Source organism: Hevea brasiliensis, chromosome 16, assembly GCF_030052815.1.
Source record: "Hevea brasiliensis isolate MT/VB/25A 57/8 chromosome 16, ASM3005281v1, whole genome shotgun sequence".
Classification (NCBI taxonomy): domain Eukaryota; kingdom Viridiplantae; phylum Streptophyta; class Magnoliopsida; order Malpighiales; family Euphorbiaceae; genus Hevea; species Hevea brasiliensis.
Window position 1 is genome coordinate 51,121,699 of NC_079508.1, and position 142,417 is coordinate 51,264,115.

The window sequence follows — 142,417 nt, forward strand, 5'->3', positions numbered from 1 at the left end:
GAGTCCAGCGGGTTTGCTTCACGAGATACAATGCTCTGTAAGCTTATCACCGCAGCCGAGGCTGCCAAAATTGGGTCAACAGAGTGGTGTGGGTTCCCAGCACCCCCCTTTTTGCCACTAATTTCCGCTCTGAAGAAGCCGCAGCCTGCTAACAAAGGACCAGGCCTAGAACCAATGATGGCAGTAGGATGTTCATGGGAGACATGAACTGCAAATATAGCTTCCACATCCTCTAGAGCACCATCTCCTATCATCCGTTTCGCCCCATTCCCAGCTTCCTCTGCTGGCTGGAACAGCAGTATTACAGTTCCCTGAGATAGCAAAATACAGGTAGGATGAGCTGGAAAGTTTTTTTTTTTTTTAAAAAGAAAAATTCCGTTAAAAGTTCATTCCAGTCTCTTCTACCATTTCTCTTCTCGTGTGATTGAATTTCTGTAATAATTGTGAAGTATATCATAGGAAAAAGAAATCACATTCTATTGATTTCCTTATTAAATTCAAGGGTGGAAGACAGAATTAGCTTGCATATCTATTATCAAAATCATTTAACTACATTGCCCCAAAAATGAAATATTTTCTAGTGCACTGAAATCTAATATATAAATAACCTGAACCCAATTTTTGACCATTGACATAAAACTAGAGTCCAGAAAGTAGGCACAAGTGCTGACAGGCAAAGCGGTAGCCTATTATTCATTCTGCAGTTAATTAATTTTAGCTGCTTGTCCGATCAGCAGTCTTCAGAAAAGCCTTTGATTGGACCAAGAACCCTATTTTAGTCACATGCTCTATTCTTTTTGAGACAAATAATTCAAGCTTTGAGCGCTGTCACAAGGACCACAAGAATATAATACTAAGAGCATTTAAAGCCAGACAACTTTGCCGGCTAAAAAGTAAAAACTTTCAATGTTATAAAGGTTTCGCAGGCTTTTGTCATTCCACATGGTATAATTAAATGCTAGAGATGCACCCAAATTAGTTTCTGTTTTAAAACGTAGTTTCAAGTTAATTATAATCAATTCTCTAATGCTCACTCTATTTTAATTGATTTTGTCCTTTGTAGTGCAATTATGGGGGTATTCTTAAAGCAAATTCTATTCTGGGTCGACCCATTCTCTTTAAATAAAATATTCTGAGCTAGATTTGTCCATTTCAAGGTAAGAAAAAGATTAAAAAATAATAATACTAGAATTAATTAAATTTCTGTGCAGATGAATGATAAATGCTTTGACAAGAAAACATCCATTAATCAATAAAAAACAATTAACACATTGGAGTTAGTGGGGAATTACTTGTAAAGGCACAATTTAATATTTAGATTATATCTGTTATAACAGGTAATTTTCTGTTACTATTGCCTACTTCCCCCCTCTACAGAGACGTCCATGGTTGGCGTTGTGTGTGAGAAAGTTTCCAAATTGACTAAATTACAGAACAATTTCACCCAGTATTGAGTATTGCACATGAAATACCAGAAAAAAACTATGTGATTCTATATTTCAAATTAATATACCCAGAACTGCTCTAGCGTATAGGCAATCATCAAAACAAAGAACAGGTCAAAATTAAGCAATTCTTGATCATAGGCATACAGTGCCAATACTAAATATTAGAAACAATGTGAATAAAGCAGGTTCTTGGGTCACTTCTAACAGAAAAAGGAATCTCAAGGTCCACTAGTGACACTTTTTACAAATCAACGCTGTCCATAGCATGCTATGCAATACCCATTCACAAGTGGTAAACTGGTAACATGCTTTAGCATCTACCCATGTTATAATGATACTAGAATGATGAGAAATAGAGCAAGGAATTGATGATTGATACACCTGGGGATGAGATTATGTCACATTTCACTTTCTAAGAGAAGATGAGTTCCATGTTGCTGGGGGGTCCATTTCGTAACAATGTCAAAAATTCAGGACACAAAACCTATTAAACGAGTACAGAAACCTTAAAACCAATCCACTTACCAAGTAATTAAACCAAACAAGAGGAAGTGCAACTAATGCCACAGTGGGGTCAAATTTTATTTTACATTGAGATTGTCTTGTAGCTAACCCAATTCAACATAGGCATTTACTATGCTCAACAAATTTTATTTTATTTAATATTATTATTTTTAGAACTAGAATAAGGGCATGTGAAAATGTCTTTTTCCCCTTTGTGCGTGTTTGTGTGGATGTGATGATTTCACCGTACAAAAGAACTGATAATGCTTCAGATTAAAAAAAAAAAAAACTGATAATGCTCAGGTTACTGGGTCTGAATAAACATGTTCAAGCAAATTTAAAAAAAAAAAAAAAAAAAAAAAAAAAAACTGATAATGCTGAGGTGTTGCTGGGCTCAAGACCACACATCTTAAAAATGCCTCTCTTGCATATGTCAGAAAATAATGGCTAAGTAAAACATTGGAAGAAATCCTATTTTTTAAAAAAAAAAAAAATATAAGAAATTGTGTAAGCCCTCGTTGATCAAAGGCTATCCATCCAAATTGACCTCTTTACTAAGAACCAAAAAAAAAAAAAAAAAAAACACCAACCCAATATATGCTTAATTACCTTTTTGCCCAAGTCCATAGAAGCATGTTCAGAGTGGTACTAAACAAAATTAATGAGGTTTTTACAGGTTTTTTAAACAAGATTAGAGATCAAACCTTCAAAAGATGTTCTCGACTCTTCAAGATCTTGGCAGCTCCAATCAGCATTGCAACATGGGCATCATGCCCACAAGCATGCATTTTGCCTGCAACTTTGCTTTTATGCTCCCATTCTACAGCTTCCTGAAAATAAATTAGCCACCATTTTTGGTTAATTTTTGGCAATGTTTAACCCAATTTCTTACAATGTGACCCAGAAAGGCTGAAGTAACTCTCAATCCCAAAAAGAATTCATGAAAGAGGGTTAATGTCAGAAAATCTAAGTAGATAACTTTTTTTATTTTATAGTTATTCTAGGTCAGTTATGATTGGACAAGTAAATATTCTCGTAATTTATCACGTGTTAATTTAAATATGAGACATCTCAAAAAAATAAAAATAAATACATAATAAAGTTACCAAATAAAAAAAATTTACTCTCCTGTCAACATTAAAAAAAAAAAAAAAATTTATTAAGAGTACCCCTCAAATTACAAGTTATCAAAACTTGAAAAAAAAAAAATTCCCCACGATTAAAGTTATCACTTGACAACAAAGAGAAGTTAATTGAAGCTAAGAGAATCATTTCTCAGCAAAAGACTGCAGGCACTGAGATTTTTCTTTAACATTTTCCAATTTTCTTTCCAAAAGATAAAAGAAAAGAAAAGAAAGTGGAAGAAACTCAAACCAATAAAATCCCAAGGAAAAAAAAAGTTGAACTTCTTAAGCTTCTTCCAAAATCAAAGTCGTCCTTACCATTAACCACCGAACACATGCATGCTTGAATCACACAAATGACATGACATGCGTATAAATACATATACATAGAAGGAGAAGAAGAAAATCAGTGAAAATGCAAACCTGAATAGGGAGAGCATCCATGTCAGCTCTGATGGCCACAAAAGGAGGCCCACCGGTACCGATCCAAGCCCGAATACCCGTTTTAGCCAAAGGATACTTATATCCAATCTCCATCTTATCCAGTTCATTTCTAACTAACTCACTCGTCTTAACTTCCTCGAAAGCGAGCTCAGGGTTCTCATGAATCTTCCTCCTCATGCTCTTCAACCAACTGACGGTCTCCGGCGTCTGGGCCAAGCCCAAAACCGCCTCGGAGCAGGCCTTAGTCCAAACCTCACAACCAGTAGAAGGCTTTCGAGGCCTGGACGCTGACTGATTCTTTTGCGAATTCAGAGACTTGGGATTCAAGGAAGTTACATCGAAACAGGAAGATGAAAACTCACTCTCAGAAGAAGAAGTAGAAGATAATAAAATGATATTATCTGAAAAAATCAGTGAGATTAAGAGAAACAACAGATTGGAATGGTAATTCATCTTCACATAGAGAAAGAGAGTGAGAGAGAGAGAGAGAAGTGGAATGAGAAGGAGGAGATGAAGACGGAGAGGAAGAAAAGTTGAGGAGGGAGAGAGAGAGTAATGAAGGAGAAGAGAAGAGAATTAAAGCACGTGGGGATGAAGAGAGAGGAAAAAGGGCACGTGGGAGAATATAAATGGATGTGAAATGTAAAATTATTTAAAAGCGATTACAGGCGTCGAATCGCAACAGATGGGGTCCACCACTTTCAGGATCCGTTTAGAATGGGACTGCTTGACTCTCTCTTCTGTGCTGGATGGAATTTTTTTTTCTTAATTTTATTTTTAAAACTTATATTTGGCACTGTAAGCATAAAATTAGAAAAAATAATTAATAAAAATATACTCTGTATAGTACAGTTTGGCGTAGACAGTCAAGGTTATGCCATTAACGCTCTGTTTGGGAAATTTGTTAGAAGGAAGGAAAATAAAGAGTGTAAAATAAAGAATATTTTTTTTTATTTGGACAGAAAGAGAAGAAAATAAAAAGAGGAATGAAAAGTATGATAAATTTATAATTTTATCCAATATATTTAAAAAAAAAATTTTGTTAATTTTTCTTATTATTAAAAAAATATACATATTTTTTTCTAATTATAATAATATAATTAATTTTATTCATTTTTAAATTGCAATTAATTATTTTGCTCATACATTGTGTGAATTATTTATTATTTTAATAATATAAATTTATATGCATTTTATATTTATATTTTAATAATTATATTATAAAATTTTATTAATAATAAAATTTTTAATTAATTATAATTTTATTTGAAGCTTGAATAAATAAATAAGTTGATTAATATATTATTTTTAATTTATGAATAAAAATTATCTATAATCTTTATGCTACTTGTACATTAAATGATTTTAAACTCTAAATTTTTTATAGAAATATCTATTTTTTGAAGCACAATATATATTTATACACACCAATAAATTAGATTTGACAAACAGTTTATTAAACATAAATATCTAAATTTTAAAAAAAATTAAAAATATAATTATATAAAAAAATCAAATTACCAAAATCAACTAGTAAAAAAAGAGATATTTTAATAAATTCTATGTTTAATGTCTACTAGAAGTGAGAAATGAATTTATTTTTAGTATTAATAAATTTAATTAAACTTTAAAATTTAAAATTTAATAAATAATAAATTATTTATATTTTTTAATTAATTCATATATACATAATATTAGATAAAAAAATAGAATTATTATTCAATATCTTTTTTAATTTAAATTTTAAAATTAAAAAAATAAATTAATTCAATAAATTTTAAATAATCATTATTTTTTAAAACCTTATTAACATATTGATTAAACAATATTGTTTACCATGTGGTATATCAATTAATTAATATTGTGATATTTTTATTGGTTAGTTTATATAAATCAGTAAAAAATAATGACTGATAGGTATAATATAATAATAAATACATATATATTAAATCTAAGAGATTCAGGTTGACTAATTTTTAAACTTTCCCAATATATATAATTAAAAAATAAAAATATGGTTAACTCTTCCTTATATAGTGCTCTATTTTATTTTTTATTATTCCAGATTGATATATTACTAATTTATTCTAATTCCAATTTATATTAATAAAATTAATTAATTTAGTAATGAGATTATTTGCATAAAATTTATAGAATTTATGTGCATAAAATCTATACTTAACATAGTTGAAATGTTTAAAAAATAAAAAAAATGAAAAGAAATTTTATTAATTTGTACATAATTTGTTATGCTTAAGTAAAAAAAAAAAAACTAAAATTTTAAAATTAATTCTAGAAATATTGAAGGATGTTATAGTTATTAGGATAATATAATTTTTTATTTGGTTAAATAATATTTTAAAATAAGTAAATAAATTATAATTAGGAAGTATCTTATTTATAATTTTTTTATTTATTTCAAGTAATTTTTTTTTAATTTTTAAGTAAATTCAAATAGCAATTTACTTATAATTTTTTATTTATAAGTAGATTTAATCGACTTATAAATCAAATTAAGAGAAGTGATTTAGAGTTCATAGAAAATATTTTTTGTTATTTAGTTATAATATTAAATTAATGATATATATTTATTTTATGTATATAAAAGTATGTATATATTTTAATAAAATTATAAAAATTTATAAAATAAAAAAATCACTTTTCCTTTTAAAAAAATAAAAATTATTCCCTTTTAAATGACTTAATTTTTTTTAATTAAGAAAATATTTTTTATTAATTAATTTTTTTAATACCTCAAATATTAAAAATATAAAAATATATATATAATTTTTAAATATTTTTTTATGAAACAAATAGAGATATATTAAAAATCAATTATAAAAGCAACAAATAAAATAATGGATTGGAAAATAAAAATCTTTTATGGTTCAAAGTTCAGGTGTAAAAAATATAAAATGAGAGCGGCGAAGTGGAGGCGGAGGCAGTGGCGGTCTCGCCGGCTAGATGATTTGTGAGGACTCTTTATCACTTTCTACTTGTTTTTCACGTGGTGATCCCAATTCCAACTGGTCGTTGAATTTTCTATGTTCTAATTTTATTTTTTATTCTTTCGTTTTTATTTTTTTATTTTATAAGTCGGATTTAAAGTAATTAAAAAAAAAAAAAAGCCAAATGGTGCTCATTGATTCTGGCTAAGGGTGTGCACAAATTAGTTATAACTAAAAAGTTAGAATTAATTAAATATTTTTAGTTATTTTTTTCTTTTGGTTTTTGAAGTTGATTTTCAAGTTGTGTTTGCATTCATAAATTTGAATTTGAAAATTATATTTTAAATATTTTATTCAAAATTTAAAATTTAAATTTCATAAATTTAAAAATATCTTATTTAGTTGATAAAAAGAATTTCAATTTTTAAATTAAAAATAGAGATGAATACTCAATAAAATTTTTTTATTAGGTTGAATTGAAATTTGAAATAACATGTTTAATGCTGTTGTTTTAAATTCTTACTTTTTTTAGTCTTTATATTTACTTTGAATTTGAATGAAATTTAAATTCATATTTTTTCAAGCTTTCCAAACAAGGTATTTGATCCAAATTCAAATCCATATACTTAAATTTATCAATCCAAACACAATATTTTATTATTTTCAATAAAAGATTAAAAAATCAAAATATTAATTTTGGAATAATTAATGGACTCTTTTCAACCAAGCCCAAAGACCTTACTTGTTTGGATGTGTGGTAAATAAAGAGAGGGAAAATAACTTGAGAAAAATAATGAGAGATCGAAACTTTTTCATGTTTGAAAAAGAGGGAAAAATTAAAAAAAAAAATAAAATTTATTTTGCTCTTCTTATTTTCTCTTCAATTTAAAGGGAAAAATAACAAAAAAAAGTGTGAAGGAAAAGTGCTTTTTATAATAAAATTATAAAACTATCTTTTCTATTATAGTTATTTTTAAAAATATATAACTCAACTCAACTAAGCCTTTATCCTAAAAATTTGGGATCGTCTATATGGATTCGCTTTCTCCACTCTAAACGATTTTGGGTTAAATCTTCAGAAATGTGTAATGTTGTACTACTCTCCTCCAAGTTAATTTAGGTCTACCCCTTTTTTTATTTCTATCATCTAACCTAATGTGCTCTACTTGTCTAATTGAAGCCTCCATATGTCTACGCTTCACATGACCAAACTATCTCAATCTTCCTTCTCTTAACTTATCTTCAATTGGCACCACTCCTATCTTTTCTCTGATACTCTCATTACGGACTTTATCTAGTCTAATATGGTCACTCATCCACCTTAACATTCTCATCTCTGCAACTCTTATCTTAGACGCATACGACTCTTTCAGTGCCCAACACTCACTACCATCTAACATAACCGGTCTTATGCCTGTACGGTAAAATTTTCCTTTCAACTTATTGGGGATCTTACAATCACATAAAACTCCTGTGGCACGTCTTCACTTCAACCATCCGGCTTTAATCCTATGACTAACATCCTCCTCACATTCCCTATCTACTTGAAGGACTGAGCCTAGATATTTGAAGTGATTACTTTGGGACAGTACCACTCCATTCAAATGATATTTAAAGTGATTTAACTCCGCCTAAGTAGTTTGCGCTTAGTTGATCCCAAACCCGGATAAAGGAGGAGGGTTGTGGTAGTTGACAACCAACGTAAAAATTTCGTCACACCTTTATGATATGGATTCAAATGATATTTTTAAAAATATAAAGGCTAAAATTATAAATTTATCACAACTTTATTTTTAACCCTTTTCAAATAAAGAAAAATAATTTTATTTTCATTTTTTTTATCATTCTTTCATCCAAACTAAAAAAATGAAAAAACAAAGGAAAAATATTTTTTATTTTTCTCCCTTTATTTTCTTTCCTCTCTAAAAAATTATCCAATTTCCGTATAAAAATAAAAACTAACTTTCTCTAATTATTTGTAACACCCTTCCGGTAACTACTCCGTACATCCTACTGTTCCGGTGACCGGTGTCGGTCCGGACAGCTAGAATGTCCGGAAAAATATTTAAACAAAAGTGAGGAACCATAATTAACTCAAATATTGATAAGAAAAATTTAGTAAAAATTTTAGAAATAAAATACAAACAAGTTAAGCAGTAGGTGCCTAGTGATGGGTAACCGGAGGGAAGTTGCGGTTCTCGCAACGAGGAGCCCTAGACCCGGGGAAAAAATTATAAAATAATTTTTGGGACTCCAGAAAAGGGTTATTGAGGTTCCCATGGCATTAGAATGCCAAAAAAATACCTAGAAAAATTTTTCAATCGGTACAGACAATTTTGGCCCGTTGAGCCAAACGGAGGGCATTTTGGTTATTTCGCCTTCAGAGGTGATTTTTGGCCGACTTGTCCAGTTGAGTAAATAATTAATATGACATAAAATATGAATAAACATTACTAGAAATTAAATTGAAATTGAGTAGTGATGAAAAGAAAAAGAAAATACACTAAAATGCCAAATATGACATCATTATGATGTCATGTGAAAGTCTCCACCAATTATAATTTAACAACCATTTAAATAAACAATAAAAGAGGCTAAATGAAGACCAAAATAACTAAAATTTCCAGCAGCCCTCACCTTCACAAAGCTTACCCGTAGCTCTCAAATTCCATAGCCAAACCTCCATTGATTTTCAACCAAAGCTTACTTTCTCTCTTCTTTTCACCATAAACCCTAAACCCCTTTCATTAAAAGTTGTCCACTCATCTTGGGAGAGTGTTTGGCAGCCTAGAAAGTGAAGGAAAGTGAAGTTTTGAGTGGGGAAAAATCTGCCCTAATCAAGGTTAGTGCATTAGACACTTAAAGCTTCTTATTTTCATGAATTGTAACTTGTATTGAGTGAGAATTGCAACTAAAATGAACAAGAATTATGTGTATACATACTATGAATTTTTGGCAGCCCTTGTGAAGGAATTATTTTGATTGTTTTGATGGACTTAAAGTGGGCTATAGATCAAGTTTAAACCATGTGTGCATGTGATTATTGAAGGAGCTAGTATTTAAGGTGTTGTGAAAACCTATAATGGAACTAGGGTTTTGAAGAGTGAAAAATTGACTTGGCTTAGGAAAATGTTAGAGCACATTTTAATGGTCAATTAGTGACCATTTTAGGTATGTTGACCATAAAATGGACTGAAAAATAGGATAGCCAAGTGAATGTGTAGGCTGCCTTGTTATTGCAGAGGGACTGAAAATTCAGTCCACTTGCACAGCCATAACTTTGGCTGTGTTAGTCCAATTGGTGTTTGGCCAATTGGACATGAAACTAGGCTTATAATGGCACATTTTTGCTGAAGAAACCATGCCCAAAAGACCAAAGCAAGAGGACCAAAACTTGGCTCCAATCCGGACACCCTGCACTGATTCTGCAGAATTGACCAAATGAACAGTAACTGTTCATTTGGCCATAACTCACTGTAGATATGGTCAATTGACCTGAAATTTTTACAGCAACAATTTAAGACATAGAAAAACAACTTTCATGAAGGAACCTACCCCAACTTATGGCCAGAACCTAACCCAAATGGTAGTGGAAGTTACTGTTCCTGTTACTGTAGATATGGTATTTTCTGCAGAATGGGAATCCGGCCAGCTGTGGTTTTTGGACCATATCTGGAGCTACAAAACTCCAAATGGAGTGATTCAAAAAAGAAAATTCAACTAGACAAAATAAGGAACAACTTTCATGTTTTACATTTCTTCAAATTCCCACAGTAACAGTGTCCAATAGAACAGTGAAGTTGACTCACCAAAACTGAAAATTCTGCTTGTGTGGGTTTACACTTTGAAATGGTATTAACACTTGATGCCAACAAGTTTTAAACACAAAATGTGGTATGTTGGGAGTGCCAAAGTCAATGTACATATTTTTATTCCAAAAGTCAACATTTTTGTTGACCAATAAGATGAATAGTGACACTAAAAATTTGAAATTCACAAATTGAAGAATTTAAAAGTTTCAAATGCCCTAGTATACCTAACAAGATTGGTTTGGATAGTTTGGCATGCCAATAGGGTTCAGTTAGCAGTACTGCACATGGCAATATGCCATTCCGTGATTTCATGGCTTTTAGCCATTCTGACCTTGTATTGAGACTTGGCCTTGTGCCTGAGATTATTTACAGCTTGGTAGTTGTTCTATTGCACACCGGGTGATGCATATGCGACCGATGGTGTGACGGCCCGAGGTATTAGATACCCAGTGCCAGTTTACCCGTTATCCAGTCCAGTCGTCTAGTGTAGGTTACTTGGGGCAATCAAATGAATAAAAGTGGACAAAGTAAATAATATACAAATACCAAGCAAATGAAACATATACATTCACTACACATTTAAATTCTTGTTATTTTCTTTTATTATATTATTGCACCACTAAGCATTATTGCTTAGCGCGTTGCTTTTGCCACGCATAGTCTGGAGATATCGGCCAGTGAGCCCAGTAGACCACAGTGGGTGAGTCCATCCGATTCGCCGATGTCCGTGTCACCTCAACCTGCGTACCTTTGGTAGGACACTAGGTGTCATTTTGACATTTTGTAACTTAATTTTGTTTTCTCATATGTATTTGAACTTATGTAATATATTTTGATGTTCATGTAAATAATGAAAGTGATGACTATGAATGCAAAATTTGAGCATTTATTTATTGCTTGTATATGAGAAATGGATGTTTGAGAAATGACAAGGTTATTGAGAATTGAAATTGAGAAATATTGATGAGATTTTGGATATTGGAGTTGAGATGATGGAATACAAATATTGGAAGTGTTTTTAACAGGTTCCGAAGAACTGTTTTCTCCATTTTTAGCCGGTACTCCGCCGGATTTTCTTTAAAATCTTCGGAACCTCAAATAAATAATACTTTTGATAAATGGCTAAAATAAATTATATTTCATAAATTATATTCACAAGTATGGTATAAATTAATTAAGGTATATTAGAATGTGCCGGTACACCGTGTGGCATAGCTTGCTCGGCTACACTGTAGACGGGTAAGGGGTGTCACATTTAGTGGTATTAGAGCACGGTTTAGGCGTTTCTGGGCCTAGATTGAGTCCATACCATGCATTGCATTTGTAAGAGTCGAGGTGACACTAACGCAGATCTGTTTATCTTTCTTATTTTGAATAGGATATGGATCCTTCATCTCAGAGAGCCGTTGAGGAGGAAGTGGAGAGTTGTGCTCCACCTGCAGCAGCTGAGACTGGGGGCATGAGAGAATCGCTCGCCACTCAAGCAGAGCCTGCCACCTCCACAGTGCCATGTTCCAACAAATGGCCGACTTCTTCGCAAATGGCCTGGTAATGCCAAAGACCACCACCACCACCGCCACTCCACAGGTAAATCACACCTGGAAAGGCTAAGGAAGTTTGGAGCTGTGGACTTCTATGGCAAGAGAGAAGATGACTCGGTGGCAGCCGAGAATTGGTTGAATAGAACAGGCAGAGTCTTAAAACAACTTCACTGCACCCCAGAGCAGAACTTAGAAGCTGCTGTATCCTTGTTACAAGACGATGCCTATGAATGGTGGGACACTGTGTCCAGTGAAGTGCAGCCAGAAGCTGTAACTTGGGACTTCTTTCTTTCAGAATTTAAGAAGAAATATGTGGGTACTGTATATCTGGAAGAGAGAAGAAGAGAGTTTATTAACCTGAGGCAGAGACAGCTGTCAGTGGCCGAATATGAGAAGGAGTTTGTTCAATTAAGCCGTTATGGAAGGGAGATAGTCCCTAATGAAGCTAAAAGGTGCAAGAGATTTGAAGAGGGACTAAATGACAACATCAAGATCCAGCTCACTGCCTTGGGAATCACAGAATTTAGCAAGTTAGTGGAAGTTGCAATAAAGGTGGAAAAAGTAAGAATCAGTGAGCAGACTAGAAGAGAGAGACAAAGAAGAGGGGACCGGTCGTCTAGTTCAGCCCTGCATTTGGGAAGAAGTTCAAGGGTCCTCCCGCACGAGTTCGGGTCAACCATGGTCGTGGTCAATCTCGGGGCCCAGTGCCACGCTTCACCCCTAGGAGAGGTCACCACACCATCAGTGGGCAGCTCTCCAGGGATGGGGTTCAGGGGACCAGCCCCAGCAACTTCTGCATGTCCACACTGTCTGAAATGGCACAAGGGAGAGTGTTGGAGAGTAACTGGTGCCTGTTTAAGATGTGGGTCAACAGAGCATCAGTTGAAGAACTGTCCACACAGAACTACTACAGCTGCTCTAACACAAGCGCATGCACCGCTCCTGCACTACCAAGGGGTAGAAGGTCCGTAAATCCGGCCGTGGGACCATCTCGAGGCTCGCATCCGAGCCAGAGAAGCCGATAATGTACCACACCGCGAAATTATGCCTTGAGAGCTCATGAGGAGCAAGATGCCCCGGACGTCATCAGGGGTACGTTCTCCCTCTACACTACACCTGTGCATGCATTGGTGGATCCAGGATCCACTCATTCTTACATTTGCATTAACCTACCCGTCGAAAGGGGGATATTGGTAGGGGAGAGTGACCAAGACATTCTGGTCACTAATCCATTGGGCCACAGTGTGGTAGTGAACAAAGTATACAAGGGTTGCCCGTTGAGGATTCAGGGTATGAATTCTTGGCGACTGATTGAGTTGCCTTTCCATGAGTTTGACGTGATTTTGGGAATGGACGGTTGTCACGTCATCAGGCAATAGTTGATTGTAATTTGAAGAGAATTTCTCTGAAAACTTCAGAGGGTAATGAGATCACAGTTGTGGGGGAAAGGACAGATTTCTTGTCCAATGTCATCTCAGCCACCTTTGCAAGAAGAATGATGAGAAAAGGCTGTGAAGCCTACCTAGCAGATGTGGTGGATACTAGGCAGGCTAAGCCAAACTTGAGTGACATACCCATAGTGAGAGACTTCCTGCAGGTATTTCTGAAGAGTTGCGGTTTACCACCGTAAAGGGAAGTCGAATTTGCTATTGAGACATCTGCACAAAGACCCATTTTCATTGCTCCTTATAGGATGGCACCCATCGAATTGAGAGAGTTGAAAACTCGGTTGCAAGAGTTGCTTGATAAGGGGTTCATACGCCTGATGTGTCACCATGGGGAGCTCCGGTCGTTTGTGAAAAAGAAGGATGGGACTTTGAGGTTATATATTGATTACCGGCAGTTGAATAAAGTGACAGTTAAGAACAAATATCTGTTGCCTAGAATTGATGATCTGTTTGATCAGTTAAAGGGAGCAGGAGTATTTTCTAAGATTGATCTCAGATCAGGGTATCATCAGTTGAGAGTGAAGGATGTAGATGTGCCCAAGACTGCATTCAGGACCCGGTATGGGCATTATGAGTTTCTGGTGATGCCCTTTGGCCTAACTAATGCGCCAGCGGCATTCATGGACCTTATGAACCGTATCTTCCATCCATACCTAGATTGGTTCGTAGTGGTCTTTATTGATGATATTTTGGTGTATTCCAAGACCAGGGAAGAACATGATGAGCATTTGAGGATTGTTCTGCAAACCCTGAGAGAAAAGAAGTTGTATGCTAAGTTGTCCAAGTGTGACTTTTGGCTGAATGAGATTGCATTCCTTGGACACATAGTGTTAGCTGATGGGATTAGGGTGGATCCCAAGAAAATAGAAGCAGTGATGGAATGGAAGCCTCCCAGGAATACAACTGAGGTCAGAAGCTTCTTGGGGCTAGCTGGGTATTACAGGAGATTTGTGAAGGGATTTTCCTTAATAGCTGCTCCAATGACCAAGTTGTTACATAAGAATGTCAAATTTGACTGGAATGACAAGTGTCAGACCAGTTTTGAGAAGTTGAAAGCTATGTTGACAGAGGCACCAGTGTTAACACAGCCAGTGTCAGGAAAGGACTTCGTGGTCTACAGTGATGCCTCACATAATGGGTTAGGGTGTGTATTGATGCAAGAGGGGAAAGTGATCGCCTATGCTTCCAGGCAGCTAAGGCCACATGAACAGAACTACCCTACCCATGATCTAGAGCTTGCAGCAATTATCTTCGCACTGAAGATATGGAGGCATTACTTGTATGGTGAAAAGTGCTACATTTACACAGACCACAAAAGCCTGAAATATTTGCCAACCCAGAAGGAGCTCAACCTTAGACAGAGGCGATGGATTGAGTTCCTGAAGGATTATGACTGTGTAATCGACTACCATCCTGGGAAGGCAAATGTAGTTGCTGATGCTTTGAGCAGAAAATCCATCACAGCTTTGAGATCATTGAATGCCCGTCTATCCTTGATTCGAGATGGAGCTATTTTGGCTGAGTTACAAGTGAGGCCAAACCTGCTACAGCAGATTTTAGATGGGCAAAAGGCAGATGAAAAGTTAATGGCTATTATGAGCAAGATCTCAGAGGGAAAAGCAACTGACTATGTGGTGAAAGCAGATGGGTGCCTGTACTACAAAGGAAGACTGTGTGTACCAGATGATGGGGAATTGAAAGCCAATATACTAAAAGAGGCACACACTAGTGTATATGCTATGCACCCAGGAAGTACAAAGATGTATCATGACCTGAAGCTTCAGTATTGGTGGCCTGGTATGAAGAGGGACATAGCTGACTATGTGACTAAATGCTTGACATGTCAGCAAGTCAAGGCAGAACATCAAGTTCCATCGGGTTTGCTACAGCCTATACGCATACCTGAATGGAAGTGGGATCGGGTCACCATGGATTTTGTAAGTGGTCTACCCCTCACCCAGAAGAAACATGATGCAGCATGGGTGATAGTTGATAGATTGACAAAGTCAGCACACTTTCTGCCAGTTAGGACTAACTACTCACTAGAGAGGTTAGCAGAATTGTATATCAGTGAGATAGTTAGACTGCATGGAATTCCACTTTCCATCATATCTGATCGAGACCCAAGGTTTACATCGAGATTCTGGAAGAAGTTGCATGAATCCTTGGGTACACAACTCCACTTCAAGATGCCTTTCCATCCTCAGACGGATGGGCAATCAGAAAGAGTAATCCAGGTAAACAATTGAAACCAATGAAATTGAATTAGTACAAATATTGAACTAAAAATGATAACAATAACATGAAATATATGCCAGGTCCTTGAGGATATGCTGAGGAGTTGTGTCATTGAATTTGAGGGGAGTTGGGATAGATACCTCCCACTGGCAGAATTTGCATACAACAATAGCTACCAAGCTAGCATCCAAATGGCCCCATATGAAGAACTGTATGGGAGAAAATGTAGAACTCAGCAGGACTGAATTGGGCGAAGACAAATGGTAGGGCTAGACACGTGAAACAGCCGAGGAGAAGGTGAAATCAATCAAAGCCAACTTAAAGGTTGCCTCAGACAGACAAAAATCCTATGCCGACCTGAAGAGAAAAGAAATAGAATATGTGGTTGGCGATAAAGTGTTCCTCAAGGTGTCACCATGGAAGAAGGTATTGAGGTTTGGAAGGAAAGGTAAGTTGAGCCCTAGGTTCATTGGCCCATATGAAGTCATTGAACGTGTGGGTCCAAAGAGCCTATAGGCTAGCTTTACCACAGTGGACAAGATCCACAATGTGTTCCACGTGTCTATGCTCGTAAGATACCGCCGGATCCTTCACATGTCATCTCCAGAGAAGAAATTGAAATACAAATGATTTAACATACGAAGAAGAACCTCTACGGATCTTGGCTCGGGAAGTGAAAGAGTTGAGAAACAAGCAGATTCCATTGGTGAAAGTGCTTTGGAGGCACCACAACACCGAGGAGGCAACTTGGGAAAGTGAAGAGACGATGAGGCAACAGCCTCAATCAGCTGTTTGCATCAGGTAAATTTCGAGGACGAAATTTAAATTAGAGGGGAAGAGTTGTAACACCCTCCGTGAACTACTCCAGACATCCCACTGCTCCGGTGATCGGTCGGACAGCTAGAATGTCCGGAAAAATATTTAAACTAAAGTGAGGAACCATAATTAACTCAAATATTGATAAGAAAAATTTAGTAAAAATTTTAGAAATAAAATACAAACAAGTTAAACGAGCCGGTGCCCTAGTGATGGGTAACCGGAAGGAAGTTGCAGTTCTCGCAACGAGGAGCCCTAGACCCGGGGAAAAAATTATAAAATAATTTTTGGGACTCTAGAAAAGGGTTATTGAGGTTCCCATGGAATTAGAATGCCAAGAAAATATCTAGAAAAATTTTTCAATCGGTACAGACAATTTTGGCCCGTTGAGCCAAACGGAGGGCATTTTGGTTATTTCGCCTTCAGAGGTGATTTTTGGCCGACTTGTCCAGTTGAGTAAATAATTAATATGACATAAAATATGAATAAACATTACTAGAAATTAAATTGAAATTGAGTAGTGATGAAAAGAAAAAGAAAATACACTAAAATGCCAAATATGACATCATTATGATGTCATGTGAAAGTCTCCAAATTATAATTTAACAACCATTTAAATAAACAATAAAAGAGGCTAAATGAAGACCAAAATAACTAAAATTTCCAGCAGCCCTCACCTTCACAAAGCTTACCCGTAGCTCTCAAATTCCATAGCCAAACCTCCATTGATTTTCAACCAAAGCTTACTTTCTCTCTTCTTTTCACCATAAACCCTAAATCCCTTTCATTAAAAGTTGTCCACTCATCTTGGGAGAGTGTTTGGCAGCCTAGAAAGTGAAGGAAAGTGAAGTTTTGAGTGGGGAAAAATCTGCCCTAATCAAGGTTAGTGCATTAGACACTTAAAGCTTCTTATTTTCATGAATTGTAACTTGTATTGAGTGAGAATTGCAACTAAAATGAACAAGAATTATGTGTATACATACTATGAATTTTTGGCAGCCCTTGTGAAGGAATTATTTTGATTGTTTTGATGGACTTAAAGTGGGCTATAGATCAAGTTTAAACCATGTGTGCATGTGATTATTGAAGGAGCTAGTATTTAAGGTGTTGTGAAAACCTATAATGGAACTAGGGTTTTGAAGAGTGAAAAATTGACTTGGCTTAGGAAAATGTTAGAGCACATTTTAATGGTCAATTAGTGACCATTTTAGGTATGTTGACCATAAAATGGACTGAAAAATAGGATAGCCAAGTGAATGTGTAGGCTGCCTTGTTAGTGCAGCAGAGGGACTGAAAATTCAGTCCACTTGCACAGCCATAACTTTGGCTGTGTTAGTCCAATTGGTGTTTGGCCAATTGGACATGAAACTAGGCTTATAATGGCACATTTTTGCTGAAGAAACCATGCCCAAAAGACCAAAGCAAGAGGACCAAAACTTGGCTCCAATCCGGACACCCTGCACTGATTCTGCAGAATTGACCAAATGAACAGTAACTGTTCATTTGGCCATAACTCACTGTAGATATGGTCAATTGACCTGAAATTTTTACAGCAACAATTTAAGACATAGAAAAACAACTTTCATGAAGGAACCTACCCCAACTTATGGCCAGAACCTAACCCAAATGGTAGTGGAAGTTACTGTTCCTGTTACTGTAGATATGGTATTTTCTGCAGAATGGGAATCCGGCCAGCTGTGGTTTTTGGACCATATCTGGAGCTACAAAACTCCAAATGGAGTGATTCAAAAAAGAAAATTCAACTAGACAAAATAAGGAACAACTTTCATGTTTTACATTTCTTCAAATTCCCACAGTAACAGTGTCCAATAGAACAGTGAAGTTGACTCACCAAAACTGAAAATTCTGCTTGTGTGGGTTTACACTTTGAAATGGTATTAACACTTGATGCCAACAAGTTTTAAACACAAAATGTGGTATGTTGGGAGTGCCAAAGTCAATGTACATATTTTTATTCCAAAAGTCAACATTTTTGTTGACCAATAAGATGAATAGTGACACTAAAAATTTGAAATTTACAAATTGAAGATTTTAAAAGTTTCAAATGCCCTAGTATACCTAACAAGATTGGTTTGGATAGTTTGGCATGCCAATAGGGTTCAGTTAGCAGTACTGCACATGGCAATATGCCATTCCGTGATTTCATGGCTTTTAGCCATTCTGACCTTGTATTGAAACTTAGCCTTGTGCCTGAGATTATTTACAGCTTGGTAGCTGTTCTGTTGCACACCGGGTGATGCATATGCGACCGATGGTGTGACGGCCCGAGGTATTAGATACTCAGTGCCAGTTTACCCGTTATCCAGTGCAGTCGTCTAGTGTAGGTTACTTGGGGCAATCAAATGAATAAAAGTGGACAAAGTAAATAATATACAAATACCAAGCAAATGAAACATATACATTCACTACACATTTAAATTCTTGCTATTTTCTTTTATTATATTATTGCACCACTAAGCATTATTGCTTAGCGCGTTGCTTTTGCCACGCGTAGGTACTGGAGATACCGACCGTGAGCCCAGTAGACCACAGACTGGGTGAGTCCATCCGGCAGTTTTGCTCAGTGTCCGTGTCACCTCAACTTCTGCTGTGGACACTAGGTGTCATTTTGACATTTTGTAACTTAATTTTGTTTTCTCATATGTATTTGAACTTATGTAATATATTTTGATGTTCATGTAAATAATGAAAGTGATGACTATGAATGCAAAATTTGAGCATTTATTTATTGCTTGTATATGAGAAATGGATGTTTGAGAAATGACAAGGTTATTGAGAACTGAAATTGAGAAATATTGATGAGATTTTGGATATTGGAGTTGAGATGATGGAATACAAATATTGGAAGTGTTTTTAACAGGTTCCGAAGAACTGTTTTCTCCATTTTTAGCCGGTACTCCGCCGAATTTTCTTTAAAATCTTCGGAACCTCAAATAAATAATACTTTTGATAAATGGCTAAAATAAATTATATTTCATAAATTATATTCACAAGTATGGTATAAATTAATTAAGGTATATTAGAATGTGCCGGTATACCGTGTGGCATAGCTTGCTCGGCTACACTGTAGACGGGTAAGGGGTGTCACATTTTTATTTTATTCTCTCCGTTCTCCTCAGTCCTCACCTTTTCCTCTACTCCTTTCAATTTAATTTCAAATATATGGTGTTGCTGCAGTGTTCCAAATCTATTTCTTTCCTGGTGATGCATGCTGCGAGTCTCTGAAGACCAGTCCCAATGTGAAATAAGCTTATAAGCAAAAGAAAAAAATGAGGTTGGTGGCTTATTAGCTAAGTACTCCGACGCTCAAGTTAAAGACTATTGATTGAAGTGAATAATAGAATAATGAGAGCTTCAGTGATGATTTTGGTAGAGTAATTAATGGTTATTTTTCATATTTATAGATTATAGGCTAAGTAGCCGCCTATCTACCATGATCTTGGATATTTGGTTAATATCCTGAAATTTCTTTCTAAAGATCCGGCCTTATTATCAACTGATATTGCTGATGCTTAGTACAATTGATGTTTGGCTTAGCAAGCGAACGTCTTCACCTAATCTGAAGGAACGGAAGCATGAAAAACACAAGTTTATACCATTGAATTCAAAAATTTTCACCTAGGGTCACATGCATCATGCAAGATTTATTTTTATCTATTTGATTTCAATGATAAACAACATAATAAAACTCTTTTAATATGTTTTTGGATCTGTATTTGCCATTTAAGATTTTAAAATTAATCAGATTAATTTTAGAACCCTAGATTAAATCAAGAACGATTACACTAACCTCTTGATGCACTGCAGCGTGTCTGCGCCTTTGAGATTCGTCTTCAGGACACCAGATGTTGTCCCTCTAGCTTGTCCACACCAAGAACACCTATGGCAGCCCTTGAATAGCTTCTAAAGCTTTTTCTATTAATTAGAAAATCAAGTTCTGCCTTTTAAGAGATTAAAGATGTAAACAGGACACTAGAAATAATTTCTAGTGTTCTTAATTCAAGAGATTGATGGCTAATCTCTTTGAATTGATGAGAAATGAAGAGGAATAGCTGGAGAGGCTCAAAGTGGCGTGACAAATGAGAGGAGAGGCTGCTGGTTGTTTTTTCTTTTCATAACCACACTTAAATAGCTAGGTTAACACATTAAACCCTAGCCACATGTCACCTTTTGATTAGCTCTAGGTTTAAGTGACCCAATCACATTGTGCCAAGTGTCAAACCTATATTTAATCTTGATTTTAATCATCTTACATGATTAAAAAAAAACATTTGGCAAGCTTATGTGTAATCCCATGTTTCACCATCTCATGGTGCCACGTGTCACACTGCAAAATGACCAAAATGCCCCTGTGTCTTAATTTTGAGTTCTTAACCCAAAATAATTAATTTCTTCTTCTAATTAATTTATATCAAATATAAATTAATTAATTAATCTCTATTAATTAATTTCTCATTAATTAAATTCATATTTAAACACTTTAAATATAAATTTAACTTATATTATACATCCAATAATCTAGATTTGGTTTCAAGTCATGCTAGGGACTTTGCAATCTAATTGCAAACCAAACCTATTTAATTAATCAATTAAACTCTTTAATTAATTAATTAAATTATATTTAAATAGGTGATAACTTGTGTATGTGTGTGACTTACTAGGTTCATCACTAATTGGCAATGAGACATGATATCAACTCTTAATATCATTAGAACTCTTTCTTACCATAAATGATTTCTTTAAATCATTTTATGAACCTCATAGACCATGGTTAACACCTAGCATAGCATGCCATGGCCACCCAATTAGTAACAATGTTTACCTTAAATGAACCTATAATCATATGTTACCATGCACTAGAATCTCTCTGTTACAAAATCCCAACTCAAGCTGGAGTCATGGTTTATGTCAAACTCCATTTGCTATGAATATTATGTTCTCTTTTAATTCCAGCTTGATTAAAAATATTTTCTCATCGAAACTCTTTCTGAATAAATCTATCTGTCTGGCCAGAACTTGAAACATCAAGAACAATTAAATGAACATAGGATTTTATCTCTATTTACTTAGAGGAACAGATTCCATCTTGATCAACACCTACCTCCATAAATAACTAGTAGGAGCCAACACATGCCCATATACCCATACACAGTACAAGTATGAAAGCAGTATCAAACTCAAACTACCTATATACAATATAATCGTGCTATCTCAGTCTAAAGATTATATGCATCGATATGATTTATGACAAAACATTGACAAGAGTAAACTCCATGTGCTTGTCATAAGTGTCACTGGTTCGGCCTACTTATCATTTATAAGTGCCTATCATGTTTGTTATATGGCACGAGACTCACCATTCCATCTTATTTATTTCTCATATAAATAACTTGGGAACAAACATGAATACAATCTTTCTGGATAAGTCATGTCCTTATTATGAAGTATCCTCGATTGTGAACCTATTTATGATACTTTGTACTAGAAATATTGTCACTCATATTCTTAACAACTTAAGAATAATATTTCTAACAAAATATCAATGGACCTTTTCTATTACACATAAATATATTATATAAACAGAAAAGTGGAAATGCCATTTATTAATAAAATATGTACAAGATACATACTAAATGATATGCTCTAGGGCATACTACTGACATAATCAACCTTCTTAGCTCTCTTCTGCTCGTTCAAGGTTGCCTGAGCACCCCTCTACTCAGTCTGGGTCAACCAAGCACCCTTTTGCTCAGTCTGGGTTGCCCAAACAGTCTTCTGCTCAATCTAACTATTTGATTGAGCATTGACACTTTGATTACTATGTTAGATTTTTCACCTGATCAGCGTCCTTAGCTCTCTTCATCCAAACTTTGGGCGGGTAGTATCATTACCTAGTTCCCTTACACTTTTACGTATTTGGAGTTATGTTTTTTTGCTTTGTATGTTTCAATTTTTCTGCTAGCTTAGTATTGAGATGAAGGAGAATGAGATAAAAAGGAAAGAAGAGAAAGAAATTTATAGATAAAAGAACAAAATCTTTCGTATTTGGCTTGAGAGAAACCGCAAGAAAAAAAGAGAATTGCTCAAAAGTGAAGAACATTTTGAAACAAAAAAATCAAAGTGAATCAAAATAATATATTCAATTCAATTTGGCTTTCATATTTTTACATTTCAACTAATCGATTTTTCTAGTTTAGTTCGGAATTGATTGATTGCACATCCTTAGCTAGAGCTTAGAGGTAACAAATGAATAAGATTAAATTGATTTGAGTCATTTGAATTTGATTAAAGACATTTTAATTTATGAGTTGACTAAGAATTTTTATATAATTATTGTGTAAAAATAATTTAGAGTTCGATTTAGATTAATTTACGATTTGCAAGTTGTTTTAGGTCATAATGTTAATTTTAATTAATTTAATTTTAGATCAAGTGTTGGTTGACTGAGTCAATCAAAATAGAATATCAAATTGATCCTTAATTGAATTCTCAATTTGTAATACTACCATTTCTTGAATTTATTACTTCCATGGATCATAAAAGAGATTAAACCACTAAATGTTGATGCAGAAATAAATCGCACTATCAAGTTTCATTGATAGAAGATCATTGCCCTAACTAAACATTCAAAATCTCCAATTAAAAGAAATTAACTATCAACGTTATATTTCGAAATGCTAAAGAGCTTATTCAAATATTACAAAAAAAAAATTAAGGAGAGAAAATAAAATCTCAATAATAAGGAGAATAAAATTTTAATATTGGAAAATAATCTCATATATGCTTTGAAGAAAATAAATCTAAGAAGAGAAACTCATATATGTTTTAAACAGATACTACAAAAGTTTATTAAAAAGTTAACCAAAAAAATAAATAAAAAGAAAATCGATTTAACGATAGCTATCAGTGAAAGACTCATTGATGATTGCTGAAAAAGAGATCTTAAAGGAAAAAAGAAAAAAGAGGATAGGAGAAAAGGATAATCAAAATGATTTTATATTAATATCCAGTGGTCCCTTCACTTTCAAATTGGACATGGGAACAATGACACATAATAGAAGTGTGAAAAATCAGCTTCAAGAAGTGGTTCCTTCTACTTTTCTCTTAGTTGAATAGTCTTTGGCTAGAGAAGTAGTGTGGAGGCATTCAGCTCTCGCTTAGTATCTATTTGGCATTAATAGCATTTAAGATGATATTTTTTTTTATAAAATTCAGTTTTGTTATTTTAATATTTTAATAATTTTAATTTTAAATATTTTTTAATTTTTTTTTATTAATATATTTAATTTTTTTTTTAATAGTAAAATCAAATAGATTTTTAAAAGGGGATGAAAAAAAGAAAAAGAAGAAGATGAAGAAGCAAATCCAGCTAAATAGCTATAAATTTGGAGCAACGCTACTCGCAAAAGTGATAGGGCTAGGCATCGGTTGGGTGTCCTTTCTTGGAGACAGCATGGGGGTTAGATTTAACACATTTTGGCACCTCCACCATCTACTTTCTGCCATCCCATGTTTGGTGATATATATCTGTCTAAGCCCACCGCTACAAATTTTATTGCACGTGATTCATTTTTATTTTCTACCCAATTGCATATATAGTGTATAATCATATAATTCTTTTTATTTAAAATTTATAGTTTATTATAGATCTACAGCTACCTGCTTTTAGTTTTGGCTTTGGTGTTGGTGTTACTCTTATCAATTGTCTCCTTCAGAGAACCATAGTTTTCACGTTATTTTGCATCGCATGGGGTATGATAGGAAAGGTTCATTATCTCTCTCTCTATATATAATTAATTTGCAGGTTTAGTATTTTTCTTTTTGAGAACAATTTTTCACATAAGTTTTGTTTTAAATAAATCATTTAAAAGAAAAAAAATTTAATTAAATTTTTACGCGATCATGATCTGTTTCTATTTTTTTAAAATAATTTTTTTAAGTTAAAAAAATTAAAATATTTTATTTTAAATATAAGGATTAACTGAAAAGAAATCAATTGAATTAAATTCTTATAAAATTATGAATTTCAAACAAGAGCATATAGATAATTAAGCCTTTTTTTTAAATGATAATTTATTAATAAGAATCATAAAATAAATACAATATAATATAATGCTTCGTTTATTTTATTAAAAATAATTTGTGTGTGAAAAATATTTTTCATATAAATTATTTTTTAGAAATAAAAATATTTTTTATTATTTATTTATAATGTTAAACTAATGTTATAAGTTTATATCATATACATATAAATATATTTATATTTTAATAAAATTGTCAAAATTTTGAAAACGACTTTCTATTTTAAAAAGTCAAACAAAATGCTATTTACGAAGGTGGGGAGAAGGAAGGAAGTCCCTCCCCACCCGGATAGTGCAGGGGAAGGCCACAAAAATGGCCAAAAAAAAGGTCAGTGCCCTAGAAAAACCAAAGAGAAAAACGAAAGAAAGGGTCCAAGAATCTTTAGTGATGATAGCACTTGAATGGTTGGATATATAGCACGTGAAATTTTAATAAAGCGAATTTGGTATATAATATTTCCTATTTTCTTTGAGATAATCATAGCTTTATTTTGGCATTTGGGTAATAATTATAGTTTAAGCCATGTAATGTTCAACCAAAAGCATTCTGGATTGGCAATGATTTTTCTTGGTGGTTTTTACTCGATTTCACAAGCAATTAATAATTCATAGATTTTTAAAAAAATTGCAATGTCCCTTGAGTAAACCAATGGGTCATAATAAATATACATATTTTTTTTTATTATAGATATTAATATAATTATATAAATAACTAATATTATAATTAGTAAATATATAAGTGCGCTTAAAAAGTTTAAAAATGAAAATTTTACATAAATCTTATTGAAGAATTCCTATATTTAAATATTTAAAACTAATAAAATGTAATTTTTAAAAAATAAATTATTTTAAAAGAAATAAATTAATGCAGAGAATTTAATTCATTTAATGATGTATTAATTTTATTAAAAATATATAAAAAAAAAGAACACTCATTTTATTTAGCAATTATTGTCAACAATAAAATTGAAATGATTTTTATCATTTTAAAATTTATTCTAAATAATTTTTAATTTTAATAATTCAGCTTTTAAATTTTATTTATTTTTAATTCTATATCTAGACTGAAATCTGACGTGGCAATCACTCTCTGATGTGACAATAATGCTTTTGATTTGGAAATTTGAGCACATATAGATAAAATTTGCAGCTTTTCATAGAATTTGACAAGGGTGTGACTGGTGTACCAGCTGTGATGAGAAGGACCGTTGATCTATGTAGATAAATGATTATGAGACATGAATATGCTAAACTCGCAGCAGCAGCATCGGCCAGGAGAAGAAGTAGAAGAAGATTTATCTTGATTGATTGATTGTTTCTGTTGGTTGTGAAAATTATCTTCTGGTTGGCCATTCCTTTATTATTTTTCCTCTGACTAATTAAAAATGAATTTAAAGGAGGAAGAAGAAGCAAAATTTTGTAAGCACGAAATTATTAGACTTATTACACTGTATTTGAATTGAAGGAAAATAATGGTGAAAAAAAAATATTTTTCATTTAATTTATATTTAGTTAATGAAAAAATAGGGAGAAAAAAAATATATCGATGAGAAAATAAATATCAGATTTCATTCTAATTTATATTTACTATTTATGATTTTTAAAATTTTATTTTAATTTGTTTTCTTTATTTTATTAAGATATAGAATTTATAATTTTTAAAATAATTAAAATCTAATTTTAGTCTATCTTTTTTATTTTATTAGAATGATCTTTTACAAGACATATATTTAAAATAAAATTAAAATTGAAATTTATTCTTAAATTTAAATTTATTTGATAAAAAATTTATATTACAATTTTTTTTTATTTCAATAAATTGCCGTTCTCGCATGAAATAATTAACACACCAAATATCACCTCATTTAATAAAATTATTTAAAAAATTGTTATATGGCATGTAATTTAAACAAAATTATTAATTAAATTATTTTAAAATTTAAAATTAATTGTTATTTAAAAAAAAAATACGTATCTAACCTTTAAGTTTGAAATTTTTCTTTACAATTTAATGCAAACTGATCATTAAAAATAATGATTTTCTAAATAATTGTATTAAAAATACAAAACAATTTCTAATTTGTTGATTTATAATAATATGATTAATTTTATGAGCCTTATAAATTTTAAGAGTCTTCTACTTAGTGATTGCTTATCAAATGATCAGAATAAGGAGATGTACTATTAATGGTATAAGTTTTCAATAATTTATATTATTAATTTAATATTATTTAAAAAATTCAAAATACTATCAAATAATTTATAAATACTGAAACTTATAAGATTCAATTTTAGACAAATAAAGTGAAGATTAAAAAAATGAGAAATATTGAAGATAAAAATTATAAAATGATTTTTAGTTTTTATATTTTTTTAAAAATTATTTATTGAATATAATATCATATTTAAAATAATATCCTTGAGTTTTTTTAAGGAATTTTTTATATGCTTATTATTATATTTGTTGTCATATATAATCATACACGGCCTTATTTTATTTTATTTTATAATATAAAGATATTATATTATTAAATTTTTGTAAATAATAATTATAGGAAATAATTAATAATCGTTTGAGCAATTTTATAAATAAACCTTTAAATTAATATAGTGTCCTCCAATTAAAACTGAGGGGCCACCAACTTCATGTTCCCTGCTTGTTAAATAATGTAATCAATCAGCCCTGCACTGGAGAGTCTCATTTTTTCTAAATTTTCTTTCAACTAATTTAAAAAAAAATAATATAATCAATCATAAAAATAAAAGAAAAATATAGTAAATATTTTAATTAATAATTGAAATTTTAAAAATTTAATAGTTATAAATCAATTATAATTTTACATTAATGAAAATTAATTTAAAATTATATTTACTGAATATTTTAAATTAGTGAGACAAAACTAAAAATTAAAAATTTAACTTTGGATTACTTAACTAAACCAAAATCTACTACAATAAATCTAAACTTTAATAGCACATTTTTAACATCATTTTATACAAAATATTAAAATAATAAAAAACATTAAAATTAAATATTTAGATATTAATTAATATAAAATATAAAATAATAAATAATATATACAATATCATCCATAATATACTATAAAGTATTGTTAAAAATTTTAGTTTACGAAATTTATATGTATCATTAGTCAACAAAAGCTTCATTCTTTAGACGAAGAATTTCTCCATATTCTTCAGTCATCTCAATGTAATTTTCAATTTAATAGTACATAAATATGTTGATATGAGCCAAGTTGTGAGGTTAAATTTCAAAACATTACTGTCGTTTTGCGATAAAATTCTTTATAGACTATCTATTATTAAAGGAATTTGTTCATATAGCAAAGATAATAATAAATATAATAAAAAAAATAAAATCTTAAATATTATGTTAATATTTTAAAATTAATAATAAAAATTAAAAACAATATTAATTTTTTAATTTATGATTTTTATTTTTTTATTCTTATGTTGATTTTTTTAAGTCTTCAGTTTGTTGTTATAAAATTGAATCTTTTGTACCTCGTAATAGATAGAAATTTTTATTCTTTTTTCTACATAATAATTTATTTTTTTAAAATAGCATTTATTTAATTATATAAATTATTAAAAAAATTACACAATTAAGGGCATGCCTCTTTACTCTTGTACTACTACTCAAATAATAAAATGAAATATCTAATAATTCTATAATAAAAATAGAAAAAAGAAAAAAAAATATTGCAATGGATAAAATGTCAAATATTCACAGAAAATGAAATAATAAATTCTCTCAAAAGAGAAGGTAAAATTTATATCTGTTAATGAGAATAGACCGATGATAAACATACATCTGTATCCTAAAAATTATTGTAAAAAACACATAAAAAACAGTAAAAATAAAAAAAGAGATAAAATACTCACTAAGAACCACTGTAAAGAGTTTCACAATATAAAGGAAAGAGAGAGGAGAGGGAGATAATATAGACAACGAAGAAGCTCTCAACTCAGGAAAAAAGAAATGAAATGATGGGATTAGCTATGCGTCATTCATATTAATCAACACTTAAATCTCAACTAAATAGGGCTTAAATCACTAATTAACAACAAAGATAAATATAGTTATCAATCAAAATCAGTTACATTTAATATTCTAAAAAAAAAAAAAAAGTCAGCTACATTCAAGTTATGGTGGTGCCCTACTGCCTATTCCAAAAAATCAAGTACTTTTAGAGTATAAATATTGGTTGTATTCAATAATTTTTAATTCTTAACTTATTGTTTTAAATTTTTTGTACTTAAAAATATTTTTTATATTTTTTAATATTTTTAACACTCAAAAAAATTAATCAAAAAAATATTTTCCTGAAAAATTAAATTATTTTTTAAAAAAATTACTTCTATTTTAAAAAAAAAGTTTTTTTTTTATTTTTTAAACTTTAATAATCTTATTAAAATATGAATACATTTATATATATATATATATATATATATATTAAATAAATGTATATCATTAATTCAACATTACGATCAAATAACGAAAAATATTTTCATAAAGAATATTATTTTAAAAAATATTTTATATGAAAAATATTTTTTATATATAAATTATTTTTTTTGAAATAAACGAAACCTTAATTAGAGTGAAATTATATAAATAAAGCGCATTTGAGTGTAACCATTCTATTCTTAAATTTCATTTCAATAAAAAATCAATTATAACAATATTTTATTTATTTCTAAGAGAGTTATTGGCATTAATATTTGAATTTTTTTTTACTCAAATACATATTTTGAGGACATTGGATAATTGAATTAAAGGCAGAATTTTCATATACATATTAGAAAAGTAAATTTTCATATGTTAAAATAAACAAGTACATTTATTTTTGATAACTTTTGAGAGAATTTTTATTAAGAAATGTCATATTCAAAATGAATACAAGAAAACAAAAAAGAAAAATAAGTGCTTTTTTATTGAATACTCACACAAGGGCAAGAGGGCATCAAATTGCAACTGGTGATTATGATGGGTGGCAGCTTCACCATTGAATTTTCCCATTATGGGACCTTTGTTTTAACCAATATAGGGCACAAAACATGATGATTGATTAGTTGAGGAGATTAAGACTCTGTCAGATAATATTGTTTGATAATAGTTTTAAAAGAAAATTTTAGTGTTTTGATTTAGTTAAAATATTATATTATTTAATAATATAATATTTATATTAATATTTATAAATTTATAGAATAATTTATAAAAAATATATTTTTTAATATTTTAAAATTTAAGAAGATTTTGATTAAGGTGATGATGTCGTTATTTTTATATTTAATAATTAATTTAATAATTATTTTTATTAAATATTTTTGTTTCAAATCATTATATAAGTAATCTAATAACTACTAACTCAATAAAGCTAACAAAAAATATAATAACAAATAAATAAATATAAAGACACCACCCATTTGCCTAAATTTACTGTGTTGTAATTTACTTTATGAAACTAAACACAATGATGATAGATAATAGGAAAACTCTATTATGAAAGAGTTATATGAATTATTTTTACTAAATATTTTTAAAAGTTTAATGTAATTAAATACAATTCTTGAATCTGCCATTGCTAATAGGATTTGGTGCTAAGGATAACACACATCTCCACTTAATGTGACATAAGATCTCCCAAATAATAATATATATATATTAATTAACAACAAAATTTCCATATGGGTTATTGTTATTGTGACAATTATGTCTTCATTTGTGTCTTTTCATCATTTTTTTTAATTAAAATGACTCATATTAACTATTTTTAAATATTAAATAAACAAATAGTGTAATTTTTGTGATGAAATTAAATAGTAATTAAATCATTGCTATCCAATCAACAAAGTAATTAGAATAATTTTTTTTTCTTTTTAATTTTTTTTTGTCAAAGTTATTTTTCTTGTTGTCTATTCTAGGTTAGAATTTTCTTCCCTCTTGCATGAAGTTTTGTTTTCTATCCATGTGTGGGAGTGGGACAATAAATGTCTGCTATGATTTATTGAAGCTGAGAAAATATGACACAAGCACAGATATTCAAGTCAGAAATTTAAATTTTAATAAATTTTGAAATATATTAAAGGATTAGTCAATACTTGAAACAAATCATATAAAAAAAACTTGAATTTCACACAATTACATAACTTGTTATCTAATTTTTATTTTTTTAAACGATTTTTTTTAAATTAAAGAATTAAATTCTTTTTTTTTTAAATATAAAAATTGATAAAAAAATAATTAAATTAAATTATTATAAATTTCTAATTTCTAAATAAACGGATAGTGAATTCCTTTTGAGGCTCTATGTATATATATATAAATTACAGGGATGAAAGTGTAATTTAGCATACCTTATCTGAAAAGGTGATTGAAACCTACTTGAATAAGGAAGTGATGGGATAGAAGGGCCCCTATCAATTTCCTTTCATAGAAAAGGGGTCCTAGGCCTTGTCAATTGAAAGCCCAGAGACCCACCAAAGTAATTGAGATGGGCATGATGCGTTAGCTGCATCAGCAATGGTCTCTATCTTTGCCTTTCAACAGATAATGTAATAATAATAATAATAATTGTTTAATCAAATGGCTTGCAAGTTATAGCCAAGAATTGCTTGAAAGGAACCTTGTTTCATCATAATATGAACCCCTCTAGGGTCTCCCAAGTGGTCTAATGGGAACATCTACCAGACGGAACCACCCTAGATTTATAGGCCATTCTCTCAATTTCCACTTGCAGCTATCTGCTTAAAGGGCATGATATTGACCCCTTCAAAAAGAACCTTAATATGCATGTGAAGCTAGTTAATATTCCCCAATCACAACACCCTAAAGAATAATTTAAATTTTTAATAACAAGGAGATAGTGAAAATATATTATAATAACAAAAATTAAAAATTATTTTTTTTAAAAGAAATGACCACTAAAAAAGGAATCAACTACAAGGTAAGAAATTTTCCAAAATAGTTTGAAGATAAGATGGTTGAAATTAAATACCTCTTTTTAGTTTCTACACATGTCATTATTATACCATGTGAAGTTTAATTAGAATGATTAAGACCACTAATGAATCAGATTCCTTAATTAATCCTTTATTTTCTGTCATCAAGGAACTAAATTCAAGAAACACCTGTAAAAACAAATCATGGAGCATAAACTTGCTCACCATTGATATGATTATTCCACATGTGGAGAGAAAAAAAATATTAAAAAATAAAAGCACAAATTATCTCCATTGTCTGCCATTCAACTATTATTTTTTTAATAAAAAAAATAAAGAGTGAAATGAAAATTTTAATCTGAATCTGTCAAACGAAAAATATTATTTTCAGTATTATTTGATTGAATGATTTAATTTTTGAACACTGAACTATAAAAATAGCATCAAGACTGTTGTGTGGGTTGAATAACCCAATTAAAAAAGCAGCTTAATGGATGGCTGCGGTTGACCAACATTACTAGTGTCAACAACCCTCTTTTCATCCATAACAATTGCAATGCAACTTGTGAACCTGTAGGCCCATAATGCACTAATTATTAGAGAGCAGCAGCCCACCTCTCTTGGGGTTTGCCCACTTGCAATCACAATTCATTTGGGTTTTTTATAATTTAATTTAAAAAATATGGTAAAAATTATACAATTTTAACAAAAAATAAATTAATTTTGAGATATATCTTTTTAGTAAAGCAAGGGTAACCCGTATTTCACTTCAATATCTTAATTTTAATTTATTATTAAAATATTTATAAATTTTTTTTATCTCATAAAAAATCTCTTTAATTTATTATAAAAAGTTTTTAAATAATTTTTTTTACTTTATTTTCTTTATTTTCCTTTTTCCTCGCGTTGTTCTCTTTTTTCCAATCACATTTAAAAAATCAATTGTTTTAACCATAATCTGAATTTATTATAAAAATATCAATGCCATTACAATGATCTACTTCGTGAAAAGAAAGAAGATTTATCATTCATTTGGAAATTGTTAAAGCTGTATTTATGGGTATTATATTATAGCTTAGATGAATTTTTTAATTTAAAAAATAATTCTTATATATTAGAGAGTTTTTTTATGAAATATAATTAAAGTTTATGGATTTTTTTAATAATAAGTTGAAGTTAAAGAATAGAAGTGAAATACGAGCAAAATTCAAAGGTAGGTTATAAAAATTACCCACCAAATAATAACTCTCTTAAAATATACTATTAATTAATTAAAAATTAAATTGAATTAAATTATTATAAAAAGTGAAATATCATGAATTAATCTATCGTAGTTCTAAACTCATTAATGGATAATTAATAAAAAAAAAATAAAAAACTTAATAAATTTAAAAAATTAATTAATTTTTCATTAAAATAAAAAATTAATTTATAAATTTCACCATAACTCAAAGTTAATTGTAAATTACCATCAATTTATTAACTATCATAATTCCTTTTTATTACCTTTTACCATCAGATGTTATCATCCATTGCTGATGACAACCATAACTTTAACAATTTTTTTGTTCTGTTTTTATCCTCAAGAATAAACAAAAAGATATAAACTTATTATATGTTTAAAATTTTTTGTAATATTATATACTGAACAAAAATTAATACTTATTAATGTGTTCCAAAAATTGAAAAATTAATATCAAACTGACTCCTATGGTTGGTTTAATAAGACATTGTTACAGCAGCTGTTAACATTCTTATTGAGCTAACAGGAAGTCTGTGGGAGAGTTATTCTTGGATGAGTTGCATTTATAGGATTGGCATTCCCCTTCCTATGATGCCATGAAACCTTGGTTTGGAGGGGGGATTTAGGGTCTTTAAGAAGCTGGGCCTGAGGGTGATTGGATAGTTGATGTGGGCTGAGCTTTTGGGAGCTTTGTCTATGGTCGTCTCTCTGTGTCAGAAGTGGATTGCATAACTCTTTTGCTTTTTGGGCTTATAAAAGATATTACTTTTCAATGAATTTTCCCCTTTTTTATGGTCACGATTGAAAACGTCAAACAATAGTGTCGTTTTGCATCGCATGTCCAAAGACCATACTGGTTCATCAATCCATGATCGGTCAGTAATTCCAGTGGGAGTTCTTATCTTCTCTTCTTTCTTCCCGAATTTTCCCGAGAGATAGAAGATTTTATTTTGTCTAAAACAGGAAAGAACCAGCCCCTATTCATCATTCACATGACTTCAGGTAATCTAATTCTGCCATCATTTCATCTTTGTCATTCCAATTGCATGATTTACCCGCGTAATTTTTGGTTTTGTATGATTCAAAGTTTTGAATGAGATAAAATCCTTACCTTTCTGTGTTAAATCAACAAGGTGTAATAGGTCGTTTTACGGAAGTACGCTATCGAACTGAGATTTATGTAAAGAAAATCAAATTTCGATTCGCGTATAGCTAATGCAAATTTCTTAAATTTGATTATTGTAGTTTTTTTTTTAATGTATTTGGATAATGTGGAATTTTGTAATTGCTACGTTTTCTAGCAATCCAAACAGCTACATTGAGGGTTTTTTTTTTTTTTTTTTTTTTTTTTTTTTTTAAATTTTTATCCTGATCAAATTAGTTTCTCGCGCTTTCTCTTTTTTCCCAATGATTTGTAGATTTTGCGTTTCAAGTTCCTGCTGAGCTCGAGACAGCTTTGCAATTGAAGACTGTCCAGTACTTAGTTACACAAAGGCCATGGCTCGGTAATGCCCAATGTTGCTGCATTTTTAATTTTTCATTCTGATAGTTAGTGTTTGGCTATGTTTTGTGTGGTTTTTATGATTTTTTTATTATTTCCAAGGTTTGTGTTGCAGATCTCTATGGAGTTAATGTTCGACCTGTTGCACCATATGGGAGTGCAAGTAGAAGACAAAATAATGACCCTGCATTGATACACCGTTGCTTGCCAGATGAACTGCTCTTGGAGGTATTTCATGCTGTGATGATTTTTTCTTTAAATGCATTTCACATTCTCTTTTCACGAGATGTTCTCTATACGGTAATAAGACATGTTGTGCCTTATTCACTATGTTTTGTGGATGTTCCTATCTCAGAATTTTTTTTTTTATGTGATTTTATGCTTCAGCTCCCTTGTATCCAATAATAATAATAATAATAAGTTGCACTCAGTTGGCTCACACTTGATCAAAAGTAGAAAAAGGATTTGAATCTTTTAAATATGTTGATTGGAGTACCATTACAGTTTTTGCAATATAGTTAGGCAACTTAAGAGTTATCAATTATGGATCTCTGTAGAATAAGAAATGGGGAAATGGGTCTTATGAATAGTGTCATAGAATGTGTGAGTTTAGTGGGATTTATTAGTTTGGTTCTACAACATCCTGGAATATGATAAAGGAAACAATATAAGTTAAAAGCACAGAAGTTCTGTGTTCAAACCACCAGGCTTTTCCCAATAGCAGAAGCGGAAGGCACCTTCCCTTGCTTATATTACAAATGAGGAGATATGACAGTTGAATGCTGATATCCATAACGTATATTCTTATGCAGGTATTTTTCCGAATGAATCCATATGATTTAGGAAGGGCTGCATGTGTGTGTCGAAAATGGAGATATACTCTTCGTAATCCTGCATTCTGGCGTACTGCTTGCTTAAAGGCTTGGCAGGTAACTGTCAATATTGGTAGGATTCTTATGAACTGTTTTTCTCATTTCATCATATCCAATATTGAATGTGAGTTATTTTTTATGCAGCTATCTGGAGTGGTGGAAAACTATAAGATTTTGCAGTCAAAATATGAGAGCTCATGGAGAAAAATGTGGCTTTTAAGGCCAAGGGTTCGTACTGATGGTATGTTCCAATTTTATCATAACATATATCTTATTCTTCTTAATGAAAAATTAAGAACTTTACTATTTCATCTGGATTTACTGATCATTTATTGTTTTATTGAACCTATTCTTTCTTCTTTGTTGTGTTTTATGTCTTTGAACTTAGTTTGCTGTTCTAATGCTTCTAAAATGGATTTTGTTTTATTTATGTTCCCAGCCAGGCAATAACATTTGTCCTCTTTTCTCTAGAGTATGGTTGGAAGGAAAAGTGGGGGGGAGGAAGAGAACCTTTTAGTCTAATATGAACAAAAAGGATTTGTTTATAAACTGTGTTATGTATAAGCAGCAGCAACTGTGGTTGAAACTTTTGGGGAAAATAATAAATAGAGAGCCTTTTAGTCTAATATGAACAAAAAGGATTTGTTTGTCTCTTTTTCTTGGGAAAATTGAATTTCTTTTTTTTTTTCTTTCTCCCTTGAGTATATTAACTGCTATTGTCTTGTCTTTTCATATTGGGATCTACAAAAAGTACCAACACATTTCTGTTTTTCTGTTTTTTCTTCTCAGGTCTCTATGTAAGTAGGAACACCTATATTCGTGCTGGTGTAAGAGAGTGGAGCGTCACCAATCCAGTTCATTTGGTATGATTGTGTCCTGTACTCCTCTTTACATGTCACGCTTCTTGTTAATATGCAACTTCATGCATTGGAAAGTATTTTATATGCATAAAAAATAGTAAGCAATAAAATTAGGCCATAAGAATGCAAGGATATGTAGTTTTCGTACAGAAAGGAAAGATCAAAACCTTTCCAATTTTGTATGGAATTCTACTTGAAATTAGAGTTGAATGAATATTGGAAGCGAATGTTTAAGTTTTTTAAGGAATTATCTTCCATTTATATTGTGAAATTATAAGTAGAGTGGCATATGTCATGCCCTGCTCTCTTGGTGAACTTATTCCTCCCATGCATATCTTTGTAATATTAGAACTTGAGTATTAAAAACCTTTTGAGGAAAAAGCAACATAATTTCTGATGGTTTAGAGTTCCCGATTTAGATATATGTCTTGGAAAAATAAGTTCAGCCTTAATACTATCTACTTGCGATGATACCCTTAGTGTTTTTTTTCAATTTTTTGTTTTTCTAGAAAAGCTCAGAGTTATTTTTTTCACTATAGTTTTTTAGGTTAAATTTCTTTTGCCCTTTGGATTGAGTCATAATATTCAGAAATAAGGGTTTTTATTTTTATTTTTAATTTTCTTCCTAGTACAAAATTAGGTACAGCTAAATTTCTTTGTGAGCCTTTCCATTTTATTATGGTATTTTCCTCTGGCTAAAGTTGAGAATGATTTCATTCTGAATTTAGATTAATGTACTATGCAAACTTCCTTTGCACCATAAATTTTTTCCCTTCTATAGGCTGGTATTTGCATGAGATATTGGCTGCTTTATTTTAAAATCTTCTTAGTAGCACAATGATTGCATTTTTCTTTTGTGTGAGGCATAACAATATGCGGTTGTTTGAATATTATTTCATGTTCATGCTTCCAAGTTGCATATATAATTGCATTGTGACAACAAGACTTTTCAGAGAAAAAAAAAAGAGAAGTTTTTTGATGAAATTTATTGGTTTAAGTTTTGTTTAATCACTGCACTGCTGCCTGATTCCTCCTGTCCCCTGGTTTTCCTGCAGGTTTGCTACTATCGTTACATAAGATTCTTCCCATCTGGCAGGTTTCTTTATAAAGTAACAATCTCTCAATGAGCTTAACTACATTGTTTGAGATGCATATAGATAATGGTAATGTCACCTTTCTTTCTCTCTTTGTGACCATTTTAGTCTGTTATTTTGCAATGCATAGACTTCTTCTCATACAGTGAAGGAGGTTGTGAAATGCATGAATCTCCGTGCATCTAAAGTTGATGATGTTTTTAGTGGCCGCTACTCATTGACTGACGACAAGGTATAGTTCTTTACTAGATTGCAAATAATTTGGTTGTGTTCTGCAAGTAATATTCCCTTCTGCATCTAGAGTTTTCATTAGTAGAGTTTAATTAGGTATCCAATATCCAAAGTAATTCCTCATTTTATTTCCTTCTTTATTGGTCAATGTGCATTTTGAAATTATTTATTCTTATACATTATTCTCAGGTTGAAGCTGCTTTCCTGTACCCTGGACTGGGTCCAACAATGTGGAAAGTCTGTTTAAGGTATTGTACATGCTGTCCTGAATAATTTTTCTTTTTCTTTATGTTACTTAAACCAATGGCAACATGCTCAAGTTTATGGTTGTTTATTAAGGTTATTAATCGTTTATGATGGGGAAGGCATACGAATTACCCTTTGCTTTGACTAATTGCATATGTGCTGTTGTTTCTCGTATTGTTCTCTATCAGGGAGCTTCTTTTTCTTTTCCCTAACCCCTTTTCCCTCCCTCATCTTTTCTTTTATGCCCCTGTGATTGATCACCATTTTACTGATCATCTGCTTTAGGTTAAGAGGAACAACCGCAGGTGCTAACAATCGGATGGATATACTCTCACTCGTTACTAGTAAAGTGGATAGCATGGTCAGTGGGCCTGAGGAGGACATCATTGGAGTGGTTGAGGACTTGCAAGAGGATGAGATTTCTCGCACATCACACAAGAGAGGACTTGCACCTTTCGCATTTGTTCCATTTGAAGAGGTACTTATTGTATTCTCAAGTTTCTCTCTTCTTCACTTGTTGCCTTGAAGCTAGCAAAGGTTGAATCTAAAGCCAATTCTGCTTCTTTCTTTTAGTTTTGTTTTGTCACCATATCTCAGATGATAATGACACATGGCAAGAACCATGTTGTCATACGGTTACTGAACTCTTCTCCCTTACTTAACTCTTTTCCCCTTGTCACCAACGCGAACGTTGTTCACATTGACAAATTTATAGATTTCCTTTTCACACAACTTGAGATTTTTAATATTTACATCAACTAAATTGCGAGAATAATTGGGTTCTTTTGTGTCACATAGGTGGAGACATCAGTTCTGAACCTGCCTGTGGAAAAGATGGATTATTATGTACCTGGCTAGTACCTGGATCTTCAATTTGTACATATGTATGTATTTATACCTGATTACATGTATATATTTGGTGCATTCCATTTTATTTTGGCTTTTAATGTTTTGCCTTCATCTATGAATCGGATGTGTATGTCGAGTACCTGCTGATGTAAAATCTGTTTGATCATGTATTCACTGTCCCTGGTTGAACAATCATGATTTCATTTTATTGTTAAAAAAATATAGACATCTCAACTTTAATTTTTTATGGTAATTTCAAAAAGAAAATGAATTGAATTCCCATAATTTTATTTAATCACATTGATTCTTAAATTTTTATTATTTTTTGACAGAAGTTAGGTCAGGCTCCTGAAAGACATGCTTTGATATAAATATCACTTCCCTAAATCCAAATCTCCTAAAAAAAAAATCTTGTTTTTGGGTATCAAAATCTTTTAGATAGGTTGAAAAGAATAGGGTTATGTTTCAAAATCTTCAAAAATCTGTATCTTCTTCAAAAATACTTCGCTTCCATATCTTGCCTGTAAGTGTCAGCTTTATCTAACAACTTTCCACCACGTAAACCCACAAAGCAATTCCCCAACCCAACGTTGTCAATATCACTTAAAAAGTGGCTAGCTTGAATTTCTCACCAGCGACAGTCTCAAGTCTATTTCTTCTGCTCTTCACTCTCCAATTTTACTGTAGTTTCCATCTCTAATATCAAGCAAGCTCTTATGGACCTATTATCGTTGGCATTTATTAATTACACTGCCCTTAAGTATTATAATTATGGCTGTAAATTGATATAACAGTAAGGAAAGCACAATAATTTTGATCCCGATCTAAAATTACCATTATGTAACTTGCAAGAACAATTGAGAAATGCAGCATAAACATAATAAATACCAGAAGTAAATCAGAGCAGATGAATAAATCTTCTGCTGATGGGTAACTATTTGGAAATTAACAGAAACCAGCAACCACTTGAAAATTAAAAAAGCTGAAATAAGATGATTTAACAAGATCATTTCAGTAAAGGGACATCACATAGCTGAGTTGCTTAGATATTTGATTTGATATCTTCTGAAGTTGCTTGTATACTTGATTTCAGATCTTCTGAATACACAACAGAATTCCATGATGGGTTCCGTGGAAGAAATGTGTCCTGCCAAAGTTAAGGAGACATCTACAATATTAACAAAATAATCCATCCATTATTCTGTGAAAGGGTAACAAATAAGCCTTAATTTCACAGTAGATGGATCGGCCACATAGATCCATTGAGCTCTGTTGGAGCATCAATATCCAAGGCTTCCACATAGAGAAAATAGGACAGAAACCCAATTGATAAAGCCAACAAATGCACCAGAAAGAGCAGAAATGAAACAAACCCAGAAAGGACAATGAGAAAATAGAAGAGGAAAGGACTTACAGAAACGTAGGAGCAGGTGGGGATGATAGACATGGAGTGGGACTTGGCGTGACTAAGAGCAGCAACACAAAGGTGAGAAGCCATACCCAAGCCTCTCTTTGAACGAGGGACATATGTATGCGCTAAATCCATGACTTTTCCATCGCTTCTGAGCACATACTCGATGTACGCCTCCTTGTCTTCTGTTTCAAACCTGCGTTGGTTTTCGTTCCACACAATCTTTGGCGCCTTTGCTTCTGCTGCTGCTGCTGTTGTTGCCATCTTTCTTATTTCCCTTCCTCTCTGCTATTTTCTATACTCTTTATCTTCTCTACTTAATAAAGGGTGAAAGGGTGAAGATGATGTTTCTGGTCAATTGTGCGGAGTGGACTTTGAATCTGATCAAGTGGGTCAATAGTGGAATTATTCTTTTTATCCATCAAGTGGGTTAATTTGAACCGTTAAACCAGTAAGTCAATCTTCCTAATTCCTACATAATTTTGCAATTCTCGGCGAGTCTATCAGTCTTTTGTCTAAGTTGAATGAGACCCACTACGTGTGTGCCTAAAGAGTGGCCAATGTTCATGGTTTTTTTTTTGGGGTCTAGTCCAAGCAATTGAGGGTTGATTAGAACTTTCAGAATGGATTGTGGTTCATTTAAATCTCACAAACTGTAATATTTTATCTGTGAAAAGCTCATTTCTGATTTGCCGGTGCTTCACCGGCAGCTAGAAAAGAGGACTTCGTTCATACTGTTCGCGATGAAATAATAACCATTAACCACCAATTGTTCACAATGGGAAAATGGGCTAAAACGCTGGAATGACAAGGTCGTCAAAGGCATCCAGAGACTTGAAATTCAGACTTAATGTATAAGTAGGCATCCAACTATGCCTCCCATATTCCTGTATTTGTTGCTAAATGCTGAAGAAATTTTATCCACAAAGTAAATTCACAAACTTTCCCCATATTCAATTAGATATGGAGCTTGTTCATCGTTCACAAAAACGTCTCACTAAAACAAAAAAAATCAGTCTACACCAGGAGCTGGCTCATAACTATGAAGAGTAGGGCATATAAATATACACCACATGATAATAAAATCAAGCTCACATTATATTTCAACAGTGCGTTGGGTGGAAAAAAAAACTCATCTTAAATAGACAATTCCAGAATACCCTGGATCAATCCTACATATACAAAAGTTGAGCTATTAAAAAGCAAATGAGTCGAACAATCTAAAACAGAATCTGAGCAGCTTCTAGTCATACCATACAATTCAAATGCTTAACTGAATCGCTGATATTAAGAGTCACACACCAACCATTTCTACTCTGCACGAGACTGGCCAGCTCGGGATGAGAGAATGATTCCCACAATAAGACCGTAGAGGGCAAGTGCTTCAGCAAAGATAAGGATGAGAATCATTCCTACGAACAGCTTCGGTTGCTGTGCATTAGCCCTAAAAAATGTATGGACAAGAAAAAGAACAAGGAAAATGATCATATCATTTAACAGATGATACCATTTAATCATCCACATATACTGCATATATTGAATTTATGGAGGGCTGCAGCCTAGAAAAACAAGTAAGCGGAACATGAGAGATTTCAATCAAAATATATCCAGAAGAAAGCTTTCATAATATAGGCAGGCATTCAATAACCTGAAACCTTTGAAGCAAAAGGAACACGCAATAGGCTCAACAGATGTCAAGATTATTATTTAAACTTCTATCTCGTATACTCTCATGCCAAACAAAGCTATTCCCTTTAAATCCAAATTCCAAAGACAAAAGTCACAAAACAGAAAATCCACTCCTATTGCTAACATAATATCAATCCTCGTCACTTCACTGTTAATAGGTAGATAAATGCAGACGCAAGCTAAAGTTTGATCCCAACACTGGCAAGGAATCATATGAATCTGAGTTCTCCACAAAACTACAAATGCACAACTATGTTCACTATTTAAATGATAAGGCAGATCCGCTAGTGATTACAAGTCACAACAAATCAGAGTATGATTACAGATCGAAATAGATCCCTCTTAAGAAACAATGAAAACACATCACAGTTTGCTTGTGACAGCTCCAAAGGGTGGCAATGATAAAAATTGGCATCTACCCTCAACTAATCTATGGTCACACTCCTTCAGCAATCAATTTTAAAAGGTGACTCCTTTGATGATCCACAGAGAGGCTTATATTCAATCATACAAACAAAATCGACATTTAACAAAAACCAACAGAGGCAAAGTTGAAAGATTACCGGACTCCAGCATCACCAACGATCCCAATTGCCATACCAGCAGATAAACCAGCAAGCCCGCAAGCAAGACCAGAGGACAAATGAGCATAACCATCAAAAAGATAATAAGATTTAGCCTTGGGATTAATACCAGTACTAATAATAACAGCTATAATTAACCCGTAAATCCCCAAAACTCCAGCCATAACTACTGGAACTATCGACTTCATTACGAGCTCGGGTCGCATCACTCCCATGGAAGCCACACCCACCCCACTCTTTGCAGTCCCATAAGCCGCACCCATGCCTGCAAGCCCACATAACAACAATACCCATAAAATTTTTTTCCCCAGAAAACAATAACCAAATTAAATAAAACAAAAAATCGAATGAAAGACATCGAAAGCGGAGAGATTACGCACAAGAAAAGACGAGAGCTGCGGCGGCTCCGAGGAAGCCGAAAAAAGGAGCAGTCTCATCGCCGCTGAAACCTGAAGACATACTTGGATTGGGTATTCGGTAACGGAGATCAGAGAATAATTGCTGTGATACTGTGCTTGAGCCTTGATCTCTGTAGTTCCCGGTTTCCTTATCTGGCTTTCAGAGAGCAGGGAAGATCGGATCAGCGAAGGATGGTATGAATCACGTGATTGATTATTCATAATCGTTTATCGCCTTGCAAGAGGTAAATAAGGCCAAAGGGAAAAAGATAGGAAATTTTTATTCGCATACGGCGTCGTTTTGTCTAAGCTTCCTACTAAGAGGAATTTGTAAACTTTGTTATTATAATAAATTTTTTTTAAATAATATTTATACTAATAAATAAACATGTTATTAAATCCAATCACAGTTTTTCTTAATTTCAAAAAAAAAATGTGATTTCGAAATTAAAAAAATTTAAAAATTAAAAAAATCATTTTACATTTAAGATTTCTTTTATAAGTTTTTCCATAATTATTTATATTGTGATTGTACCAATTAAATAGAATATTCCTTAAGTTCTTAAAGATTATTATTTTATATAGTTAATTATAACTTTAAAAATGCAACTATAATATTAAAAAGGTTTATCATACATTATTATTTCTTTTTAATAAAAATATGATTTTTTATTTTTAAAGTTTTAATTATTAATATATGCTATTAACATTGGCTTTAAAAAAATATTGTAATGCTGAATTTAGAAGAAAATATTTTATTTTACTGTTTGAAATTGACTAAATAAAAAAAAAACCATTTTAATCAAATGTTTGAATTTTATCAATTTAATTATAAATTTTTATATTATTTTAATTTTAATAATAAATTTAATTAAAAACAAATAAACTCATCAATTGAGAAATTATTAAAATTTTTTTATTTATATATTATTAGTTGTAATTAATCTATTTAATTTTATTAATTTATTTAATAATTTTAATATTTTCATTAATTTTAATATATTTCCTACTCATAACAAAATAATACAACTCAACTCAACTAAGCCTTTATCCCAAAAATTTGGGGTCGGCTATATGGATTCGCTTTCTCCACTCTGAACGATTTTGGGTTAAATCCTCATAAATGTGTAATGCTTCTAGGTCATGTTGTACTACTATCCTCCAAGTCAATTTAGGTCTACCCTTTTTTTCTTTCTATCCTCTAACCTAATGTGCTCTACTTGTCTAACTGGAGTCTCCGTATGTCTACGCTTTACATGACCAAACTACCTCAATCTCCCTTCTCTCAACTTATCTTCAACTGGCACCACTCCTACCTTTTCTCTAATACTCTCATTATGAACTTTATCTAGTATAGTATGGCCACTCACCCACCTTAACATTCTCATCTCTGCAACTCTTATCTTAGATGCATATGACTCTTTCAGTGCCCAACACTCACTACTATATAACATAGCAGATCGTATGGCTGTACAGTAAAATTTTCCTTTCAATTTATTGGGAATCTTACGATCACATAAAACTCCTGTGGCACTTCTCCACTTCAACCATCCGGCTTTAATCCTATGACTAACATCCTCCTCACATCCCCCATCTACTTGAAGGACTGAGCCTAGATATTTAAAGTGATTACTTTGGGGCAGTATCACTCCATTCAAACTAACTCCTTCCCTATCACCAGTTTGGCCTTCACTGAACTTGCAATGCATGTATTCTGTCTTCGTTCTACTTAACTTAAAACTCTTTGACTATAGAGTACTTTTCCAAAGTTCTAGCTTTCTATTGACTCCTTCTTGTGTCTCATCTATCAGAACAATATCATCCGCAAACATCATGCACCAAGGAATACTCTCTTGTATATGTTTCGTCAGTTCATCTAAAACTAATGTAAAAAGGTAAGGGCTTATGGCTGATCCTTGGTGTAATCCAATTGAGATCGGAAAATCTCTTGTGTCCCCTCCCACTGTACTCACAATAGTAGTTGCTCCTTCATACATATCTTTCAATACTTGTATGTACCAAATAGATACCCTTTTTTGTTCTAACACATTCCATAAGATCTCTCTTGGAACACTATCATAAGCCTTCTCCAAATCAATAAAAACCATGTGTAGATCTTTCTTCACATCTCTATATTTCTCCATCAAGCTTCTAATGAGAAAGATCGCTTCCATAGTTGAACGACCGGGCATGAAACCAAATTGATTGAGAGAGATAGAAGTATCAAGACGTAGTCGATGCTCCACAACTCTCTCCCACAACTTCATAGTATGGCTCATGAGTTTAATTCCCCTATAGTTTGAGTAACTCTGTATGTCTCTCTTATTTTTAAAAATAGGTATTAAAATACTCTTCCTCTATTTATCAGGCATTTTCTTTGAGTTTAGAATCTTATTAAATAATTTAGTTAACCATGCCACTCTCATATCTCCCAAATACTTCCACACTTCAATTGGTATTTCATCGGGTCCACAGGCTTTACCCACTTTCATTCTCTTAAGTGCTTCCTTTACTTCTAAAGATCTAATCCTTCCAGTATAATTCACATTCTTTTCTATTGTTCTATAATCTATATTCACGCTATTACCATTTTGACTATTATTAAAGAGATCATTAAAATAATTTATCCATCTTTCTTTAATGTCCTCATCTTTCACCAACACTCTTCCTTCTTATCCTTAATGCACCTAACTTGATTGAGATCTTGACATTTCCTTTCTCTCCTCCTTGCTAATCTATAAATATCTTTCTCCCCTTCTTTAGTTCCAAGTTTCTCATATAACTTTTCAAAGGCCTGTGCTCTTGCTTGACTAACTGCCTTGTTTGCCTCTTTCTTTGCTATCTTGTACTGTTCATATGCCTCATTATTATCACATTTAGGTAATTTCTTATACCATTCCCTTTTTCTCTTCATTGCCTTTTGTACTTCCTCATTCCACCACCATCTCTCTTTTGAGGGTGGTCCCTGTCCTTTAGACTCTCCAAGTACTTTTCTAGCTACTTGTCTAATCTCTGATGCCATCTGTATCCACATATCATTAGCCTCCATATCCAGCTTCCATACTTCGGATTCGAGAAGCTCATTTTTGAACTTCACTTGCTTTACTCCTTTGAACTCCCACCACTTTGTTCGAGCTACACTATTTCTTCTGACCTTACTTGAATTGCTCCTAAACTTGACATCCAAGACCACCAACCGATGTTGACTTGTTAAAGCCTCTCCTGGAATGACCTTGCAATCCTTGCATAGAGCTCTATTTGTCTTCCTAGTTAAGAGGAAGTCGATTTGGCTTCTATGTTGCCCACTTTTGAAAGTCACTAAATGTGACTCTCTTTTTATAAAGTAGGTATTTGCTAGTATTAGGTCGTATGCTATAACAAAATCTAGAATGCTTTTTTCCTCCTTATTTCGACTGCCAAAACCAAAACCTCCATGAACATTCTCATAACCTTGTCTATCACTTCCTACATGCCCATTCAAATCTCCACCAATGAAAACATTCTCTTCATTCGGTATGCTTGTATTAAATCATCCATATCTTCCCAAAACCTTTGTTTACTCTCACTGTCTAGTCCTATTTGTGGGGCATAAGCACTAACTATATTTATTATTTCTCCTTCTAGTACTAGCTTTACTAGTATAATTCTATCTCCTATTCTTTTCACAGCTATTACTGCGTCTTTCAATGTCCTGTCTATAATTATGCTCACTCCGTTCTTGTTTCTCTCCTTTCCGGTAAACTACAGTTTGTACCCTGAATTACCCACTTCCTTACTTTTCTCTCCTACCCATTTAGTCTCCTGAATGCAAGCAATATTCACCCTTCTCCTTTCCAAGGTATCCACAAGCTCCATTAATTTTCCTGTAAGTGATCCAACATTCCAAGTACCAACCCTGATCCTCCTCCTATCCTGCTCCTTCCTAATAGGTCTCCTTCTATGATATCTTTTATTATTTTCTATATCTATCTTGTGTTATGTTCCACTATTTATTCTACTATCTGTCCTATGGACTAACTTCTTTATCTACAACTGTCCATGATGTGGGAACCCTTGCTCACTTAACACCACACTCGGGAGTCGGCATGGCGCGTTGCTTTTGGTGAACGCCCTACACCCTTGCACATTTCTCACTACACCCGGGCTCCGATGTAGCACGTCGTTAGTAGATGACGCCCCAACGTTTATATCATTTGAATCCATATCATAGGGTGTGACGAAATTTTTACGTTGGTTGTCATCTACCGCAACCCTCCTCCTTTATCCGGGCTTGAGACCGGCTAAGCGCAAACTACTTAGGCGGAGTTTCATAACAAAATAATAATTGAATAATATATCTAATATTATTATCTTAATTTTAATTTTTTTATTATACTTTTAATTCATATATTTATCATCATATTATCTCAAATTTAAGACTTATTAAATAAAAAAATTTTAAATATTTAAACATAAAATATTAATAAATCATATAATTAAAATAAAAATAATTATAAATTTTAAAATAATAAGTATTTGATTTGATAAAATAATACTTTTATTTGGTTTATTTTGAGAATAATTAAAAAATTAGGAATTAATACTAATAATGTTGATAATTAAATTAACTTATTCTTAGAATTAAAATTAATGTAAAAATTTAGAAATAAATTAATAAAATAAAAATTTTTACTAAAATTAAAAAAACTTATAAAGATATGAATTTTTTTAATTGAAAATTTAGTATATATGTTGCATGCCAGTTATTTCAAAATATTTTATAGTTTTATTATTAATTTAATAATTTAAAAAATATATAAAATAATCAAACAGTAAAATTTTAATTAAAATATAATACGGTTAAGATTCCCATTTTAATTTTGCGGAAGCATGTTAAAAAGGAATTTTTTTTTTGAAAAAAAAGGTAAAAGCTTAAACAATACAGTATCCTTTTGAGGAAAAATTGCCCCTTTTATGTTGGATTTATATGCATAAAGAGAAGAAAATGCTTGTTTTTCTTACAATTACACTTCAAAGTTCAAAAGTCTCCTGTATTTCAATAGTCACAGGGAGATTGAGAGAGAAACATGGCAGATTCAAAGGTGGAGACGATTTCAAGACTAGCCCAGTGGAGGATCGAGAATTTTGGCCCTTGCTCTTACAAAAAGTCCGATCCTTTCAAGGTCGGCATCTGGAGCTGGTAAGTATACTCATTTTATGACCCTCATCACTGAGTTTCCTGTGGATATTTTAAGAGTTTCTGTTCGGTAATTTTTGTCTTAATAGGCACTTGTCTGTGGAGAAGAATCGGTACCTGTATGTTCGTTTGTTTCCAGAGCCATCTCGAGCTTCCAAAGAGCAACCTCCTATTGCTAGATTTGTTCTTCGTGTCTCTAATGCTGTAGCTAACCGCAGGCCCTATATCTCTCCTGGTATGATTATTTCTTCTTCTGTTACTTACAATTTTGGTGTTATTGCTAGTCTATTTTTAATTTCAAGTTATGACTAATCTTTTTTTTTTTTTTTTTTTAATTTTTTGTGTGTGATTGTTTGGTCTTAGTGAGAGATTCTGTGGGCACTTGTGATTGTAATTTCTGCTTGTTTTGATGGATGAAACTTGAGATAGAAACAAGTTTGTTCTGATAGGTGATCATTTAAATTGTTAAATCTGTTATTAATTGTGACAAAACAAATTATGCTCTTGGTTTTGTCTGGAATGCACCTGAATGCATAAATTCTATTCAGAATGTGATTCTAAGTTATTTTTTTTTTTATCTGAATTTTTCTTTGTGAACTTGCGGTTTGTCTCATAACAGGAGGACTTGATAGGGACTTTTCTGGCTTTTTAGAAGAAAGACACACACACACACACACACACACACACACACACACACAGACCGAAGCATGTTGATGATCATCTATCACGTGTTTTTCTAGAATTCATGCCCATATCCCAAAATAAATGAGTGAAAGGATTGTTCTGTGTATTCTATGGGTTTTTTGTAGATGGGCAAATTGTTTAAATCTTTCCTATGGAAGTAGGTTTGCCATGAGGCTCTTGTTCTTTCAATTGGTTGGAATGGACAGGATACCTACTGCATTTTCATCCTGCGGTATGCTGCTGACAATCGGCAGGAATCTAGCTGTTATTGGTAACACATTTTGCTTTTATAAACAGTTGATTGGATTGGAGTCTTTCCATTGTTTATTAGGTCTATGCTGTCTCTCTGTTGGGTGTTGTTTTTCTTTTTTCCCTCTCATTCGTGATGAAGATATGGAAATCCTTGCTTGTTCTTTGTTTCTGAGAAATCAATATTCAATTATTAGTTATATTTTAAATTGATATGCGGAAGTTTATGCTATCATCAGGCATTCTTTTAATAACTGCTTTATTTTCATCACAGCACAGTGCGCACCATGAAATTTAAAGAGACATTATGTTTTTTGTATTATTCATGTATTGTCAACGGAGAAATAGTGATGTAATAAAAATTGTTGTCTCACCTGCTTGGTGCTTCTATGAGAATTACCGAATTTCCATATGTTATTTTGGAAAGCTTGTTCTTGATACGTGTGCAGCACTTATGAATATGTTTCTGTAACACCATTGTGCAGTTCATGAGAGATTGCTTCGGACATGTGATGACTTTGTCTGGCCTGTCGATTCCACCTTTCATGGCCGCTTCATTATTGATGTCGAGTTTCTAGACCTCAAGATCTGCCCTCTGAATGTGAGCTCATTTATATTATCACTTTTGATGCGATGTGGTGTCAGTATGCATGAATATATATTTTTTAATTTGTAATTTTTCTATTTTTGTGGATGTGGGGGAGATGTGCATGGGGGAAAAGAAGGGGAGCAACTATTATCTACTTGTTTGTTTCCTGCTGTTAAAATAGATGGTGCATCTTTTGAGATGTTTGAGTTTGGAATCAAATCAATACATTTCTAGATAACTGGTTTGAAACTATTTATAATCTAGGTTCTTAATTTATAATCCTTTATTAGGGCCTGTTTGGCATTGATTTTTAGGGCCCAAAATGTGCTTTTGAGATTATTTTAGATGTTGAAAAAAACAGTTTTGAAATAGTTTTTTTTTTTTTTTTTTTTTTTTTTTTTGTCTGGTCTTTTTATGACTAAAACATGCAAAATTTAATTTTAAATTAATTTTTAATACCATTTAACTTATATATTTAAGAAAATGCTTTTATCAACCACAATGTTAAATAGACCTTAGTATTTGCTGTTTTTAGGGACACTTCTAGTGGCCTAAGTGAAGCTCATGCTAGCATACATGGCTTTTATTAGCACACCCATACATTATTCTTAATTAAATTCAAATGGCTGCCTGCTGTCTTCTCTAGTTGAAAATAAGTACCAACTGAACTTTGGGTGCTTGAATTTTTTCTTGCCATGTATGGTGACTGAATATCCTCAGGCAATGTTTCTTGGGAGTATGTTCTTCAATTGCACTTGTACATTCAAATAATTAAACCAATAGATGCAAGAAATGTTATAAAAATGTTGATGGGACAAAATACTTGTCAATATGTGTGGCAATCGGTATGATATGTATGACTTTGTTTTGCATGAAAAATATAACCTTGTTCCTCTTCATGTAAAGCTGAATGTAGAATGAAACATGTGCATTTAATCAGTAAATAATTTAATATAATGATAATGACATTACACAGACGTTTCTAAGAGTCTGGTAATTAGTTGAAGCACTGGTATATTTGTCCTCCTTAAGGCTTAACCCTTTGATCTTTCCTTGCCAAAACAACAGGGTGGGGAAGCCAGTTCTATATGGCCTAGTGATGGTATGATGCAGTCTGTTTCAACCCAAAGCACGCTACGATGTCTTTCTCGCATGCTGGATGAGGCCATCCATGCTGATGTTACCATCCACACTGCTGATGGCACTCTAAGAGCACATAAAGCAATTCTTTCGGCAAGTTCACCTGTTTTCCAAAGCATGTTCCATCATGACCTCAAAGAAAAGGAATCCTCTACAATCTACATAGAAGACATGTCAATGGAGTCTTGCATGGCCCTTCTAAGTTACTTGTATGGAACCATTAAACAAGAGGATTTCTGGAAGCACCGGTTAGCTTTGCTTGGGGCTGCAAACAAATATGATATTGCAGACCTTAAAAATGCTTGTGAAGAGAGCCTTTTGGAAGACATCAATTCTGGAAATGTCCTCGAGAGGCTGCAAGAGGCCTGGCTTTACCAGTTAGACAAGCTGAAGAAAGGATGCTTGACATACTTATTTGATTTTGGCAAGATATATGATGTTAGAGAAGAAATCAACAACTTTTTCAGGCAAGCAGACAGGGAATTGATGCTGGAAATGTTTCAAGAGGTGCTGACAGTTTGGAAACCTGTGTAATTTACCTTGTGAAGTCAGCTTTGTGGAAATGCTTACTATTGGTTGTGTATAATGTAATTTTTTTTCTCTGTTCCTGGTCAGGTATTCCCAGGCTTTACATTATGTCACTAAGAAGTGGTATTCAGGGTGTGAAGGATCATTTATGCTGTAGTAAGTAGTAAAAAATGGAGAACTGTGTTTTGGGTTTGATCTAAAAAGATCAAGTACTATAATTATTGTTGCCAATCCGAAGACATGATTGCTCAATATCCTTCTACTAATTGAAGAAAAACGTATAAAAGCGATTACTTGCGATCAGAAGTAACATGAAAGCTACTTGCACTTTTAGGATCTTCTGCGCTTGGTCAGAGAGTTCATTCTGGTTGTGGGATTAATAAAATAAGCATCTTTCTTTCAAACAATAATGCATTTATAATCCCAATTCAACAATGGATTATTGTGCGATGAATATAAGAACCATGACTTAGGTCTTGTTTAATTCAAACTCTCTATTAATTTACTCCATGGAAACTCCTCTAATCTGCAAAATGGAATCAAAATGACAATTAAACAAGTTAACCGAAGTTACCCAACCCATTAAGCCTTATAAAATATGAATAGTTAAAAAGTCCTCGCCTTTTTCTTCTAACTTTTGCCTATTTGTTGAGAAAGTATATAGTGTATTTGTGATTACATGTCATTATTTGATATAAAATGACAAACCAATCACGAATGGACAATCAAGTATAAAGACATGATTGTATTTAAAAAACTGAATTTAATGAGATTCAAAATAACTTAATTATTACTCATGATTGATTTGCCACAAAATAAGCTCTCTCTCTCAATTCCTTTTTCTTATTTAAAGTATATTAATTAGGTTGGTTTATCCAAAAAAAAAAAAAAAAACTATTAATTCCTACTAAGGTACTAAGTTCCTCTATCATCACTTTACAGAAACCCAATTACCCATCAAATTTTCATCAAAAAATCCCATCAGCCCTCGTCAAAAATAACCTAATATTGAGATTCTATTGTACTATGGCATCCATCTACGAGTACTGCGTGTGGCAGGATTCCTCCAACACCCACAATTCTTTGCCAGTCGACAATTCCTCAAACCCTCCCACTACTGATAGCGACGACATACTCGACATCCATCTCCACTTCCACCATCTTCTTGAAATACATTACCCTGAATATGCTTCCATTCCCTTGACCACAACCCGCATATCATACCCTCTTCCACGCAACCTATTCTTGTCTCAAGACTCTGGCTCAGTTGTTGTAGACGCTATTCTTTCCACCACTGGTGTATCAAGAGACTTTATTGACTCCGTCATTCCTGATGTTTCTTCGTTCGCTTTCGACATGGTTACTCATCCATACAACAGCAAGGTTAGGGTACTAACCATGGGTTTGGCTATCTTTGTTGTGACTCCTTACGATGATCGCCAAGAGATAGATCGTGCTTTAAGTGAAGCAATGCAAGAAAATCCAAGATTTGAGCCCTCGAGTAAATCTTGCATTGAGGGTTTAAAGAGGGTTAAGCTTGTTAACGATTCCACCACGATGATGAAGAGATGCGCGATATGTTTGAAGAAACAAATGATTGGTCAAGAGGTAATATGCTTGCCTTGTGGGCATGTTTTCCATGGAGATTGTATTGTTAGGTGGCTAGAGACAAGCCATTCGTGCCCTTTATGCAGGTTTTCGATGTCCTTTTAGTCATTGATCAATTGTAATTAATTTCTAATATTGCAATTGGATCTCTAAGATGTTCCTATGTCAATAACTAATATAGTGTTTCTTTTCTTCTCATTTTTTTGAGATCTCATGCTAAATGTAAAGTAGGTATGTGAGTTATATAAAAATAACGATCCTATTAAAATTATTATAATTTTAACAATGGATTGTAAGTGTGTTTATCTATTAAAAAAAATTAAGAGTAAAAAAATAGCTGCAATGTCAGCATTCTGAGCATGAAAAAGTTGAATTATAAAAATGAAATAGAGAACACTGAAATGGATGGCAAATTTAAGGAATCAAGGATAAAATTTATCCTTCTACAGTACAGTTATGAAATAATTAATGCTATATGGTAACAATTATGGCATTTTTACAACTAGCTAGTCCTTATAATTTTTGTCTCCAGATTTCTTTGCATATGCACACTACAATAAATATTAGATTTAATGATATTAAGTAATTTTAACATCATTAAAATTTAATGTTAAAAGTAATAATTAATGACATTCATATGCTTTTAAATATCTGTGGCAGTTTGATTGGAATTTTTTAATTATGAGACTTTTGGATTTTTAATTATTATAAACTTTATCTATTAGTCTTAAGTGTTTTGTGTTTTGAATATGATGAATTAAGTTTAGGTAATAAATTTTTTATAATAATATTTAATAAATATCTGGCAAAATACTAAAAAAAAGAAAGAAAAAGCAATCTTATAAACTCATGTTTATGTAAGTTTGATTCTTTATTTGTTAGATTTAATTTAACTGCTAAAGGGTTCCAACTGAAGGGTGCTTCCCTCTTTCCCTTTTCAATGGGATGTTTATAGATTTGATTGGGTTTTGTTTAAACGATCTGCGGTGTTTGAGCTTCATGATGAGGGATTTGAAGTAGATCGACGTTTTGACTTATGGGTTTCTTCTCGTCGATTGGCATGTATGGAGTTGTTGGTACTGTTTTGTCATCGTTTTCATCAGTGCTATACAAGAATGAAGGGCCCGTGCTTTGCCAAGCCATTCTAGCCTTCTGGGTCATCTGGCGTTTTCTTTGACATCTTTCTTGTTTCCTTTGAGTTTGAAGTTTATGTGCAAGGAAGCCTATGGGAAGTAGGTGGGCGTGCTGCCTACCCCTTGCTATGTTTGTTCCCGTTTACTTTCTAAGGTTCCATGTTGATTTCCTCATTTTGAGAACAGAGCTTAATGTAGCAAATTCTCTAATGTAATGGGCTGTTGGGTCTTATAATCTTATTTCATTTAATGAAATATCTTTTTTCCTGATAAAAAAATATAAAAGAGGAAGATGACCAATTTTGCATGATTTTCTTCACATTCGACTTAAATATTCTACAAAATGATTTTCTTCAAAATCAAATGTAATTAAATTGAGTGCCCTCTCCATAATATAAACACTAGGAATTCAATTCAAACGATCAAGTTTCAGAAGTATGTGTCAAAATTTCCAAGATTTCAAGCTTGCACATATAATGTGCATATTTCCTGTTGCAAATATATGCACGTATCATTGTAGGTTATGGAGTGATAAAGAAAAATCAGGTTGGCAGGGAATATTCCTCTGGGAAGCCATCATTGATAAATTAACTATAGCATACACATAGGGTGGCTTTAATTTTTCAGGGATCGACAAAGGAATGTGATGAGCAAAAAAGAATGCAAGAAAAGAAAACCAACAGATCCTTGCCACTACGAATAATTAATTATAATCAAACCAATCAATACAACTTTTCAAAAGAAAATGTGAAAGCTAGTAGCACTAGTGCTTTTTTTTTTCTTTGCTTTCCTGTAAATCCTTCCACTTTATCTAGATTATTCGAAGGAAAACATGGTGATCTGTGTCCCTTAATGCACTTGTATATTTCCATTATTCAAAAAGAAAACCCTGTTACACCTCTATATATAGCACCTTGTATGGATGCCCTCAATGCACTTGCTAGCCCTTCTCTCTGTCTGTGTGTGAGACGATGAAGACTCCATTCCGTCTATTCTCGGCTGTTTTGCTCCTCCTTTTGCTGCTTGTGGCCACTGGTACACTCTCCACCCATACTCAATGATGTGCTTGTGATATATATATGTATATATATATATATATATATATATATGCACACTTCTTTTTTATTATAATAATTATTATTGGCTCTTGAGGTTCACTCTCGTAATATAAAAATGTTTGGTGTAGTGAGCTAAATCTCCCTGTATAGTATATTAACATACCAAGTGTATTTGTTTCTTTGACGGGTTGAACAGAGATGGGGCCAATGGTGGCTGAGGCCAGGAAATGCGAGTCTCAGAGCCATCGCTTCAAGGGTATGTGCATGAGGCACAGCAACTGTGCTGCCGTTTGCCAAACAGAAGGTTTCCATGGAGGACACTGCCGAGGGCTACGCCGTCGATGCTTCTGCACTAAGCATTGTTAGTCTATGTGATCACACCTTCAGTAGGGTTTTGTGTGCTTAGGAATAAGATTATATATATGCACGGCTCCTGCAGTCGTCTCATGTGATTGTTAATTTGTGTAAGCTTATTTTGTCTTGATGTCTACTAGACTACTTCCTTATTAAGATTATGATTTTTATTTCCCCCCTCTACCTTTCATAAATCTTGAGATTCAAACTCAAAATCTTGATTAGATTTAGGTTGATAATACTGAAAATTATGTGAGGTCTCCAGATCGATTCACACTTAAAATCAATTACACCAAAATATATATTTAAAGTCTATAAACTAAAGGAAGTTAATCAATGATTATATTATTTTTCTTTCAGGCCAAATGATATTAAAGGTTCAAATCTTTACAAAGTTTGATGTTTTAATTCAAATTTTTAATTTTTGAATTAATTGTCTAATTTTCAAAATTGAATGAAATTTTATCAAAATTTAAAATTGAAAATAGGACGGTGTGCCCAATCTTAACTAATATAATATGTGACATTTTTAATTATATTTGTTTGAGTCTCACTTGCCACATAAAACTTCCAAATTTCACCATGAAATGATTATATCAGTTGGGTTAATTATACTTTACTATAATTAATAAGCTAACCACGGTTTACTTTATTAATTAAAATAAGAAAATAAAATAAATAACATATTCATAAATACTAATGGACAATAATGCAATTCAAAGACTTTGAAATCAATCTTTTAAGATCCTAATATACATATATAAATTATATAAAATAAAAAATTTTATCAAAATTAACATAATTTAATAGCAGTCCAATCCTATCCGTGAACAATGGGGATACTTGCCCCTCGATGGAAACAAGAAAACTCGCCTCTTATTAAAGCTTTGTCCAAACTGAGTCTGACACCATCCTCTCCAAAGACCCACATCTCTCTACTCTCTCGCATTACCTCACCAGCCTTAGAACCTTCCTTGACACTCTTTAAAAATCCTGTGGTTATAGCTTTTGGAATTTCTTGAGTCACCGAGTATCCACTTACTCTATCTCCCAATTCGCTGGGTCGATTGAGTCTGAGATTCAAGCTTAGATTGATTGTGAAAGCACTGAGAATGAAAGAGACTATATAGAACGAGGACGAGTTGGTGAGTTTATTAATTCAGGTTGAGAATCGACTCTAGCAAGGGTTGAATCGCGGTTACAAGATTTGGTTCTTACATCTAAGATTCTTTTGTTACTCCAAAAAAATCATCTGCGATCCTAATTGCTCGAAGAGGATTTAAAAATAGTGCACTTTTTTGAGTTTGGCGCCGTGCTGTTGTGGTGTTCTGTTTGGTTTCCTGTTTGAAAGATCTTGTGTTCATCATTTTTCCTAAGTGGTTTTTCTTGGTTGTTTGGAGAAATGTTCATAGATTCAGCTTATTCAGCTGGTAGTGGATCAAGCATTTGGATCTCTTTCATATTGGAGTCTCCAAGGATTTGGGTCTCTTTCATATGGGAGAAAGAATGGATTTTTATTTTTTATTTTTTTACGTGCAAATTCAAACCAATTGCATTACAAGGCCCTTTGGGCGTCAAAAGTACAAATAGCTTGTGACTGAGCTGGTAAATCCAAGAACCCTGTACAAGGCTTCTGATTCTTAAAACACAGAGTTGCAACACAATGAGCAGCTGCATTTGCCTCCCTTCTTACGTAACAGAACTGAATTGAATGGAAGAAAGGACAAAGATTCTTTATTGAACTAACAGCTACATGTATTTCCCAATTGCTGTTATCACAAGAATTGATAACGTTGGAAACCACTATCTGTGAATCTGATTCCACAATAATCGATGCAAATCCTTTTGAATGAGCCAAACTCACCGCCTGAATCATTGCTTTGGCTTCTCCTACAAGAGGCGAAGAGTAAATAGTCTTTACAGCAACTCCATTTATCATCTCGCCATTACTATCCCTTGCTATTAAACCAATAGCTGCAAATTGATGATTTTTTTTTCCATGCCACATCACAATTTAATTTAATGAAACCAACAGGAGGGTGATTCCATCTCACTGTTACATTTTACAAATTCTCACTATTTCGGCTTGTAGAAGATGGCATCTCCATTAATCTTTGTTCCTCCAACATAAGGGAAACCCTTTTAGCAGTAGCTTAAGGATCAGGCATGCTATTTTCAAAAACCACCTTATTGTATTCTTTCCAAATTCGGCAACAAGTAATAGCACTAAGGATTGCATACTCATTAGTGTCCTGCTGAAGTAGTTGTAACTACTAGGCCGTGAAGGAGGACAAACCAACTGGATTTGGCTTATATGCACATGCACTGACAAACCATGTTGCTCTAGCATGGTTACACCAAAACAAAGAATGCTCCATAGTCTCCTTCTGCAAATGACAAATAGTGCAAATCGAATCCATAATAATACCTCTCTTAAGAAGATTTTCCTTCATTGGAAGCACATTCAGAAGACACTTCTATAAGAACAACTTAAGCTTCGGTAACATTTGAAGATTCCCTGTGTTTTTCCATGCATGAGGCCCAATGCATGCTCACAGAGATCATTAGTCTGTTACTCCACTGTCTTTGAGAGTTCATAGTTAATAATTTGTATCCAGATCGCAACGTGTAGTTCCCACTCCTCTCATGGTGCCAAATGATTTTGTCCACACATCCTTTCGGGGCTACAGGAATTCCACAAATATAGTTGGCAAGGTTTTGAGGGAAAAGAGCAGAAATTAACCCCATCTTCCATTCCAATTTGTTATGATTATCAAATCGGCTACCAGATTTATATTATTTGGACAATGGGCTGGTTTAGGAAATCTAAAATTGGGAGAGCAAGCAATCCATGAATCATCCCACAAAAGGGTGTTCTGCCCATCCCCTATGTTATATCTAACCATCTTTAAGAACACCACACCCTGCCAACAAACTATGCCAAATCCATGATCCTTTCCAAGATTTCTTAGCTTGCCAAAAATCCGAGTGAGGGAAGTAAACCCCCTTAAGCACCCTGGCCCACAAAGCAGAAGAATTAGTGAGCAACCGCCATCCTTGTTTAGCTAAATAAGCTATGTTGAATTTATCAAAATCCCAAAACCCATCCCTCCCATATATTTGGAACAAGATGCTTTTTGCCAACTGACCCAACAGAGCTTCTTTTCTTTATCTTTCTTTCCCCACCAGAAGTCAGAGGCCATGCTATTAATCTTGGTACAGAAACTTTCATATACCTTAAGATTGCCATAGAGTATGCCGGAATACCATTAACCACTGACTTGATCTACACTTCACGCCCTGCTTTAGACAATAGGCTTTGTTTCCAAGCTTGAGTTCTAGCTTCTCTTCTCTCTGAAATAAAATTGAGAGCTTCAGTTTTTGACCTGCCCCAAACAGATGGCAATCCTAAATATTTTTCAGATTGCTTCATTTCCACCATAGACAGACGAGATAAAATATCATGCTTCAATCTGGATGGAGTTCTCTTGCTGAACTTGATACTAGATTTATTAAAATTTACCTTTTGTCCCAAAGCCATTGAGTATTGAGAAATAATAAATTGAATAAGCTCTGCTTCATTCCTGGTTGCTCGACCAAAAGCCAAAGTATCATCAGCAAAGAGCACATTTTTTACTGTGGGAGCATGTCTTGCTAGCTTAATTCCCTTAAAACACCCAGCTTGAACCTCCTTTAAAATAAGAGAAGACAATGCTTGAGAAACAAAAAGGAATAGGTAAGGGGATAAAGGATCCCCTTGTCTTATTCCTCTAGAAGGCAGGAAAGGCTCAGAAGGAAATCCATTAATTAGAATTGAGAAAGTAACTGGGGTAACACATTCCATGACCCATTGAACCCATTGAACCCATTGAGATGCAAAACCGAATTGGAGTAGTGCTTGTTGCAGGAAAACCCAATCTACTTGATCATATGCCTTGTATAAATCTAGTTTAATAGCCATAGCATGCTGTTTGCTTTTAGACACCTTTAGAAAATGGAAAACTTCATGGGCGATAATTATATCATCTTGAATTGCCCTGTTTGGAATGAAAGCAGCTTGGTCTTGAGAAATTACAGAGTTCATCCAAGGCTTAAGCCTATTAACCATCACCCTTGAGACCACATTGTAAAGGAAATTGCATAGGCTTATTAGGCCTATATTGATTCACTGAATAAGGGTTTTTACATTTTCGAATTAAAACCACATTTGTTCTATTCAATTCTGTAAACATAAAACCCCTCTCAAAAAAGCTCCTCACTATATTACATACATCATTCCCTACAATATCCCAGCTATTTTGGTAAAATAGGCCCGAGAAGCCATCCGGACCTGGAGCCTTGGAACCATTCAGAGCAAACACTGCTTGTTTAATTTCTTCATTAGACACTGGGGCTATCAAATGATCATTAACTTCTTGAGTTACAGCAGTTGGTAGCTGATTGACAACTTCCTCTACTCCACATGCAATATTACTTGAATAAATATTCTTGAAGTGGTGCATGATTTCCTCTCTAATATCCTCTTCTGCTTCAATCCGATTTCCATTGCTTCCCTGCAGCTTCATAATAGAATTTCGCTACCTTCTATTTGTCATAGATAAGTGAAAGAATCTGGAATTGCAGTTGCCAGCTTGAAGCCAATGGATTCGAGACCGTTGTCTCCAATGTTCCTCATCCTGCTTCCATAAGGCATGAAGGCGATGCAACAGAGTCCTTTCCACTGCTTTATTTTCAGGATTCCCCACATCTTCATGCGTTTCTTCTAAAGCTGACTGCAAGGCCTTGATTTCCTCTTTTTCTCCCTGAAACTAAACTCTATTCCACGTGCTCAACTCTTGCTTGCATTTCTTAAGTTTCTAGACAATAGAAAAAATAGGGGAGCCTCTGCAATGCTGCCTGCATGCATTGGCAATCACAGCCTAATAATTCTGATGCAATAACCATTTTGCTTCAGAACGGAAGAAATAATGTCTTCGTAAATTGGGAGGAGACAAAGTGAGGACTATTGGTCTATGATCCGAACATAGAATTGCCTCTCATGAAAAACCACTGCCTTAGGCCACAATTCTGTCCATTCCACAGATGCTAAAACATGATTTAACCTTTCCTAAATTGCTGATGGACCAAACTGCTTATTTTACCAAGTAAAGGAACCTACCTTTTTACCCAAGTCCATGAAATTGCAGCTGGAAATGAAGTCCTGGAAATCTCTGTTATGAGAACTTCGGACTTGAGTGCCAGCTTGCTTTTGCTGCTGGGAAACAATAGCATTTAAATCCCCAAGACAGAGCCACGATTCCGGCCCCCAAGCTTTGAATGACATGATGACATCCCATAACCGCTTCCTTTATTCCCTATTAGGACAGCCGTACACAAAAGTGGCGTGCCAGCCCACATCTATTCTCAACAAAACTATCTCCACATCTATAAAGTGATCAAAATAATCCTTTTGTGTGCCAACCCACATCCATTCTCAACAAAACTATCTCCATATCTATAAAGTGATCAGAATAATCCTTGATGGTCATTTGAACATCATCCATCCACCGCAATGCTAGTCCCCAGATTTTCCTTTTGGCTTGACATAGAAAGCAAAATTAAACCCCATTCGTCTTCTACTTCTTCCCATATACTCCTTTTTATTCTTAGTCTCCATCAGATATATGACAAAGGGGTCATATTTCTGATTGAGCTCCTGCAAAGCTCAAACCACCCAGGTCTACCCAAACCCCTGGCAGTTCCAAGATATCGTCGTCATGGCGACCATGGTGGCTTTGGGCCAGCCACTGAAGCCTCAACAATAACATTTTCTATAGTATTATCTTCTGTCGCAACACTTATACGGACTTCTGATTCTTCACCTTTTATTTCTCCAAATTCTGAAACTGTTTCAATCTTTTGACCTTGCTCACTACTTTCTTCTCTTTGAATCACTCCCAGTGCCCTTCGTTTCCATTTTTGTTCCCCTTTTTCCACCAGCAAACTGCCACTCACCTCTATCCCTGGACCCTCTTTTCCCTGAATAGCTTCATGCAAATGTTGAGTATTTGCACCTCCCTCTGCTGCATATTTACACAATTCACCCATAGTCAGAACTGCTGGGCTAGGCTTTACAATACCAAGGATCTAAGCTATTTCATCTAGAGATGGGCCGCCTATTATATTCTCTGGCTTCTTTAAGCTGCATGCCAAATGAACAAGAGAGTCCAATAGCTTTGTATCAACAACATCTGGATCTGGAAAAGTGGATTGTTGGGTGTTTATCTGGGCTAAGGCTTGTTGAAAGGGTTTTTTTCTAGATTGCCACAAAGTTGGGTTTGTCTCTAAAGCCCTTTTAAAAGAAGGAAGTGGGCTGCTTAAAATGCTCAGGTTACTTTTACGACCCACCAACTTGTTTAGCATCTCACCAGCCCCTTCCAAATCTCTAGAGATAGTTTCTTTAGGGACTCCTTCCTCCACATCACTCCTCCAGATTTGAATTCCTTCACTTTGAATGTCATATTTCTCTTTCGCATTAGAACCAAACTGTTCTCCCTGAGTATTCTTTTTCCGATTCATCGATATTTGGATGGGAACACTGACTGGAATTTTTCCTTTATTGAGGTATAAACTAGCCTTGGACAGAGATATTCGATGGATTTCAAGGTGAACAGAGACTGAGCTTCCTTCTACCAAAAGGTTTCTGTCATCTCCAAATTTAATTGATCAGATGGCCTTAGGACTAAAGTTAACGCAAGCGATAAAGGAGTGTGAGCATGACACGCGGAACCAGTCTCAACGGTTTGGTCCATCGATGTCCAAGAACTTTCCTTCTGCAAAACATGAATTCCTACCTGATCAGTTAGGGAAGCAGTGATCCTTAAATTCTCTCTTGGATTCTGATTCTGTGGAGCTTTGGCTACCATCCACGCTTTAAATTTTAAGTTGGTTCCACTATCTACACCTTGATTCACCATTTCAGCTTTCTCTGTACAGTTCCTGCTAATATGCCCAATCTGTCCACAGAAGTAGCAAAACACAGGCAGTCTTTCATACTCAACCTAAATCCAGTCTTTTTGGCCACCTTCTCTCGGTAGATGAAACCCAGCTATCAATGGTTTATCGGTGTTGAGCCATACTTTGATTCAGAAGAACATTGCCCTTATATTTGAGTTAGTCAAAACATCATCCACCTTGAGAAGCCCTTCAAATAAACCCCTAATTCGTCTGGCATTCACTTCAATCCACATAGATGGTGGAAGTCCAAAGAACTGGACCCAAGCAATGATTGGAAAATCAACAGCATGGATTGCCTTGTCTGGTGGCCATTTTTGAAGGGAAAAAAGGCTATTGTCAATAGACCATGGCCCATCTTCAACAATTTTATCAACCTCCTGCTCAGATGCAAACGCTAAAATAAAAATTCCATCTGGTCGTCTTCTCACTTGAAACTCAGTTTTTACCTTCCATATCTTGGACATAGTGGATTTGATAACCCAAGGCGTATATTTCTTTGTAGAAATGATCTTTGCCAATAGCTTCTTGTTTGTAATATGGCATTTCTGAATCTGTAGACGGATGTAAATTCAGAATTGGTTCACTGCAGCTGAGATTCTGTGTCATTCTGATAAGTCGCAGAACTTGAGTAAGGAGAAGTAGGTGGATGAAGTAAGGGCTATGTTGATTATCTTTAGGTAAGTGAAAAACCATAAGAGGGATCTTGAAATTGATAAGAAGGATCTAACCAATCTAAGAAACAACAATTCCTTTTCTTTTTATTCACTGATTCTCTTTTGCTTTAGACCCTCATGGAAAGAAATGGATTTCTATTTTTAGGTGTAAAGAATATGGAATTTACATATTTACCTTGGTTAACTTGCTAACCATAGCTATTGTTATTACTCTTTTAAATCTTATGTGGCATGTGGGATCATACAAATATAATTAAAAATATCATCTATCATGTAATCAAATTCTATTAATTTTAATTTTTAATTTAAATAAAATTTCGTTCTATTTAAAAAATCTAAAGAATTGATTTAAAATTAAAAAAAATTAAAATTAAAATGTCAAATTCACAAAGATTTAATTTTTTAGCATAATTTAGCTTTTCGCTTATCATATAATAAATTGTTTTGTAGAGTCGGTAAATTATTGAATTAATTTTATATTTCAATTATTTTGTCATTAATATTCAGTATATTTGTCACAATAAAAATGAAATCAAAGAAAATTTTTATCAAACATATAAGTTGGTGTATATCTTAATTTATACCTTCTATGCGCTAAGGACGATAGCAGTTAGGATGATCTCGAAAATTATTCTATTTAAATTTAAATTCGATTAATATTCTCAAATTTTAAATTTATCTTAAATTCGATTAAAATTTATTTTCAATTACTTAAATTTATTCTAAACTCGATTATTATTATTTGATAAATATCTAAATTTATTTATTTTTATAATTTTTAATTAATAATATATATATAAAATAATTTTAATTAATAATTTATATTTTAAAATTTTAATATTTTCATAAAATATTTCACTTTTATTTTTTATAAAATAAAAAATATAAAAATTTATAAATATTATTATAAAAAATATATAATTTATATTTAATTAAATATTTATATAAATAAATTTAATAATCGGACACCTTATATATCAAATCTAAATTCAATCCAAACTTATTACATTTATTAAACCCAACATATTAAAATTCGATACGATCAAGTACTGACATAAACCCGGATCGTTGCTTTCCCTATTTTATGCTGATAAGTATTCGGGTACCCAATTTTAACCATCAAGTATTGGCACAACGACGCATACGTCAGCTCTAGTCATAGAACCAGAAAGTCCAGAACTCTCCACTCTCGTAAGCCCCTGACCGCGTCATCCTCTTTTAATAAAGCGAACGCAGCAACGAAATCCTAACCAAGTAGCCACATACGGAAGAAAAAAAAAATGTTCTTCTTCTTCGTTGGAGGAGTAGAGCAGCAGGTGCGCCAGGTCCTTAAATCAGGTGTAGGCAGGTGCATAAACTGCGGCTCCATGGCTGATCTAGTGGAGAACGACAAGGTTCTCAAGCTCTTCTTTGTTCCTGTGTGGAAGTGGCCCAGTAAAGAGCCCGCTGTGTATTGTAACAACTGTAATCTCATGTTCCCTCGATCTTTTCCTCTCCCACCTCCAGAGACTCATCCATCAGATTCAGTCGTTTCGGAGAGCTTACGCTGCCGTTTCTGTGACCGGGTCGTGGAGCCTGAGTTTAGGTTCTGTCCTTTTTGTGGGTCTTCTCTGTAAGTGGGATTTGGGTCGATACGTAATCAGTGTTTGCTGTACTTGTGATCAAGTGATGTAACTCTCACTGCAACAAAGAAATTTACTGAGAATTTGATGTGCTAATTTCTGTTCTCATCACTGTTGAAAACGAATTTCAAGTACAGAGAAGAGAGAAGCTTAGGCATTTGGAAAATTCTCTTTCCTTTTTTTTTTTTTTTCTGAAAATGTATGAAAGAAAAGGTACAAAAGAAGAAGCAAGTTGGAAATTTTAGACTTCCATTAGATAAATTTTTACTAAAATTCAACAGAGAATTTATCTTTCAAACACCAGCTTCCTTAATGTCGCTGGAAAAAAATCATCACTCCATTGCATTTGAAAGAGATCAGAAAAAGGGAGGAAAAATTGAATTTAACCGTACACAAAATCAATACTGGTAGTGTACAGTTTCTTTTATCTTGCAACGACTTGTACACACAAACAATCTCCTCTGCCTCAGATCAATTAACAGTTTTCGCCATAAGAGAGTCTTCGGGGATGTCCTTTCAGAGACCGAAAGCCAAACTGCACAACATTCTCTAGCAGTGCTCCTTTATTTGCAATCCTGCTCCGGGATTGTTATGTTGGATAAAGAGGGGTTGATACTTGTAATGCATCCAGAGAAGTTAGATTCATCGTAGAGGTTTTCTGTTTTCTTTACGTTGATTTGCTGAAAGATAATTGCTTTGCTCCTCTTTCCACAGCATCTCTCCATAGCCTATACCTTACTCCTAGCTTATCATAAGAAACTGGTGAATTCCAAACATTTGCCCCATTGATCATTCGCTCCTGCTGCCCAACTACAAGCCGCAGATCTTCATTCAATACCTGTTTCATACAAGGCAGAAGTACTGAGACGTAAGAAGCCTAGGGGAAGAAATTCTAATTTATCAACCCCCACAAGGGGAAAAAGAAGACCCTTATTTCTAGTGACGGGGAATCTTAACCATTCGCTGGCTAGGCAATTCTAGTTTGATAAGGCCCACAATCAACCAAACAGATGAAGCTGGGAACCAGACCTACAGGACGCAACCTTCACACCAATCCAACTTCTTGGGTTAATAATCATTTATCCTCACCCTAAAAGGAGAAATCTCAACCAGCTCATCCAAGACTCTTGGTCTAAGGCCTATGTTTTTCAGAAACCTGGCACCTAATTGCTGGAATTTCTAAAAGGATTACACCATCTAGGAGACTAGGGGCATCAACCAGCACGCACAGCCTTTCTGGTTGGAAAGATGATTATTAATCACAGTTCTTCATAGCTGGATGAGACCTTGAATCAATTCCACGCAACAATGTGGTAATTCAGCTAAAAAGTTAAAACTACTCTCCATATCAACCATAAACATAAATACATAGGTTCATTTTAACAATTATGTTACCTGCTCAGCAAAATGTCTCCATAGATGGTGTATGAAAGGAATGTGTTTTAGCACGGGAGCGAAATCAAGAGACATTCTGTATAATAACCTAGTCTTTTGTCTTGATGAAGGCAAGCATACGTGAAGTTGATGGAGGTGAGTTGCACATTGTCTAGTATTTTTCCCCTCTAGTTTTCCAGGCTTTGAGATTCCAATGGTTGATAAAACCATACAAGGTGGTCGGAATTCCATATCTATTGGATAAGGGTCCCAGTATCCTTGCAGGCCAGATGCAGGCGTTAAAAATTTCACCAAGCTGAGAATTTTGATCACAAGCAAAAGAAATATACGGTTTTGTCAGCACTACTTATTCTGACAGAAGTCTCTGCATCTTAAAAATGTAAACCTAAAAAAAATCCTGCTCATACTTCTGACATTATAGTTCTTTTCAACAATTATGTTAGAGGAGAAACCTGGGGACACTCCAACCCTTCGCAAAGGTAGATGTGTGAGTAAAAGGGGCATGCGCAAGATCTAACAGGTTATCCAGAAGTAGCCCATGTTCCACTGGAAGCTCCATGACAATCTGCCATATGCAAGGGCATAGCGACATATATATGAGATGAAATGCTGCTGCTTATTAAACCTCATGCAGACAGTCACAAGCTTTTTTGTGATTCACCAAAAGGTAAAAAGATCTAGGCTGAAATGTACCTCAGCATGGACTACAAAACCTGGAGGAGGCTGTAATGAAGGAAGTGAGGCTGCTGGAGGGTCATTGCCAGGCCAAACCCATATCATCCCTTCTTGCTCAAAACATGGCAATGACTTTATCTTCACATTAAGTAGTCGTGTAGATGGCATCTTCTCACATTTTCCATCTATTGAGTATTCCCACCCTGATATTTCACCAATTTTTCAAGAATTAGTAATCTATCCTATCTAGCCATACATAATTGCTAGTTTACGATTATCAGCCTTATTTACAAGTACAGCCACAATATATGTACAATATAGAACATAATATTCAAATTAGTTCCTTCATTTCTTACTGACCATGGTAAGGACATTGGATCCGACCCTCATTTACTGAACCAAGGTGAAGTGGACAGGCTCTGTGTGCACAGGTGTTCTGGACACATCCAGTTTTCCCATCTTTCCCACGAAAGATAACCCATGGCTCCTCAAAGCAATCAATTGGAATCTGAAACAGAGGTAAAATAACTCGTAAGGAGACGACATCCACAAATGATTGAGGTGCTAAAGCTCAGAAAGATTTCCCATGGGTAGATCCCCTCTCCGCCTCTCAAAGAAAATTTGTCACATACATCATCAAAAACAGGCACATGTTGTCTTACCTGTATCTTATGAAATAAAGGGAAAAATGAAGAAACAAAATAATAATGATTATGATACTGCATCCATTTTACTCTCTTTCTCTCCCTCTTTTTTTTTTTTTTTTTTTTTTTTTTTTGGGTGCAATGACTGGAAATTTTCATTTGTGATGACACTAGATGATGTGAGTATCTGGAAAATGAGCATTTGATGCATAAAAGCATGAATCACAAATACATGAAAGATTATTTTACCATGGTGTCATCCTTCAGATCAGCAGAGAATGCAACAGGGTACCAGAAATTCTTAAGGTGGGAATTGTAAGGTTGAACTGGACCTGAAACATTCAAGCTTTTTCGTGGCAATCTCCCTTTAACAGTATCCAGAGATTGAGTAGAAGTACTAGGAGAAGAGGAGGTTTGGTCAGACTCTGTTGTGCTACTATCTTGTAACAGCCTATCGTTAACCAATGCTTCCATGTGAGCTAGTTTATCTAAAGCAGTAGTAACCCTTGCTTCAGATATATGAACCTGTTGTTATTCATGTGTCAGACATAGTAATGCTGATGAAATTGTAGAGGAAGAGAAATGATCTAATCACTTGAATGGTAAACAATTGAAGGATTTTCTTCACAACATATCGATGAACATGTCTCATTGGATTAACAGGATGCATCACAATCTTATGAATCTATGTAACCGATTAATGATTATTCCTGGCGCATTTGGTCTATGCAAATTATTTAAGCTTTTTTTTGTTGGCTGGATTTTCTATGTCACTACAGATAATCTGCACACCTGTTGGTGTGCTTGGGTTAATTCTTCTTGCAACCCAGCAAGCTCCTTCCTCAAGGTGCCAATAGACTTGTACTCGCGAGCCAGAGGATTTAGAACTTCCACAACCTGCAGCCATATTTCCCAAAGTGAGAAGTCAAACTTACAAATGATACACCCAAACCAATTGCAACACAGTAATCTTGGATGATAATGACAATGTCAGATTCTAAAGGTCATATGTACAACGATTTTAAGGGAACTAAAAGCTCAAAAGAACAAACACAAATTAATTATAGTACCCATAACTCAAAAATCAAACCCCATTGTGGCCAATATATAATTATATAGCCATAAACAATGGCTTATGAAGAAAAAAATATAAGACCTTTTCATGAAGAAGCATAATGGTGAGAACATCTTGACGAGCTCGCCAATCACAGTACTGAATGTCATATCTAGCCACTTCGAGTGCTTGATTTACATCCAAGAATTTCCCTTTATAGTGTGGCATCTTAGACCTCGGATCCTCAACATCAAAGATGGTACCCCATACACTCTTCTTATCCTGCAGCCCACCTTCCCCCCCAAATACGGCAAACACCCGAAATCCGCCCCTAACTCCCTGAAAATATACAAATCAATTACAATCCAAACCACACAAGCATCTAGAATTTTGCAGTTTTAGCATGAATCTAGATATTTGTAAAGATGATTTAAAAAAAAAAAAAACATATTCACATACAAAATGCACCTAACAGTGACATAAGTTAGAATTAGAACTTATCTAACAAATCAATCAACCTAAACAAATGTTATGTTCCTCTAGATTAGCCATCATTAAGATAAATTGAACATGAGAATAAATTAAAGCAATAAAGTGAGATGTTTTTAGGTTTGGTACCAGTCCACTACCGGCTGAGGTACAATTCCACTGACAATCATCAATTACCTTAACCAAACTGTTCTCTAAAGATACTAACAAGTGCCCATTTAACCTGAGCAGATAAAATCTATTAAAAATCGCATGTCCTAGAATAAAACCGTTTTCCATTGATTTTAGCAGATACCCAATTAAGATTGTCACAGAAAAGTATGAAGAGAACACATCTTTGGGCCTGAGTACCCCCAAACCAAGCTAAAATATTACACACAAAAAAATCACGATCAAACTTTTCAATAGGATTAGCAACTACCCAGAATAGGTTCAGCAAAACAAAGAAACGAAAAAGGTACCTTTTCAGTATTACGCTTAGATGATCTAAACAGAGAAATGGGCATAGAGAGCGCTGCAGCAGTAGCTACAGTGTTCATGGCGTTTGAAAAATATGTAGACCAAAAATGTAGAAAGAGAGAAAAAGAAGGCAATTTTAGCGAAAGAGATTTACTCGTTGATAAGAGGTTGGTGTTTCGCGCGATCTCCGCTTTCCTGCCATGGGTTGCCACGTGGACAAGCGTGGACTGCCTGGCGTAGAACGTGGCACCTCCAGCTTCCACATGCCCATGTCGGGTCTTTTGATTCTTGCAAAGGTGTGGGGCCTTCACATCTTGCCACCTCGGATTTTGAAGATATATTTCTCTATCCCTTTGTGCTTGTGTGTTTTGTTTTTAATTGCTTTGTCATGGATTTTCAAGGACGTGTGAGGTCTAGGGTCAGATTACGTGAGCTACACGTGAGCATTCGGTTCAAATCGAATTGAATTAAATTAAATTAAATTAAATAATAAAAATTAAATTATATATTTTAAAAATTAAATTAAAATGAATGAAAAATTAAATCAAATTGAAACGCTCTATTTTAATTTAATTTAGTTCAAATCAATCGATTTTAATTTTAATTGATTTTTAAATTTAGACTTATTTTTAAGTTATTTGATCTAGTTTAATTATATTATATATAATTAAATATAATTCATAAATTTCTCATAAAAATAAATCAATTTAAAAATCGATTCGGTTCAATTTAGTTCGATTTGAATGTATAAAATTATTATTCAGTTTGGTTCAATTTAATTAATTTTTTTCTCTTCAAAAATTAATCAAATCAAAATAACTGAAACTTTTATAATATAAAATCAAACCGAACTGATTAAATTTTAAAACTAAACTTATTAAATTAAATTGATTCGATTCGATTCGATTTTTTAATTCGAGCTGAAATCTGCTCACCCCTAAATTGTGAGATGAGTGTTAGATTCATTGGGTATGATGAATGAGTCGCATAAAATCTTATACGTCCACTTTATCTTGATGATGAGGTTGATGGGTTTAGGTAGGTCCACTCCTGCATTGGATGAATTGGGATTTTGGGGGCAGTTCTCTTGGTCTAGAAGAGTTTGGAGTATTATAATATTTTTTTTTTAGAAATGAAAATATTTTATTAATTAAAAATAGAGAAAAAAATATAAAGTAACATATTATATTTTTATATTAATAAAACTAATGATTTATATAAAAAATGATATGAGAAATTTAGAAAATTTTATAGTGTTCATAAAGCATATAAACTGATTAATAAGCGAGTTGCACGTTTTATTTTTTGATTCTCTAGTTTTTTTAAGACTTATCAAATAATTTATAAATTTAGATCTCTTATTTATATCTCGTAAAGTAATATTCTGAAAAATAATTATTTTAATAATAAAAATAAATAAAAACTCTATTAAAAGGAAAAGAATTAGAAAAATTTAAAATAAATCAATAATGATAGATATGAGATTTATTTATTCAAAATCTATTTAATAAATCTGATGAGATTTATTTAAAATTTATTTCGTGTAACATCTTCATTTTAGCTAGTCCGTATATTCTACTGTTCCGGTTACCAGTGTCGGTCCGGACAGCTAGAATGTTTGGAAAAATATTTAAATTAAAGTAAGGAACAAAAAAATTAACTCAAATATTAATAAGAAAAAAATTTAGGAAAAATTATAAAATAATTCTTGGGACTCCAGAGAATAGTCATTGAGGTTTTTATGGCATTAGAATGTCAAGAAAATACTTAGAAAAATTTTTCAATCAGTACAGATAATTTTGGCCCGTTAAGCCAAACGAAGGACATTTTGATCATTTCATTTTCAGAGATGATTTTTGGGCCAACTTGTCCAGTTAAATAAATAATTTATATAACATAAAATATGAATAAATATTGTTAAAAATTTAATTGCAATTAAATAGATAAGAAATGGAGAGAAAATGAAAGAAAATGCATTTATGACATCATATGATGTTATTAAAACTAGGGCTGAGCAGAATTCGGTTCAAACCGAAAAATCGAACTGAACCGAGTCAATTTGGTTCAATCGGTTCGGTTTTAAAATTAAATTGGTTCGGTTCGGTTTTAAATTATAAAATTTTCGGTTATTTCCGTTCGGTTCGGTTTTGAAGAGAAAAAATCGGTTAAACCGAACCGAATAGTAATTTATATAGTCAAATCAAATTAAATCGAACCGAATCAATTTTTGAATTGATTTATTTTTATGAAAAATTTATGAATTATATTTAATTTTATATATATTAATTATTTAATTTCATTGATTAATGGTTATTAGGTTCAAACCAAAGTTAAAATTATACCAAATTACTTGAAAATCAAGTCAAAATTCAAAAATCAATAAAAAAATCAAACCAATCGATTTAAATCGAACCGAACTGAAATAGAACGGTTCTGTTCGATTCGGTTTTTCATCCATTTCGGTTCGGTTCGATTTCTAAAATTTGCTGTTCTATTTTTGTAATTTAATTCGGTTCGGTTCGGTTCGGTTCGAACCGAATGCTCACCCCTAATTAAAACTCACCCAACCAACCCAATGTTGACACATGGCATAACTTTGTTTAAAAGAGAAAAATGGGCTGGAAAACAAAAGAAAAATCAGAACACCTTCTTCTCTTCTTCTCCTTGACGTAAAATACTCCCACCATGGCCACCATGAACAAGCTTTCAAAACTTGATTTTCCCCCACTTTTACCCAACTAAACCCTAACCTAGCAACACAAAAACTTGCTCTTACACCTTGGTGATTCTTTTGGGAGCAAAAAGAAGAGGAAAACAAGAGTTTTACCAAGTGAGAAAATCTCACTCCTTTGAGGTTAGTGACCCAACCATGAATTTTTCTTTAAATTCATGTTAAGAACTTTGAATATGTGTAAAGTGCAAAGAAAAAATTATTGAATACCATTTGGATGGAAACTCTAGATTTTTGGCAGCCATGGTTAGGGTTTGTTTGTGGTGAGTTTAATGAAGTTAAAAGACCATCATGGCAGCCCACAATATGTACCCACTAAGTGGATTGATGAAATACAAGTTAAATGCATGATTTGAGATGTTAGGGTTAGGGTTTGGGTATAAAATGTAGACTTTAATCATGTAATGATGAAAGTAAGTTTTAATGGTCAATTAGTGACCATTTGGTTATGTGTAAACAAGAAATGAGGTTGTTTGATTAGTGGGAATTGCAGTTGGTGTGGCTGCCCATGGTGACCTGCAGAATTGGACATGAGTCCAGTAGGTTTGGGCAGCCATAACTTAAATTGTAGAGGTTCAATTGGTGCAAGGCCAATTGGACATAAAACTAGACATATAATGGCACAACTTTGGTGAAGAAACCATACCCATAAAACCAAACTAAGTGGACCAAAAGCTTGCCTTAATCCAGGTGATCTGTAGTCTATTTCTGCAGAATGACCAAATGAATAGTATTTGTTCATTTGGCCATAACTCAATGTAGAAAGGTCCAATTGGCCTGAAATTTTACCAGCAACAAGCTGAGATATAGACCAACAACTTTCATGAAGGAACCTAACCCAAATTATGAGCAGAACCTATCCAACAAGTGAGTTATAGTCACTATTCACTGCACTGTAGATATGGTCAGTTCAGAAAAATTTCAATTCGGCCAGTTGTGGTTTTTGGACAATAACTTGAGCTACAAAACTCCAAATGGAGTGATTCAAAAAAGGAAATTTAACTAGACAAAATAAGGAACAACTTTTATGTTGATCATTTTGCCAAATTCCCACTACAAAAATGACCAATGTAACAGTAAATATAAGGTATAAAAACTAAAAATTTTGCTCAATTAACATTAAACTTAGAAATGGTTTTGGCAACCAATACCAACAAATTTTGAATGCAAAATGTGGTATGTTGGGAGTATTAAAACCAATATACCTATTGTCTATGCAAAAGTCAACATTTTAATTGACTAATGAAGTGAATAGTAACACCAAAACTTAAAATTCAAAAATTGTAAAACTCAAAAGTGTAAAATGCCCTAATCTACCTAACAAGATTGGTTTGGATAGCTTGGCATGCCAATAGGGTTCTATTAGCAGTACTGCATATGGCTTCATGCCATTCTGTGTTTCATGGCTTTCCCATGCCATTCTGTGGAATAATAGCCTTTGGCTATGTTATTTGAGTTGATATACTTGGATTTTAACCCTGATCATTATTACAGCTTATTAGCTGTTCTGTTGCACACCGGGAGACACAATATGACCGATGGTGTAATGGTCCGAGATACTTAGTAATCAGTGCCAGTTTACCCGTTTATCCAGTCCAGTCAACTAGTATGGGTTACTCGGGCAATGATAATAAACCTTACCAAAGTTTAATCAAATAATAATGAAATTAATATCAGAAGTTAAGTCTATCAAAAATGTAAATACACATTCTGCAGATTTGTTTCATTTTATGTTATTTTATATTATTTTATATTGTCACCACTAAGCAGAATTGCTTAGCGAGTCGCTTTTGCCACGCGCAGGTACTGGAGACCTAGGTGGGGAGCCCAGCAGGCATCAGACGAGGTGAGCCTTCAGAGCTGCATCCGGGGTCCAGAGTCACCTCACATTTGCACTGCATATGGTAGGACATTAGGACTATAGGTAGTCATTTTGAATTTTACATTTTGTATTAGTTTGGATTGTAACTATAAACTCCTGTAATTATGTATTAATGTAAATATATAAAATTTCATATTAATGAGGTTTTCTGCATTATGTATGTTGAATAATGAAATGTTGAAATTTTGAGATTGACTTGAATGTGTATAATGGAGTTTAGATTTAGAAATTATTTTGGAAGTGTTTTTAAACAGGTTCAGAAGAACTGTTTTTCCAATTTACAGCTAGCACTCTGCCTGATTTTCTATAAAATTTACGGATAAATTCAGATTTATCAAAATTGAAAATAAATGAATTATAAAGGGAAAAATTGTAATATAAACATAAATTGGTGCTTCAGCACACTGAGTGGCATAACTTGTTCGGTTACACTATAGATGGGTAAGGGGTGTTACATTTCGAATGAAGAATTGATAAAAAAAAATGGTCATAAAGAAAATATATAAAAAAAGAAAGAGAAAAATATTTTTAGAGAAAAAACAGAACCATCTCTTTAAAAATTATACAAATAATTCAACATTATACAAAATTATACTGTTTAGTTAATTTACATGGCTATGGACATCTATACTCTTTTTGTTGTTAAAAGTGGTAATTTTCATTTCACTATACAATTATTTATAAATTGATTTGATTTGTCAAATAAAAATCAATTTATAAGTGTTTTATTTAGTACAAATTGAATTAATTCCTCATATTATTTGCATATTCATGATTGGCTATGGATGGAATAGAAATGAAAAAAAAAATCTAAGTTCAAAGATTTCTACCTTAAGTTAATTTTTTTTAAATAATATTTAAAAATTAAAAACATTTTAAAAAAAATTTATATTATTTAACTATAAAATATCATAAAATTTTATATTTATTGTGACGGAAAAATATATAATTTTATTTTAAAAATTTTAAACTATTTAACTTTAATTCTTTATTTTTTTATGGTATTTGTGGATTGTATTTAAAATTGATATTTGATGCATAATAAAATTAAATAAAATATGGACTTATTTTAGTCGGTCGGGTCGGAAATTCGATCGAATTTTTGGTGGATCTTTCACGGAAAATCAAGAGATTGCGGTATAGAAATAACCAATCGAATCGAACCGAATTAGAATTTCGATTCGATTTATTATACAATTCGATAACAAAGCTGGCGTGAGAAGCAATCTTTAATTCTCTAATTACTCTCCAATGTCTCTTCACAACAACCAACGAACAAAATAGGCACTGCATAGCCATGTAAATCTTTCGAAGAAATCTTCTTTCTCGTTCTCTCTGTGTGTGCAGGACAAAGACGACTATGCAAATGTTAAGGACCAGTCATAATCGAAACGACGACAGAGCAGGATCTTTCTTTTTAGCCACTCTGATTCTGTGGTTCGTCTCGGTTTGGTTTGAGATACTATTCAACAAGCGCAGGGAGCTCCTTTGGATCATTGCTGGAACTTGGTTTTTCCAGATATCCAACTGGGTCATTCGGTTTTTGGTCTCTCGTGACCCCCTATTTGTTAATACCTCTGTTTCTTTATTCCACTCCACCGTCACCTCTGTTTCAGGTTCTTAATTCTTTGTTATCTTTTGCTTTCTTTGTGGGTTTGTGCTATATATATATATATATATATATATATGAGTATCCAATAGCACGATATCTTTTGATCATTCCTTTTCTGGGTATGTTGGTTTAATTATTTTGTTGGAAGTGAGTCATCCTAGTAGGTACTAATCATATTAAATACAAGGGTCGCTGTTGGTTTTACTTTTATCAGGAGATTGGCTTTTTTATTAATAAAGGGGAAGATTTTACATAGATTCCTTAAGAATGGACCATGTATTGTATACTCAAGTAAACCAATGCGAGTGAGATGGCCAATTGTCTTGAAGGTTTTCGAGATTATGGTAGTTAGCAGTTAATAGTGAAGGTTGAATTTGAAGGCTGTTTAAGGAGATGATTCTCCTACAGTGCTTGTTGTAAAACTACCTTCTACAAGAGTTATTCCATTTATTACAGTTAAATAGTATAATTTTGGATGGGGGATGTGTATGCAGGAATTTCATAGAGACAGGGAGAGAGACTCAAACTCAAGTGAAATAATATTCAAATATTATGCAGTTAAGATTTATAAACAATAGGGAGTTTTTGAACTCAGGTGAAAAAAATGGAAGTTATTGAGTTATTATATAATCAAGAATTTTCACCCATTTCCAATTTAGTCAACCCTAAAACTTTTGTTGTTGTGGAAATAGTTTATTACATTATCAATGAAGTTCAGATGCTCAAATTTGTTTATGCCATTGCTTCTCCTTTTGCAACATGTTTCACATTTCTTTTCTTGAGATTTGTTGTTATTGATTTGGTATTTGTATCTGCCTCTTCTGCAGTGTTGTTCATTTTAGTCTATCAGTGTTTAAAAAATGGTTCAGATGGGTTGTTTGAGCATTCACAACTGGTTGGAGGTACATGGGAATGGGCATACCCCACTTTGTGTTTCTCTTGCGGTTATTTTGCATATGATCAGTTGGATATGCTGCTTTACCGATTATACAGTGGTTTAATTCCTTCCATCCTCATGCACCATCTGATACTTCTCATTTGCTTTACCCTGGCTTTGTATCGAAATGTCACAGTCAACTACCTTATTCTAACTCTGATTTGTGAGGTATGTTTCGTGAAGTATTTTCTCAATAAATGTTTTTTTTTTTTCCTTATAATATCAACACTTGATCGTTCAAGCGTCACCAGTTTTTCCTTTAACTCAAGTTCAAAAAAAATAATTTCTGTAATTGTTAAAATGATAAGGCATGGACTTGGGGATTCATCCCTTAGATATGGAAAATTGTATGCCTTTTGGGTGAGGTTCATTATTCAGGTTTCATATGATGAAAAGGCATTATTTCAACGAATGAATTTAGAGCTAGTGATAGGTTATTGTGAATATTAGGTGGATGTGTATATCATGATAAGCAAGCCCCTAGGCCCTAGCTGTAGTGTACATGCTTCAAATTGCATCTGAAATCATATTACATAACACTTGTGGGATTTCAATCTTGACAAGCTGCAACTCAAGAAATTTCTCAGGGAAAAGTGTATTGGAGTCTCACACATGCCTTTCACTTATGCAACTAGTAACTTTGGCTTGGTTTTAGAACACCCTTCTGAAACTTGCAATTAAGCACTGGAATTTTGAAATTATTCAATCTAGTGTAAAATTACATAAAATCTTGATTCTTAATGGCTCTTCATTTCAAAGGAAACGAAATTTTCTATTGGTAAAAGTTTTGGACTTGTGCTTGCATAGGATTTGTATATTGTATATATGTGATGGACAAAATTTGAGCCATCAGGGTTCTAGTTATTATACTATTGTGCTATGAAAGGGGATAAATCCTGGAATGCAGTCTCCTGATTTGGTTGACAACTTTTTCAAGGAAATTGAAGTTAATGGTTGAAGGTCTCTCTATTACATTTCTTTATTGATTTTCATCTTTTCTGGTGGAATCGTAGCTTTATGTTAGACTCTTGCGAATGGTGTGAGAATTGCAGTCAATGACAATGTGGAAATGATAAAAAACTAGAAACAAGACAACAAAGTTCAAAAAAATTGCCAATTTTAAAACTTAGCAAATGCACATACCACTGCATCTTTACCATTCTAAAGTTTAAATTATTTTCATATCACAGCTGCATTCAATCTTCCTACATGTGAGGAAAGTGCGACGGATGGCTGGTGTTCGAGATGCCAAGAGCAAAATTGTGAAGCTAGAATGGGTTCTTAATTGGGTTACTTTCATTGTCGCAAGGTGTGTGTCTCACATTCTCATCACCATCAAGCTAATCAGAGATGCTCCCAAGTTTGAAAAGGGTGTGCAGTTGCCACTGGCTCTGTTTGGGATGACTGGTATGAATTTACTCAATGCTGGTCTTGGCATTGATCTTTTTAAAGCATTCAAAAGGGAGATAAATACTCTTAAAGGTAGTTATAATCATGGTGAATGACCAAGAGAATGAGGAGGGACAAAGGGAGTGTGTCTCTTAATTTGTTTTTCCTTGGCCCTCTGTAATATCCTTGATGGATGTATTGTACCAACAAGAAAGTTTTGTTAAAATTTATTTTATTAATAACTATTCTTAGATGAATTGATAAAGTTAATTTAATGATTAAAAAAATAAAGTACAAATAAAATAAATAAATTGATGATATAACAAATATGTTTTAACTATGCCCTATAATAAAATAATTGACTAAATGGTAATATTGCATATTAAAAAAATTAAAAAAATAATAAATAAAACAGTAAAGGTCCCACTGGGTGTCGAGCCCAGGTCGCTGGATTCAAAGTCGTCTCAAGGGAAAAATTTTAACTTTTTAAATCTATATGAACAAAATTCTGGATATAACAATGAAAATGGAAATTACTGTTACTTTATATATATATATATATATATATATATATATATATATATTGATTAATTATTAAAAAAAAAACTCTTAAAACTTTTTATAATGTAGATTACGTTTGTTGGCGATTCAAAAATTTACCAGTTTTCATGTTCTTAAAGAGGATGAGAAGACCAACTAAACTAACCACAAGTGGCATCTCTTTCTCTTCTTTAATCTTTTATTTTTGTATACTGCTTAAATTTTTAAATAATTGTAATAAATTTGTATTATCAAAAACCAAATAACTATTAATTAGACATTTTTATAGAATTAAAATAAATCAGAATTACTAAATATTATAAATACGTGATCCAGTTTCCTTTTCTTTATTTAATCTCGGTTAAAAGAAAAAAAATTATAATAACCCATATATATAAAATTAAATTTGATTTGCATTTCGTTCAAGTGTTCAACTACCAATCCAACGAGCAAGTTAACTACCCAATGAGCCAGTTACCCTGAGGCGTTGATTTACCTGAACCTTTTTTATTTTAAGTTTATAGGTATTGTTTATAAACACAGGAACTATCAAGGGGTGGTGGCGCAGTTGGCTAGCGCGTAGGTCTCATAGCTTCTGAGTTATCCTGAGGTCGAGAGTTCGAGCCTCTCTCACCCCACACTCTTTTTTCCTATTGCCAAGCAATCAAACATCCAAAAACACAGCTCAAATAATGATTCTCTTTTTATTTTCATTGCAGACCCCGTTCCTGGAAAGTAGAATTTCAAATCTTCTTTTAACAATTGAAATAAGCATTGTGATGATCAAGATTCAAGATGCCAGAAAGGAACTCAAATTAGCTAATCTCGAACACAAACAGAAGCTTTTCAATGTAGCATGTGACTACAAACTATTCAATCGAAGTATTTGAAATTTGCTTGAATTGAATGTAGTATTCCTAAACATGATTCATGTATAATGAATCAACTAACATAAGTACTGATGATTAAATAGCATTTAATCAACATCCAATAAATTCTCCCTTTTTACAATCAAGAAATCATCAATATATAGTTTCTTTTTCTTCTTTCCTGGCCTGATCCTTGCTAAATTTCTAGTTGAATTCCATTCTTGCTTCTAGAGAAAAATTTTGCGAAACCATTTCGGTTCTTCTCAAAACTGCTGTGACTTGATGTGGCTGATGAAGTTGAAAATGATGAAGATGGGGGTGAGGGCCCCTCATTTGTATTTACTGAAGGATCAGAATTCTCACTGGCTATTCTTGAAGAGCTAGAATCCCTTTTAGGTGAGAGTGTGTCACTAGAATGTAACTTCCAAGGCTCTCCACTAGCTCTAGGCATCAGTAATCCTTCTGCACTGAACTCTGGTAGGCTTGCAGTGTCAATTAAGAAGTCCTCTAGGGTTGCTAGCGATTTCAGTTGTTTCCCTAGAGATGCTATTGTTTTCTGGCATTCAGCAAGTTTTCCAGCAGCTACAACAAGGTCCTCCTGTCAGACAAGTTTCACATTCATTATCCAGTGCCTTGTTCTGACCAATACAATGCCATACATGCATGATAGAGGATAATGGAAAAATGAACATGAAATGCAGACAATGACAGTATTAAATATTAACCTGCTTTATCTTCATTTCGCTATTTGAGCTTGCAGATTTCTGGAGTTCAACTTCCTTATTCTTTTCAGATAGCTCTGCTTCCATTGCCCGACACTTGACTGCAATTTCTGCTGACAGAATCCTCTCCTTTTGAGCCACTGCTTCTAATGAGTTAACCTTTGAAGCCATGGTCCGAGCCTCTACTTCCACGCTAACTAGTTGAGATTCAATTTGCTGTTTTGATTCATTTGCCACTGATAACTCATGTTGCAGTTCTTCCAACTTTAGTTCAGCCTCCTTCAGCTGAATTTTAAATTCTTCATTCTTTTCCTGACTTACAGTGAGAACCATCTCCAATTCATTTCTCTCCACTTGTATCTTCTCTAGTGTTTCTTCCGATTCAACTTTTTCTACTTCCATCTTCAGTAGCTTCTCCTCCAATTCAGCTTTTTCTACTTCCATCTTCTGTAGCTTCTCTTCCAATTCAACTTTTTCTACTTCCATCTTCTGTAGTTTCTCTTCCAATTCAGCAGTCCGATGAATCATAGTTTCAAGTTCAGCTCTTAATGAGCTTTCTGTATCAATGGATTGTTTCGCAATAGCTCTTGGTTCAGAATGATGAGTTCCCCTTTCAGTCTCTGGCAAAGCAGCAAGTCGTTCCATTTCAAGAAAATCATCCATGAGATCAATTTCAATTGCTGAGGATGGAAGACTTCGATTAACATTTTTTTCATTCTTGAATTGATCAAGCTCAGCAATCAATGCAGATGCCCATGAGTCTGAGCAACTTGGCTCACCTTTATATGGCTCTAAGCAACTTATCTTGCGAGTTTCCAGCTCCACAGCATTAAGCCTCTCCCCACTGTCTGATTGACTATCAGTTAGAGATTCAACATAAATTGAAGAGGCAGTAGAAGTTTTATGATCATTAAGTGGTGTTGATTTGCAACCCATGGCTTTTAGCCTACGACATTCAGCCTCAAGCTTTGCCACTTTCTTTATGCTCTCCAAATGTTGCTTGCTTGCTGTTTCAGCTGCTTGGGTACTCAATTCCCTTTCAATTGTTCTGACTTCTAACTCCTCAGATAGAGTTAGGAGCTCAAGCTTCAGGGATGCATTTTCTTTCTCCAAACATTCAAGCTTATAGCGTAGTTCTGGATCAATTTGAAGCAGAGATTCTGACTCAGCAGCTTCTGCTTTTCTCTTCAGCTCAAGAAGCTGGTTCTCAAGTTTAGATTTAGTGGATTCCCACTCACACGTTTTCCTTGCCACAGCTTCATAGGCCTTTTCTTCCTGCTCCTCTCTTGCCTGTCTTAGCTGCCTAACACATTCCTTGAGGGCCCCATCAAGATGGCTCACCCTATCTTCCAATGAAGAGTTCTGCTGAATGGCAGCTTCAAGTTGTTTCTTTAGAGCAGCTACTTCATTTTCAGCCTTTTCCCAGCCTAAAATTTTATCGAGGAAATTGCCACTTCTATGAGTTCAAAATAAAATAAAAATTCCCATATCTAATATTCCAGAAAACTCATGATATATATGTGAAGAGGGAGTGAAAGTCTTAATTCCACTCCAAAATAAAAAAAAAAAACCCATCTTAGTTCCTATATACAAAGAGTCATGACAATTCCTTTGCAATTGATTCTTTCAGCAAGAATGTGCACAGAGCACAAGAATACAGATACGTTGTTATAGTTCATTGTGAAAATATACACACAAAATAGTAGAAAATGTGTCCTCAACATTAGTATCTAACTAAATACCTGCAATGGCTTCTTCAGCAACTTTGGAATGCTGCTTTACCAAGTCGTCTTTGGCACTAACATTCACAAGAGCAGCAGATAACCTCTCTGCCAAAATCTTAACACTATCATTGACATCTTCATTCCTGACCGAACCTTTTGATGTGACTTCAGGAGATTGATTATCCTCATTTGGAGATGCCTTCAAGGTGTCCTGCTTCAATGATGAAAAATGGGTGAAATCAACACAAACAGAGCCAAGATTTGCAATTAACAAGATGAAACAAATGCCATCCCAAGCAGGAGCCAGCTAATGAAACCATAATTGTCCTCGGTGAAGAATGAAAAAAAAACATCACTCCATCTGATGCTAAGAAACACAGGAAGAAGAACAGTACATTTTTAGATAATCATACATAACCAGTCAATGATTATCCCATTCATAATATGATATCCCAAAGTCTATGCAAGTATTTCTTTTCTCCAAGGCAACTTTTTCAAAGGAAAATTTGAATCTCTCTTGTTCCTTTCAGAAATACACCTTTGAAGGAGAGTTTTCTCTGCTTTAACGCTTCAAAATAAGTTAGTGTGTATGATTGCACTTCTCTTAATCTAATTGCCTCATTTATCTGGATAAAAAAAATGGTTACCTATGCATTGAAAGAATTGCCATTATGTGATTTCTAACTTTATCACGAAGAAACCAAAGGCTTGTTGTCATGAAGAGCTCAGTTTTAGTTCTGAAACACAAATATAATGAATTTATGAGTCATATTCTCTGAGCCTACTCCATTTATCTATCATAGTACATCAAAATCCATGCTATTTATCCAAGTTCAGTGTTCTTCAGCTTGTAATACAAATAAAGTTTTCAGATTACATTCACATCAATGTTGAAGTACAAACTATGCCATATGCTTAAACAAAGTGTTGAGATCAAACCACAATTTGAAAGGCTATGCTTCAAACGCTATGATGCCTACAGCAAGGCTTGAAATAGGATAATTTATCACATATTATAGATCAATACAAGTATAATGAAAAGAAAACAACTCAAGTATAGCGAACAAAGAAATTTCTTGAGAGTTATCCGCAGTTCATTCAAAAAAAGTATTTCAAATATGAAGAAAGTTTAACAACCAAGACTATTGATATGGTAAGGAAGCAAAAGGTAGATGTCTAATTCAGCAATATCTAATAATTTTGGTGAAAGCCTAAAAGCTTGTATCAGATACTCGTAGAAAACAAGAGTATAGCTAAAAGCCAATTTCAAAATCCTAATTGTGGGGTCGGTGGGTTCCTGTGTGATAGCCACCTACTTGCTCATCAGAGAATCTCTCAGAATGTGAAGATATTGATCCCGAACTCTCAGTTTCACCAAGGCTCCTCTCGGAAGACTTCCTCTTCCACAGCCATTTCCTCTTTTCCATCACAAAATCTTGAAGTGCAGCTTTATCTCATCAAAGAATATTTATCTGCACATAATTTCAAGCCATTAAAATTTAAAATGATGCAACCATAAACGCACGCACGCTACAGCATAACAGTGGATACCCAGAAACAAATTTCTATTGCATATTGTGGTTGCAGCAATCATTCCCCTTAATAAACCGAAATGCTTATCCTCAACAAACTCAAACATAAAACAAAAAGATGACTTGTCTTTTCATTTTATCAGCTTTGCTTCAACTTCACCCCATAACCAACCCAACAACAACGACAACAAAAGATTACAGTTTTAACCGCCTGAATAGCGCAAGATATAGAGAAAAAGAAAATCACTGGCAAGCTCGTGTCTAGAAGATGGAGAGATTTTTGGCTCCAGCAACACCCAACAAGCAAAGTGAATGGTTTTAAACAACATTAAACAGTAAAATCAGAGAAACCCATTATGTTAATCACAACATGGGAACAATTCAACTATTAAAAACAGTTCAAATCTCCCCCACGAAAAAAGATGCCCTCAAGTAGAGAAGCTCAAATCAGTACCAATGAAACAGTAGCTATTCACAAATTAAGGGACAAGGAACTAGAAAACCCAGAAATCCCAATACAGAGGATCCAAAATATAAGCAATTCATCAGCGATTTAAGGCCAAAATCCTGTCAACTATTTCATAATAAATAAAATAAATATAATACAGTTTATAGGAACAAAGACCCAGATCAAATACCTTTGACTGGAGGCACAAGCAACCCACGAAATCAAATGGAACCAGTTAATTTATAAATGTAAAACAAAAGATGGGTTCCAGATTGCAGAAACAGTGAAATACAACAAATAAAAAAAAATTCAACAGAAAAAAAAGCCCTGCAAAAATCTGTGGAATGTCGGAAGAAATATAATTATCCAGATAGACCAACAGTAGCTAACGAAGGTAGCAGACAATGTGGGTATCTATTTCTTGTTTTATAGCTATATTACCTCCCTTTTCCTTCTCTTTGAATATTTAAAAAAGAAAAAAGCAGAAAGAGCATGTGATTGTGAATTTGGAGCTGTGGACTGAAGATGTGAGAATGAGCAAGTAAGCAAGTGTGAGGCCTAAAAAAAACAACTTTTCAGCTTTTTGGATTAAAAAAATAAAAAAAAAATACTTTTTTTTATCCGTATTGTTTTATTATTACTGATTTTGAATTGGGTCTCTCTCATTCCCGCCCATTGATGAGGATTTCTGGAGAAAATGACAGATACAGAACAGTAATGGAGCTCAATCACAAACTATTTAATTTAATTTATTATTATTTTTTTTAAGTTGCAAAGACGCTCTCTGTCTTTGAATTTTGAGACCTCTTCCTTTCTTTATTTTTTTCAAATTTAACTGTATTTGTCTCAGCTTTTTCAATTGTCTCTGACATGGTAGAGGAATCCTATATCCAACTGCGCATTTCCTGTCCCCTCTCTCCCTCTCGTACCTGTTGATATTGTGATCTCTAGAGATCTGTGCCCGATTCTAGATCGGACGTTTGAGATTTCACTATATACTAATAAGGCCTTGAGTGTAAATTACCGATACTACTGTTAAAATTACTATTAAAAAAATATTTTTAAATATATTAATTAAAAAAATTAAAAAATAATTTAAAATTAAATTTAATAAATTTTAATTATAAAAATAATAAAATAAAATTTTTAATTATTTTTTAATATTTAAAATAATATTTTTATTTAAAAAATTAATTTTTAACCTTCAAATATAATGTGAAACAAGTACTGCATATAATATTAGAATTGCCATTTTCAAGTATTGAATTTATTTATTATTTATAATTATAAAAAATATTTTTAAAAATAAATTTAAATAATTATAAATAGTTAACTCTCATGGGGTAAACCTGGCTAGGGATGGAATTAAAACTAAATTAGAATGAGTCGACTCAAATCATAATTAAAATTGGATTGGAATTAGTTAAAAGACTGATATAGAATCTATCGGTTTAATTTTAGATCAAATCAAAAATTTTCTTTTTCAAATTTAAATTTTTAATAATTAAATTTAATCAAAATCGAACCAAAATCAGATCAAAATTAAAAACTAACTCTGAACCATGAATTAAAGCCACAGATTCAAACTTAAAACCGGATCGAAACTTGCCCTCGGGCGGCCCTACTAGTATAGGGTACTGAGAGAGGCTTAAAAGTCCAACGAGCAAACCTTTAAGTCACGTGATGACAGTCCAAAGTTGAGAAGGCCCAGAAGAACATAATTCATTTATCATGCAGGAGGGCCCATTGATTTTCTTGCATCTGGACCCATCTATGCTTCAATTTTTTTTTTTATCCTCAAGCCCTTATGGTGTTAAGCTTTTTTGCTATTAAGTCCCTGAAATTTGATTTGAGAAAAATTTTGCATAAATAAAATGTGTAAATGGTGGCCTCATGTGCAAAATCTGTCCCTCCTCAAATACTTTATTTTTTTCAATGACCATTGATTTCACCTTTGGAAATCTTTTTTTTTTTCACTAAAATCGTTGAATGATACTAAAATTTTCAATGTAATACTTAATTACATAGTTCATGCAATCATATATATATATATATATATATATATATATATATATAATTTTTTATCTGATTTTTACTTCTTTTAAAATAATTTTTTTAAATTAAAAAATTAAATTCTTTTATTTATTATATTTTTAAATATAAAAATTGGTTAAAAAAATTAATAAAATTGAGAATTTTTTACAAATTTCTAATTTCTAAAAATATGAAAAATCCTCTTCCATTGCCATGCTTAACTAGGAAAGGTGAATATTACTCCAATCAGTTGCAAGCATGAGCTCATCGGCTCGCACCTAGCACACGAAACATGGGCATGGCGATGCGCGAAGAAAATGAAAAACGAGGAATTGGGCTTGGTTTGTGTAGAGTTGAGTTGAGGCCATTGGGTTGGGCCGAAGGATATCTCCGATCCTGCATGCAAATTCCTTGTGACGTGCGATGAACTTGCGACTATGGTAGTATGGTTAGCAACTCCAACATCTGTGTGGATTTTATATAACGAGAGTGATGGTTAATGAAGAGAAAGAAATAAATAATTCTTTCAAAGAGTAATATTTTGAAAGGAAAAGAATCTCTCTCAAAGTTTCTAGTGAAAGAATGTTTCTCTGAACTTCTTATGGTTTTTCAAATTCTCGAGTTGGCAGAGTGGGTCTTTGTTTTGCTTGTGATTTTGCACTGATCGGGATCTGGTTGTCCTCCCATTCTTGGGTTGGTTTGTTGATAGTGGTGTTTTGGTTTGTGGCTTGTTGATCTTGGACTTTTACGGTAAGGGAGACATGCATGACTAATTATTAGATATATTAAAAATATTAAAAAGTAGTGATCTCTCTCAGAAAAATAGACCCTCCTTATAATATGAAAAGTATATTTCACATTATTATTATAAATAGTACCGAGTGTATTTAATAATTTCTCGACATGCAGAAGATCATTGTATAAAAGAGTTGGATTTGTATATGTTGTAACTAGGTCTATAAGTCACCGATGCTTTGATGGGACGCTATCAGCATGCTTTGATGTTAGTATCTCTCAGGTTTATAAATCCTCAAAGGTTATATGAGATTGAGATGTCAGAAAAACTCTACGGCATAGCTCTCTTAGCCATGCTAGTATTTCTAATCTAAAAGAAAATGAAGGTCAGATACCAATTGGGTTTGAGCCTAGTGGTCCTTTAGTACTTGCACAAGGTTTCTTTGAGACTTTTGACGTTGTGGCTTTCAATCCCAATGGACGATCGGATTGATGTTGTTGAAGATGCGGTAGCATGAGTCTTCTTTTCCAATTTTAAAAGATTTTGGGTCAGAGTTTTGGGTTGGGTATCTCTGTGTATGGGTTGAGTTTTGAGCTGGACTTTGGACCTTCTATTTAGACCATTTTATATAATTTGTCCTTTAAATTTTGTTAATGCAATTGCAGTCGTAGATAATAAAAAAAAATAAATAATAATAAAAGATAGTTATTTTATAAAATATTGATTTTAATTTTATAAAATTTATTTATAAATTTTATGAATTTATTAAAATTTTAATCATATTAAAAATATATATAATATACGTTTAGCTTTATAATAATCTTACATATTTTTTTATAATATTTCTTTAACATTGTAATATAAAATTTGCAATTCAATTGTAAAATAAAAAAAATAATATAATGAATGTGATTATTCTTAACTCTTTTAAATCTTAAGGTTCAAATTTCAATAAATATTTAAAATTTAAAATTTATTAATTAATCAGATTCATACAATAGAAATCAAACATATTATATCTAAATTTTAACATATAATTATTATTTATCAAAGTAAATCTCATTTTAAATTGGATTAAAAGTTATCTAAGGTCAAATATATACACTTCATAGTTGCAAAAATCACATACCAAAAGAAAAGAAAGGGTACACAAGGAGACGTGGTTACTCTAATTGCCCGTCATTAGATCTCTCACCATATCCACACTTCATGCACAAATCTCACTCACTCACTCCCTCCCTCCTTTAAGATTAGGAAGAGAAGACGACCATTCATACCAATTGCGAGAGAAAACAAGATCTTTTATTATACCTCTTCACCATCACCAAGAGTCAAAAGAGGGGAAGAAAAAACAATCCAAGAAGAGGATAAAGATTTAAGCTTTAATGGCTCAAACCATGTTGTTAATGTCTGGTGTTTCTACTAGGCATGTGGTGCATTTGAAGAGATACCCTTTACTCCAATTCCAAGTTGAAAGACTGAGGCCTAAACCTTTCTCTCATCTCTTATTCAGTCGTCTTTCTGCTAACAACACTTGTTTTTCTTCTAAAGCATTTACTACACTTGCTCTCTTCAAGTCAAAAACCAAGGCAGCTCCTAAGAAGGTAAGGCATTTCTTTTGTTTTTCTTGTGGTTGGGGAATTTTAAAGGAGATGCAGTTGGTCTATACTTAATCTTGATTGATATATAATGCAGGCTGCTGTAAAACCCAAGCCCAAGGTTGAAGATGGTATTTTTGGCACCTCTGGCGGAATTGGTTTCACTAAGCAGAATGAGCTCTTTGTGGGACGTGTTGCTATGCTTGGTTTTGCAGTGAGTTCATCTTTTTCTTTCTCATTTTTGTCTATATTTCAGAAAATTACAGTTTACTCAATTTTAATTGTCTTTGATGTATATGCAATCTACCACTGCTGTTGAGATAGGAGTTGGTACATTTTCAGCCATTTGAGAAATAGAGAAACAAATGAAAAAAAGAATGTGATTATTCATAATTTTTCTATGGTGATTGCAAACAAAAATCTGCAGGCATCCTTGTTGGGTGAAGCAATAACGGGAAAGGGAATCCTAGCACAGTTGAATCTAGAGACTGGAATTCCCATTTACGAAGCAGAACCACTTCTTCTATTCTTCATCCTTTTCACTTTGCTCGGAGCCATAGGAGCATTGGGTGACCGTGGCAAATTCGTCGATGACACATCAACTGGCCTTGAAGGGGCAGTCATTCCTCCTGGCAAAAGCTTCAGGACAGCATTGGGTCTCAAAGAAGGAGGTAACCAACTAACAATTTCATGTTAAGAGAGTTTGCATAGAAGAATCATGTACATTTTGCAATTTTTTCTTTTGGCAATGCAAGGTCCTCTCTTTGGATTTACAAAGGCCAACGAACTGTTTGTGGGAAGATTGGCTCAGCTCGGAATTGCTTTCTCTTTAATTGGAGAAATAATAACTGGGAAGGGAGCTCTAGCACAACTCAACATTGAGACTGGAATTCCCATCAATGAAATCGAACCTCTTGTCTTATTCAACGTTGTCTTCTTTTTCATTGCTGCTGTTAATCCTGGAAATGGCAAGTTTGTTACCGACGAGGATGAAGATGATTAGAAGATGATCTTGTCATGCATGTAAAAAACTGCCTTATTCTGCAAAATACTGTCTTCCTGAATTCCTTGCTCTGGGAAATGTCTCTAATAAATTTTTTTTTATTTATAATGTAAAAATTAAATATTTTGATAAATCAAGAGCCACTCAAATTAAATATTATTATATTCGTTTTATTAAATTTTAACTAAAATCCATTGAATTAAAATAATTTTATAATTGAATTTTAAAATATATATATATATTTATTTATTATTATCCACAAAGTGGGTATTATTGTAAGCTAAAGCTTTCTCAAAAAAGTCCAACGATTGGCAAACAAGCAAACAACCTCATGACTATGATAGTCATCTCTATATTAACAACTCAAATAGGGACACCTCCATTTAACTTTGTTAACACTAAATTATTCCACTAATATTTAGTAAAAGAAGTACTTAATTAATATCTCACATAGTTTGTGTTTAAGATGATAATGAATAAGATATCTAAAAAAATTATTTTGTTTGAATTGAATTTAATAAATATTTTTAAAATTTAAATTAATTTTAAATTTAATTAAAATTTATTTACATTTATTTAAATTTATGTTAAATCTAATTATTATTATTTAAAAAATAATCGAAACTGTTTAATTTTATATATTTTAATTGATAATTTATATAAAAAATTATTTTTATTAATAATTTATATTTTAAAAATTTAATAATATAAATTATATTTATTAAAATAAAATACATAAAAATTTATAAATAATACTATAAAAAATATATTTTATATTTAATTAAATATTAATATAAATAGTTCAAATAATTAATACCCAATATTTAAAATTTAAATATAATATTATTCTTTAAATATGAATGACTTTAATTGAATCGAGTATTCACGAAAATTTGACCATTGTCATCCTAAATTATAAATTAGTTTTTAAAGTTTGAAAAAGTTAAAAATTTAATTTATATATAATTTAATTTTTCAGATTTGATTATATATGTAAATTAGTATTTTTGTGTATTTTTTTGTTTAATTTACTATTAATTATATTAAAAATATCAAAATATTTTTAATTTTAAATAATTTAGTATACAAAATTTAGCAAAGTTTATAAAAATAGTATATTGATTTAAATTTTATGTTTTTATAGTTAATATCTTTTATATTTATTATATACAAATATTATATTTATATAATTTTAAATATATTATATATATAAGAATATAACAGGTGTGTGTATATATATATGTATATATATATTATTTGAGTAAATAGTATAGAAAATATATTTAATAGAACAGCCTAGGAGCTACCTTCACTTTTTTTTTTCCCTGCTTTGATTCGTCTCCTCTGTCTTCTGTGTGAAACCCCTTTATCTATCTTTAGGAGCTACTTGACGTCGACTGCGGATGCTTTATCCAGCTCAGGTGTGACGCGTTTGCTGCCAATCCACTTGGAGCTGTCGAAATTCTTCCTAGATTAGAAGCCACGATTGTAGCTGTTTATCAGGGTGCTTAAATGGAGAAATCTGCTGTTGTTAAGGAAAATTACCTCAACGGAAATCAATTTCACTCGTTTTCTTCTTCCTCTGTTTCTCTTAGACACGTTAGTTACAGGTCCTATTCCTTTCTCTTTCTCTAAGTGAAGATAATGATCCAATTTATGTTAATTAGTTGTTTTTCTTGTTGGTTTTTGTGGGAACTTATTTGATTGGTATGTAAGAAATTGATTTCTTATGTGGATTTTTTTGTATTTGGTTGATTTCAAATTGGTTGATTCGATTTTGATATCTGTTGCATATAGGAATAAATCACTTTGGTGATCTTGTTGGGGCTTGTTTGAAATACTTGAATTGATTGTTCTTACTTTCTCCTAGATAGATTCTTGATAAAGGGTGTTTTTGTAACTTTCTTTTAAATCTTATTAGATTAATATGCGTAGTCAATTTTCTAAACTCGAAAATAACAAGTCTTTCCAGCTCTATATAGAGTAATGAATTTTCTGGGTTAGAGATAGAGAGCTTGAAATTCGTAAAGTTTGTAACTTCAATGATTTGATATGTTCTTGTGGCACACGATATATTTTGCGGACTCGCAGGAGGACCCAAAAATGAAAAACTGACCCTGTTTGGTACGTGTGGCATTGAATCCGTTGATTCAACCAGTCCTGTCATTCATGTTATACATCTTGAAAGTAAAATATAGATTCATCATCCTTCATATTTTTTGATGGTCTGTGAATGAGGATCGAGAATTATTTTGTTAGTGCAGTGGTTACGTAGTATGGAAAGAATTGTCTCATTAATTTTAGCTTTTCTGCCTCATTTAGTGTCTATTGAAGTGGCTGATATTAGTGGAGTGGACGACAAAACAATAATGATTAGCTGCAATTCAAATTTGGCCACCATTAAAATTTGATGGTGCTTTTGAATGTCCCATTGAATGTGAACCGTTGTGATTCATAGACAACTTATCACTGTTGTAGAAATGGTTGCCACATAGTTCTCATATCAACTTCTGAATTCTGATGTCCATTCACACCTTGTTTTGAATGACAATTAGAGTGACGAAGAAATACCAAGAGATACTAATAAACTTACCCATGTTAAATAACATTTACAAATTGGTATAACTATACAATTCTTGTGGTTTTCAACCTCTATTGGGTTCTTGTGGTTTTGGTTTTTTCACCAAAGGGTCATTTTTCTGGAACCTGAAAAATGAAGATCTTTGATGTAGCTGTGGCACTTGTGGATATGAGTTGAACTTAAGCTCCTCCAATCGAAACACCTCAACTATTGGCTCTAAGTATGGGAAATCCATAAAGCGAGGGATCATCTCATTCTTTGACATTGATGAGAGCAGATTTACTCAGGCTGAAGAATTCCAATGTATCCCCTACTTTTCAAAGAACTCATGGGGATTGTTCCGTAGGAGAACCAAACTTCTTTGCCGTAAATGTGGCAATAATATTGGAGTTGCCTATGATGATGAAACTTCAGCTTATCCACTAGTATCAGATGGTTCAGATTCATCCTCTGTCAATGAATCCAAACTTCGAAAATATGATGTTAAAATCCGTGCATTGCAGCCTTCATCTGTTGATCGGTATGGTATTCCACTTTATGTATAATGTGTTGCAGCCAATCTTTGAATAATTCATGTTAATTGAATTTGAAGGTTATCATAACTATAGCATAAGTTTTCTTGTAATATATTCATGTATACATGTTTGGAGTCCTCTTTCATTTTTGTTTCTGCGTTTACCCTCATTTTTTAGATGTTGAGTTGGTAACTTGTACAAAGCAGTATTGGGAACTGAAATAGATGAAAGCAATTGTGGAGTCTAAAGGGATTTAAGGGTATTGAGCAAATTTCATGGACAGTTTTCAGATTTTGTTTTATGATGATGGTGTGATATCTGAAATTGTACTATATATGAATGAGTAGATTTTGGAGAAGCATTAGCATTTCTGCCGCTAATTTTTTTGTGCCACTTGTAGTGGTATTTTTTCCTTTCTTCTTTCTTGATCAAGGACAACTGGGGAACTTTTGCATTGCTTCATGGTTGTTTGTAAATGTCAAATTACATATTAAAATGAAATCTTACATATATAATTTCAAGTTGGTGTTGGAGATTAGCAGGTGAGAGTGAGTTGGTGATGTAGCCGTGAGCTGTCGATAGATTTGCAGTTGAGGATGATAGGGATTGGTTGATTTGTCATAAAAATTTAATCCCACCTACCTAATATGAAAGCTGTTCCATCTTATAGTCATCTGCACTTGATAAGTCGCTGTTTTTCATGTTGTTGTCATCTGGACTTGATAGGTCGCTGTTGTGCCTAAACTCAATGGTCCTGGACCTTTTGCAGCAATGATGTCTAATCTAAAAGGAGATGCCGAACCCACTGCCCACCTTGGCGGGTGGCTGTGGATCAATAATTTCCTTTTTCTATGATAATTCATTGGTTCGTTTTGTGCCACTGACTTTCCCCTCCTTCCTTTTCCATCTGCTCTTTATCTTGACTCGTCTTTTCTTCCAACAACTGTTTCCGTCCGCTGGACAGCACTATTAAACCAATAAAGCATACCAAATTTGTACTTTCTTTTTTCTCTTCTGAAAATGAGCTGTGCTAAGTTCAACATTATCATTGCAAAATCTCAAAGGATAGTTTCTATGCATGTCTTTACCACATTCGTAGTAAATCAGGCAAAGAGTGAAGAGAATGATGCTTTATTTGGATATATAATATCACCGGAAATTTTCACTTCTCACTCTATCAAGCAAGATTAGAACTTTCCGATTTTTTTATTCTTTTTAAGCAATCTCAAACTTTTCCTGGAGCAATTAGTCTCTGCTCCAACCTTCAAATTGCGATTGCTGGCTTACTTTTTTAAGCTCCTTTTGGCCTACTCTATCCCTTGAACAAAGAGATCACCTTTCCAGTGGCCGCCTTTCAAATGCACAACTCTCATCTCCACCTCTCCATCTCCGCTTTTCTTGTTAAAGAACTCACCCAATTCAATCTCCAGCCACCCATCTGCTGTCTCGTTCGGGTATCGGCCATCACTTTATCCACCGGGTACAGATGGCTGCAAACCACCAAAATCCGGCTGTGGTTAACTGGTTAGCCTTCTTACGAATCGGTATTGCCGCCTCTGTCCCCTGTCTGCATCGAAAAGAACACTACCTATATCAATTTCACTCCCAGCAAGTCCCACCGTGACCTCTGCGGGCTGGCATTTAAACAGATGAGCTCTTGTTGCTGATTTGAACACGAAGCAAGCCACGTACAGTGTTACCGGGGACAACATTTGGATACTAATTTTGCCAGTGATTTCAAGCCAATACACATCGATAAGCTCAGCCATTTCTGAAAATCTGTTCGCACACAGCTTTAGCAAGTTTCGGAATCATAAAAATAGATGGAAATAAGGATTAAAGAGAGAAAGGAAGAGACCAGGGACATGAATCGGATACCCATCTCCAATGAGTAGGAGTATTGCCCCAGACAAACCTGAGGTACCTTGCAGAAAGCATGTAGCATTTCTTCCCGGTTCTTGTCTCCAATGCAAAGCTTTGTTAATAGAAGTGGAGGGGGAGGAGGGAGCGAGAATTACCTTTCTGCCATCATTGATGAGGATGGGAGAATCACAGAGGTTTAGATGACGATCAACAGACAGACATTGGGAGGACAAGAAAACAACAGGACGTTTGCTGACTTGGGATGAAGTTTTCAGAGAAAAGGTATGGATTTTTACACGTATCAAATTAATCAATTGTCCAGTAAAAGTCAAGAATAAAAAGATATATTAAATAATTTTAAAATAATGGCTAAAGTAATTTATGTTGGAGTTCTACACAATTTTGCGTGACGGCCCACATCAGAAAAAAAAATCGGAATTCTTGTTGTTCTATTCTTAACGGTCCAATAAAAGGATCAATGCCCATGTGCAATTGACTGGCTCAAAATTTGGAATTTTAGTTAAATGATCAAATGCCAATTGGGCAAAAGCTCATTAATTTGATGAAAACTTGAATAATTATTGAGCTATTTCTTAAGAATCTAAGTGAGTCGTTAGCCTCACAATTGTTCAACATTATCTAGGAATTTGACTGAAATTATCCAGAATGCTACATACGTGGCTTATATTGGATTCGCCGACAGAAAATCCAAGAAAAATCAAAGTTTCTTCCTTAATGAAATTGATTTAGACATGAAATGGGACATTGGAAAATTCATAATTCAGACGCCAGAAATTTTATTCCAAGCCATGAAATATTGTTCTCATCTTGTCAATTCAATTTGTGTACGTAATGTTGGGAACAAGGAAATTCTAACTGCTATTAACATGTATATGTAATCAATCAGGAATGAAACTTGAAAATGTCTCTCTTTCACTATTATACATACAAAGATACTTTCCACTGCTGCACTTAGCTCCTAGTTTTTGCTTCCAATCCATGGAGTTTCCTGAAACTAATAACAAGCTTATCACCACTCTCTCTTTCTTATTATGCATGCTTTCTCTCACTTATGCTTCCAAAAACTGTGATTTTCCGGCAATCTTTAACTTCGGTGACTCCAATTCCGATACCGGTGGCTTGGCAGCTGCTTTTTCTCCTCCCAACTCTCCTTTTGGAGAGACTTTCTTTCATATGCCAGCAGGGAGGTACTCTGATGGAAGGCTCATAATAGATTTTATAGGTCAGTAGTTTTAATTATTTAATTTGGTTAATGATTTAAGTGTTTGCGATCTCCAATTATTGACCATCTGATTGGCATGGCAGCCAAGAGTTTCAGTCTCCCTTATCTGAGTGCATATCTTAATTCTCTGGGAGCCAACTTCAAACATGGTGCAAATTTTGCCACAGCAGCATCCACCATTCAAATACCAACTAGTATTGTACCTAATGGTGGATATAGTCCATTCTACCTTGATGTGCAATATGAGCAATTCCTGCAATTCATATCCAGATCACAGATTATCAGGGAAAAAGGTTAGTTTAATTATAATTCCTCCGCATATAGTGTTCAATTAAGAAATACATGTACTTCCAAGTGAGCTTCATGTATAAATTTATATATGTAGGAGCTATGTTTGCTGAATCGGTGCCTGAGAGAGATTATTTTGAGAAGGCTTTATACACATTCGATATCGGTCAAAATGATCTCGGAGCTGGATTTTCTGGTAACTTGTCTGTGGAAGAAGTGAATGCAACTGTCCCTGATATTGTCAATAGCTTCTCAGCAAACGTTAAGGTAAAGATTAATAATTCTATAATGGGTCTAGATTAATTTCAGTAGTCTCTTAATTACATTATTCTTAGTGCTAAGCTTATGTATGGGGTACTGTTGATTATGCAGAAAATATACAATTTGGGAGCTAGATCATTTTGGATTCACAACACAGGACCACTTGGTTGTCTTGCATATATTTTTGAGAGTTTTCCCTTGGCTGAAAAAGATAGTGCAGGCTGTGCAAAAGCTTATAATGAAGTTGCTCAGCATTTTAATCTCAACTTGAAGGAGAGCGTAGCTCAGCTCAGGAAGGATTTGCCATTAGCGGTTTTCACCTATGTTGACATCTATTCTGTCAAGTATTCTTTATTCAGTGAACCAGAAAAACATGGTAATTAAAACAAAGTTTCTAGTTATATGTATGAGAGCTTAATTAATAATGGGTATTAATATCTCTAACAATTCATTTAACTATGAATTATTTATAGGTTTCGAGCTTCCACTTGTAGTATGTTGTGGCTACGGAGGAAAGTACAATTTTAGTAGTAATGTTCGATGTGGAGATACAGTTGCAGCAAATGGTACCCAAATAGTTGTGGGCTCTTGTGATCGCCCTTCAGTTCGAGTAAATTGGGATGGAGTTCACTACACTGAAGCTGCCAATAAATTTATTTTCGACCAGATTTCTACAGGAGCCTTCTCTGATCCCCCTATTCCATTGAAAATGGCATGCCACAATACTACGCATTAATTATCCTTGAGGATATTAGATTATATATAGGTTCCACGAAAGTGCTTTGCTGAAGCCTGCTAATAAAATAATGGAGAGTTATAAGGACTTGTCCTTCTCTGTTTTCCCTTTTTCATGTAGAATCTTTTGATTATTACTGAAACATTACGTTCTTACTCCATGGATAAGCTGTTTCGTTGTCAATTTATGTATTTATCTACTAATATCAAAGTATACATTGGAAATTTGTGAAAGAAGAGATAATGGTATTCTTAAAAATTGAAGGAGAAGCCAAAAACGACAATACGTTTGCCACGCAATTTCCATAATGTAGTCTAATTTTTATTTTATTTATGGATGGATGCATAAATTAACTATAATATCTCACCGGTGTATATTGGAATATACCTCGAGGGAATGGCATGGTCCCTCGGGATTGAGTGACTAGGTATCTTAGTTTAACTAATAATGAGATAGAAAAAAAAAAAAAGTATTCTAGAGTATTTAGCAAAAAGGTATATTCGATTGCTCATGAATTTAACTTCAACTACTGAATAACTTAAATTTGGTTGCTGAATATTGAGAGACAGAAGTATGAAAAGGGAGGATTCTTATAAAAAGGAAGAAATCTTAGGGATTTCTACAACCCACACTTTATCTTACAAGTCTAGAATAGGGATGAGCAGAACTTGGTTTAAATAGAATAAACAGACGAAATTGATATTAATAGTATGTCCCAGGGCATATCATTTTGTATGTATTTTGTATATATTTTTATTAATAAAAAACAATTACACTTTTCTGTTTACATAATCTATTTATATATAATTGAAAAGATCAATTGATATTTTGTTAGAAATTCTATTCTTAAGCTGTTAAGAATATGAGTGATAGTATTCTAGCACAAAGTATCATAAATTAGTTCACAATTGAGGATACTTCACAAAAAACATGACTTATCCAGAAAGATTGTAATCATATTTGTTTCTAAAGTATTAATATAAGATATTAATAAGTTGGAATGGTGAATCTCATGCCACATAACAAACATGATAGACACTTATATATGATAAGTAGGCCGAACCAGTGGCGCTTATAACAAGCACGTGGAGTTTACTATTGTTAATGCATTGTCATATATCATATCAGTGCATATAATCTTTAGACCTGAGATAACACAGTTATCTTGTATATAGGTGGTTTGAGTTTGATACTGCTTTCATACTCGTACTGTGTATGGGTATACAGGCATGTGTTGGCTCCTACTAGTTATATATGGAGATAGGTGTTGATCAAGATGGGATCCATTACCCTAAGTAAATAGGGATAAAATCCTATGTTCATTTAATTGTTTTTGATGATTCAAGTTCCTGGCCAGGACAGATAGACTTAGCCAGAAAAAGAGTTTCTGACAAGAAAGTCTGATAAATCAAGAATTGGAATTAAAAGAGAACATAACATTCATAGCAAATGGAGTTTAACATTAACCATGACTCCAGCTAGAATTGAGATTTTGTAATGGAGAGATCTTAGTGCATGGTAACATATGATTAAAGGTTCATTTAAGGTATTCCTTATTACTAATTGGGTGGCTATGGCATGCTATGTTAGGTGTCAATCATGATCTATGAGATGCTTAAAATGATTTAGAGAAATCATTTACGGTAAGAAAAAGTTCTAATGATATTAAGAGTTAATATCATTTCTTATTGTCAATTAGTAATGAGTCTAGTAAGTCACACACCTACACAAATTAATCACCAAGTAAAATGATTTAATTGATTATTTAAAGAGTTTAATCAATTAATTAAATAGATTTGGTTTGCAATGAGATTACAAAGTCCCTAACATGACTTGAAACCAAATCTAGGTTATTGGATGTATAATATAAATTAAATTTATATTTAAAAAGCTTAAATATAAATTTAATTGTGAAATTAATTAATAGAGATTAATTAATTAATTAATATTTGATATGAATTAATTTAAAGGAGAAATTATAATTTTAGATTAAGAACTCAAAATTATACATAAGGGCAAATTGGACTTTTCACATGGTGACACGTGGCACAAGCTAGCATGGTGACATGTGGCACCATGCTAGCTTGCCACTTGTTTTCCAATTATAAAAGATGAATAAAAGAAGATTAAATCTAGCTTTGACAAATGGCGTAATGTGGCAATGCATTTAAGTCAATTTGTCTTATGTATATAAATGAAAAAAGAAGAAGAAAATTGATCTTCTTCCTCTTCTCTTTCTCTTGGACGGCAACAATGGGCAAACTTTCCTCTTCTCTTTCTCTTGGACGGCAACAATGGGCAAACTTCTCTCTTCTTGATTCTCCATTAATTCTAAGGGAAAAACCTTGATTTCCTTTGAATTAAAATTGCTAGAAAGAGTTTCTAGACCCATATACATCCATTATACCCTCATCAAAGCATAACCCCTAAAGTTCAAGTGGTTGGCAAGCTTTTAAAGGGACTTTTGGGGCTGCCATTGGTGTGCTTGTGGTGGACAAGCTAGAGGGACAACATTTGGAGCCCTAAGAGCACCCAAAAGGAGTAAGAAAGATTGATTCAGCGCCTTGGAGATTAGTTGAATTCAACTCTTCCATTAGTTAGGGTTTAATGAATTAATAGTTAATTCTCAATCTTAAATGGCAAATGAACTCCTAATGTGTGCCAAAAGTGTGATTTGGTATGCTAGAGGGCATTAGAAGTCATATAGGTTCATAAGCTACTTGGTATGTTTTGCATGTAACCTCGAATGGTTTTGAAATTCAATGTTCTAATGGCCCTAAATCCATGCTTCCATGCCTTCAATTGAACAAAAATAAAAATATGGTTTGATTTTTAAAAATTCAGTCGATTCATTTTTTTTAAATCTATTTAATTGGTTTGTTGATTCTAAAGGGAGAAAAATTGAAAAACAAAATCAAATTGAATTGTAAAACACATCATTTTAGACATAACATACATTTCATTTGCTCCTTGATTCAAATCAAACTTCATTCACCCTTGCTGCCTCAAGCATTAATCAACCCACTACCCACTCTTACCATTTCTCTGTTTCTCATTTTCTGCTTCTTCTTCTTCTTCTTCTTTTTCTTCTTCTTCACACTCGCCATACCCTTCAATAAACCCACCAACCATGGCTAGTCCCACAATAATAGACCCATTGTAACACCAGAATCCTATCTGCAGCTAGAACCAGAGTTACATGCTCCCGAGACACACCCAAGGGTATATCCCAAGGGATTGATCACTTTAGAACTCTTTTTAATTATTTAGGTAAGTGTTCCTTAGTATAAAGTAAAACTCATGAGAATTTAAATTAAAACATTCCATATTATCATAAATCCATTTAGGTTATTAAAACATATAATAGATAGTAAAAGTCCAACTTAAATCAATGAACATACAAAAGTAAAATTCGGCACAATTACATTAATTAACTCTGCAATTGAGCAATTAACACCAATTATGAAACAATTAAATTAATTCCTAATGCAATTGAATAAAATTAGTCAAATTAACTCAATTTCATAAAAATTAATCCATTTACAACTAGGGCATAAGTGAGGACATTACAACTCTCCCCTTCTTAGGATATTTCATCCCTGAAATAGAAATTACCTTAATTCTCAAATAAATGGGGGGTACTGAGCTCTCATATTATCCTCTAGCTCCCAAGTTTCCTCCTCTCCAGAATGATATCTCCAGAGTACCTTTACTAACTTAATCTGTCGGTTCCTTAACTCTTTCGCATTATGAGCCAAAATCTGAACCAGTTCCTTATCATATGTCATATCCGACTGAACCTCATTCTCCTCAATTGAAAGCACATGTGAAGGATCTGACCGATACCTCCTGAACATTGAAACATGAAAAACATTGTGTATCTTCTCTAACTCTAAAGGCAATGCAAGTCGATAAGCAACTGGGCCAACCCTCTCCAGCACCTCATATGGGCCAATAAATTTGGGGCTAAGCTTGCCCTTTTGCCCAAACCTCATAATTCACTTCCACGTTGACACTTTTAGAAATACCTTGTTACCAACCTTAAACTCAATCTCTCGCCTCTTCAAATCTGCATAAGATTTTTGATGATTTGAGGTGGCCTTCAGTCTGCCCCGAATTAATATCACTTTATTCTTAGTCTGCTGTACTAACTCAGGATCCAATAATTTTCTCTCTCCTACCTCATCCCAGCATAGTGGAGTCCTGCACTTACGACCATACAAAGCCTCATAAGGTGGCATCTCAATGCTCATCTGGTAGCTGTTATTATATGTAAACTCCACCAACGGCAAGTATCTATCCCAGCTACCCTCAAAATCCATAATACAGGCTCTCGACATATCTTCCACAACTTGAATGACTCTCTCAGATTGAGCATCTATTTGAGGATGAAAAGCAATGCTGAAATTGAGTCTAGTCCCTAGAGCCCGATTTAAGCTACCCTAAAACCTGGATGTGAATTGAGGATCTCTATCAGAAACAATAGAGACTGGTACTCCATGCAGCTTTACAATCTCAGAGATATATAGATTAGCCAACCTCTCCAGAGAGTAATCAACTCTGATCGGTAATAAATGAACCGATTTAGTAAGGCTATCAACAATCACCCAAATAGCATCATATTCTCTCTAAGTCTGTGGAAGTCCAGATACAAAGTCCATAGTCACATGTTCCCACCTTCACTCAGGAATAAACAATGGCTGCAATAAACCTGTAGGGACCTGATGCTCTGCCTTAACCTGCTGGCACACAAGACACTTAGCCATATACTTTGCTATGTCTCTTTTTACCCCCTTCCACCAATAATTCTCTTTCAAAGTCTGATACATCTTGGTCCCACCAGGATGTATAGTGAAGGTGAAACTATGTGCTTCCTTCAAAATCTATTCCCTCAACTTAGGAACATCTGGAACACAGATCCTACCTTGATAAGTAATCAGGCCATCCTCTCTCAAGGTATACTCAGACTGCTCACCATTTTGCAAGTCTTCCAGGATCTTCATCAATTTCCCATCCTTCCTCTGGGCCTCCATTAGCTCATCCATAAGAATAGGTCTAACACTCATTTGTGCTAGAATGGCTCCATCATCCAGAATCTGCAATTGTGCCTTCAAGGCCCTCATCTCCAACAACAGTGACAGCGATTAAGAAATCAGTCTAGCCATAGACTTGTGACTCAAAGCATCAGCCACCACATTAGCCTTGCCTGGGTGATAATCGATGACATAGTCATAATCCTCAATCAACTCAATCCACCTCCTCTGTCTCATATTAAGTTTTCTCTGAGTACCCAAGTATTTTAGACTTTTATCATTAGTGTAGATGTAGCACTTCTCACTATATAAGTAATGCCTCCATATCTTCAATGCAAATACAATGGCTGCCAGGTCTAAGTCATGAGTTGGGTAATTTAACTCATGAGGCTTAAGCTGCCTGGAAGCATAAGCTATAACCTTTCCATCCTACATCAAAACACACCCCGAGCTATTGTGGGAAGCGTTACTATACACCAAATAATCCTTCCCTTTAGTGAGAAGTGTAAGAACTGGTGCCTCAGTCAAAAAGGCTTTGAGCTTATCAAAACTCTTTTGGCACCAATCACTCTAAACAAACTTAGCATCCTTCCTAAGTAGCTTAGTGAGAGGTGTTGCAATAATCGAGAACCCCTTCACAAAACGTCTATAGTACCCAGCTAACCTAAGAAAACTCCATATCACAGTCACATTTTTAGGTGACTTCCACTCTATGATTGCTTTCACCTTCCCAGGATCAACTTTGATTCCCTCTGCTGAAACTATGTGTCCCAGAAAGGCTACCTCCTTAAGCCAAAACTCACACTTTGAAAATTTGGCATAGAGTTCCTTTTCCCTCAAAGTTTGTGACATAATCCGCAAATGCCTATCATGCTCCTCTTCAGACTTAGAGTATACCAAAATGTCATCGATAAACACAACAACAAATGAGTCAAGATGGGGTTGAAAAACTCGATTCATCAAGTCCATAAGAATTGCCAGGGCATTAGTTAACCTGAAGGGCATCACCAAGAACTCATAGTACCCATACCAACTCTTGAAAGCAGTTTTAGCAATATCCTGCTCTTTAACTCTTAACTGATAATAGCTCGACCTCAAGTCTATCTTGGAGAACACCTTTGCCCCTTTCAATTGATCAAATAGGTCATCAATTCAAGGCAAAGGATACTTATTCTTGATTATAACCTTATTGAGCTATCTGTAGTTAGTACACAGCCTGAGGCTACCATTTTTCTTCTTCACAAACAATACCAGAGCACCCCATGGTAAACTATTAGGTCGAATGAACCCCTTATCTAATAACTCTTGCAATTGCATCTTTAGTTCCTTCAACTCAGCTAGTGCCATCTGATATGGGGTGATAGAAATAGGATTAGTCCCCAAAAGAACCTCAATTCCAAACTCAACTTCCCTAGTGGGTGGCAAACTTGGCAAATCCTCTAAAAACACATTCTCAAAATCACACACAGTGGGAATGTCCTTTAAACTGGGACTCTCCACACGTGTGTTTACCACATGAGCTAAATATGCAACACATCCACTTTTCAACATCCTTATCACTCGAGCTATTAAAATAACATTAGATGGCAAGGTATATCTCACTCTATGAACTACCACATGAGTAAACTCATGTGCCCTAAATGTCACATGCTTTATCCAACAATCAACCATTGTATGATGGCGGAACAGCCAACCCATACCAAAAATCACATTAAAGTCTCAGAACGACATTGCTATCAAATCCAAAGGGAACTCAACACCCTAAATTACTAAAGGGCAGTCTCTATATACCTGATTAACCACTACTTCCTGTCCAACAGGGCTAGACACTAACACATCATAATCCAACCTAAAGGTTTCACAGAAACAACACAAGATAATGCAGAACTGATATATGAATGCATGGATCCTGGATCAAATAATACATGCATATCATGATCAAAAAGAGATAAAATACCAGCCACAACACCAGGAGCTTCAGCCTCCTCCCTCTGCTTAATAGCATAAACTCTAGCTAGAGCCGGTGAACTTTATGCTTCACTACCAACTGTAGACAGTGCACCCTGTTGGAATCCTCCCCTGCCTCTTCTGGGTCCCTGGGTAGTGGTAGGTCCAGGTCTCCTTACTGATCCATCCGATTGAACTGGAGCAATAGCACGCTCGGCCTGTGGGCACTCTCTAGAAAAATGGCCCATTTGACCACAGGAAAAACATCCACCACTGGATCCTTTGCACTAACCACGGTGCTGCCTACTCTGGTTCACAGTGGGTGAACTAGCATGGGAATGTGTAGGCCTGACAGTATGCCTCCTAGATGGTCCATGTGATCTGAAACTACCAGCCCTCTGAGGATAAGTAGCAGCACCAAATCTCCCTTTCTTCCTAGAGGAACCACCCTGCTCAAACGTCCTTTTACTGAAATCTTTCTGATTAGCTACTTTGTTCTTAATGCCCTTTAGCTCTTTGGCATGATTCACCATCTCAGTAAATGTGGTGCACCTGCTAGCAGTAACTAGCTTTTGCAGTCCTTCATCAAGACCATCTCTGAACCTCTTCATTCTCTTCTCTTCAGTGTCCACTAGACTACTAGCTAGCATAATGACTTAGCCTGAAAAAGTCATTCTCATACTCTGTTAGTGGTTGCCCTTTCTGTGTCAAGTCAATGAACTCCATGAGCTTTGATTCAATAAATACAGAAGATACATACTTGGCCTTAAAAGCAGTGAGGAAATCCTGCTAAGTAAGAATAGGAGGTCTAGCACTATTGTTGGGGACTATCTTCCACCATTCATAAGCATCACTGTGGAGTAAATACACATCAAGACCATCTCTGAACCTCTTTATTCTCTTCTCTTCAGTGTCCACTAGACTACTAGCTAGCACAATGACTTAGCTAAAAAAGTCATTCTCATACTCTGTTAGTGGTTGCCCTCTCTGTGTCAAGTCAATGAACTCCTTGAGCTTCGATTCAATAAATACAGAAGATACATATTTGGCCTTAAAAGCAGTGAGGAAATCCTGCCAAGTAAGAATAAGAGGTCTAGCACTGTTGTTGGGGACTATCTTCCACCATTCATAAGCATTACCGTGGAGTAAATACACCGCAAAATCAAATCTCTGGTAGTTATCAGCACGCATCAAATTAAATTCCCTCTCAATGCGTTCTAACCAGTGCTCAGCCTCCTGTGGGTTAGTGGTGCCATGAAATACTAGCACCTCATGCTGTCTCAGCCCCTTATAGTTTGCAGTGTCATGGTTCTGCATATGGGTCATGACTCTGCCAAGCAATTCAAACACTGGGGCCTGATGACCCTGATTCCTTACTTCACTCTCACTACTGGCCGATGCAGCATGCACATTAGAACCATTCTGAGCCTCCCCTACTCCCAAAACTCATGGGGCTACACTCTGAACCTCCTCGTTCAACTCATTCTAATTGTTCTCAGCCATCTCAACAGCTCACACCATCAATTAAGAAAAGGTCAAGATTATTATATTCACTTCACCTCATACCACACTTTAGGGTGTAAACATACTTCACAAGTCCGTCCAACAATCATTAATTAAGTATGCAATTCAATACGATAAAAAAAATTCGTAAAATTTTTAGGGCAATGCAATAACAGTTTTAAATAAAATCCCCAAAAGACACCCATTCCTTACATCCTAGGATTTCCATAAACCTAGGCTCTGATTCCACTTTAACATGTAACACCCAAATCCTATCTGCAGCTAGAATCAGAGTTACATGCTCCCGAGACACACCCAAGGGTATATCCCAAGGGATTGACTACTTTAGAACTCCTTTTAATTATTTAGGTAAGTGTTCCTTAGTATAAAGTAAAACTCATGAGAATTTAAATTAAAACATTCCATGTTATCATAAATCCATTTGGGTTATTAAAACGTATAATAGATAGTAAAAGTTCAGCTCAAATTAGTGAATATACAAAAGTAAAATCTGACACAATTACATTAATTAACTCTCCAACTAAGCAATTAACACCAATTATGGAACAATTAAATTAATTCCTAATGCAATTGAATAAAATTACTCAAATTAACTCAATTTCATAAAAATTAATCCATTTACAACTAGGGCATAAGTGAGGGCGTTACGCCCATCTCCATCTCCCTTATTCTACCCATCTCCTTCCCTCTTCGCTTCTTAATCAACCTCGAAGCCTCACATTTGTAGCTTTTGCTTTTGCTTCTCAACTCTCAACCCTCAACCCTACCTCGTGCTGCATCTGTTTGTCACTCGCCTCATGGTGCTTTTTAAACAGAGACCCATATACGTTGTAGCTTTTCATTTTTATGGGATGACTGAGGCATTTCCAAATCTGGGGGATGATTGGGGCTTGGCAGCTTGCTAGTCTTCTTTTGGTCATCGATGTGGCAATGGATGACTGGATATTTGGATGTTTGAATCAATCCTGTGTAAATGTTGGGGCTTACTGGTATTCTTCTATGTGATTTTGTGCAAGGTACCATAGAAATGATTTTGAATGTTTGGATTAATTCTATTTAATTTTTAAATGTAATTCTGTGTGAATGATTTTGAATGTTTATTTGGTTTGAATATGGGTCTAGGTATGTTCTACTTCTACAGTTGTTTCTTTTAATAAATTGATATATTTAGTTGAAATTGTTTGCATTTGTATCAATTTTTAGTTTGTGCATTTTTGAATTTTTTGGTGTTAATGGAAATTTTTGGACATTGAATTAGTAGTTGATGTTGAATTTTGATAAATATAGTTTGTTTTAAATCGAACTGAATCAAATTGAATTAGTGTCATTCGTTTCAATTTGTTTTCCCTAGTAGTTTGGTTTTGGTCTGTAAAATTAAGAAATTCAGTTAATTTAATTTTGGTAGTTTGGTTTGATTTTAACCAAATGCTCACCCCTACTATAAAGCATTTCCATCCTTTTTCCTTCCTTTTCCTCCCCATCTTCCATATACTTTTCATTCCTTTTTCTTTAAAATCTTGCAAAACTAGAGAAACCTAAATACATTATATAGCTTTAGGAATGCCGGAGAGAATAAGAAAGGGAAATATGAGGTTAGGGGAGAGAAGAGAAAAACAGGAAACCCTGAGAACCTAAAAAGTAAGTACTCTTTGTGTTTATACTCTTTCACATAAGAGATTAGAATAGTTAAATAAGTAACATTGCTTTAAAATAATGGTTGATATTAGAGAATAAAAGGGCTAGTTGATTGAGAAAAAGGGATTAGATAATCAAATTAGTAACAAAAAAATGAATAATATTAGTATAAAAGCTTATATGAATGAAATAATGGTGAAAATGATATTGGAAATGCGTATTGGGATGATTGGATAAGTGAAATAAAGAAATAAACCTAAAATGATTATTATGAAAAATGTAGTTTTGACCAAAACATCAAGTTTTGACAACAAAACTTTGTAAATAATAACGTAAACAGTGGGTAACACAAACATGCAGTTTCGAGAGTTGAAAGTCCCATCTTTAACTGTTGAAAGTAGTCTATCTTCTAAATATACAGTATAACTTAATTATAGTGAAACTATTAATTTAATATACTTTTGTATACACTCTTCTCATATATTGGGATAAAACTCAACTCAACTCAACTCAACTCAACTAAGCCTTTATCCTAAGAATTTGGGATCTGCTATATGGATTCTTTTTCTTCATTCTAAACAATTTTGGGTTAAATTCTCGGAAATGTGTAATGCTTCTAGGTCATGTTGCACTACTTTCTTCCAAATCAGTTTATGTCTACCCATTTTTTTCTTTCTATCCTCTAAACTAATGTGCTCTACTTGTCTAACTGGAGCCGCTATATGTCTATGCTGAAGGAGCGGAAGCATGAAAAATACAAGTTTATATTATTGAATTCAAAAATTTTTACCTAGGGTCACATGCATCATGCAAGATTTATTTTTATCTATTTGATTTCAATGATAAACAACATATTAAAACTCTTTTAATATGTTTCTTTTAATATTTTTTTGGATCTGTATTTGCCATTCAAGATTTTAGAATTAATCAGATTAATTTTAGAACCCTAGATTAGATCAAGAACAAGTGCACTAACCTCTTGATGCACTGCAGTGTGTTTGGCACCTTTGGGATACGTCTTTAGGACACCAGATGTTGTCCCTCTAGCTTGTCCACACCAAGATCACTTATGATAGCCCTTGAACAGCTTCTAAAACTTTTTCTATTAATTAGAAAATCAAGTTTTACGTTTTAAGAGATTAAAGATGTAAACAGGACACTAGAAACAATTTCTAATATTTTTAATTCAAGAGATTGTTTGCTAATCTCTTGGAATTGATGAGAGATGAAGAAGAAGAGAGAATGGGAGCCTCAAGGGTAGCGGCACAAAGAGAGGCAGCAGCTGGTTATAACAACACTTATATAGCTAGGTCACCGCTTAAAACCCTTGACACATATCACCTTCTGATTGGCTCTAGGTTTAATTGACCCAATCACATTGTGCCAAGTGTCAAACCTATTTTTAATCTTAATTTTAATCATCTTACATGATTAAAAGACATTTGGCAAGTTTATGTGTAATGCCATGTGTCACCATTTTATGGTGCCACATGTCACCCTGTGAAATGACTAAAATGCCCCTGTGTCTTAATTTTGAGTTCTCAATCCAAAATAATTATTTCTCTTCTTCTAATCAATTTATATCAAATATAAATTAATTAATTAATTTCTATTAATTAATTTCTCATTAATTAAATTCATATTTAAACACTTTAAATATAAATTTAACTTATACTATACATCCAATAACCTAGATTTGATTTCAAGTCATGCTAGGGACTTCGCAATCTAATTGCAAACCAAACCTATTTAATTAATCAATTAAACTCTTTAATTAATTAATTAAATCATATTTAATTAGGTGATTACTTGTGTATGTGTGTGACTTACTAGGCTCATCACTAATTGGCAATGAGATATGATATCAACTCTTAATATCATCAGAACTCTTTCTTACCATAAATGATTTCTATAAATCATTTTATGCACCTCATAGACATGGTTAACACCTAGTATAGCATGCCATGACCACCCAATCAGTAATAAGGTTTACCTTAATTGAACCTATAATCATATGTTACCATGCACTAGAATCTCTCTGTTACAAAATCCCAATTCAAGCTGGAGTCATGGTTTATGTCAAACCCCATTTGCTATGAATATTATGTTCTCTTTTAATTCCAGTTCTTGATTAAAAAGATTTTCTCATCAGAAACTCTTTTCTGATTAAATCTATCTGTCCTGGCCAAGAACTTGAAACATCAAGAACAATTAAATGAACATAGGATTTTATCCCTATTTACTTAGAGAAACAGATTCCATCTTGATCAACACCTACCTCCATATATAACTAGTAGGAGCCAACACATGCCCATATACCCATACACAGTACAAGTATGAAAGCAATATCAAACTCAAACCACCTATATACAAGATAACTGTGCTATCTTAGGTCTAATGATTATATACACTGATATGATTTATGATAATACATTGACAAGAGTAACTCCATGTGCTTGTCATAAGTGTCACTGTTTCGACCTACTTATCATTTATAAGTGCCTATCATGTTTGTCATATGGCATGAGACTCACCATTCCATCTTATTTATATCTCATATAAATAACTTGGAAATAAACATGAATACAATCTTTCTGGATAAGTCATGTCCTTATTGTGAAGTATCCTTGATTGTGAACCTATTTATGATACTTTGTACTAGAAATACTATCACTCATATTCTTAACAACTTAAGAATAGAATTTCTAACAAAATATCAATGGACTTTTTCTATTACATATAAATATATTATGTAAACGGAAAAGTGAAAATGCCTTTTATTAATAAAAATATGTACAAGATACATACTAAATGATATGCTCTAGGGCATACTACTGAAGGAGCAGAAGCGTGAAAAACACAAGTTTATACCATTGAATTAAAAAATTTTCACCTAGGGTCACATGCATCATGCAAGATTTATTTTTATCTATTTGATTTCAATGATAAACAACATATTAAAACACTTTTAATATGTTTTTGGATCTGTATTTGCCAATTAAGATTTTAAAATTAATCAGATTAATTTTAGAATCCTAGATTAGATCAAGAATAAATACACTAACATCTTGATGCATTGCAGTGTATTTGTGCCTTTTAGATGCGTCTTTAGGACATCAGATGTTGTCCCTCTAGCTTGTTCACACCAAGAACACCTATGGCAGCCCTTGAATAGCTTCTAAAGCTTTTTCTATTAATTAAAAAAATCAAGTTCTGCCTTTTAAGAGATTAAAGATGTAAACAGGACACTAGAAACAATTTCTAGTATTTTTAATTCAAGAGATTGTTTGCTAATCTCTTGGAATAGATGAGAGATGAAGAAGAAGAGAGGGAGAGCTTCAAAGTGGCGGCACAAAGGAGGAGTAGCTACTGGTTGTATTTTTTCTCTTCATAACAACACTTATATAGCTAGGTTAACACATTAAACCCTTGCCACATGTCACCCTCTAATTGGTTCTAGGTTTAATTGACCCAATCACATTGTGCCAAGTATCAAACCTATATTTAACCTTAATTTTAATCATCTTACATGATTAAAAGACATTTGGCAAGCTTATGTGTAATGCCATGTATCACCATCTCATGGTACCACATGTCACCCTGTGAAATGACCAAAATGCTCCTGTATCTTAATTTTGAGTTTTCAACCCAAAATAATTATTTCTCTTCTTCTAATCAATTTATATCAAATATAAATTAATTAATTAATCTTTATTAATTAATTTCTCATTAATTAAATTCATATTTAAACACTTTAAATATAAATTTAACTTATACTATACATCCAATAACCTAGATTTGGTTTCAAGTTATGCTAGGGACTTTGCAATCTAATTGCAAACCAAACCTATTTAATTAATCAATTAAACTCTTTAATTAATTAATTAAATCATATTTAATTAGGTGATAACTTGTGTATGTGTGTGACTTACTAGGCTCATTACTAATTGGCAATGAGATATGATATCAACTCTTAATATCATCAGAACTCTTTCTTACCATAAATGATTTCTCTAAATCATTTTATGCACCTCATAGACATGGTTAACACCTAGCATAGCATGCCATGGCTACCCAATTAGTAGTAAGGTTTACCTTAAATGAACCTATAATCATATATTACCATGCACTAGAATCTCTCTATTATAAAATCCCAACTCAAGCTGGAGTCATGGTTTATGTCAAACCCCATTTGCTATGAATATTATATTCTTTTTTAATTCCAGTTCTTGATTAAAAGATTTTCTCATCAGAAACTCTTTTCTGAATAAATCTATCTGTCCTGGCCAGGAACTTGAAACATCAAGAACAATTAAATGAACATAGGATTTTATCTCTATTTACTTAGAGAAACAGATTCCATCTTGATCAACACCTACCTCCATATATAACTAGTAGGAGCCAACACATGCCCATATACCCATACACAGTATAAGTATGAAAGCAGTATCAAACTCAAATCACCTATATACAAGATAACTGTGCTATCTCAAGTCTAAAGATTATATGCACTGATATGATTTATGACAATGCATTGACAAGAGTAAACTCCATGTGCTTGTCATAAGTGTCACTGGTTCGGCCTACTTATCATGTATAAGTGCCTATCATGTTTGTTATATGGCATGAGACTCACCATTCCATCTTATTTATATCTCATATAAATAATTTTGGAACAAACATGAATATAATCTTTCTGGATAAATCGTGTCTTTATTATGAAGTATCCTCGATTGTGAACTTATTTATGATACTTTGTATTAGAAATACTGTCACTCATATTCTCAACAACTTAAGAATAGAATTTCTAACAAAATATCAATGGACCTTTTCTATTACACATAAATATATTATGTAAACGGAAAAGTAAAAATGCCTTTTATTAATAAAAACATGTACAAGATACATACTAAATGATATGCTCCAGGGCATACTACTAACAACTACTAACATATACTTCACATGACCCAACACCTCAATCTCCCTTCTCTCAACTTATACTCAATTAGTACCACTCCTACCTTTTCTCTAATACTCTCATTATGGACTTTATCTAATCTAGTATGACCACTCATTCACCTTAACATTCTCATCTTCGCAACTCTTATCTTAGACACATACTACTCCTTCAGTGCCTAGCACTCACTACCATATAACATGGCCAGTCGTATGGCTGTACGATAAAATTTTCCTTTCAACTTATTGGAAATTTTGCGATTACATAAAACTCCCATGGAACTTCTCCACTTCAACCATCCGGCTTTAATCCTATGACTAACATCCTCCTCACATCCCCCATCTACTTGAAGGATTGAGCCGAGATATTTAAAGTGATTACTTTGGGGCAGTACCACTCCATCCAAACTAACTCCTTCCCTATCACTAGTTCGGCCTTCACTGAACTTGCAATGCATGTATTTTATCTTTATTCTATTAACTTAAAACCCTTTGACTCTAGAGTACTTCTCCAAAGCTCTAGCTTTCTATTGACTCCTTCTCATGTCTCATTTATCAAAACTATATCATCTGCAAATATCATGCATCAAGGGATACTCTCTTGTATATGTTTCATCAATTCATCTAAAACTAATGTAAAAAGGTAAGGACTTACAGCTAGGGGTGTGCAGTTTTCGATTTTAACCAAAAAACCGAACCGAACCGAATAATTCGGTTCAATCGGTTCGGTTTTAAAATTTAATCGGTTCGGTTTGGTTTATAATTTTGATAATTTCGGTTTAATCGGTTCGGTTCGGTTATTTTCATAAAAAAATCAAAAAAACCGAACCGAACCGAAATTATTAATATATAGGAAATAAAAAAAAAATCGAATCGAACCGAATCGAACCGAACCGAAATCAAAGAAAACCGAACCGAATCTAAAGATTTTTGAGTTTTGATTTCCAATTTTTTTTGTTTTTATGTTTTTATTATTTAGATTTAATGTTAAAAATATGAAATTTTATAAATTTCGGTTTGATCGGTTTGGTTTTCTCTTATTAATTGATTTGGTTCGGTTTTTAAAATTTTTGATTTTCGATTTTCGATTTTTTCGGTTCGGTTCGGTTCGGAACCGAACCGACCGTTTGCACACCCCTACTTACAGCTGAGCCTTGGTATAATCCAATTGAGATAGGAAAATCTCTTGTGTCCCCTCCCACTATGCACACAATAGTAGTTACTCCTTCATACATATCTTTCAATACTTGTATATACCTAATCGATACCCTCTTTTGTTCTAACACTCTCTATAAGACATCTTAGAACACTATCATAAACCTTCTCCAAATCGATAAAAACCATGTGTAGATCTTTCTTCACATCTCTATATTTCTCCATCAAGCTTCTAATGAGAAAGATCGCTTCCATAGTTGAATGACCGGGCATGAAGCTAAATTGATTGGGAGAGATAGAAGTATCATGACGTAGTCGATGTTCCACAACTCTCTTCCACAACTTCATAGTATGGCTCATGAGTTTAATTCCCCTATAGTTTGAACAACTCTGTATGTCTCCCTTATTTTTAAAAATAGGTACTAAAATACTCCTCCTCCATTCCTTAGGCATTTTCTTTGAGTTTAGAATCTTATTAAATAATTTAGTTAACCATGCCACTCTCATATCTCTCAAACACTTTCACACTTCAATTGGTATTCCATCGGGTCCACAGAATTTACCCACTTTCATTCTCTTAAGTGTCTCATTTACTTCTAAATATCTAATCCTTATAGTATAATTCATATTCTTTTCTATTGCTCTGTAGTCTATATTTATGCTATTACCACTTTGACTATTGTTGAAGAGATCATCAAAATAATTTCTCCATCTTTTTTTAATGTCCTTATTTTTTACCAACACTTTTCCTTCTTTATCCTTAATGCACCCAACTTGATTGAGATCTTAACATTTCTTTTCTCTCTTCCTTGCTAATCTATAAATATCTTTCTCCCTTTCTTTAGTTCCAAGTTTCTCATATAACTTTTCAAAGTCTTGCACTTTTGCCTGACTAACTGCTTTTTTTGCCTCTTTCATTGCTATCTTGTACTATTCATATGCCTCATTATTATCACACTTAGGTAATTTCTTATACCATTCCCTCTTTCTCTTCACTGCCTTTTGTACTTCTTCATTCCACCACCATCTCTCTTTTGAGGGTGGTCCATATCCTTTAGACTCTCCAAATACTTTTCTAGCTACTTCTCTAATTTTTGATGCCATCTATATTCACATATCATTGGCCTCCACATCCAGATTCCATGCTTAAGACTCGATAAGCTCATTTTTGAACTTCACTTGCTTTACTCCTTTCAACTCCCACCACTTTGTTCGAGCTACACTATTTCTTCTAACCTTACTTGAATTGTTCCTAAACTTGACATCTAAGACCAGTAATCGATGTTGACTTGTTAAAGCCTCCCCTGTAATGACCTTACAATCCTTGTATAGAGCTCTATTTGTCTTCCTGATTATGAGAAAGTCAATTTAGTTTCTATGTTGTCCACTTTTAAAAGTCACTTGTCATATATTGGGATAGCTAGGGTTAAATAAGAGATTAATATATAGGTATAAATGAACGACTAAGATTAAAAGAGTGACCTTAAGGTAGGATTTTTTACCATTTTTCACCACATTATAAATAGTTTACACGTTAAAAAAAACACTTTATTTTTATTTATATCAGTTTAGTTCAGTTTTATTAATTTTTTTTTAAATTTAAATTGAATTAAATTAATCAAATAATTATAAAATTGAATCATATAAACTGAAATTAATCTGTTCAGTTGATTTTTCCGATTTGAACTGAACAAATCAACTGAACAGGGCCTTGGGCAATACCCACGGCCCAGCTGTGACTTTCAGGGCGACTTCATTTTTTTTCCTTCTTGTCGTCACAAAGCAACTGAAACATGGCCAAACTTGAGTAAACACTTCCCCACAAGCCTGCACGTGGACCATTCTCTAACTGCTCCCATCTCTTGCATTTTCAATTACCTGTGTTGGTGAGACAAAATCATGGATTTAAAACGATTAAAAATAATAATTACTAATAGGAAATATAATCAATAAATAGGGGTTAGCATTCCATTCAAATCAAATTGAATTAAATTAAATAATAAAAATCGAATTACATATTTTAGAAATCGAACTGAATCGAAATAAATAAAAAATTGAATCAAACTGAATCATTCTATTTCAGTTCGATTTGATTCAAATCGTTTGGTTTTGATTTTTTATTATTTTTTAATTTAGACTTAATTTTCAAATTATTTGATCTAATTTTAACTTTAGTTTGAATTTAATAACCATTAATCAATAAAATTAAACAATTTATATATATAATTAAATATAATTCATAAATTCTCCATAAAAATAAATTAATTTAAAAATTAATTCGGCTCGATTTGATTTAAATATATAAAATTACTATTAAATTCAGTTCAATTTAATTAATTTTTTCTCTTTAAAATCGAATCAAATCAAAATAAGTAAAATTTTTATAATATAAAATCAAACTGAAATTAACCTATTAAATTTTAAAATTAAATCGATTAAATCAAATTTAATTTAATTTTTCGATTTAAATTAAAATCTACTCGCCCCTATCAATAACTAATCATGCAATCATTAAAGATAATCATTAAATATAACAAGTCATTAAATATAGTAAGTGTCATAACTTTAAAGACAAACACTAACATACAAGAAATATAAACCAAAATAAATAATCATTAAAAAAATTATAAAATTATTTATAATATCAATAAAATATTTATGTGATTTTTACCCATTACCCACTAAATATTCTAGATAATTTTATTTTTTTAATATTTTGATAGGGCCAGAAATATGAGAGCCATAATTTTGGGCGGCGAGCGCCACCAGGGTCAACTAAAGCATCCGCTATCTACTTGCGTCCCACGGTCATACTGTTCAGTCTTTTTGTTTGTGATGTTGGCCACTGCTGTAGCTGACCGCCTGACAACGTTGACTTGTTTTCGTCTTCACTGAAAGCCTTTACTTCCATTCTATTTAGAATCCAATTTCCAATTCTATACAGGAGTCCATTATAATAATATAGGAGTCCAAGTTCATCTTTTGGTAGTATATCATTTCTATACTATTCTGTTTAAGAATCCACGTTCGTATTTTCTTATAAGTGTTAAAGTAAGAGAATATTATTTATAATATAAAATTTAAATGTCTAAAAAATGGCCACAAACTATTCTAGATAATTTTAATAGTAATTATATTTAATTTTTTTTTTAAATTTAAAGTAACAATAAAATAAAAAGAGCAAATAAAGTAATTATAAATCAATACAATTTTACAAATATAATGGTAATTTGATAAATACTTGGATTTGAACAATTTTCAGCGCTATAATTATAAAAATAATTATCAAAATATATTATATTCTTGAATTAGAGACTTTTATTTATTAAATAAATAAAAACAAATGAATTATAAATAGGAATGCATGTAATGAATTTTAATTTACCAGAATTAAATGAAATTTTCACTTTGTTCTTATATGATAATATTCTATTCTGTATAGAGTCAAGTTCCTCTTTTGGCAGTGTATCGTATAAAATGTATATAATTCAGGGGGGCCATTCCCGCCTGGTCAACTAAAGCATCCGCCATCTCCTTGCGTCCCACGGTCATTCTGTCCAGTCTTTTTGTTTGTTTCTCCACCCTGATATTCCCTCTAATGTATTGGCAAGGGGAGAACAGTTTTCGGTTTAAATTGAAAAATTGAATCGAATTGAATCGAATTAATTTAATTCAATTAGTTTGATTTGATTTATAATTTTTGATAATTTTCAGTTAATCAGTTCGGTTTGATTATTTTCACAAAAAATAAAAAAATTGAACCGAACCGAAATTATTAATATATATATCAAGGAAATCAAAGAAAACCGAACCAAACCCTAAGATTTTTGAGTTTTGATTTCTAATTTTTTTTTGTTTTTATATTTTTATTATTTAGATTTAATGTTGAAAATATGAAATTTTATAAATTTATATTTGATTAATTTAAAATCGAACCGAACCGATATTTATCGGTTTGATTTGGTTCGATTTTCTCTTATTAATCAATTCGGTTCTATGTTTAAAATTTTTTATTTTTGATTTTCAATTTTATCTATTCGGTTTGATTCGAAACTGAACCTACCATTTGCACACCCCTACAGAATGGCAACCCCTACAGAATGGCAACTGCTGTAGTTGACTCTGTTGCTTAGTTTTCGTATTTAATGAAAGGCTTTTTCATTTAAAAAAAAAAAAATTGATCTAGACATGGAATGGGAGATGGAAAAATTCAATCATCCTCTCAATTCAATTTGTGTACGTCTCTTCTTCACTAATATATATACAGATAAACTATCCACTCGACTTAACTCTTAGTTTTCACTTCCAATTCATGGAGTTTCCTAAAACTAATAACATGCCTATCACCACCCTCTCTTTCTTGTTATGCATGCTTTCCCTCACTTATGCTTCCAAAAACTGTGATTTTCCGGCAATCTTTAATTTCGGTGACTCCAATTCCGATGCCGGTGGCTTGGCAGCTGCCTTTACTCCTCTTAACTCTCCTTATGGAGAGACTTTCTTTCACATGCCAACAGGGAGGTACTCTGATGGAAGGCTTATAATAGATTTTATAGGTCGGTAGTTTTAATTACCTAATTTGGTTAATGATTTAAGTGTTTACAATCTCCAATTATTGACGTCTCCTTGGCAGCCAAGAGTTTCAACCTCCCATATCTGAGTGCATATCTTAGTTCCCTGGGCGCCAACTTCAAACATGGTGCGAATTTTGCCACAGCAGGATCCACCATTCAAATACCAACTACTATTATGCCTGCTAATGGTGGGTATAGTCCATTCTTCCTTGATGTGCAATATGAGCAATTCCTGCAATTCATATCCAGATCACAGATTGTCAGGGAAAAAGGTAACGTTAATAATAAATCCTCCTTTGAATATAGTGTTCAATTATTTAAGAAATACGTGTACTTCTAAGTGAGCTTCTTATATTTATATTTGTACATGCAGAAGGTATATTTGCTGAATTGGTGCCTGAGAAATATTATTTCGAAAAGGCTTTATACACATTCGATATCGGTCAAAATGATCTCGGAGCTGGATTTTCTGGTAACTTGTCTGTGGAAGAAGTGAATGCAACTGTCCCTGATATTGTCAATAGCTTCTCAGCAAACGTTAAGGTAAAGATGAATAATTCTATAATGTGTCTAGATTAATTTCAGTAGTCTCTTAATTACATTATTCTTAGAGCTAAGCTAATGGATGGGGTACTGTTGATGATGCAGAAAATATACAATTTGGGAGCTAGATCATTTTGGATACACAACACAGGACCACTTGGTTGTCTTGCATATATTCTTGAGAGTTTCCCCTCAGCAGAAAAAGATAGTGCAGGCTGTGCAAAAGCTTACAATGAAGTTGCTCAGCATTTTAATCTCAACCTGAAGGAGAGCGTAGCTCAGCTCAGGAAGGATTTGCCATTAGCTGCTTTCACCTACGTTGACATCTATTCTGTCAAGTATTCTTTATTCAGTGAACCAGAAAAACATGGTAATTAATTAAACCATATCATTTGTCAAATTAATAATTATATATTTTCCTTAATTAATATCTCTAACAATTCATTAATATAACTATAAATTATTTATAGGTTTCGAGTTTCCACTTATAGCATGTTGTGGCTACGGTGGAAAGTACAATTACAGTAGTACTATTGGATGTGGAGATAAAGTTACAGAAGACGATGGTACCCAAATAGTTGTGGGTTCTTGTGATCGCCCTGCAGTTCGAGTAAGTTGGGATGGAGCTCACTATACTGAAGCTGCCAATAAATTTATTTTCGACCAGATTTCTACAGGAGCCTTCTCTGATCCCCCTACCGCATTGAATATGGCATGCCACAACACTGCGTATTAATTATATCCTTGCGGATATTAGGTTATACATAGGTTCTAGAAAGTGCTTTGCTGAAATCCTGCTAATAAAATGATGGAGAGTAATGAAAATAAAGACTTGTCCTCCTCTGTTCTCATGTAGAATCTTTTGATTATTACTGAAACATCATGTACTTATTCCATGGTTAAGCTGTTTCGTTGTCAATTTACGTATTTATCTACCAATGTCAAAGAATTAGGAGCCGAAAACAACAATACTTTGCTATACAATTTCCGTAACGTAGTCTAGTTTTTACTTTATTTTATGTCTAAATAAATGATTCGAAATGCAATATTTTTTTTCTCTTCAAATAGTTAAAGGTTTAATTTCAGTTCAACTCCTTATTCACAATGTTGTTTCAACTACAACGAAAATCTCCAAGGCAAAGGTTTTCCGATTGGCTAGATGTAATGGAGAACGTATCTAATGGCATAGAGGAGTTAACAAGTAGAAGACACAAAAGCAAATACTGCGACTTTCATCTTGATAACGGACATGACATGGAAGTGATCACAATTTGAAGGAAGGATTTTAGTGATTCGTCAAGCAAGAATCATTGCGACAGTTCACGGAAAGAAAATCACACTACAACATAGATATGCTAAATTTTTAAGTTTTAAGCTTTTGATGATGCATAATTTACAATATAGGAGTTAGATCGCTTTGGATCTATAATACGGCACCAATCGGTTGCCTTCCATATATTCTAGCGAATTTACAATCATCGCGGATCAAATGAACAGTCTGACTAGGCAAAGTCTTATAAGATAGAGATGTGCAATCTGTTGGAAGCGGATCGATACTACCTTGTTGGGAGAGCATTAACACTTACAGGGAGAGAGAATACTTGCTTAATATATTATATTATAGATCACTACTCCACTTATGCTTTACATTTCTCTCTCTACATAAACACGTATATCATAATAGGGGTATGTATAGTAGCCACTACACATTAAATACATCAAACCTAGTCTTCTAGTTATTCGTGCATACATTAATTTAATATAATTTACTAAACACTCCACACACTATTCTAAGCACACCGTGATAGGAAGTAAATGGACAACAATTTAAACCAACAAATTCTACCTACTTGTGTGAATCTATGAAAAACAACAATTGAGTATATATGCAGCAAATAATCACAATAATAAGCTGCTCAACATGTGCACAAATCAATCACACAAGAACAAGGCAATTTTTTAAGTGAAAAACTCCTTCAAAATGAAGGATAAAAACCACGGGACCACTCTTGGTCCAATTGAAACAGCTCCACTATCACAAAATAAAGTTTACAGCAATTAGAAATACCATAAACAATTCTCAACAAAAAATCTCAAGACAATTCAAATGAATTAACAAGAGATAATAAAGTTTTGGAGATAATTCACATAAGCACAACTGCTACCCATCCAAATTGAACACCTTCTCGTTGTCAAAACCAATGTCCACCGTCCAAATTAAAGAACAATATGTCCTCACTCTGTCCACCAAAATTCAGCTCAATTGGACTGCAAATAACCTTCTGATTGCTGTAAATAATGAAACTAGTCTGTGCAGAGAATCAACAAAAATAGCAGCTATTCAAGTAACCAAAAGTAGTAGAACCAGAGCTCCAAACAAGATTTCACTGTTCACAATGAAGAACTAGACGTGAAGATGTTACAGACCAAATTTAAGCTTGATCCTGTCACGACCCAACCTATGGGCCGGACCGGCACTAGGACCTGGGCCAGCCTAAAGCCCCCGAGGCCCGTAGTAAACCTTAACTATTCATTTACCCAACTCTAAGGCCCATTTGGGCCCAATTTCAAGAAACCAACCGGACAGAGTCCGGCCATAAAATGGACCTACCAACGGGGAGTTTTTGACTCACCCGACCTGTAAACACAATAAATAATCCATTGGGGAGCTCAGCTCACCCTCCACATACTCATATCATCATAATGATAAATGGGAGCTCAGCTCCCTCATCCAGTCCATCAAACATGCATATAATAATTTTTACAGGTCCACAATAATAATTTAGTTTACAGACCCAAATCAAATAAACATTTCTAACACATGCGGAAATTCTAGGAGTAAATAAAATTACACAAATATTGATAAACAACCTGCGAGGAAAGGAAGCAGGTTAACCTCAAAAATATCCTCCTGTGGCCTGGAAAAATATTGAACAGGAGTGAGCGTTCGACTCAGAGAGTAAAATATCAATTTTAACCATAATCTCTATAACTATCTAAAACTAATGCACCCTGTAGAGTGAAATGCAACATCAACAACATTTTCACATCATAACATCAAAAAGGTAAATTTGGAGCACTCACGCACCCTGTAACATCAATCATAATATATGGGAGCTGATCCCCTATACAGCTCTCTTAAATCCAACTCGTGCGTGAAGAACTCACTCGGACTTCCACTTAATAACCAAATCGGGGTCCCAGTGAAGAACTCAAGCCGTGTCTACCCCGAAGGACCGGGTCCCAGCGAAGATCTCAAGCCGTGTCTACCCGTCCTATCCATAGTCCACACCACATCACACGCACGCCAACGCACGCACACTGCTCTAAATTACCACAACAACATCCATGGCACGCTAACAGTTATGAATGTAACATAAATCGTGCCTAGAGTTTAACTACATAAATATATGCATATAAGTGATGCATGGGCATGCTTGAACATATAATAATATCGAAATTACAATTAAAATTAATATTTTACTCACAGACTTGACAACGGTCATCGCGTGGTGGGCGGAGGAAGAAGGTCGGCTCACCTGACAATTTTATTACAATTATTTAATAAATTTGACTCCATACAAACAAAGAAAAAGATCAAATACGTCCTAAGTCGTGCCGAAAATCCGGCAGAGTCTCCCCTATACCTAGGACCTACCCAACCTGCAAAATGGCTCAAAACACACTTCTATATTCACAATCCATATGTCCATAGCTCAATCACATCACACAGCCCCTCATGGGCCCATCAAATCAGTCATCCATCACAATATGTAAAATTTCAATTTAGTCCTTATAATTGATCATTTTTGCAAAAACTGCCCAAACAAGCTTTAAAAATTCTAAAACTTTGCCCTGCTGTCCTTAGCAATATTACTAGGCTATTGCAAAAAGAATCATAATTTTCTGAGCTACCACGAATATTTTATGGATTTTTAATCCTATTTAAGCATAAAAAATTTACGAAAAAGCAAGGTTCGGGTTTACCTTTGCCGATTCTGACTTCAGGAACGCGCTCGGGATGCCTGACAATGGTGGGATAGCCAAAACCTCGATCCAATTCGGAGACTTTTGATGTAGTAGTGCATGCGGCGGAAATTCACGAATCCAGGACAAGCGTAATTTCCGTGAATTGAGGATACCTACACGAAGCCCAATAATAATATATAAAAAAATCAGGGGTGTTACATTCTTCCCCCCTTACAGAAAATTCGTCCTCGAATTTTACACAAGGCAGAATAAAATACATGATTACACATTGAACAGATAAGGGTACTTGCTACGCATGTCCCGTTCTGACTCCCAGGTGCACTCTTCCACTGACTGGCTTCTCTACAAAACCTTAACCATAGGGATCTGTTTTGATCTTAGCTGTCTCACTTGGTAGTCCTCTATGGCTACAGGTTGCTCCTCAAATGTCAAGTTCTCCTTTAGTTCTATTACATCCGATTGTAGTACACGAGAAGGATCGGGAATATATTTCCTGAGTATGGAGATGTCAAACACGGGATGAACGTGAGAAAGGTTGGGTGATAGCTCTAGCCGGTAGGCAACTGCTCCAACTCTATCAGTAACCTCAAAAGGTCCAATATACCGAGGTGCCAACTTGCCCTTCTTTCCAAATCTCATGACTCCCTTCATTGGAGAAACCTTCAAGAATACATAGTCGCCTACTGCAAACTCCACATCCCTTCATCTGGGGTCTGCATAACTCTTCTGCCTACTGAAAGCTGTTTTCAATCGTTCCCTGATTAAAGGAACTATCTCTGAAGTGTACTGCACTAGGTCTACATCATGCACCTTCGCTTCCCCCATTTCTGTCCAACACAGAGGAGACCTACACCTTCTTCCATATAGTGCCTCATAGGGTGCCATCCTTATGCTGGAATGGTAACTGTTGTTGTAGGCAAACTCCACCAAAGCTAGTTGATCATCCCATTGACCTCCAAAATCCAAGACACTCATGCGAAGCATGTCTTCCAGTGTTTGAATTGTCCTTTCTGACTGTCCGTCTGTCTGAGGGTGGAAAGCAGTACTGAAGTTCAACTGTGTGCCAAGTGCCTCCTGCAACTTTTTCCAAAACCGAGAAGTGAACTGGGGCCCTCTGTCAGATATTATGGAAGCCGGAACTCTATGCAATCTGACTATTTCTCGAATGTAGAGCCGGGTGTACTGTGCCACAGAATATGTAGTTTTCACAGGCAAGAAGTGAGCTGATTTGGTTAGGCGGTTTACAATTACCCATATCGAATCATATCCTCGCGTGGTACGAGGCAACCTAGTCACAAAATCCATAGAAATCATTTCCCACTTTCATTCTGGGATAGGAAGCTCTTGCAACTTCCCTGACGGTCTCTGGTGTTCAAACTTCACCTTCTGACAAGTCAAGCACTTGGACACAAAGTCTGCTATGTTTCTCTTCATGCCATTCCACCAATAGCTATCTTTCACATCATGGTACATCTTGGTGGAACACAGGTGGACATTATGCGATGTATAGTGTGCCTCTCGCATGATTTCATCTCTGAGATTGTCCACATCGGGCACACATATCCTAGAACCTTGCACTAGGGCACCATCATTGGCAAATCCAAACTCACCACCTTCACCTTGCTGTACTCTTTCTATGATCTTCATTAATTGTTGGTCTCTGTGTTGGGAAACTCTAACTCTATCTCGCAAGTCTGGCCTCACTGAAAAATGAGCCAACAAGACCCCCTCATCTAAAAGATCTAGGATTAAACCTTGATCCATCAACTCATGTACTTCCTGAATCAACGGTCTCTTCTCTGCTGAAATGTGCGCCAAACTGCCAGAAGATTTTCTGCTTAAAGCATCTGCTACTACATTGGCCTTCCCATGGTGGTACTGGATGGTGCAATCATAGTTTTCCAGAAGCTCCATCCATCTCCTCTGTCTCAAGTTTAAATCCCTCTGTTGGAAGATGTACTTCAAACTCTTATGGTCGGTGTATATCTCGCACACTTCACCATACAGGTAGTGTCTCCAAATTTTTAGTGCAAAGACTATAGCCGCCATTTCCAAATCATGGGTGTGATAGTTCTGCTCATGCCTCTTCAGCTGCCTTGAAGCATAAGCCACAACATTTCCATTCCGCATCAAAACACACCCTAGGCCAACTCTGAAGGCGTCACAGTACACGGTGTATCCTTCACCGCTCATAGGTAGTGTTAACACAGGGGCAGTGGTTAGACACTCCTTATCCTCATCATTATAACTGACTCTATCGAGCTCTCTTCCTGTCCTTTGCATCTTATCCACTTCCCTTTTCCTATTTTTGGTATTGTTGGTATCTTTTCAACCTGCTGTACTTATTCCTTAATTTTAGTCCTATCTCATCCTTACACCTTTTCCTTCAAAGATGTCTATCCCATCATCAACTTTAACTTTCTTTTTATTTCTTAGTCTTATCTTGATTACTAGTTTCATTACTGAGAGAATTCTAACCCTATGATTTACTCCTACCAGCACATTCTTCACCTTATGTAACACGTATAATTACCCATAGAAAAATTTTCTTGTATCCCCTTTTTTCCAACTTAACTATCAGAACATTATCATTCCCCACCAGCCTTAGTAGGAAATTTCTTATCCTGGATGAATATGAGCCCCATAAACTATAAGTTCCATCTGAACTAACACGGCTGTAGGAAATATGTGTCATGCCTTAATTCCAAACAAGATACTTCACGTGTTCATTCTCCTTAATATAATCATATATACTGCCCATAGCTTTCTAAACTTCAACCTCAAATTACCCATCAGCAACAATTTCATCTATTGAAACTCATCCATAAATAGTACTTCATCTAGCTCATAGTTTAAAGCGTTATGCAAGCCTTAGTAGCTAACTCAATTTAACTCCTGTCATTACTCTGATCGTCCTTTCATACTTAACACTAGGTATGCACTTACTGTCATTCTCATATCAGGAAATTGTATATGAATTGGTGCCTATCAAAATCTCAAATAACTAGGTCTCCTTGCCTCAGTCTCTGCTCCTTATATAACGCTCTGGAATAAAAAACACGAGCTAAACTTGAAAAGAAAGAAAAATATCCTCTATATTCAACTACGCCCGATTGTCCATATAATAACGTTTAACCTATGTTTCTTAGTCTCTCTTCAAATTTCATCATCTCCTAGCACAATTGTGCTCTACCTATAAGGTATCATCTGCATGAACCCTTTACTGTACCATCGTCCTTCCTGACATAATATTTTATAATTTATTAACTTTACTTATACTCGACCTATGATTCATATCTATCATCGTTTATATTGTGCCCTTAACCCTTGTTGAATCCTGAAAGATTTCTCTCGCTAATAGATTCTTTCAACACTAATTCCACCCTTATCTATGGTCATTAATTTGATCCTTAAACTTTCTAGTGATTTATTACCATCCATACTTGTTACTTTTTATTCTACCCCTACTGTTGCTCTGTTGTTATTGCTTCACTGCAAAGTGATTACATTGATCACACTAAAAATGTTTGCTGACATTCATGAACCTCTAACTACCTTCTCACTATCTCAAAAGTCTAACCTAAAACCTATGTGTCATTATCTATCATTCTTTTCCTCTCATCATACCTATTTGATCCCTTAGTGACTTTTATTCAACTTATCGCTTACTAACTTCTCTTTCTCTACCTATTTAGGTAGTCCGCAATACCATCACACACCTTCTAACATTTACTCATTATTATTGTATTCCATACCTCCATCACTTTTCTCACTAATGTGGTCCCATTTTGGGTTTTCCATCCTTGTCATTCTCCTTGCCAAGAATAACACTTAGCCTATCCTATATCTTAACTTTGTTCCTTTTATTATGTGCTCTTTAGGTTGTCCTTTCATTTATTTCCTTTGTCTTACCCAAAATAGAACTTGACTATTCTATCCCTGGTTCCATTCTTCTTCCTAACATAACAGCTGTACTTGCTAACTATATCTTTCAGAGTCTCTATCGCGTTATCATATGTTTGTGCTACTCAGATTTGGTCCTTTGACCACTCTAGCTAGTACTCCCACTAGCACTTAGATTATATTGCATCTGTAATCAATTATCCCAATTTTCATTATACACTTTCTCTGTCTACTGGCCTTCTGTGATTTATCTTCGCTAATTTATTACTCTTAACACTATTATAATTAGATTATACTACTGTTTGAACAATATGAAGTCAGAAAGGAACTCAGGAAATTGCAGTCATACCTTTATCGTATGATTTCTATTCTTATCCTTTAGCTTACATAATACCCTTACTACCTCGAGAACTGATTCTGCAGTAATTTTATTTATTATTATCTTTATTATTATTATTTTCCATGTTTACTCAATTCCAAAACTTAAGATTTCGGGCACCCAAACCCGTCATCCAATTCAAAGGATTTACATCCATCGTGATCTGATTATATATGATTCCTATAATGGAACTTGTATCCTCTCCAGGATACCCGAGCCAACTACTCTCTACCACACTCTACAGTCCCATCTGGGGCACTATTTTGTGGGTCACCATTATTAGTAATAACTTTCGATCCCTTCTGAAAAGATAGGACTATACCCTAACTTGCTGCAACAAAGGTACTACATTTACCACCTTGCCCAAAACCATGTCAAACTAATGTCTCTCTTATCATATCATAGCTCTGTAAATCATATATTCATAGTTTCGACCTTCTCTAGGTAGTAGGGTTGTACTTTATTCCATACTGATACACACAAGGTATACTATTCTCACTAAGCTCTAAGCAAAATGTTTGTCATACTGCAAAAACCATCCAAAATTCCATACCGAAGACTAGATGGTCTCACTCTATAGGTGTCACCTTTACTTTGCAACTAGTCCGAAACCTCTGGTCTGATAGCAACTCTTACTGTAACTCTAGCTCATGCTAGGGTAACTGGGTCACTGACTCTAGTTACCACCCAACTGTGACCTTCGATATTCTAGCTCTAGATCCCTAACCAAGAGTTCCCAACTCCTTTGCAGATATAGAACTCTGTTCTGGCATTACTGTACCAAAACAGAGACTGTCTGCAACATCCTCATCATAAGCACTACAGGGAAGTATGCGACTCTACACAATAATCTCATGTCGATCAGTAATTTGCACTTCTGAGCAGGACATCGAGAATATTGTATAGTTACTACGATACGTCCTGGCAGACTAGGTCTCTTAATCTCTTATCTCTCTTGAATCTTCTATTATCATAAACTTATTCTGTCTGGGTCATCCACTGATGACTGCCAGCAATGGTATCCTCATCCTTATCTAGGGCAACTGTACTTTCAAGACTCACTTTTATGTACTCGTGCCTTGCACGAAATGGGCACACCATTTAAACCCATCTTGTGAAAATATAGTATTTATTGGAGTACGTGTTTCCAAGGTAGATCTCAATAAGTTTGCTAAATCCATTTCATGTTTCTATGTACTCCACGAAAATCAAGACACTAACTGAGGTAATCTTATATTTCCCGAGGTATAACGTAGAATCTAGAAACAAAGAATTACAGGAAAAGACGAAACAGAATCCTATACTCCGCATGTGACTCCTAGTATACTCTTCCCAACATTTTAGATGAACATTCCCTAAGAATCTGAAGCCTAAGCTCTGATACCACATTTGCCACGACCCAACCTATGGGCCGGACCGGCACTAGGACCTGGGCCAGCCTAAAGCCCCGAGGCCCATAGTAAGCCTTAACTATTCATTTACCCAACTCTAAGGCCCATTTGGGCCCAATTTCAAGAAACCAACCGGACAGAGTCCGGCCATAAAATGGACCTACCAACGGGGAGTTTTTGACTCACCCGACCTGTAAACACAATAAATAATCCATTGGGGAGCTCAGCTCACCCTCCACATACTCATATCATCATAATGATAAATGGGAGCTCAGCTCCCTCATCCGGTCCATCAAACATGCATATAATAATTTTTACAGGTCTACAATAATAATTTAGTTTACAGACCCAAATCAAATAAACATTTCTAACACATGCGGAAATTCTAGGAGTAAATAAAATTACACAAATATTGATAAACAACCTGCGAGGAAAGGAAGCAGGTTAACCTCAAAAATATCCTCCTGTGGCCTGGAAAAATATTAAACAGGAGTGAGCGTTCGACTCAGAGAGTAAAATATCAATTTTAACCATAATCTCTATAACTATCTAAAACTAATGCACCCTGTAGAGTGAAATGCAACATCAACAACATTTTCACATCATAACATCAAAAAGGTAAATTTGGAGCACTCACGCACCCTGTAACATCAATCATAATATATGGGAGTTGATCCTATCTGACTCTCTTAAATCCAACAGTGCCGGTGAAGAACTCAGCTCGGACTTCCACTTAATAACCAAATCGGGGTCCCAGCGAAGAACTCAAGCCGTGTCTACCCCGAAGGACCGGGTCCCAGCGAAGATCTCAAGCCGTGTCTACCCATCCTATCCATAGTCTACACCAAATCACACGCACGCCAACGCACGCACACTGCTCCAAATTACCACAACAACATCCATGGCACGCTAACAGTTATGAATGCAACATAAATCGTGCCTAGAGTTTAACTACATAAATATATGCATATAAGTGATGCATGGGCATGCTTGAACATATAATAATATCGAAATTACAATTAAAATTAATATTTTACTCACAGACTTGACAACGGTCCTTTGTGGTGGCGGAGGAAAAGGCATCGGCTCACCTGACAATTTTATTACAATTATTTAATAAATTTGACTCCATACAAACAAAGAAAAAGATCAAATACGTCCTAAGTCGTGCCGAAAATCCGGCAGAGTCTCCCCTATACCTAGGACCTACCCAACCTGCAAAATGGCTCAAAACACACTTCTATATTCATAATCCATATGTCCATAGCTCAATCACATCACACAGCCACTCATGGCCCGTCAAATCAGTCATCCATCACAATATGTAAAATTTCAATTTAGTCCTTATAATTGATCATTTTTGCAAAAACTGCCCAAACAAGCTTTAAAAATTCTAAAACTTTGCCCTGCTGTCCTTAGCAATATTACTAGGCTATTGCAAAAAGAATCATAATTTTCTAAGCTGCCACGAATATTTTATGGATTTTTAATCCTATTTAAGCACAAAAAAATTACGAAAAAGCAAGGTTCGGGTTTACCTTTGCCGATTCCGACTTCAGGAACGCGCTCGGGATGCCTGACAATGATGGGATAGCCAAAACCTCGATCCAATTCGGAGACTTTTTCGGTAGCTGGTCTGCCTGGCCGGAAATTCACAGATCCGGAGAACTGTCGAATTTCCGCGAATTGAGGATACCTATACGAAGCCCAATAATAATATATAAAAAAAAATCAGGGGTGTTACAGATCCAGCGGTAAACAAGCTCAGAAATCTAGAAATATGAGCTGTCCACCACGAAAAATTCTGCAGAATACTTCTCTATTTCTTTCTACCTTTCCAATGTCTTTGGACAATCAAAAGTGAGAATAGGGATGCTGTAAATGTGTGACAGAAAGCAAACACACACACACATATATATATGTGTGTGTGTGTAACCCTATTGGGCCAAAATGATTGTGGACTTCAACAAAATGGGCTCTTCACATAGGAGGGACCCAAGCCTAACACACTACACATATTTGTTTTATGCACGCTATTAATATTTAAATTTATACTTCCAACATCTCCCATAAATTTAAATATTTTTTTCGTATTACTAGTGATGATTGCTTGAATCACATTCTAGGGGAAAATCTGATCTTTGAATCACAACTAACTAGACTCTTCAGCTTCTTGATCCTCCAATTTTCTCTTCAATTCATCACACTCCATTCTCAATTTTTCTATGGTCACATTTAAATCATTAAAAAAATTATTTAATTTATATAGTTCTTGCTCATTCACATCTTTGATAATGATATCATTAAACCATTTGAAATGCCTTATCACGCGCAGAGTAGCATCATTCTCAGCATTCTTTTTGTGTACACCTTGTACCCATATTGCATATGCCTTCCAAATTTGTCTTCAAAATAAATTCTCGCCAGAAAACTAGGTTGATGATTTGGACTACTTTGACATGAATAAATTACAAGTGGCATTCCTAACTTTTCAAGTAATTACTTGAGTATCATTTTGAATGAAATGGTTACAACAATTAGCACTTCAATCCCCATTACTTATTTAGTTGTTGTTTGATACTTTGATGTCTTTCACTTTAGGGGTTTTCTTCACTCTTACTAATTCTTGGAAGATTTTCCCAATTTCTCTTCTCTTAGAAGACTTTTTGCTTCTTCTTGTCTTTCTCGACGAGTGATCTTCTTGATTTGAATCCGAAGATTTCAAATGCAAACAACCTTCTCAACAAGTCTCTTCTCCCAACCTAGAGAAACACTTTCTATTCTCTTCGACAGTGCCTTATGCCTAGCCTTCTACCAAGCTCTCTCATACCACCATTTTCACCTTGCTTTGATAACACTTTGTGGTAATCAATTCAAAAAGTGAAATGAAATAAAATCATCAATGGCAGATAACAAAACAAAGAATTATAAAAAAAAAAAAAAATTAGGGGAGATTGCGAGATGCCAAGACGAAGGCTGGTAAATTACCCAAGATTGCAATGGGTAACAAGTGTTGTGGAATTATTCACACATATACACACACAAAAATAATAAAAAATAGACAATCAAGAAGAAACGCAAAGATTTTACGTGGTTTGGCAATTTGCCTATATTAATGAAGCCCTCTGGTTTGTTTATTATTATTATTATTATTGTAACACCCCTAATTTTTAAATTTATTATTTTTGGGTAAATATTGATATTTTATTTTATTTGAATTTTAGGAAATTATTTGAAATTTTTCAGATTTTAGAAATTGGGTTCGATTTTCCGAAAATAAAAACTTTGATGATTTTTAAAAATTAATTTAAAGACCACGTGGCAAAACAAAAAATATATTTGGAGTCTACGAATTTTTCTGAGTTTTCTAGAATTTTTTTGGAATTTTTGGACCTCGTTTTCGATCCCAAGGCAGAGTAAAAATTCAAAATTTTGTATCTTAAATCAGACTGACCGAATCGAACCAGACCGAATCTGACCAGTCGAATCGGACCAGCTTCTTCTTCCTTTTTCTTTCTCCCCGCGCGCGTCCCGACCTCTCATTCTCTCTCTCCCATTTTCTCTCTCCTCCCTCTCCCCTCGCCGGCCAGCCTCCCCCAATTGTCGGCCGCCGCCTGGAACGCCGGGAAATCCCGCGACGCGCAGCGCGCCGCTTTGTCTTCCTGGCCAAAATCTGGCCGATTCAGCCACCGATTGAACCGGGTCTTGTGTCAAACAACATCTACACCTCGAGAGCTTTTCATAGACACCAAGAACACCAAAATCCATAGAGCGGTTTGTCCAATTTTTGTTCGGGAAGTTTTAGCCCATTTTGACTTTTGGGCTAGATCTCTCGCAAACCGTGAACCCCACGAGGAAACCGAGAGTACCAAAGCGCTCCACTCGTCGAGAGCTTCGCGGCAATATAAATTTCGAAATTTTCCGATACCGTTTTTCGGTGGGTCTCACGAAACTTCGTAATGTTTTTCCGAGCATTAAATGAAATTAGAAAATTTCGTAAAATTTATGTACTAACCCCCGTGTTGTGGGCTTCGTGTAGGTATCTTCAATTCGTGGAAATTTGACAGTTGTCCGGGTCTGTAAATTTCCAGCTAGACAGACCGGCTACCGAAAAGGTCTCCGAATTGGATCGAGATTTTGGCTGCCTTACCATTGTCAGACATCCCGAGCTCGTCCCCACAGTCGGAATCGGCATAGGTAAACCCAAACTTTACTTTTTCATAATTTTTTAGTGCTTAAATGAGATTAAAAATCCATAAAATATTCGTGGTAGCTCAGAAAATTATGATTCTTTTTGCATTAGCCTAGTGATATTGCTAAGGACCGCGGGGCAAAGTTTTAGAATTTTTAGAGTTTATTTGTGTAGTTTTTGCAAAAAGGGTCAATTATAAGGACTAAACTGTAATTTTACATGTTGTGATTGATGACTGGTTGGATGGGCCCAGTAGGGGTTGTGTGATATGATTGAGTTGTGGGTGTATGGTTGGTGGATATAAAAGTATGTTTTAAACCCATTTACAATTTGGGTAGGTCCTAGGTATAAGAGAGACTCTGCCGGATTTTCAGCACGGCTTAGGACGTATTTGGTCTTTTCTTAGTTTGTATTGAGTCAATTGTATTAAACAATTATAATAAAATTGTTAGATGAGCCGGGACAACCTTCTTCCTCTGTCCAGCCGCCACAGTGACTGCTGTCAAGTCTGTGAGTAAAATATTAATTTTAATTGTAATTTCGATATTATTATATATTCAAGCATGCCCATGCATCACTTATATGTAAATATCTATATAGTTAAACTCTAGGCACGTTTTATGTTGCATTCACAACTGTTAAAGTGCCATGGATGTTGTTGTGGTAATTTGGAGCAGTGTGCGTGTGTTGGCGTGCGTGTGGTATAGTGTTGGCTATAGACAGGACGGGTAGACACGGCTTGAGATATTCGCTGGGACCCGGTCCTTCGGGGTAGACACGGCTTGAGTTCTTCGCTGGGACCCCGATTTGGTTTATTAAGCGAAAGTTCGGCTTGAGTTCTTCGCTGGCACAGGTTGGATTTAAGAGAGCTGTATAGGGGATCAGCTCCCATATATTTATGGTTTGACATTACTGGATGTGTGAGTGCTTCAAATTACCTTTTTGCTGTTATGATGTGAAAATATTGCTGATGTTGCATTTCACTCTATAGGGTGCATTAGCTTTAGATAGTTATAGAGATTATGGTTAAAATTGATATTTTACTCTCTGAGTCGAACGCTCACTCCTGTTCAATATTTTTCCAGGCTACAGGAGGATATTTTTTTAGGTTAACTTGATTTTCTCCCTCGCAGGTCGTTTATTAATGTTTGTATAATTCTGTTAACTTCTAGAATTTTCACATGTGTCAGAAATATTCATTTGATTTGGGTTGTAATATAATTACCATGTTGGGCCTGTAAACTTATTATTATATGCATGGTTGTTGGACTGGATGAGGGAGCTGAGCTCCCATTTATTTTTATGACATATTGAGTATGTGGAGGGTGAGTTGAGCTCCCAATTGATTATATATTGTGTTTACAGGTCGGGTGAGTCAAAAACTCCCCGTTGAAAGGTCCACTTTATGGCCGGACTCTATCCGGTTAAATTCTTGAAATTGGGCCCAAATGGGCCTTAGAGTTGGGTTAAGGAATAGTTAGGCTTACTACGGGCCTCGGGGGCTTTAGGCTGGCCTAGGTCCTAGTGCTGGTCCGGCCCATAGGTTGAGTCGTGACAAATGCGGTATCAGAGCTTAGGCTCCAGATTCATAGGGAATAATTGTCTAAAGTGTTGAGAAGAGTCTACTATGAGTCACATGCGGAAAATAGGGTCCACATTCGTCTTGCATTGTCATCTTTGCTTCTAGTTTCTGCTTCATATAATTATGTATAAATATGAGTCTATAGAGCTTTATAACATGCCGTTTTGAATTTTGTGGGCTAATACTGCTGAATTTCAGGAAAATGCGTAGAAGCAGGAGAGCTGCCACCGCACCAGAAACAGATGTGCCTGACGAGGTGTCGGCACAGGATGAGGCGCCTGCCCCGAAGAGGCGGGGTAGGAGGCCTAGAGCTGCTCAAGTAGAAGAGCAGTTGCCACCAGTTCAGGATCAGTCTTTTATGGCACAGGGTCCCACGGACCCAATGGCAGCTACTCTAGCTGGTTTGCAGAGAACCATCGATATGATGGCACAGTATATGGTCCACCCTCCACAGCAGCAGCAGTCCACCGCACCAAGAGGGGAACCTTATAAACAGATAATCAATTTCAAGAAGTTGGTGCCTGGTACTTATGATATGTCAGATGATGCATATCGGTTTTTGGATTCCTACAGACAGGCAGGAACAGAGTTGCAGTTGACTGATAAGAGACTCATAGAGTGTGTGCAGCATGTCATGGGGCCTATGCCTAGACAATGGATGAATGACTACGTATTACCTCGAATGGAAGGTTTGTCGTGGACTTAGTTTGTGGAACTATTCATCAACCGGTTTGTACCAGAAAGTTTCAGAGATCAAAAGCAGTGGGCCTTTGAGGCCTTAAGGCAGAATGGCAGGTCTGTAGATGAATATGCTACATAATTTCTGGAACTGAGCAGGTATGCCCCTACAGCAGTAGTTACAAAAACTATGAAGGTGAAGAGGTTCCTAAAGGGGCTTGACAAGAGGTATGCAAACCTGGCCATGATGTCGGATCAGTCTTTTGATGTGGTAGTTGATCGAGCCAGACAGATTAAGATTAGCTATGCTGTGGATGACAGCGAAAGGGCAAAGAAAAATAGAGCAGAGGGTTCTTCAGGTGTTCCCCACATGGGTACTCCGTATAGTGGTGGCCAGAGTAATTACAGAGGAAGAAGTAGGAACAAGAAGAGTGGTTTTAAACACAAACGTCGAGGGTTCAGGCCAGGGTATGGATCCAGCAGTGGTCATAGTTCGGGGTACAGTAATTTTGGGTCTGGTTCAGGATCCTCCTTTGCACCTTGTGCACAGTGCGGAAGAGGACATTCAGGACCTTGTATGATGGGTTCAGGAGTATGTTTCAGGTGTGGCCAACCAGGTCACTTTGCTAGGGAATGCCCCGTGTTCAGCAAGCCACAGATGGGGTCACAGGGTTCTGTTGCAAATGTTCCTCGTCAGTTGTATCCTGGTGCTTCCAGCATGGCAGGCAGTCAATTCAGTGGCCAACAGGGCCGAGGACAAGGGAGATGTGGATTTGGAGGCAGATCAGGAGGTAGAAGTCAGTATCAGGGTTCTGCCACTCAGGGTAGAGGTCAAGCTCGAGTTTTCACCCTGACCCACCAGGATGCTCATGCTTCCAGTGCAGTTGTGGCAGGTATTCTTCTAGTCTGTTCCTATGAGGCTCGTGTTTTAACAGATCCAGTTGCTACGCACTCATTTGTCTCCCCAGTGTTTTCCATGAGGTTGGGTAGAAACCCTACAACTTTAGAATGTCCTTTGTCTGTAGCTACCCCGCTTAGTGACAACATAGATATAGACATGGTTTTTCCGGGTAGCCCAGTAGTAGTGGATGGAAAGATCCTCGCAGCAGACTTGGTTCCTCTACCAGTAATAGATTTCGATGTAATCTTGGGGATGGATTGGTTGGTAACTCATTATGCCACTTTAGACTGCAGGAACAAAAAGGTGTATTTCCACATACCTGGTGTGGAAGATTTTAGCTTTGATGGTGACAGGAGCGTGGCTCCATATAATTTGGTGTCAGCAATTAGTGCTAGAAAAATGTTGAGGCGTGGATGTCAAGGATATTTGGCATTGGTGAGAGATGCATCTGTAGAAGGTGTTAACATGGAAAATGTTCCTGTTGTCAGAGAATTCATGGTTGTCAGAGAATTCATGGATGTCTTCCCTGAGGAGCTTCCAGGGTTGCCTCCAGGAAGGGAAATAGAGTTTGCATTGATGTTGTGCCGGGTACAAACCCCATATCAATGCCGCCTTACAGGATGGCACCAGCAGAATTGAAAGAGTTAAAGGAGCAACTACAGGAGCTTTTGGACAAGGGTTTCATACGTTCGAGTATTTCACCTTGGGGCGCTCCTGTTTTATTTGTGAGAAAGAAAGATGGGTCATTGAGGTTGTGTAGTGACTATAGACAGCTGAACAAGGTGATTGTGAAGAACAAGTATCCACTTCCTCGGATCGATAATTTGTTTGATCAGCTCCAAGGGGCTAGATTCTTTTCCAAGATAGACCTGCAATCAGGTTACCATCAGTTGAGGATCAGGAATGAGGATGTCTCCAAAACGACATTCAGGACAAGATATGGTCATTATGAGTTCTTGGTGATGTCTTTTGGACTCACTAATGCACCAGCAGCCTTCATGGACTTGATGAACAGGGTGTTCAAGCCATTTTTGGACCGTTTTGTCATCGTATTCATAGATGACATTTTGTTATACTCTCGGACCGAGGAAGAACACGTGTGGCACTTGAGGATGGTGTTGCAGACTTTGAGGGAGCACCAGCTATATGCCAAATTTTCAAAATGTGAATTTTGGCTAGAAAGCATCTCATTCTTGGGACACGTGATTTCTAGTGAAGGCATTTAAGTGGATCCCAAAAAAATTGAGGTTGTAACTGATTGGCTTAGGCCTATAACAGTCACTGAGGTGCGAAGTTTTCTGGGTCTAGCTGGCTACTATAGGCGTTTTGTGCAGAATTTTTCCAGGATAGCAGCTCCCCTAGCTAAATTAACTCGGAAGAATATTCCATTCATTTGGACAGATGACTGCGAGGAGAGTTTCCAGAAGCTTAAGGAGTGTCTAACCACCGTCCCGGTGTTGATACTACCGATGAGTGGTGAAGGATATACCGTGTACTGTGACGCCTCCAGAGTTGGCTTAGGGTGTGTTTTGATGCAGAATGGAAAAGTAGTGGCTTATGCTTCAAGGCAGCTGAAGAGGCATGAGCAGAACTACCCCAACCCATGATTTGGAAATGGCGGCTATAGTCTTTGCACTAAAAATCTGGAGACACTACCTGTATGGTGAAGTGTGTGAGATATACACCGACCACAAGAGTTTGAAGTACATCTTCCAACAGAGGGATTTAAACTTGAGACAGAGGAGATGGATGGAGCTTCTGAAGGACTATGATTGCACCATCCAGTACCACCCTGGGAAGGCCAATGTAGTGGCAGATGCTTTGAGCAATTACCTACTGGTTGGAGCTACCACCCAACCTTTCTCATGTTCATCCTGTGTTTCACATCTCCATGCTCAGGAAATACATTCCTGATCCTTCTCATGTGCTACAGCCGGATGTAGTAGAGCTGAAAGAAAACTTGACGTTTGAGGAGCAACCTGTAGCCATAGTGGACTACCAAGTGAGGCAGCTAAAATCAAAACAGATCCCTATGGTTAAGGTTTTGTGGAGGAGTTAGTCAGTGGAAGAATGCATCTGGGAGTCAGAATGGGACATGCGTAGCAAGTACCCTTATCTGTTCAACGTGTAATCCTGTACTTTATTTTGCCTTGTGTAAAATTCGAGGACAAATTTTCTGTAAGGGGGAAAGAATGTAACACCCCTAATTTTTAAATTTATTATTTTTAGGTAAATATTGATATTTTATTTTATTTGAATTTTAGAAAATTATTTGAAATTTTTCGGATTTTAGAAATCGGGTTCGATTTTCCGAAAATAAAAACTTTGATGATTTTTAAAAATTAATTTAAAGACCACGTAGCAAAACAAAAAATATATTTGGAGTCTACGAATTTTTTTGAGTTTTTTAGAATTTTTTCAGAATTTTTGGACCTCGTTTTCGGTCCCAAGGCAGAGTAAAAATTTAAAATTTTGTATCTTGAATCGGAACGGCTTCTTCTTCCTTTTTCTTTCTCCCCGCACGCGTCCTGACCTCTCCTTCTCTCTCTCCCATTTTCTCTCTCCTCCCTCCTCCCCTCGCCGGCCATTCGCCACCCAGCCCTCCCCACCTCGCAGGGGCGCCACCCCAGCCTCCCCCTATCGTCGGCCGTCGCCTGGAACGCCGGGAAACCGCGCGTGTCGCTTCGTCTTCCCGACCAAAATTCGGCCGATCTGGCCACCGATTGGGCCGGGTCTTGTGTCAAATAGTATCTACACCTCGAGACCTTTCCATCGACACTAAGAACACCAAAATCCATCTAGCGGTTTGTCCAATTTTGATCCAGGGAAGTTTTAGCCCATTTTAATTTTTGGGCTAGATTTCTCGCAAACCGTGAACCCCACGAGGAAACCGAGAGTACTAGAGCGCTCCACTCATCGAGAGCTTCACGGCAATATAAATTTCGAAATTTTCTGACACCGTTTTTTGTGGGTCCCATGAAACTTCGTAGTGTTTTTCCGAGTATTAAATGAGCTTAGAAAATTCCGTAAAATTTATGTACTAACCCCCGTGTTGTGGGCTTCGTGTAGGTATCTTCAATTCGTGGAAATTCGATAGTTGTCCGGGTCTGTGAATTTTCGGCCAGACAGACCGGCTACCGAAAAGGTCTCCGAATTGGATCGAGATTTTGGCTACCCCACCATTATCAGATGTCCCGAGCGCGTCCCCAGAGTCAGAATTGCATAGGTAAACCCAAACTTTACTTTTTCGTAATTTTTTAGTGCTTAAATGAGATTAAAAATCCATAAAATATTCGTGGTAGCTCAGAAAATTATGATTCTTTTTGCATTAGCCTAGCAATATTGTTAAGGACCGTGGGGCAAAGTTTTAGAATTTTTAGAGTTTATTTGGGTAGTTTTTTCAAAAAGGATCAATTATAAGGACTAAACTGTAATTTTACATGTTGTGATTGATGACTGGTTGGATGGGCCCAGTAGGGGCTGTGTGATATGATTGAGTTGTGGGTGTATGGTTGGTGGATAAAAAAGTATATTTTAAACCCATTTGCAGATTGGGTAGGTCCTAGGTATAAGGGAGACTCTGTCAGATTTTCGGCACGACTTGGGACGTATTTGGTCTTTTCTTGGTTTGTATTGAGTCAGTTGTATTAAACAATTGTAATAAAATTGTCAGGTGAGCCAGATGCCTTCTCTTCCTCTCGCCACCGCCACAAAGGATCTTTGTCAAGTTTGTGAGTAAAATATTAATTTTAATTGTAATTTCGATATTATTATATGTTCAAGCATACCCATGCATCACTTATATGTAAATATCTATGTAGTTAAACTCTAGGCACGTTTTATGTTGCATTCACAACTGTTAAAGTGTCATGGATGTTGTTGTGGTAATTTGGAGCAGTGTGTGTGCGTTGGCGTGCATGTGGTATAGTGTTGGCTATGGACAGGACGGGTAGACACAGCTTGAGATCTTCGCTGGGACCCGGTCCTTCGGGGTAGACACGGCTTGAGTTCTTCGCTGGGACCCCGATTTGGTTTATTAAGTGAAAGTCCGGCTTGAGTTCTTCGCTGGCATAGGTTGGATTTAAGAGAGCTGTATAAGGGATCAACTCCCATATATTTATGGTTTGACATTACTGGGTGTGTGAGTGCTTCAAATTACCTTTTTGCTGTTATGATGTGAAAATATTGCTGATGTTGTATTTCACTCTACAGGGTGCATTAGCTTTAGATAGTTATAGAGATTATGGTTAAAATTGATATTTTACTCTCTGAGTCGAACGCTCACTCCTGTTCAATATTTTTCCAGGCCACAGGAGGATATTTTTTGAGGTTAACCTACTTTTCTCCCTCGCAGGTCGTTTATTAATATTTGTATAATTCTGTTAACTTCTAGAATTTCCGCATGTGTCAGAAATATTTATTTGATTTGGGTTGTAATATAATTACCATGTTGGGCCTGTAAACTTATTATTATATGCATGGGTTTTGGACTGGATGAGGGAGCTGAGCTCCCATTTATTTTTATGACATATAGAGTATGTGGAGGGTGAGCTGAGCTCCCCAATTGATTATATATTGTGTTTACAGGTCGGGTGAGTCAAAACTCCCCGTTGAAAGGTCCACTTTATGGCCGGACTCTGTCCAGTTGAATTCTTGAAATTGGGCCCAAATGGGCCTTAGAGTTGGGTTAAGGAATAGTTAGGCTTACTACGGGCCTCGGGGGCTTTAGGCTGCCCCAGGTCCTAGTGCCGGTCCGGCCCATAGGTTGGGCCGTGACAATTATTATGAGAAAATCTGTCACAAGTCTACAAGTTTATTCTCATAATTATACTAGGGATACCCATACTCGTTTATATAACTAAGGTTTCAAGAGTCTGAAAATATAATATGCCCATTTTCTCTCAGTATGATATAACCCTGACCAATTACAATTAGGATTCCTTGTCTAAATAGGAATAAAACAGTCATTAGAAAAAATAATGTCTCGATGTTACAGTTATGGTAAGTCATCTCTCATTTTAGTATAATAAATTACTATTTTTATGATTTTTTTTTTCCAAATTAAGGTGAAAGATATAATCCGGATTATATTGAATTTGTCATTAATTTGATCTAATTTCTGATTTTGGTTTTCATCTTGATCATTCACAGGATTTGAGTAGCCAATAGTGGCTTGCTGCGGGTATGAAGGCAAATACAATTATCAGCAATAGTGTTTTTTTTTTTTCAGGCAATAAAAAGGTTTTCATGGAGACAAAATACAAATTTGAAATATATATTATAATTTTGCATAAAAAAATTTAATATGAATCATTATTGTGTTGATAGAGCATTTGAGTTGGCCATACGTTGAGAAGCATGCTTCACTTGAGAGTAATTTACACTATTCGACACTAAGATCTTTCTGTGAGTCTGATTTAGAAATTATCAAATTTTTATCTCCTTTAGAAAGAAAATTTATATCTCCCATCATTACACTCCTACCAATATGCCTAACAACTCTCTGATATTGAATGAAAAAATAAATTGCGGTGAGGGAGGAAACAACAAATCCTCATAATGGAGGAAATATCAAATTCTCATAAAGGAAAGACAATAAATTCTCAAAAAAATAGGAGACAAAAACTCAAAATCCATTAACAATAATAGATCTGAGAATAAACACAAATTTATTTCAAAAGAAAATAGATTTAGAGATTATTGGAAAATTTTTCAAAAACAAAAACAAATATATATATATATATATATATATATATATATATATATATATATATATATATATATATATATATATATATATATATATATATAAAGAAAAAACACAATAAAAAAAAAAAAGAAGGGGTAGCCACCGGTGGCGAACCCCAAAGAACTCACAAGAAGAAAAATGAGGGGGAGAGAAGAGAGAGGCAACATCCAAAATATATAGCCATAATATTAATTGTGATGGAGTATATAGTTGTTAAGGGAAGCCAACCCCGAGTAGGCTCTTGTCAAATCCCCTCAGTTCGAGTAAATTGGGTTGGGATTTACTTACTCCCTGCTTGGAATTCATAATTTTACAAAAATTTAATTTAATTAATTTTTTTTATTAATTTTCACATTTAAAATAAATAAATAAAATTTTTGTAAATTAAAAAAATATTTTTAAAGAAATATAAATTAAATATGATTATATGATAATTCAATTGAAATTTTTTAATAAATGATTTATTCCTAACGAAATCTTATTAAGTATATATTTTGCAATATAGGAAATCAAAATTCAATCAATTATTTTTTTAAAGTTTTTTTAATCATAATGAAATTTCATTTATTTAGAAATGAAGTACAAGGGCCTTAAAAAAAAGTCAATTGCATGGATAAAAACAAGGCATAAATACAAAATCATATTGTTATGAAAAATTAAACCTACACAAAATAAATAACACAAAATTTAAAGTTATTCAGCATAAGCCTACTCCAACAACAAATTCACTATCAAAGAAAAAATAATTATATATACTAATTATTTTTCTTACCCTCAAAATCACTAATTATTTACACAATAATTATTTTTTTACACAATAATTGTTTTTCTTACACAATAATTATTTTTCTTATCCTCAATAAGTGTTGTTTGAGTGATTTTAAAGGCAAAAAAAATAATTAGTATATGTAATTATTTTTCCTTTGATAGTGAATTTATTGGTGAAGTAGGCTTGTACTGAACCACGTTAAATTTTGTGCTCTTTATTTTGTGTGGGTATGGTTTTTCACAACAATTGGTATCAGAGCATGGAGATAATCTTGGTGACTTTGGTTGGCGAGTTTGGTTGAAGGTGAAATTGCTGTGACATTCAAAAGTCGCATATTACAACATGGAAGATGCAAGCTCAAGGTAGTGGAAAGTTGAAATTATGGTGGAGCTTTTAATGTAAAATCAAGAAAGTTGATAACGTGAAGATTTTTTAAAGAAAGAAATATGTTTCACCCAAGATGAAAATTGAAGAATGGAGATGAAAATTATTGACACCCAAGAATTTGAGATGTACAATAGTTGATGGATTTAGTGTCAATGTGGATATTGTTAGATTTATGACCCAAAATTCTAGTTAATTTGGAAAACCCTTTCCTAATTTGGATGAGAGAAATATTACTCAATAAGATGAAAGAATATTTTCTGTATAGAGTAGAACTCTATTACTCATAAATTGAGTGGTACTCCTAATCAAATTAGAATTAAAAGAATTAACACTATAAATAGGAGAATGTTGGAAAAGTTATTTGGCTTCACTCATAGGAAGTGGCTTTGCCCATAGAGAGTAGCTTTGCCCATAGAGAGTAGCTTTGCCCATAAAGAGTGATTGTTGCCCATTGTAGAGAGGGGATTTACCAATTGCTAAGGATTTGACTCTGCCTATTGATGAGAGACTCTTGCCCTTTGCAGTTCCATGGAGGGAAAGGGGCTTTTGCTAAAGATGGAGAAAAAACATAAAATTCAAGAGGAAGGAATTCTTGTTCATTGATGAGAGGACTTTTGCCCATGTAGTTAAAGACACCCTTTGTGGTGTAGCAGTTGCAGTAGTAAATATATTGGGTTATATCTAGAGGAGACTGAAATGACTAATTAATGTATTTACTATGAGCAATTTGATATAAGGGTTCGCTTAAGTATAATTGAGTTGATGGGTAAATAGTTTCAAGCTTGTAATTGATGATTTATTATTATTGATAGTGAAAGATGACATATACTCATAGATATAGCTCTATATTGAGAAGGTGAACCACGTAAATATTATTATTTTGTGTTTACTTTATTTTTTTTATTTTTATATTTTACACGCTTTTTCGATGCACAATACATATTACAATTAATAGAAAATTTTCAATTCAAACGCCACTTCCAATATAT

General features: G+C 34.2%; 17 protein-coding genes and 1 non-coding gene across 23 annotated transcripts in view; 11 read left to right on the forward strand and 7 right to left on the reverse strand.

Annotated features, from left to right (window-relative positions):
• Window positions 1-4,047, reverse strand: part of LOC110641809 (IAA-amino acid hydrolase ILR1-like 6) — a 5,053-nt gene extending 1,006 nt beyond the window's left edge. Inside the window, exons 1-3 of the mRNA XM_021793651.2 lie at window positions 3,500-4,047; window positions 2,657-2,782; window positions 1-311 (exon numbers count right to left, since the gene is read on the reverse strand). The exon at window positions 1-311 is cut by the window's left edge and continues 4 nt beyond it. Of these exons, the coding sequence (XP_021649343.2) occupies window positions 1-311; window positions 2,657-2,782; window positions 3,500-3,973 (911 nt within the window). The 5' untranslated portion in view covers window positions 3,974-4,047. The remainder of the gene's footprint in view (window positions 312-2,656; window positions 2,783-3,499) is intronic.
• Window positions 4,048-33,472: 29,425 nt separating this feature from the next.
• LOC110643805 (F-box protein 7) lies at window positions 33,473-38,479 on the forward strand. Its single transcript, XM_021796301.2, has 11 exons — window positions 33,473-33,636; window positions 34,053-34,139; window positions 34,251-34,363; window positions 34,948-35,064; window positions 35,152-35,248; window positions 35,797-35,870; window positions 36,923-36,976; window positions 37,092-37,193; window positions 37,382-37,440; window positions 37,724-37,916; window positions 38,237-38,479. The coding sequence occupies exons 1-11, from the start codon at window positions 33,627-33,629 to the stop codon at window positions 38,294-38,296; spliced, it is 966 nt and encodes a 321-aa protein (XP_021651993.2). The 5' UTR covers window positions 33,473-33,626; the 3' UTR covers window positions 38,297-38,479.
• A 619-nt stretch (window positions 38,480-39,098) lies between these two features.
• LOC110643807 (acetyltransferase At1g77540) lies at window positions 39,099-40,165 on the reverse strand. The gene is made up of 2 exons (XM_021796303.2): window positions 39,702-40,165; window positions 39,099-39,434 (listed from the first exon to the last, which is right to left on the reverse strand). Exons 1-2 carry the CDS (start codon window positions 39,960-39,962, stop codon window positions 39,330-39,332), a joined length of 366 nt encoding a protein of 121 aa, XP_021651995.1. The 5' UTR covers window positions 39,963-40,165; the 3' UTR covers window positions 39,099-39,329.
• A 610-nt stretch (window positions 40,166-40,775) lies between these two features.
• On the reverse strand, window positions 40,776-42,720 carry LOC110643806 (V-type proton ATPase subunit c4). The gene is made up of 3 exons (XM_021796302.2): window positions 42,352-42,720; window positions 41,951-42,236; window positions 40,776-41,142 (listed from the first exon to the last, which is right to left on the reverse strand). Exons 1-3 carry the CDS (start codon window positions 42,428-42,430, stop codon window positions 41,010-41,012), a joined length of 498 nt encoding a protein of 165 aa, XP_021651994.1. The 5' UTR covers window positions 42,431-42,720; the 3' UTR covers window positions 40,776-41,009.
• A 4,504-nt stretch (window positions 42,721-47,224) lies between these two features.
• On the forward strand, window positions 47,225-50,972 carry LOC110643828 (BTB/POZ domain-containing protein At1g21780). Its single transcript, XM_021796331.2, has 4 exons — window positions 47,225-47,548; window positions 47,635-47,780; window positions 48,964-49,079; window positions 50,136-50,972. The coding sequence occupies exons 1-4, from the start codon at window positions 47,436-47,438 to the stop codon at window positions 50,739-50,741; spliced, it is 981 nt and encodes a 326-aa protein (XP_021652023.1). The 5' UTR covers window positions 47,225-47,435; the 3' UTR covers window positions 50,742-50,972.
• A 571-nt stretch (window positions 50,973-51,543) lies between these two features.
• Window positions 51,544-52,541, forward strand: LOC110643830 (uncharacterized). Its single transcript, XM_021796332.2, has one exon. It carries the CDS (start codon window positions 51,762-51,764, stop codon window positions 52,446-52,448), a length of 687 nt encoding a protein of 228 aa, XP_021652024.2. The 5' UTR covers window positions 51,544-51,761; the 3' UTR covers window positions 52,449-52,541.
• Window positions 52,542-54,391: 1,850 nt separating this feature from the next.
• Window positions 54,392-55,078, forward strand: LOC110643827 (defensin Ec-AMP-D2). Its single transcript, XM_021796330.2, has 2 exons — window positions 54,392-54,511; window positions 54,731-55,078. Exons 1-2 carry the CDS (start codon window positions 54,448-54,450, stop codon window positions 54,898-54,900), a joined length of 234 nt encoding a protein of 77 aa, XP_021652022.2. The 5' UTR covers window positions 54,392-54,447; the 3' UTR covers window positions 54,901-55,078.
• An 8,625-nt stretch (window positions 55,079-63,703) lies between these two features.
• Window positions 63,704-64,276, forward strand: LOC110643818 (uncharacterized). The gene has a single exon (XM_021796317.2). The coding sequence runs from the start codon at window positions 63,839-63,841 to the stop codon at window positions 64,172-64,174; it is 336 nt and encodes a 111-aa protein (XP_021652009.2). The 5' UTR covers window positions 63,704-63,838; the 3' UTR covers window positions 64,175-64,276.
• A 189-nt stretch (window positions 64,277-64,465) lies between these two features.
• On the reverse strand, window positions 64,466-69,050 carry LOC110643817 (chlorophyllide a oxygenase, chloroplastic). Its single transcript, XM_021796316.2, has 9 exons — window positions 68,899-69,050; window positions 68,051-68,287; window positions 67,687-67,791; window positions 67,144-67,419; window positions 66,611-66,758; window positions 66,269-66,453; window positions 66,028-66,140; window positions 65,576-65,870; window positions 64,466-65,018 (listed from the first exon to the last, which is right to left on the reverse strand). Exons 1-9 carry the CDS (start codon window positions 68,974-68,976, stop codon window positions 64,848-64,850), a joined length of 1,608 nt encoding a protein of 535 aa, XP_021652008.2. The 5' UTR covers window positions 68,977-69,050; the 3' UTR covers window positions 64,466-64,847.
• A 5,696-nt stretch (window positions 69,051-74,746) lies between these two features.
• LOC110643803 (uncharacterized) lies at window positions 74,747-77,704 on the forward strand. The gene is made up of 3 exons (XM_021796299.2): window positions 74,747-75,125; window positions 75,949-76,226; window positions 77,249-77,704. The coding sequence occupies exons 1-3, from the start codon at window positions 74,870-74,872 to the stop codon at window positions 77,561-77,563; spliced, it is 849 nt and encodes a 282-aa protein (XP_021651991.2). The 5' UTR covers window positions 74,747-74,869; the 3' UTR covers window positions 77,564-77,704.
• Window positions 77,705-78,540: 836 nt separating this feature from the next.
• TRNAM-CAU (transfer RNA methionine (anticodon CAU)) lies at window positions 78,541-78,625 on the forward strand. Its single transcript is given in 2 exon segments — window positions 78,541-78,578; window positions 78,590-78,625. It is a non-coding gene; the product is annotated as a tRNA-Met (tRNA).
• A 158-nt stretch (window positions 78,626-78,783) lies between these two features.
• LOC110643831 (filament-like plant protein) lies at window positions 78,784-83,939 on the reverse strand. Of its 5 annotated transcripts, none has more exons than XM_021796334.2 (5): window positions 83,724-83,939; window positions 82,619-82,774; window positions 81,321-81,516; window positions 79,582-81,005; window positions 78,784-79,454 (listed from the first exon to the last, which is right to left on the reverse strand). In XM_021796334.2, exons 2-5 carry the CDS (start codon window positions 82,727-82,729, stop codon window positions 79,053-79,055), a joined length of 2,133 nt encoding a protein of 710 aa, XP_021652026.2. In that variant the 5' UTR covers window positions 82,730-82,774; window positions 83,724-83,939; the 3' UTR covers window positions 78,784-79,052. The 5 variants fall into 5 exon arrangements, with proteins under 5 accessions (XP_021652026.2, XP_057994622.1, XP_021652029.2 ...); XM_058138639.1 differs by having other exon boundaries at window positions 81,321-81,513; window positions 83,724-83,936; XM_021796337.2 differs by lacking the exon at window positions 83,724-83,939 and adding an exon at window positions 83,473-83,716 and having other exon boundaries at window positions 81,321-81,513.
• Window positions 83,940-87,306: 3,367 nt separating this feature from the next.
• LOC110643801 (photosystem II 22 kDa protein, chloroplastic) lies at window positions 87,307-88,812 on the forward strand. Its single transcript, XM_021796298.2, has 4 exons — window positions 87,307-87,656; window positions 87,748-87,864; window positions 88,078-88,321; window positions 88,406-88,812. Exons 1-4 carry the CDS (start codon window positions 87,438-87,440, stop codon window positions 88,651-88,653), a joined length of 828 nt encoding a protein of 275 aa, XP_021651990.2. The 5' UTR covers window positions 87,307-87,437; the 3' UTR covers window positions 88,654-88,812.
• A 1,111-nt stretch (window positions 88,813-89,923) lies between these two features.
• Window positions 89,924-92,107, forward strand: LOC110643800 (uncharacterized protein At4g08330, chloroplastic). The gene is made up of 2 exons (XM_021796297.2): window positions 89,924-90,263; window positions 91,386-92,107. The coding sequence occupies exons 1-2, from the start codon at window positions 90,166-90,168 to the stop codon at window positions 91,777-91,779; spliced, it is 492 nt and encodes a 163-aa protein (XP_021651989.1). The 5' UTR covers window positions 89,924-90,165; the 3' UTR covers window positions 91,780-92,107.
• Window positions 92,108-92,864: 757 nt separating this feature from the next.
• LOC110643809 (F-box protein PP2-B11) lies at window positions 92,865-93,899 on the reverse strand. Its single transcript, XM_058138640.1, has 2 exons — window positions 93,768-93,899; window positions 92,865-93,528 (listed from the first exon to the last, which is right to left on the reverse strand). Exons 1-2 carry the CDS (start codon window positions 93,779-93,781, stop codon window positions 93,267-93,269), a joined length of 276 nt encoding a protein of 91 aa, XP_057994623.1. The 5' UTR covers window positions 93,782-93,899; the 3' UTR covers window positions 92,865-93,266.
• Window positions 93,900-94,406: 507 nt separating this feature from the next.
• LOC110643797 (esterase-like) lies at window positions 94,407-96,300 on the forward strand. Of its 2 annotated transcripts, XM_021796292.2 has the most exons (5): window positions 94,407-94,855; window positions 94,939-95,148; window positions 95,241-95,410; window positions 95,516-95,780; window positions 95,878-96,300. In XM_021796292.2, the coding sequence occupies exons 1-5, from the start codon at window positions 94,522-94,524 to the stop codon at window positions 96,138-96,140; spliced, it is 1,242 nt and encodes a 413-aa protein (XP_021651984.2). In that variant the 5' UTR covers window positions 94,407-94,521; the 3' UTR covers window positions 96,141-96,300. The 2 variants fall into 2 exon arrangements, with proteins under 2 accessions (XP_021651984.2, XP_021651985.2); XM_021796293.2 differs by lacking the exon at window positions 94,939-95,148 and having other exon boundaries at window positions 94,409-94,855.
• A 5,443-nt stretch (window positions 96,301-101,743) lies between these two features.
• Window positions 101,744-103,770, reverse strand: LOC131174655 (uncharacterized). Its single transcript, XM_058138406.1, has 6 exons — window positions 103,413-103,770; window positions 103,300-103,351; window positions 102,965-103,022; window positions 102,385-102,823; window positions 102,152-102,297; window positions 101,744-102,058 (listed from the first exon to the last, which is right to left on the reverse strand). The coding sequence occupies exons 1-6, from the start codon at window positions 103,768-103,770 to the stop codon at window positions 101,744-101,746; spliced, it is 1,368 nt and encodes a 455-aa protein (XP_057994389.1).
• A 12,833-nt stretch (window positions 103,771-116,603) lies between these two features.
• Window positions 116,604-118,438, forward strand: LOC110643799 (esterase-like). The gene is made up of 5 exons (XM_021796295.2): window positions 116,604-116,946; window positions 117,024-117,236; window positions 117,338-117,507; window positions 117,613-117,877; window positions 117,978-118,438. The coding sequence occupies exons 1-5, from the start codon at window positions 116,703-116,705 to the stop codon at window positions 118,241-118,243; spliced, it is 1,158 nt and encodes a 385-aa protein (XP_021651987.2). The 5' UTR covers window positions 116,604-116,702; the 3' UTR covers window positions 118,244-118,438.
• The last annotated feature ends 23,979 nt before the right edge of the window (window positions 118,439-142,417 follow it).

Bases quoted from the DNA above. Each gene is read 5' to 3' on its own strand.
- LOC110643805 (XM_021796301.2), top strand. The intron at 35,065-35,151 runs GTAACTGTCAAT...TTTTTTATGCAG, and splicing joins CTTGCTTAAAGGCTTGGCAG to CTATCTGGAGTGGTGGAAAA. The intron at 35,871-36,922 runs GTATGATTGTGT...GTTTTCCTGCAG, and splicing joins TCACCAATCCAGTTCATTTG to GTTTGCTACTATCGTTACAT.
- LOC110643807 (XM_021796303.2), bottom strand. From the start codon at position 39,962: ATGGCAACAACAGCAGCAGCAGCAGAAGCAAAGGCGCCAAAGATTGTG. The intron at 39,435-39,701 runs GTAAGTCCTTTC...TAACTTTGGCAG, and splicing joins CCACCTGCTCCTACGTTTCT to GACACATTTCTTCCACGGAA.
- LOC110643806 (XM_021796302.2), bottom strand. From the start codon at position 42,430: ATGTCTTCAGGTTTCAGCGGCGATGAGACTGCTCCTTTTTTCGGCTTC. The intron at 42,237-42,351 runs GTGCGTAATCTC...GTGGGCTTGCAG, and splicing joins CGCAGCTCTCGTCTTTTCTT to GCATGGGTGCGGCTTATGGG. The intron at 41,143-41,950 runs GTAATCTTTCAA...TACATTTTTTAG, and splicing joins GTTGGTGATGCTGGAGTCCG to GGCTAATGCACAGCAACCGA.
- LOC110643828 (XM_021796331.2), top strand. From the start codon at position 47,436: ATGGCAGATTCAAAGGTGGAGACGATTTCAAGACTAGCCCAGTGGAGG. The intron at 47,781-48,963 runs GTATGATTATTT...ACCATTGTGCAG, and splicing joins CAGGCCCTATATCTCTCCTG to TTCATGAGAGATTGCTTCGG. The intron at 49,080-50,135 runs GTGAGCTCATTT...CCAAAACAACAG, and splicing joins TCAAGATCTGCCCTCTGAAT to GGTGGGGAAGCCAGTTCTAT.
- LOC110643830 (XM_021796332.2), top strand. From the start codon at position 51,762: ATGGCATCCATCTACGAGTACTGCGTGTGGCAGGATTCCTCCAACACC.
- LOC110643827 (XM_021796330.2), top strand. From the start codon at position 54,448: ATGAAGACTCCATTCCGTCTATTCTCGGCTGTTTTGCTCCTCCTTTTG. The intron at 54,512-54,730 runs GTACACTCTCCA...CGGGTTGAACAG, and splicing joins TTTGCTGCTTGTGGCCACTG to AGATGGGGCCAATGGTGGCT.
- LOC110643818 (XM_021796317.2), top strand. From the start codon at position 63,839: ATGTTCTTCTTCTTCGTTGGAGGAGTAGAGCAGCAGGTGCGCCAGGTC.
- LOC110643817 (XM_021796316.2), bottom strand. From the start codon at position 68,976: ATGAACACTGTAGCTACTGCTGCAGCGCTCTCTATGCCCATTTCTCTG. The intron at 66,454-66,610 runs GTCAGTAAGAAA...GTGAAATATCAG, and splicing joins GATCCAATGTCCTTACCATG to GGTGGGAATACTCAATAGAT. The intron at 65,871-66,027 runs GTTTCTCCTCTA...CAAAATTCTCAG, and splicing joins AAGGGTTGGAGTGTCCCCAG to CTTGGTGAAATTTTTAACGC.
- LOC110643803 (XM_021796299.2), top strand. From the start codon at position 74,870: ATGCAAATGTTAAGGACCAGTCATAATCGAAACGACGACAGAGCAGGA. The intron at 75,126-75,948 runs GTTCTTAATTCT...CCTCTTCTGCAG, and splicing joins CACCGTCACCTCTGTTTCAG to TGTTGTTCATTTTAGTCTAT. The intron at 76,227-77,248 runs GTATGTTTCGTG...TTCATATCACAG, and splicing joins TTCTAACTCTGATTTGTGAG to CTGCATTCAATCTTCCTACA.
- LOC110643831 (XM_021796334.2), bottom strand. From the start codon at position 82,729: ATGGAAAAGAGGAAATGGCTGTGGAAGAGGAAGTCTTCCGAGAGGAGC. The intron at 81,006-81,320 runs GTATTTAGTTAG...ATAAAATTTTAG, and splicing joins TGCTGAAGAAGCCATTGCAG to GCTGGGAAAAGGCTGAAAAT. The intron at 79,455-79,581 runs GTTAATATTTAA...CTTGTCTGACAG, and splicing joins GCGAAATGAAGATAAAGCAG to GAGGACCTTGTTGTAGCTGC.
- LOC110643801 (XM_021796298.2), top strand. From the start codon at position 87,438: ATGGCTCAAACCATGTTGTTAATGTCTGGTGTTTCTACTAGGCATGTG. The intron at 87,657-87,747 runs GTAAGGCATTTC...TATATAATGCAG, and splicing joins CCAAGGCAGCTCCTAAGAAG to GCTGCTGTAAAACCCAAGCC. The intron at 88,322-88,405 runs GTAACCAACTAA...TGGCAATGCAAG, and splicing joins ATTGGGTCTCAAAGAAGGAG to GTCCTCTCTTTGGATTTACA.
- LOC110643800 (XM_021796297.2), top strand. From the start codon at position 90,166: ATGGAGAAATCTGCTGTTGTTAAGGAAAATTACCTCAACGGAAATCAA. The intron at 90,264-91,385 runs GTCCTATTCCTT...TCTTTGATGTAG, and splicing joins CTTAGACACGTTAGTTACAG to CTGTGGCACTTGTGGATATG.
- LOC110643797 (XM_021796292.2), top strand. From the start codon at position 94,522: ATGAAACTTGAAAATGTCTCTCTTTCACTATTATACATACAAAGATAC. The intron at 94,856-94,938 runs GTCAGTAGTTTT...TTGGCATGGCAG, and splicing joins GCTCATAATAGATTTTATAG to CCAAGAGTTTCAGTCTCCCT. The intron at 95,149-95,240 runs GTTAGTTTAATT...TTATATATGTAG, and splicing joins ACAGATTATCAGGGAAAAAG to GAGCTATGTTTGCTGAATCG.
- LOC131174655 (XM_058138406.1), bottom strand. From the start codon at position 103,770: ATGCTAGCTAGTAGTCTAGTGGACACTGAAGAGAAGAGAATGAAGAGG. The intron at 103,023-103,299 runs GTAAGGAGACCT...TGAAACCTTTAG, and splicing joins CAGTTCAATCGGATGGATCA to GTTGGATTATGATGTGTTAG. The intron at 102,298-102,384 runs GTACTAACTACA...ATCAATTGAAAG, and splicing joins AAATGGTAGCCTCAGGCTGT to GGGCAAAGGTGTTCTCCAAG.
- LOC110643799 (XM_021796295.2), top strand. From the start codon at position 116,703: ATGGAGTTTCCTAAAACTAATAACATGCCTATCACCACCCTCTCTTTC. The intron at 117,237-117,337 runs GTAACGTTAATA...TTGTACATGCAG, and splicing joins ACAGATTGTCAGGGAAAAAG to AAGGTATATTTGCTGAATTG. The intron at 117,878-117,977 runs GTAATTAATTAA...AATTATTTATAG, and splicing joins CAGTGAACCAGAAAAACATG to GTTTCGAGTTTCCACTTATA.